The sequence below is a fragment of the Sciurus vulgaris genome (assembly GCF_902686455.1).
Source record: "Sciurus vulgaris genome assembly, chromosome: 1".
NCBI classification, from domain to species: Eukaryota; Metazoa; Chordata; class Mammalia; order Rodentia; family Sciuridae; genus Sciurus; species Sciurus vulgaris.
The window spans coordinates 113,390,377-113,534,555 of record NC_136461.1 but is presented as its reverse complement, the minus strand read 5'-3'; the positions used below and the strand labels follow the sequence as shown (position 1 = coordinate 113,534,555).

At 39.5% G+C, this 144,179-nt stretch overlaps 5 protein-coding genes, 1 long non-coding RNA gene and 2 pseudogenes across 8 annotated transcripts; 6 read left to right on the top strand and 2 right to left on the bottom strand.

Annotated features, from left to right (window-relative positions):
• Positions 1–4,685: 4,685 nt before the first annotated feature.
• On the top strand, positions 4,686–12,106 carry LOC306665025 (uncharacterized protein; the record flags this gene model as incomplete). Its single annotated transcript, XM_079146242.1, has 8 exons — positions 4,686–4,797; positions 5,655–5,817; positions 7,465–9,334; positions 9,824–10,555; positions 10,868–11,137; positions 11,177–11,204; positions 11,748–11,825; positions 11,920–12,106. The coding sequence occupies exons 2-8, from the start codon at positions 5,680–5,682 to the stop codon at positions 12,104–12,106; spliced, it is 3,303 nt and encodes a 1,100-aa protein (XP_079002368.1). The 5' UTR covers positions 4,686–4,797; positions 5,655–5,679.
• A 1,125-nt stretch (positions 12,107–13,231) lies between these two features.
• Positions 13,232–17,898, top strand: LOC306639723 (uncharacterized protein). The gene is made up of 2 exons (XM_079103491.1): positions 13,232–13,270; positions 13,310–17,898. The coding sequence occupies exon 2, from the start codon at positions 15,502–15,504 to the stop codon at positions 16,522–16,524; it is 1,023 nt and encodes a 340-aa protein (XP_078959617.1). The 5' UTR covers positions 13,232–13,270; positions 13,310–15,501; the 3' UTR covers positions 16,525–17,898.
• A 1,119-nt stretch (positions 17,899–19,017) lies between these two features.
• On the bottom strand, positions 19,018–37,694 carry LOC306671007. Its single transcript, XR_013766560.1, has 3 exons — positions 37,269–37,694; positions 20,978–21,103; positions 19,018–19,162 (listed from the first exon to the last, which is right to left on the bottom strand). It is a non-coding gene; the product is annotated as an uncharacterized lncRNA (long non-coding RNA).
• LOC306658254 (small ribosomal subunit protein uS13-like) lies at positions 21,235–21,705 on the top strand (annotated as a pseudogene). The gene has a single exon. The product of its transcript is annotated as a small ribosomal subunit protein uS13-like (transcript).
• Positions 37,695–69,088: 31,394 nt separating the features above from the next.
• RPTN (repetin) lies at positions 69,089–74,803 on the top strand. The gene is made up of 5 exons (XM_079114043.1): positions 69,089–69,125; positions 70,351–70,502; positions 71,269–72,460; positions 72,533–73,066; positions 73,247–74,803. The coding sequence occupies exons 2-5, from the start codon at positions 70,371–70,373 to the stop codon at positions 74,074–74,076; spliced, it is 2,688 nt and encodes an 895-aa protein (XP_078970169.1). The 5' UTR covers positions 69,089–69,125; positions 70,351–70,370; the 3' UTR covers positions 74,077–74,803.
• Positions 74,804–90,469: 15,666 nt separating this feature from the next.
• On the bottom strand, positions 90,470–92,495 carry LOC306653496 (origin recognition complex subunit 4-like; annotated as a pseudogene). The gene has a single exon. The product of its transcript is annotated as an origin recognition complex subunit 4-like (transcript).
• A 15,799-nt stretch (positions 92,496–108,294) lies between these two features.
• On the top strand, positions 108,295–115,008 carry TCHH (trichohyalin). The gene is made up of 3 exons (XM_079112286.1): positions 108,295–108,328; positions 109,732–109,897; positions 110,853–115,008. The coding sequence occupies exons 2-3, from the start codon at positions 109,760–109,762 to the stop codon at positions 114,870–114,872; spliced, it is 4,158 nt and encodes a 1,385-aa protein (XP_078968412.1). The 5' UTR covers positions 108,295–108,328; positions 109,732–109,759; the 3' UTR covers positions 114,873–115,008.
• A 21,768-nt stretch (positions 115,009–136,776) lies between these two features.
• On the top strand, positions 136,777–140,078 carry TCHHL1 (trichohyalin like 1). Its single transcript, XM_079156328.1, has 2 exons — positions 136,777–137,036; positions 137,635–140,078. Exons 1-2 carry the CDS (start codon positions 136,899–136,901, stop codon positions 139,261–139,263), a joined length of 1,767 nt encoding a protein of 588 aa, XP_079012454.1. The 5' UTR covers positions 136,777–136,898; the 3' UTR covers positions 139,264–140,078.
• The last annotated feature ends 4,101 nt before the right edge of the window (positions 140,079–144,179 follow it).

Sequence of the window (144,179 nt, the reverse complement as noted above, 5' to 3'; positions counted from 1 at the left end):
TCGGTGTAAGCAGAAAAGACATTCAGTTATAGTCAATACAGTGATGGTGAATGACAATCAGGAAGACTGACATAGACTGACAGCTTTCACCAATGATCATCTGAATGTTATCATAAGCAACTATGGTTCAGCACAGGAGGAAGACAGGATTATAGCCATGGAAAGTGAGAAGGCTTCTCTAGGCAGTCAGAATGTTAACATGGCCAGACAATAATCCATGGATACTATGGATCCACCCAAAGAGAATCTGGGTCCAATATAATATGTATCTTGTTATGAACAACCAGGAAATTGCCCTAGATATTCCAGATATTCTTGGAGACAATCTGCTTCTACAAGTTCTGGATCAAGTATATATACATTGAAGATCCAATTGTAGTAGTGATAGTGACCCAGGAAGTTTGTGTAGAAATTCATCATCAGTCCATGGACAGACTAAGCAAGAGTATAGAGAGCTGAGACACAGAGTCAGAAGATAGGTCTAGATACTCAGACTCTTATCAAGAACAGAAATATACTGGAAGGCAATCTGGACCTACCCACGGACAGTCAAAATTCAGCACCAAAAGCACACAATTTAGCCATGGGCAAACGAGAGAGTGAGGGATACTCAGAGTCTATTCACACACAGTCATTTATACAGAATGAGTCCATATAAGCAGATAAAGGAGATCTAGTAAGTCAGTTCAGACCTAGTGAAGAAAAATCAAAAGACAGAGAAATACTGTCTTTTTCTTCCCATGATAAGTCTGGGCATGGTGACAGGGAGTCTGGTCTAGTACAAAGAGAAAGAGATTACTTCAGCATGGGCAATCAGAAGATAGTCCAGGGTTCTATCAAGGGTGGGCATCCACTCATAGGCAATCTGGGTCTACTCATAGGGAATTTAGTCCCAATATAAGAGAAATATGTGAATCTATTTATGGATAATCTAAGTCATCTCATAAGCAATCACTTGTACATACTGAATTTATAACAAGAAAACATCAGGAACCCAGTATTAGTTAAGACGTGTTAGTGAAAGACAATGAGAAGATCAGAGTGACAGAACCAACATATGGATGGTATAAGTCCAGTTCAAGAAAACAATATGAATCTATTTAAGGCTAGTCAATAAGCAGGTTCAGACATTCAGAGTCTCATAAAGGACAGAGAACTACCAATCAACCATTTGAGTCTGCACTGTGATCCTCAGGACCCAATTCAGGAGAAAATCAAGGATCCTGCCATAAGAATCTCTGTCTCTAACTCCTCTATCTTCCATTTACTCTTTGAACATTTACAATATAATTTTGTACCCTTTCAGGCTTTTTTGAGGGCTCCTGTACTACAGCCTGCACTTACACATTTTGTTTTCCAAAGCTCCATCCTTAGTTCTCTGCCTGTTTGGATCATTTTCCAGTCTTACCATTCATAAAGTTGGGTAATTGATCAGAAAGAAAAGTAAAATGCATTTATAAAAATTTACAGATTTTTATTAGCAATCCTATGTCTGTCACAAGAGCCTTAGAAGTTGTCTATAACTAACTCTAATGTATTACAACTGGTTACAGTGATCTGATGATACTGTAAAACCTAATATATATCTATAACAGTCATGTGTAAGATAAAATTGAGCAGAAACTTCAAAACATGAAATTTCATACAGCTTAACACTGTAATTGATTCCCAAACAATACAAATTTTGATATAATATTATTAAAATTTAAACATATCACATGAGCATGCCAGGAAGACAAGTATACACTGTCTTTTAATCATGACCATCAATACTCTGTGTGTGTGTGTGTGTGTGTGTGTGTGTGTGTGTGTGTGTGAGAGTGTGTATTCATAGGGCTGAAGCTACAAAGAACTCTCTGAAGTAACATGGGAGAGGTGGGGGAAAAGGACAGAAAGAGCAAAGAGGAAACAAGTATCTGTATAATTTCCCTAAGACTCAGCAGATGGTGCTATAGGCACATCATTCTGTTATCCACACAATCAGGAAAGAGTGAGTTTTCAAGGATGGAATGAGAACCCAGATATTCCTAGAAAGAAGCAGGCAAATTTGAATCTTGTCTTCTCCACTTAAAAGCTATGTGACTTGAAACAAGTTACACATTTTCTCTGAGCCTCAGTTTTCTCACCTGCAAAACAGAGGTAGTAACATCTACAACATGGTGTTGCTATGAAGATTAATGAAATTATGTACATCAGCACACAGAGCACTGTGTTTGCAATAAAAGGGAGCATAAATTTCCTTCTTCTGCCAACTCATGGAAAGAGGCACTTGAAAATTTTGAGCATGAAACATACCAAACAAATATCTGCTCATAAAGTCTAATGTCTTGAGAGGGAAAAACCTCTAAACAAACTTATGATGGGGAAATCTTCATGCCAACCCTGCAACTGTGGAATACACACAGAGAAATCATGAACCTACTACCCCACACATGCTGATATTCACAAATATGTGTCCTTCTATATCTCAAAAAAATGAGTGGCTCTGATGTCCCACACTTTCCAGTCCTTCTCTTTTACCTGTGAGATTCTCAACTCCTGGAGAATCTTCCTGGAAAGCTAATAAAGGAGCAGGAGGTGGTAAGCTATCTCAAACTTATCAACAACTTTAGGCCATAAGCTAAGAATGTTCTCTACAACTACGAATGTTCTCTACATCTGTAGCTGATTAAAAAATGTATATGACATGTTAAATCATATAACATTCAAAGGTCAGTTTCCATAAATAAGTTTTATTGAAACACAATCATGCTCATATATGATCTATGGCTATTTCCATGCTGTAAGAGCAGAGTTGAGTAGATGCAATAAAAACCACCTGGCCCACAATTCCTACCAATATTTATAACCTAGCCTTTACAGAAAAAAGTTGTTGATCTCCTCATTTAGGAGAACACTGGCCTCGAGGGCATGTTCACCTGGAAGTCTTCACCTGTAACCCTTTCCTCTCTCTGAATTGTAGTTTGCTCCTCCAGGAAATTAGTCTTTGCTCAGCAAATTCCACTTCCCCTTCATTCCTAAAGTCTCAGTCACACCTTTAAAAAGGTCATTGCTCTGATGAAGCATGACAACCTGGCCCAAATCAGGCATCCAAAGGAAACAGGGCTACAGAATGAATATTGACTCTGCCTCCCTCTGGGTAGTTCTTAGAAGAAAACAGCCTAATGATGATAGAATTTGAAATCCTATAATTATCATTTGCCAATAGTTTCTACCGCTCCTTCTCAAACCCTGATGACCATATTGCACAAGTTTTAAGTCTATGTAACTTCACTCATCTTCAGTTAAAATTTTTGTCACATATTCACAATGGATAAAATGCAGAGCACAGCCTTCAGGGATAAGCTAAGAGCCATTCATTGATTATCAATGCTAAGATTCCAGTTATATTCAGGTGAAATCATGTCTTCAGAGGTAAATATGACAAGAGCAGGCACTCTAGTCCTATTGTGAAAAAGTAGAAATTGGTTAACATAGAGGACTACAGTCTTGACACTTGCTCCTCTTTCAGTTCCACTCAAACTGACATTTATTGGAGACCTTTATGTGCCAAGTAATATAGTGGGTCTCTAAGTAATATAAGGATAAATAATGCCCATTCCTTATTCTCAAGAAGCACATAGTCTGGAAGTTACATAAGCACATAAACAAATATATATGTGTATGTGTGAAATAATAATTAACCAAACAATTAACAGTGAGTCAAATAATTAATAGTAGCTATTTCTGGCTAGTACATTTACAGGTATTTCAATTTTCTTCACTTATCAAATTTTTTCTAATTTTTATAATATACATCAATTGCACAGTAAGATAATTTTAAAGACTACATTGTAGTGTAACTGATACAACTATAAAATTATGAACAAATTAATCATTTATACCTCTGTCTTAAGTAATTCAAGAAATATTTCCTACAGAGTAAGGGCTAAAGTAGATTTTAAAGAATTAATAGTTCACTAGGCAGATAATGAGGAAAGGTATTCTAAGAAAAAAACATCAAGTAACAGCATATTCAGGAAAATGGAAGTAGTTAATTAAAAGTGGAACATAAAGGAGAATCTGGAGAAAAGAAAATGGAGCTGGAGAGAAGTCACAGTCCAAATCATGAAGGATTTTAAACACTGTGCTGGAGAACATGCCATTCTTCCTAAGGTTATATGGCTGCTCAAATGAAAGCTACAATGATGAATGATCACTAACATCAGACAAACTGAGTTAGTAAACAGATGATGAGAGCCTCTACAGTCATTATCTATTCCAAGAGGTACTAATAAAATCATGGGAAACACTCTGACTAGAATCTCATATAAGAAAATGTAGCTTAGCATGGGAGCCTGACTAGATGATCTTTAAGTTTCCTTTTGGACATTTAATTCCATGATTCTTTGACATTTGAACTCTAATGTACCTGCACATACTCCATTCAACTTCCTTTAAATTCCACACAATTTTTTTGTTGTTGTCAATACACTGTGCGGCATAGTTGGATGAATACACAGAGGCCTTTCTGCAAAGTGTCCTGAGATTTTGGCAGGTGGGGCTGATACTAGCCCAGATTTGGGAACTGCTATTGCAATCTCAGGTGAACATGTAAGGAAGTGAGAAGGTAATCACCTGGGAGGTGGAGATGGAGAAGGAGCAGGACTTGTTTAGGAATGAATTAGGACATCTCAAAGAGAACAGCTCCTCCCTAAGATGGACCATTATTTTCACTATAAAAAGGTCTCTATCCCAAACTAGAAGCACCCTGCAAGCTGCTTCAGTCTCCATCCTATTGTTCCTCTGGTGAACTAGGTAAGTGAGCAGAGATTAAGTTCTACTAATGGGTACTTAGTTAGGACTATAAATTATAAAAGTCCAGGATATGCTCTAAGGCAAAGAAGCACTGGATACCAGTCTTCTTTTTAGAATACTTTTGGGAATTTTGGTATAAGTTTAACTGTATTGAGTAGAATAATGAAGCAACTACTGAACTATATATTGTCTCATTTCTTTAATATCTTTCATTAAGATGATGGGAATCTAGTTATCCATTAGATTGTTTGTCTCTTTTACACTGAGCTTTTTCTCTCTTTTGTACAACCAGTATGACCTAAAGGTCAGTGACTGCTTGAAGAATAAAAACAAAGCTAAATCTGATAGCAGCCACCTCCAGCTTCTTATCACCTAGGTCTGAGGTTGGTTTTGCCCACTATGTCTACTTTCCCTTGCCTAGATGTCTTGAGGGTCTAGTTCAGCTACTGGTGCTCCTTAGCTGTAATTAGGCATATCATAAAGATGATAGAACTGTCCCTTGGAGTATGATGACTGAGTCCTACAAAGAAACTAGTTAGTGGATGAACTGGCACACTCAGAATTTCTGTAGCTCCAGCACAAAGCTCATACCCCCATTAAAGAAAGAGTCCAAAACAGAAAGTCTTTGCTTCTACACTTACTCAGGGAGGGAAATAAGATCTATGGATTCTGTTCTTGATTTCATCACTCTCTTGCTACATGGCTTGAACAAGTTGCTCAATTCTGGATTAGTTCTTGATTACAACTAAATGAAATTAATCATAGCTGACAATTACTAAAATAATTGGACCTATGTATATGTTTAAGCAAGAAAGAATAATAATAAGAGGTTGTGATTCTATTTTTTCTCCCTTTAGGTAAACTTAAATTTGCAAAAAAAAGATGTCTAAACTCCTACAAGGCATTGTGACTGTCATTGATGTTTTCTACCAATATACCACCCCACATGGGGAATGTGACATGTTAAACAAGGCAGAGTTGAAAGAACTTTTGGAAAATGAGTTTCACCAAATTCTGAAGGTAAGAAGTCCATGCTAAGACTGAATTCTCTAGCAGTTCTCTTCTTCACTCCTTCCTGCCTTTCTGTCATATATGCCAAACATCCTAAAGAACTCACCCTACATGGTAATAAAGAACCAGGTTTGGTAGGATTGAGATACCATCAAAAGTTGAACCATATGCTTTCCATAACATGAGCAAGGTCAATAATCCTACCAAAGAATAGAAAACATATATAGATTTTTAAATGTCCTATCTATGGGTGTAATGTCCTATATTAAAATGTCCTGTCTATGGTTCTCAGAAAAACTGCAAAGTAGGTGAAATGTATCTCCTTCACTTTGTCTTTTCATTTTGAAATGTCCAGACCACTGCTCATCTCTAAGATTCTGGTACCATAAGGTCTCTAAATTCAGAAAACTGGCACCCCGAAATCACTAAAAGAATAAGCACCTCTTTAAAATTGTCAGCTTTAGAAATAAGTATTTGGGAATTTAAGTCTAGCTCTTGATTTTCAACTCCTTAAAACAACTGCCTACTTAATATTGTTATTTGGAATTCTTTAGATATTTTAAATTACATGTGTCAGATATGAATCTCATCATCTTCCCTTCTAAACTCATTCCTCCTCCTTTTTGCCCAACATAGGAACCTGGTGCCAGTCTTGATTTCCTCACCCCCAGAAGTCAGCACCACCTTCATTCCTCCATCTATTTCATCTACAGACTTTAAAACAGGCCATTTCTCTTCATCACTATTGTTAGTCGCCTGGTTCAGGTCAATCTCATATTTCCAATCTCAACATTTGGTACTCAGAATCCTTCAACAGCTCTCATCTGCTCATATCTAAAGTCCAAAACTTCTTAACATGACATAAAAGTTATAATTTAGACCTGATATCTCTCTAGTCACAGCTCTTGAGTTCTCAGATTCTAAACAGCAATCTTGATTTTCTTTCAGTCCTTTGAATGAACCATACCTTCTCTCACCTCTAGCCCTTTTTTCAAATCATTCCCTCTGCCTGGAAGAATCTTTTTTCCCCCTCTTCTTTCCTTTCAATCCCTTCATTTGGATTATTTTAGCCCTTCCTTCAAAGGGCAACACGTCTTCTCATTAACCTTTCTTGGATCCTGAGTGGTTATTTTCTGATGCCACTCATAGAAACCTTATCACAATAAATTATAATTTTAAGTTTATGTACCTGATCCATTTAACTTTAAATTTCATTTTGTCAGAACCAAATTTGTTCACCACTTTAGTTCCTCATATAACACAATGCTAGACAGATAGCAGGTATACAATAAATCTTTCTTGAATGACTGGATTAATTAGTTAACTACTAAATTTAACAAAGAAAAGTCACATGTAAGTAATGGAGAAATCCAAAATTTTTCTTTCTAATTTGTAAACTGTTCCTATTTGACTATTCTTCACCAAAAATAATTGTTCCCTTTCATCTTTCAGTTGTATCCCCTTCTAGCTATTTCTCACTGCAGAATTCATTGCATATTCCTTTCTCTTTTGGGGTAATCTAGCCCAGAGGACTATGTGGTTGAGTTCCATCTAAATATACCAAACATTCACATTTCTACAGTCTTCCTTCAATTGATTAACTAAGTGTGTAGTCCATACTGACAGAGATACCCTCTGTACCTTGCTCCTATACAGAATCCAGATGATCCAGACACTGTAGATATCATCATGCAAAGTCTGGATCAAGATCATAACAACAAAGTGGATTTTACTGAGTATCTTCTGATGATATTCAAGCTGGCTAAGGCTTGTAATAAAATCATTGGCAAAGATTACTGCCAAGCTTCAGGGTCAAAGCAGAGAGATCACAGTCACCAGCACCAAGAGGAACAGAGTGAAACAGAAGAAGAGGAAGACAAATGGCAAGAATCCTCTTCCAGTTATTCAAGTTCAAGTGCAGGAGAGAATGATTCCTATTCCAGGAGCTCCACAGGAAGCATTAAACACAGGCCTAGGTTCACATCCAGAAAATTGAGGCATCGAGGAATTTTGTCTAATTCTGAGCACTGGCAAAGTTCTGGGGAAAGGACAGAGTCAATTTCAGACCACTCTGAGCACAGTGAAAACAACAAGCATGGTGCTCATCAGGAAGACAGATCTAAACCAAATGAACTTTTAGGGAATAAGCAAAATAAGAAATCAGGCCTGTCCTCTGGTAGGAGGCATCACGGATTCAGCTCAGGAAGTTGTGAAGGACAAGACCAATGGTCAAACTCAAATGACCCTTCTGGTTCTGCTAATGAGTCTGGCTCAGGCCAGTCCTCTCAACAGAGATGGCATGAACCAAATGCAGGATTTCAATCAGGTACCTGTGATGAACAAGGATACCATTCCAATTCAAGTGAGTCTTCCAATTTTGGAAAACATAGGTCTAGCTCAGGTCATCCCCCTAGTAAAAGAAGACATGGATCCAGCTCAAGTGGTCAGTCAGGGAGCTGGGAAAAACAAAATCAGGGATCAAGCTCAAGCAAGTCTTCAACCTGTGAACAAGGTGGATCTGATTTAGAACAGTCATCACGGTATGAAAAACAGGGCTCCAGCTTTAGTCATTCTTCTAGTCAAAGGAAACCTAGATCAAGCTCAAGTGGTCAATCAGAATATAGCCAACAAAAATATGGTTCTGAATCAAGACAGTCCTCAAGCTATGAAGAATATGGGTCTGAATCAGACAAGTCCATCAGCGGTGACAAAAATCAATCAAGCTCTTACCAGTCCTCTGCTCAGAGAAAACACAGCAGCAGCTCTAGTCATCCGACAGAGAGCTACAGAAGACAAAAGCATGGCTCTGGCATAGGTCAGTCCTCTGCATATGGTCATGAGGGGTCTGGTTCAGGACAGTCTACTAGCCATAGTCACCTAGAGACTGGATATGGAGAGTCTTCTGGTTATGAACAATATGGTTCTGGATCCAGCATTTCTTCTAAACAAAAATATCATGAATCCAACTCAGGTCATCAGACAGGGAGTTGTAGAAGACAAAAGCATAGCTCTAGATCAAGCCAACCCTCTAATTATGAAAAATATGGATGTGGCTCAAGTCAATCTTCTAGTCAAAAATACCATGAGTCTACCTCAGGTCAATCCACTAGTTATGGTCAGCATGGGTCTGGGACAAGTCAGTCCTCTGGTTCTGCTCAACAAAAGTCTAGATCAGGAAAATCTTCTGGCTTTAGTCAGCATGGATCTGGCTTAGGTCAGTCTTCTAGTAGCACACAATATGGCTCATCATCAGGACAGTCATCAAGCTGTGGCCAACATGAATCCAGCTTAGGTCAGTCATCTAGCTATGGTCACCATGGATCTAGTTCACGTCAGTCTTCCATGCACAAGAGACATGAGTCTGGTTCAGGAGAGTCATCTGGTTTGGGTCAACGTGGGTCTGGCTCAAGAGAGACTTCTGGCTTTAGTCACCAGGGATCTGGGTTAGGCCAATCCTCTAGTAGTGGACAACAAGGCTCATCATCAGGACAGTCATCAAGCTGTGGCCAACGTGGGTCCAGCTCAGGTTCGACTACCAGCTATGGCCAGCATGGATCTGGATCAAGCCAATCTTCTAGCCATAGGCAACATGGTTCTGGTTCAGGAGGGCCTTCTACTATTGGACAAGGGTCTGGCTCAGGAGAGTCATCTGGCTTTCATCAGCAGGGATCTGGCTTAGGTCCATCCTCTAGTAGTGAACAACATGGCTCATCATCAGGACAGTCATCAAGCTGTGGCCAACATGGGTCCAGTTCAAGTCAGTATTCCAGCTATGGACAGCATGGATCTGGTTCAGGTCAGTCTTCTAGCCACAGACGACATAGGTCTGGTTCAAGAGAGTCATCTGGTTTGGGTCAACATGGGTCTGGGTCAAGAGAGTCTTCTAGCTTTGGTCAACATGGTTCTGGCTCAGGAGAGACTTCTGGCATTAGTCACCAGGGATCTGGCTTAGGCCAAACCTCTAGAGGTGGACAACATGGTTCATCAAGCTGTGGCCAACATGGGTCTAGATCAGGTCAGTCTTCCAGCTATCATCAGCACAGATCTGGATCAGGCCAATCTTCCAGCCATAGGCAACATGGTTCTGGTTCAGGAGGGTCTTCTACTTTTGGACAAGAGTCTGGCTCAGGAGAGTCATCTGGCTTTCATCAGCATGGATCTGGCTTAGGTCCGTCCTCTAGTAGTGGACAACATGGCTTATCATCAGGAATGTCATCAAGCTGTGGCCAACATGGGTCCAGTTCAAGTCAGTCTTCCAGCTATGGACAGCATGGGTCTGGTTCAGGTCAGTCTTCTAGTCACAGGCGACACAGGTCTAGTTCAAGAGAGTCATCTGGTTTGGGTCAACATGAGTCTGGGTCAAGGGAGTCTTCTAGCTTTGGTCAACATGGGTCTGGCTCAGGAGAGACTTCTGGCTTTAGTCACCAGGGATCTGGTTTAGGCCAGTCCTCTAGTAGTGGACAACATGGCTCATCATCAGGACAGTCATCAAGCTGTGGCCAACGTGGGTCCAGCTCAGGTTCGACTACCAGCTATGGCCAGCATGGATCTGGATCAAGCCAATCTTCTAGCCACAGGCAACATGGTTCTGGTTCAGGAGGGTCTTCTACTTTTGGACAAGGGTCTGGCTCAGGAGAGTCTGGCTTTTATCAGCATGGATCTGGCTTAGGTCCATCCTCTAGTAGTGGACAACATGGCTCATCATCAGGACAGTCATCAAGCTGTGGCCAACATGGGTCCAGTTCAAGTCAGTCTTCCAGCTATGGACAGCATGGGTCTGGTTCAGGTCAGTCTTCCAGCTATGGACAGCATGGGTCTGGTTCAGGTCAGTCTTCTAGTCACAGGCGACACAGGTCTAGTTCAAGAGAGTCATCAGGTTTGGGTCAACATGAGTCTGGGTCAAGGGAGTCTTCTAGCTTTGGTCAACATGGGTCTGGCTCAGGAGAGACTTCTGGCTTTAGTCACCAGGGATCTGGGTTAGGCCAATCCTCTAGTAGTGGACAACATGGCTCATCATCAGGAGAGTCATCAAGCTGTGGCCAACGTAGGTCCAGCTCAGGTTCGACTACAAACTATGGCCAGCATGGATCTGGATCAAGCCAATCTTCTAGCCATAGGCAACATGGTTCTGGTTCAGGAGGGTCTTCTACTTTTGGACAAGAGTCTGGCTCAGGAGAGTCATCTGGCTTTCATCAGCATGGATCTGGCTTAGGTCCATCCTCTAGTAGTGGACAACATGGCTCATCATCAGGACAGTCATCAAGCTGTGGCCAACATGGGTCCAGTTCAAGTCAGTCTTCCAGCTATGGACAGCATGGGTCTGGTTCAGGTCAGTCTTCCAGCTATGGACAGCATGGGTCTGGTTCAGGTCAGTCTTCTAGTCACAGGCGACACAGGTCTAGTTCAAGAGAGTCATCAGGTTTGGGTCAACATGAGTCTGGGTCAAGGGAGTCTTCTAGCTTTGGTCAACATGGGTCGGGCTCAGGAGAGACTTCTGGCTTTAGTCACCAGGGATCTGGGTTCGGCCAATCCTCTAGAGGTGGCCAACATGGGTCTAGCTCAGGTCAGTCTTCCAGCTATGGACAACATGGCTCATCATCAGGACAGTCATCAAGCTGTGGCCAACATGGGTCCGGCTCAGGTTCAATGTCCAGCTATGGCCAGCATAGATCTGGATCAAGCCAATCTTCTAGCCATAGGCAACATGGTTCTGGCTCAGGAGCATCTTCTACATTTGGACAAGGGTCTGGCTCAGGAGAGTCATCTGGTTTTCATCAGCATGGATCTGGCTTAGGTACATCCTCTAGTAGTGGACAACATGGCTCATCATCAGGACAGTCATCAAGCTGTGGCCAACATGGGTCCAGTTCAAGTCAGTCTTCCAGCTATGGACAGTATGGTTCTGGTTCAGGACAGACTTCTAGTCACAGGCAACCCAGGTCTAATTCAAGAAAGTCATCTGGTTTGGGTCAACATGGGTCTGGGTCAAGAGAGTCTTCTAGCTTTGGTCAACATGGGTCTGGCTCAGGAGAGACTTCTGGCTTTACTCACCAGGGATCTGGTTTAGGCCAATCCTCTAGTAGTGGACAACATGGCTCATCATCAGGACAGTCATCAAGCTGTGGCCAACGTGGGTCCAGCTCAGGTTCGACTACCAGCTATGGCCAGCATGGATCTGGATCAAGCCAATCTTCTAGCCAAAGGCAACATGGTTCTGGTTCAGGAGGGTCTTCTACTTTTGGACAAGGGTCTGGCTCAGGAGAGTCATCTGGCTTTCATCAGCATGGATCTGGCTTAGGTCCGTCCTCTAGTAGTGGACAACATGGCTCATCATCAGGACAGTCATCAAGCTGTGGCCAACATGGGTCCAGTTCAAGTCAGTCTTCCAGCTATGGACAGCATGGGTCTGGTTCAGTTCAGTCTTCTAGTTACAGGCGACACAGGTCTAGTTCAAGAGAGTCATCTGGTTTGGGTCAACGTGGGTCTGGGTCGAGAGAGTCTTCTAGCTTTGGTCAATATGGTTCTGGCTCAGGAGAGACTTCTGGCTTTAGTCACCAGGGATCTGGTTTTGGCCAATCCTCTAGTAGTGGACAACATGGCTCATCATCAGGACAGTCATCAAGCTGTGGCCAACATGGGTCCAGTTCAAGTCAGTCTTCCAGCTATGGACAGCATGGGTCTGGTTCAGTTCAGTCTTCTAGTTACAGGCGACACAGGTCTAGTTCAAGAGAGTCATCTGGTTTGGGTCAACGTGGGTCTGGGTCGAGAGAGTCTTCTAGCTTTGGTCAATATGGTTCTGGCTCAGGAGAGACTTCTGGCTTTAGTCACCAGGGATCTGGTTTTGGCCAATCCTCTAGTAGTGGACAACATGGCTCATCATCAGGACAGTCATCAAGCTGTGGCCAACGTGGGTCCAGCTCAGGTTCGACTACCAGCTATGGCCAGCATGGATCTGGATCAAGCCAATCTTCTAGCCACAGGCAACATGGTTCTGGTTCAGGAGGGTCTTCTACTTTTGGACAAGGGTCTGGCTCAGGAGAGTCTGGCTTTTATCAGCATGGATCTGGCTTAGGTCCATCCTCTAGTAGTGGACAACATGGCTCATCATCAGGACAGTCATCAAGCTGTGGCCAACATGGGTCCAGTTCAAGTCAGTCTTCCAGCTATGGACAGCATGGGTCTGGTTCAGGTCAGTCTTCTAGTCACAGGCGACACAGGTCTAGTTCAAGAGAGTCATCTGGTTTGGGTCAACATGAGTCTGGGTCAAGAGAGTCTTCTAGCTTTGGTCAACATGGGTCGGGCTCAGGAGAGACTTCTGGCTTTAGTCACCAGGGATCTGGGTTCGGCCAATCCTCTAGAGGTGGCCAACATGGGTCTAGCTCAGGTCAGTCTTCCAGCTATGGACAACATGGCTCATCATCAGGACAGTCATCAAGCTGTGGCCAACATGGGTCCAGCTCAGGTCTATCTTCCAGCTATGGCCAGCATGGGTCTGGTTCAGGTCAGTCTTCCAGCTATGGACAGCATGGGTCTGGTTCAGGTCAGTCTTCCAGTCACAGGCGACACAGGTCTAGTTCAAGAGAGTCATCTGGTTTGGGTCAACATGGGTCTGGGTCAAGAGAGTCTTCTAGCTTTGGTCAACATGGGTCTGGCTCAGGAGAGACTTCTGGCTTTAGTCACCAGGGATCTGGTTTAGGCCAATCCTCTAGTAGTGGACAACATGGCTCATCATCAGGACAGTCATCAAGCTGTGGCCAACGTGGGTCTAACTCAGGTCAGTCTTCCAACTCTGGCCAACTTGGGTCTGGTTCCAGTCAATCTAGCTATAACCAGCATAGATCTGGATCAAGTCAGTCTTATAGCCACAGGCAACATGGTTCTGGTTCAGGGCTGTCTTCAAGGTACAGACAACATAGATCTAGTTCTAGAGAATCTTCTAGTTTTGGACAAGGGTCTGGCTCAGGAGAGTCATCTAGCTTTCATCAGCATGGATCTGGCTTAGGTCCATCCTCTAGTAGTGGACAACATGGCTCATCGTCAGGACAGTCTTCAAGCTGTGGCCAACATGGGTCCAGTTCACATTGGTCTTCCAGCTATGGACAGCCTGTGTCTGGTTCACGTCAGTCTTCTAGCTGCAGGCAACACAGATCAGGTTCAAGAGAGTTTTCAGGTTTTGGTCAATATGGATCTGGTTCAGGAGAGTCTTCTAGCTTTGGTCAGCATGGGTCTGGCTCTAGAGAGTCTTCTAGCTTTAATGAGCATGGATCTGGCTTAGGTCATTCTAATAGCAGACAATATGGTTCATCATCAGGTCAGTCATCCAGCTCTGGCCAATATGGTTCTAGCACAAGTCAGTCTTCCAGCTATGGTCGACAGAATTCTGGATCAGGCCAATATTCTAGACACAGGCAACATGGGTCTGGTTCTGGTCAGTCATCTAGGTATGGCCAACCTGGCTCTAGTTCAGGAGAATCATCTAGTTTTGGTTCATATGGATCTGGCTCAGGAGAGACTTCTGGCTTAAGTCACCATGGATCTGGTTTAAATCAATCTGGTAGCGGGCAATATGGTTCATCATCATCAGGACAGTCATCCACTTGTGGTCAACAAGGGCCCAGCTCTGGTCAGTCTTCCACTTATGGTCAGTGTGAATCTGGTTCAGGTCAGTCTTCTAGTTGTGGTCAACACAGTTCTAGATCAGGCCAGTCTTCTAGCCGCAGGCAATATGGGTCTGGTTCAAGACATTCATCTGGTTTTGTTCATCATAGGTCTGGATCAAGAGAGTCTTCCAGCTCTAGTCAGCATGGATCAAGCTTAGGTCAGTCTCCTCGCTATGGTCCACATGAGTCTGGATCAGGTCAGTCTTCTACTTATGGTGGATATAGGTCTGGCTCAGGTCATTCTTATAGCCATAGTCAACATGGATCTGGATTCAGTCAGTCTTCTGCATCAGGAGAGTCTTCTGGCTTTAATCAGCATGGATCTGGCTTGGGTCAATCCTCAAGTAGTGGACAGTATGGTTCATCATTAGGACAGTCATCAAGCTGTGGCCAACATGGGTCCACTACAGGTCAGTCTTCCAGCTATGGTCAACATGGCTCTCATTCAGGTCAGTCTTCTAGCTACCACAGACAGAGGTCTGGATCTGGACAGTATTCTAACCACAGGCAACATGGTTCTGGTTCAAGAGAATCATCTGTTTGTGGTCAACATAGGTCTAGCTCAGAGGAATCTTCTGGCTTTAATCAGCATGGATCAAGCTTAGGTCAGTCTTCTAACTATGGTCAGCATGGGTCTGGCTCAGGTCAGTCTTCCAGCTGTAGCCAACATGGGTCTGGATTCAGTCAGTCTTCTGGCTTTGGTCAATATGGGTCTGAATCAGGAGAGACTTCTGGCTTTAGTCATCATGGATCTGGCTTAAGTCAATCCTCCAATTATGGACAACATGGTTCTTCATCAGGACAATCATCAAGCTGTGGCCCACATGAATCCAGCTCAGGTCAGTCTTCCTGGTATGATCAACACTGGTCTGGTTCAAATCAGCCTTCTAGGTATGGTGGCTCGAGGTCTGGTTCCAGTCAGTATTCTAGTCATAGTCAACATTGGTCTGGATCTGGCCAGTGTTCTAACCAACAGCAATATGGTTCTGGCTCCAGAGAGGTTTCTGGCTTCGGTCAACATGAATCTGGTTCCATGGGGTCACCTGGCTTTAGTCAGCATGGATCAGGCATAGGTCAATCCTCTGGCTACGGACAACATGGTTCAACATCAGGACAGTCCTCATGCTGTGGTCAGTATGGATCCAACTCAGGCCAGTCTTCCAGTTATGGTCAGCATGGATCTGGTTTAAGTCAGTCTCCTAGCTATGATCCTAGATCTGGATCAGGCCAGTCTTCTAGTCATAGGCAACATGGGTCTGGTTCAAGAGAGTCTTCTGGTTTTGGTCAACATAGGTCTGGCTCAGGTCAGTCTTATGGCTTTCAGCATGGGTCTGGATCAAGTCAGTCTTCCAATTTGGGGCAACAAGAATCTGGTTCAGGAGAATTTTCTGGCTTTGGTGAACATGAATCTTGTTCAGGATGGTCTTCTGGCTTTAGTCAGAATGGATCTGGCTTAGGTCAAACTTCTGGCTATGGACAGTCATCATGCCATGGCCAACCTTGGTCCAGCTCAAGTCAATCTTCCAGGTATGGTCAAAATGGGTGTGGTTCAAATCAGTCTTCTAACTATGGCCAACAGGGATCTGCCTCAAGTCATTATTCTAGCCACAGCCAATTTGGGTCTGGCTCAGGTCAGAGTTGCAGCTCTGAACAATATGGGTCTGGATCATGTCACACATCTAGGTCTGGATCATGTAGCTCTGGACCCAGTCAGTGTTCTAGTTATGAACAACATGAATCACAAGGGAGATGTGGAAACCAGTGTGAATCAAGCTGTAACCATTCAAATTATAATGAAGGACAATCAAGAAACAATTACAGACAAGCAGAAAGTTCCTCAGGTTGTACCTTTGGACAAGTTACACCCTGTTATGGACAGTCTAGATCCAATACTACCAATATACTGCCATTTTGCAATGAGGACAACAGACAAGGTAGTTACAACTATCAAAGAGGAAGAGGAGGTATCTATGGAGAGGGAAGTGTGGGTTCAAGTTCCAATAGTTTTAATAGTAGCACTCCACTCTATGAATATGTCCAAGAGCTGAAGTGCTAATTCTAGAAATGAATAGTAAAAATAAGTTAAATTAACTGAAATAGCAATTCAAGAAATGAAAAACTTGCAGATAAGTAATTCATCATGAAATTTCTTTCTCAAAGTAGATATATCTGTTCCTATTCTTTTCTCTTAAAGCTATAATGTACTCTCTTCCTTATTACTGGATTCCTTCCAAAGAATGTAGGGTATTTGGGGTACTCTGTTAGGAAATATTAAGTTGAATAAATTATTAATGTTGGGGGCTAAATTTAGAAGAATAAAGCAAAGTATTTAAAGAGTATGGGATTTAGTTAAGGTGTCTTTTTAAAGAGGTCATTATTTAATTAGAGGTGATTCCAAAACAAAGCTTGTAGATTTATAAAGTTATATATTACAAATGCATTACTAGTCCTGGAGCCAAAGCTTTCTCTTACAGCAACATGTACTCTAATTTTTGCTGTGACCTACATTGGATGGCAGCAGAAACACAAAAGACCTAAACCAAAGATGTAGCCTGAGTGGTTTCTTTGTTTCTCAAAAACCAACAAACCCCTATTTCTGGTAATACCTTTGATCAGCACTAACTAGTGGCATTAAAAAGTTGCTTCAAATTCTTCTCCCTAGCCAACAAGCAAGTATAATTTTGTTTAATGGTACTTGGGATTGAACACAGGGTCTCACACATGCTATGCAAGCTCTCTACCATTGAGCTACATCCCCAGATTCTCTCCCATCCCAACTTTTAAAAATTTTATTTTGAGACAGGATCTTGCTAAGCCAGCCTCAAACTTGTGATCCTCCTGCCTCAGCCTCCCCAGTAGAAGGAATTTCAGGCATGGGCCACTGTGCCCAGCAAGAGCATTATTTCTTAAAGAGTAGAGATGGTTCAGGTCAGAATCAAAAGATCCAAATGTAGGCTTTAAATGGTTTCAGCAAGAAAGATCTTGGCTCCTATTTCTGTGAAGTTGCTCTGAATTGGAAAACTTTAGAGGTTCTATAAGATGGAAATACAATTCCTCCTATAGTTTACTATCCTTTCCATGTAGGGAAATATCATCAATACCCAACTGGAAAGGAAGGCTGTCACTGTTATATATAGTTCCTTGGTTTGACTGTAATGTGTTTGTTTCAAGTCTTTAGATTCAAATGATTGCATTACATTAAAATTAACTTTACATAAATAGTGATCAAATACTGAGTTTTGTCTCATCGCTACTTCATTTCATTTCTCTCAAACAAGTGGTCAAATTAAAAACTAACAAGAATAACTATTTCCTGAGGTCCTATCATTCACAAACAACTCAGAATATATGAAGAGTTTTTAAATCTCAGTAAGACTGACAATTTAATTTGAAAATGGGCAAAAGGCCTTAGCATTATTTTGGGCAATGATTTTATGGATATGATATAGGCATCAGAACTAAAATAAATAGGTAAGATTACATCAAACTGAAAAGTTTCTTCACAGCAAAGGAAACAATAAGAAAAAAACCCCTACAGAATGGGAGAGCTATTTATAAAAACATATATACAATAAAGGGTAAATATTCAAAATATATAAGTAACAACCCAATAGAAAGGAAATAAACAAATAATTTTAAAATGCTATAAAACCTAAATAGATACTTTTCCAAAGCACAACAGAAAATAATCAACAGGTACATGAAAAGGTACTTGATATCAGTAATCACCAGAGAAATGAAAATCTAAACTACAATAATGTATCACCTCAAGCTGTTAGGATGGCTGATGTTAAAAAGTCAAAAGATAAAAATGCTGGTGAAGATGTGGGAAAAAGGGAAATTTAATGCACTGTTGTGGGAATTTACATCAGTACAGCCATTACAGAAAATAGTATGAAGGTTTCTCAAAAAATTAAGAATGGAATTATTACATATGTGATCCAGCAATCCCACTTCTGGGTATATATACAAAAGAAATAAAATCACTCCCTTGAAAACACATTTGCACTCCCAAGTTCACTGCAGCATTATTCGTAACAGCCACAATATGGAAAAAACCTAATTGATAACTGATGAATGAATGGATAAAGAAAATGAGGTACTTTATGGAATATTATTTAGTCTTTAAAAAGAAGGAACTCCTGCCATTTTGCAAATTGTTGAACCTGGAGAACATTATGCTGAGTGAAGTAAGATAGATACAGAAAGACAATTACTACATGATCTCACAATTCAAATCTTAAAAAGTCAAACTCACAGAAACAAAAAATAGAAGGGTGATTACCAGGAGTCAGGGGGCAGGAGAAATAGAATATACTGGTCAAAGACTATAAACTTTCAGTTATAAGATGAATAAGTTCTGGAGACCTAATATCCAATATCATGATTATATTGAATGGTAATATATTTTATCTTGAAATTTGCTAAGAGATCTTAAATGTTCTCATGTCAAAAAACAGTAATCAAATTAGCTTGATTGTGGTAATCACTTCAAAACATATACATTTATCAAAACATTATACCAGACAACACATAAAACTTTAATTTATCACTTTTATACCCCAATAAAGCTAGAAAAAATTACAATGGTCAGAAGAGCCAGGTGCAGTGGCACTCACCTGTAATTCTAGCAACTCAGAAGGCTGAGACAGGAGTATCACAAGTTTAGGCCACTCTCAGCACTTAGCAAGACCCTGTCTCAAAATAAAAAAAAATAAAAGGGTTGGAGAGGTAGCTCTGTGGTAAAGCCTTGGGTTTAAACCCTTGGGTTCAATCCCCAGCATCTCCCTCTAAAAGTGCAAAAAATTTGAAAAGACATCATTATGGTATAGATTTAAGGTATTCCCCAAAAGTTCATGTGTGATATAACACAAGAAGGTTTAGAGGTGAAGTGACTGGGTTATGAAAGCCTTAACCCAATAAGTGAATCAATCCCCTAATAGGGATTAACTGAGTGGTAACTGTAGGTTGGTAGGCTGTGGCTGGAGGAGGTGGGTCATTGAGGGCATGCCTTTGGGGTATATATTTGATGAGCTGAGCTTAAAATCCCTCTCTACTTCCTGATCATCATGTCCTGAGTCATGTCCTGTGCCTCCACCACACACTTCTGCCACGATGTTCAGCCTCATCTCAAGCCCTAAAGAATAGAGTCACCCATCTATGCACTGAGACCTCTGAAACCATAAGCCACAAAATAAACTTTCCTCCTCTAATTGTTCTTGTCAGGTCTTTGTCCCAGCGGCGAAAATACTCACTAAAACAGACAGAGTAGATGTACAAATGGCCAATAAGCACATGAAAAAAAATTACATGTCATCAGTTATCAGGGAAATGCAAAATTAAAACAAAGAGGTATTATTACACATCCATCAGAACTGTTAAAATTAAAAACATTGGCAATTTCAAATATTGGTACTGCTGGGGGAAGTAAAATGATATAGCTGCTTTGGAAAATAGCTTGGCAATTTCTTATAAAGTTAAATATACTTTCATGGAAGTTGTGAGAATCAAAATGGGGTCATTTGTGTTAACTCTGACAAAAAGTAAATTTAAAAAGCCAGGAAGTTGGACATTAGGGATGGCAGATTAGAGGAAGAGACTGCATTCCTAGTTGTTCTGTGGCATGATATTTAAGCAGGAGTACTGTTTCACTATGAGGTGGGATACAGAGGGATTTCACTAAAATTCAATATTAGACAGTCAGAGTGTCATAGAGACTCAGAAACTCAGGTGCATTAAACAAAGAAAGTATATCAGAACCAAGACAGTGGCAGCAGTAGCAGCAGTAGGGATCCTGGTTCACCACACAGGAGAGGGATAATGCAGAGAAACACAATGAACAGATTTGGTATGAAAAAAACTAGAGATCAGAAAAGCAGACTGAACTTAGCTATTCCAGAGGTTACAAACTGGTGTTTGAACAGTGCTCTGTATTTCTCAACTGGCAAGTGAAGAGCTAAGGTGGCAGTCGTCTCGAGGTAACCATACTACAGTTTGCTGCTGAGAAGCCTAGGAGATGAGAGAAAATACTGCCATACTGCTCAAGCAAGTGCCTACTGTGTAGTGTACCTAGCAGAACATAAGTGAAACAGGCACAAAGAAGACTGTACCTATAGATACTCAAGTCATAAAAAAGAAAGGGAGCCTAACTCAGCTTTTCCTTTAAGTCTGGTGTGACCATCTGATGAGGGTTAGGAATCTACAAAGGCAAGAGTAAATAGTCTCAGGAACTGAGCGTAGGAGGGCTGTGTTTGCAGGCAGCAGACTGTATGGAAGATTGGCTCTCCTGTCCCATGTATGAAAGTCCTGGGAGACTTCCAACAGAGATTGGCAAATTTTGAACCCTAAAGGTGTGCTGATCTAATCTCTCCAGAGCAGCTACTACCCAACAAAGACCCTAAGGCTAGAATTCCCCTCATCGAAGTCTGCAGCAGCCACACACTGGGAGTGTATTGACCTGGTCTGTGCAAACAAAACACCAACTGATAGTACTTCCCACTCCTTCCTACCTTATACTGGAGAGAAGGAAAGCTGAAAACTATTTCAACCAGCTGCAGTCTCAGGTCACTCCAACTGGCAGCTCAGTGACCAACACAAAAAGGGGTTAACAATTCTAGTCCTTGCTCATTCTCTCTCTAAGAAGAAAGAAAAAGAAGGACAGTTGTGCATAAGCAGTAAACAGCCATTACCATCAACTATCTTGACCACCTCAGTGGAGAAAATTCCTTCTCTTTTATTAAGAATATGTGCTCTTCCACAGGAGGCCTACACACTACCACTCAGCTGTCACCATGTCTCTAGTGATTCCTGAGAAGTTCCAGCACATTTTGCAAGTACTGAACACAAACATCAATGGGCAGCGGAAAATAACCTTTGCCATCACTGCCATTAAGGGTGTGGGGCAAAGATATGCTCATGTGGTGTTGAGGAAAGCAGACATTGACCTCACCAAAAGGGCAGAACTCACTGAGGTTGAGTGATCATAATGCAGATCCCAGACTGGTTCTTGAACAGGATGTAAAGGATGAAAAATACAGCCAGGTTCTGACCAATGGTCTAGACAATAAGCTCTGGGAGGACCTGGAGTGACTGAAGAAGATTAGGGCTCATAGCGGGCCACACTACTTCTAGGGCTTTCGCAACCGAGGCCAGCACATTAAGACCACTGGGCTCCACGGCCATACCGTGGGTGTGTCCAAGAAGAAATGAGTCGGTATGCCTTTTCTGTTAATAAATAGTTTATATGCCTAAAAAAAAAGAATACTTATTTTATTGGTGGGGGGAGCATTGTTTTTGTTTTGTGTGTGTTCTTGCTGTGCTGATTGGTTCATAGACATCATATGTACATACACATATTTGTTTACTTTTTTCTCATTTTTGGCATCTTTTGGATGTGTTTTTTCCTTTGTCTTTTGAAAGTTAGGGGCTTTAGTTTAATTTTTTTTTATTTTTTTATTTGTCCTAATCTTTTGTACATGACAATAGAATGCATTTATACATTTTGATAGATCACACATAAATGGAGTGTAATCTCTCATTTTTCTGATTATACACATTATATGATCACATCAGTCATGCATTCATATATGTACATGAGGTAATAATGATGTGTTTCATTGTACTATCATTCCTCCCCCCATAACCCTTCCTTCTCCCCTTCACACCCTTCTACCTAATATAAAGTAACTCTATTCTTCCCTATCCACCCCGCTTATTTTGAATTAGCATTGGCATATCAGAGAAAACATTCAGCCTTTGGTTTTGGGTGTTTGGCTTCTTTCACTTAGCATAGTATTCTCTAACTCCATCCATTTACCAGCAAATGCCAGAATTTAATTCTTCTTTTAAGTTGAGTAATTTGGTTAGGTTAGGTTTGGTTTGGTTTTCTTGTTTCTCTTTCTCTTCTTTCTTTCCCTTCTAACAGTGAAATACTCTTGTTCTTTCTCTCTCTCCCTTTACTTTGTTTTTCCTATTTTTTCTTCTCCTTCCTTAAAAACATCACCTGCTACATCTCTTCTGCATTCTCTCTACTTACTTTCTGAACATTGTAAATGCTCTCCTACCTTCCTATCACATTTTCATTTCTCTTAACTATACTTTTAACATCTTTTAGAACTAATTGGTTTCTATAACTCCATCCTCCACCATTCATGTTGTTTCATTTATTACTGCTCTGGATGATGTATTTGATACCTGTTATTTGCTTCAAAGGCAGATCGAGTTCATGATTATTTATAGTCCTTGTTGCTGACAATTGCTGACCCCACCATTCTTGTTTTCTGTGGTACTTAATGTTACAGATGTCATAGTAGGAACTGGATATTTATTTTAATATTGTATGTTGTTTGCATTTGTTCTTACTACTGATTGTTCCTCCCTATCCTGTGTGGTACTGGGAACCTGCAGGGACACTATAACTTCACAGGGTAAAGACTCTGCTACTGTACTAAACTCGGGCAAGAGATAGCAAATCTTGCTTTACACCCAAATTAATGAAATTTAAACTTCAGCTATACTTTAATATAAGAACAGAAGTGACAAATAGCCAATACAACACTGAGGTCACAAGTAGGAATGGCTAGTGTTCGGCCCACAGGTCCCACCCATGGATGTTCTCTACTATAGCAATAGGACAGAGAATTAACTTAAAGGCTGTGGATATCACACCTACAAGGGGTCTCAACCTAGATCACTTTAGGATACTTTGGCAAGAGAAGGTTGTTCCCTAAAAAAAGTCCAAACCTAAGAGGGGAAGAAAAATCCATCCCAGTAAATTCACAAAACTTACCAAAGGAATACAAGAAATATGAAAAACTAAGGTACCACAACACCTCCTAAAGTTCATAATTCACCAGCAACTGACCCCAAAGATATTTATGTGAACAAAAAAAGTCAAGAGAATGATTATAAAAATGATCAGTGAATTCCAAGAGAATACAAAAAAACCAACTGAATGAATTAAGGAAGTCAGTACAGGATATGAGTGGGAAATTTGATAAAGAAGATAGAGATATTGACAAAGAACCAAACAAAAATCTTGGAAATGAAAGACACAATAAATCAAATAAAACGTTTAGTTGAAAGTCTCTCTAATAAAGTAGACCATGATAAACACAGAGTGGAGGCCAAAGTGGCCAGCCTTAAACATTCAGATAGTATAAAAGAAAACAAAGGAAATAACCATGATCAGGAATATACAAGAACTCTAGGACATTAAGAGACCAAACTTAAGAATCAGTGAAATTGAGGAAGGTTGTGAGATGCAGGTTAATGGAATGAACAACCTTTTCAGGGAAATAGTAACAGAAAATTTTCCAAATCTTGAAAATGAGACAGAAATCCAGATTTGGGGTTCAGAGGATGCACTCAGAACCCCAAAGAGACAAGATTTAAAAAAAAAAAAAACAACTCTACAACATATTATAAATAAAATGCCTAACATACAGAACAAGAATAGAGTTTTAAAAGCCTCAAGAGAAAAACAAGAAGTCACATTTAGAGACAAGCCAATCAGAATTACTTCTTATCTCAGCACAACTCATAACATCCAGGAGGACTTGGAATGATGTGTATCAAGTTCTGAAGGAAAATTACTGTCAACCAAGTTTGCTCTAACCAGCAAAGCTACCCTTCAAAATCAATGAAAAAACAAAAACCTTCCAAGCTAAGTAGAAACTAAAAGAATTCATGAATACTAAGCTGGTATATAGAACTTAAAGAAATACTCCACACAGAAAAAATAAACCTCAGAGATCACAAATTAATAAAACTCACTTGAAGAGTAATTAAGCAAATGAGAAATAGGACCAAGTTAAAAATTAGAAATAAATCAAAATGGCAGGAATTATTAAATGTGTCCATAATAACACTGAATGTAAATGGTCTCAACTCTCCAATTAAAACACAGGCTGACAGGATGAATTTAAAAACTAGACCCAACTACATGGCATTTGTAAGAGATTCCCGTTACAGGCAAAGACAGACACAGGCTGAAAGTGAAAGCATGGAAACTAATATACATGAAAATGGAGCCCAAAAACAAGCAGGAGTAGTTACTCTCATATCTGACAAAGCAGACTTCAAATCAAAATTAATCAGAAGAGACATACTGGAAAAAGGAACAATCCAACAAGAATATATAATTATAATAATGATAATAAATATTTATACCCCAAATGTGGGTGCAACTAATTACTTAAAAGAGACACTCCCTGAATTAAAACCTCTAACAGATCCCAGTACAATAATACTAGGAGATTTCAACACACTACCCTCACCATTAGATAGCTCATCCAGATATAAACTCAGTAAAGACTCTTCAGATCCAAAAAATATTACAAATCAAATGTACTCAACAGATATCTATAGACTATTTCATCCAGCATCAGCTGAATACACTTTCTTCTCAGCAACTCCTGGTATATTCTCCAAAATAGGCCATATTTTAGGCCACAAGGCAACTCTTAAGAAATACAAAAAAAATTGATAAAATTCCTTGAATCTTTTCATATCAAAATGGAATGAAATGAGAAATCAACACCAAAAAAAAAGAAAAAACATGTAAACACATGGAGATTAAACAAGACTTTTGAATGATGAATGGGTGATAGAAAAAAAATCAAGACAGAAATTTAAAAATTCTTAGATTTAAATGAGAATAGTGATACAACATATCAGAATCTTTGGAACACTATGAATGTGGCTCTAAAAAAAGCTTATATTTAAGAGTGCCTACATAAAAAAAATCAGAAAGATCCCAAATAAACAACTTAAAGATGCATCTCAATGCCCTTTGAGAAAGAATAAACCAATTCTAAATAAAGTTAAAGGAAAGAAAGATAAGAACCACAGTGAAATTAAGATTTTAAAAAGTACAAAGGATCAAGGAAATGAAGAGTTGTTTCTTTGAAAAGATAAATTGATAAGCCCTTAGCCAAATTACCCAAAAGAAAAGACCCAAATTAATAAAATTAGAAATGGAAAAGAATAAATCCCCACAGGCATCACAGAAATCCAACAAATCATTAGGGATTATTTTAAAAATATAATACTCAAATTGGGAAACATAGAAGAAATGTATACATTTCTAGATACATACAACCTACCAAAATTGAATCTTGAGGACACAGAAAATCTAAGCAGACCAATAACTAGAAATGAGATAGAAACTATAATAATAAAAAAAAAAGCCTTCCAACAAAGAAAAGACGAAGACCAGATGGATTCTGAGTTCCACCAAATCTTTAAAAAAAAATGTCAATGCTCCTGAAATTATTCCATAAAACTGAAAGGGATGGAACACTTCCAGATATTGATTATACGAAGCCAGTATCACACTGATAACAAAACCAGGTAAGGACAAATCAAAGAAAGCAAGCTACATAGTAATATTCCTGATGAACATAGATGCAAAAATCCTTAATAAAATATTAGCAAACCCATTCAACTAGACAGTAGGAAGACTGTACATCATGACCAAGTTGGTTTTATCCAGAGATGCAAGGAAGGTTTAACATACAAAAATCAATAAATGTAATTCGGCCCATAAATAGAATTAAGGACAAAAATCACTAAATCATCATAGATGCAGAGAAAACCTTTGAAAAAAATCAGCACCCATTCATAAAATAAACACTGAAAAAAACTAGGGATAGAAGGAACCTACCTCAACATATGTCATAAAGTCTATACACACACACAAGAAAAAAACCAAAGTCAACCATACAGTAAGCGGGGAAAAACTGAAAGCATTATCTTTAAAATCTGGAACAAGACAAGGATGTCTAGTCTCACCACTCCTATTTAATACAGTGCTAGAAATTCTAGCCAGAACAATTAAGCAACAGAATTAAATAAAAGGGATAAAAATAGAATAGGAAGAAGTCAAATTAGCACTATTTGCAGATGGCACAATCCTATACTGAGATGATCCAAAAAACACTCCACCAAAAGACTGCTAGAGCTAATAAGCAAATTCAGAAAAGTAGCAGGTTACAAAATCAACATACAAACATCAATAGCTTTCCTATATACCAACAATTAATCTGCTGGGGAAGAATGCAGGAAACAATTCCATTTGTAATAGCTTTAAAAAAAATACCTAGGAATAAATCTAACAAGGAGGTAAAAGACCTCTAAAATAAAAACTGTAGAACAATTGAAGAAAGAAATTGAAGAAGACACAAGATGGAAAGACCTCCTATGCTCATGGAGAAGCAGAATTAATATTGTTAAATGGCACACTACCAAAGGTAATATACAGATTCAGTGCAATCCCTATCAAAGTATCAATGACATTCTTCACAAAACTAGAAAAAAGTCATAAAATTCACTTGGAAGAATAAAAGACCAGAATAGCCATAGCAATTCTAAGTCCAAAAAGCAATGCTGGAGGCCTCATAATACCTGACTTCAAATTATACAAAAAAGATACAGTAACCAAAACTGAATGGTACTAGCATAAAAATAGACACAGATTAATGATACAGAATAGAAGACAGAGACAAACCCACACATCTACAGTGATCTGACCCTTGATAAAGGTGCCAGAAACATTTATTGGAGAAAAGACAGCCTCTTTAACAGATGGTGCTGGAAAAACTGGTTATCTATATATGGAAGAATGAGACTAGACCCTTATCTCTTGCCCTGCACAAAAATCAACTCAAAATAGATCAAAGACCTAAAAATTAGGTCAGAAACCATGCAACTCTTGGAAGAAAATGTAGAGTCAATGCTTCAGCATATAGGCACAGGCAATGACCTTCTCAATAGGACCGATAGAGCTCAGGAAATAATACCAAGACTTAATAAATGGGGTGGCATCTAATTAAAAAGTTTCTGCAAAGTAAAGGAAACAAGAACGTAAAGAGAGAACCTACAGAACAGGACAAAATCTTTTCTAGCTACTCTTCTCACAGATTAATATCTATAATATATAAAGAACTCAAAAAGCTTAGAACCACAAAAAAATTAATAAATGGGTAAATTAATTAAACAGACACTTCTCAGAAGAAATACAACTAGCCAACAAATATATGAAGACAAATGGCCAACATTATTAGCAATTAGGGTAATGCAAATCAAAACTACACTGAGATTTCATCTCATACCAATCAGAATGGCAGTCATTAACAATACAAATAATAATAAATGCTGCAGAGGATGTGGAGAAAAAGGAACACTTTTACACTCTTGTTGGGACTGTAAGTTAATACAACCACTATGGAAATCAATATGCAGGTTCCTCAAAAGACTAGGCATGGGACCACTATGTGACCAGTTATACCATCCTTCAGTATTTATCCTAAAGAATTAAAGTCAGCATTCTATAACAATATAAGCATACCCATGTAGAGCAGCACAATTCACAATAGCCAAACTATGGAAATGGCCTAAGTGTCCATCAACAGATGAATCGATAAAGAAAATGGGATATACATACACAATGGAGGTTTATTCAATCATAAAGAAATATGAAATTAAATCATTTGCAGGAAAATGGAACTTGAGACCATTATGTTAAGTGAAATAAATCAAACTCAGAAGATCAAGGGTCATATGTTTTCTCTCAAATTCAAGAGGAAAAAAAGGAAAGAATGGTGGGAGATAATCACATGAAAAGCAAAGAGAGATCAACAGAATAGAGGAAGGGAACCAGTGACGTGGGAGAAGAGGACGGAGGGGGAAAGTACTGGGGAGGCACATTGGCCAAATCATATTGTTATATTGTGTGCATATACTAATATGTAATAACAAATCCCACCATTATGTACAACTATGATGCTCCAATCAAAAAATGTGAGAAAAAAATTTTTTGAAAAGCCAGGATATGAAGAAAGGGTTTTCACACACGTATGCCTAAGTGTAACTATCACAAAGACTCTACCAAGACCACAACCTTACACAAAAAAACACTTCTACATGGACATCTTCCCAGGAACTTTATGCTCAATCTTGTACTGGCATCACTCTTATTATTAATGCTGTGGCCAAACACCGTTGTTCCAAAATATCTTACATAATCCTCCTCATTTTTGCCTTTAAAATTTTCTCCTTGCCCTCAGCCTCCTTGAATACACTGATAGTTTACTACAGCATGTGCATTTCTATTGCAATGCTCTGCTATCCCCCAAATAAAAATTTTATCTCTTTTTTATTTCTTTCTTTTATTTAGAATTGACCTAGCAATTCTATTCCTAGGTAAAATGTCAACATATGTCCACATGAAGATTTTTACATGAATAGTAACAGCAACTTTAATAATAATAGCCCCAAAATGGTGCTGAAGAAACAGAAAATCCATATGTAGCAAAATGAAATTAAACCCCTACCTCTCACCCTGCACAAAACTCAACTCAAAGTCGATCGAAGACCTAGGCATTAGACCAGAGAGCCTGTGCCTAATAGAAGAAAATGTGGGCCTAACTCTCCATCATGTCGTCTTAGGAACTGACTTCCTCACCAAGATTCCTAAAGTGCAAGAAGTAAAATCAAGAATCAATAAATGGGATGGTAGCAAACTAAGAAGCTTCTTGACAGCAAAGGAAACAATGAAGAACATGAGGACAGAGGTTACAAAATGGGAGAAAATCTTTGCCACCTGTACCTCAGATACAGCATTAATCTCCAGGATACATAAAGAACTCAAAAAACTTAACAGCAAAAAAAAAAAAAAAAAAAAAAAAAAAAAAAAAACAAATAACCCAATCAATAAATGGGCAAAGGAACTAAACAGATACTTCACAGAAGAAAAATATGGTAAGTCCACAAATACATGAAAAAATGTTCAACATCTCTAGCAATTAGAGAAATGCAAATTAAAACTACACTGAGATTCCATCTCACTCCAGTCAGAATGGCAATTATCAAGAATACAAGTAACAATGTTGGTTAGAATGTAGGGAAAAAGGTAAACACACACGCTGCTGGTGGGACTATAAAGTGATGCTGCCACTCTGGAAAGCAGTATGGAGATTCCTCAGAAAACCTGGAATGGAACCACCATTTGACCCAATCATTCCACTCCTCAGTATATACCCAAAGGACATAAAATCAGCATACTCAGTGACACAGCCACATAAATGTTTACAGCAGCTCAATTCACAATTACCAAGCTATGGAACAAACCTTGATGCCCTTCAGCAAATGAATGGATGATGAAAATGTGGTATATATACACAATGGAATAATACTCAGTCATAAAGAAAAATGAAATTATGGCATTTGCCAGTAAATGGGTGGAACTTGAGACTATCATGCTAAGTGAAATCAGCCAATCCCCAAAAAACGAAGGCCAAATGTTCTTTTTGATAGGCGGATGCTAATACACAGTAAGGGTGGAAGAGAATAGAAGTTCACTGAATTAGAAAAAAAAGGGAATGAGGGAAGGGAGGGGGATTGGAATAGGAAAGACAGTAGAATGAATCAGACAGAACTTTCCTATGTTCATATATGAATACACCACCAGTGTAACTCCACATTGTATACAACCACAAGAATGGGAAGTTATATTCCATGTATGTATAATATGTCAAAATATACTCTATTGTCATATATATTTAAAAGAGCAAACAAAATATTTTAATTAAATAATTAAAAGTAAATGAAAAACTCATTCTCAATTAATTTCACTAGCTCACACTGGCTTCACCTATTCAGAAAACCTAGGCTACATAGAGAAAAGGAAAACAGCATCATCCAAGGAAAATCAGATTTCTGATAGAACAAGGGGCTGCAGAGAGTATGCTAAGAAAGAATTAGGGATATAGGAACATTTTTTTGAAACATAACTAAAAAGAATGAGATAAAGATAATGTGGTTGGAGGACAGCAAATAATAAGCAATAAATAGCTATAAATATTTTGTCTGCTGGTTAAAGGAATGTGTGCATGGGAATAGCACAGGTGAAGGGAAGAACTGGGTGAAGAAGGGATTGAAAAGAAGAAAATGAGATTAGCCCATTCGCCATCATTATCTGTGACACCTCCCAAAGAAGATGGAGTGGGAAGCAAAACACCTTACAAGCTGTGCCTAGATAAAGACAATCACTGTGCCTGGCAGGAATAAGCACTCTCATTGCATCCTTAATCCAATTTGTCTCTTCTGCCTGCCATGGGGAATGATTTAGATGACTGGGTTTGCTCTTCTTCTTTGACATGCTTACCCATTACTGACCCAACCATCACAAAGCACCATGACTGAGGTCCATAATATTAAAAATGTGCTAACAGAATCCTAAACAGATATGAAAGAAGTGAAGAGAGGGAGACTGACAGACTTAAAAATATGAGACAAAATAAAGAATAGGTTTGTTTTTAAAATGCATATGAGTTCTACTCCTAATCTCATATCTTAAAGGAATTTGTACTTTTATGATAATAGTAGTTATTTATAATACTTGCATTTATATAAAAGCTTACAGTGTGCCAAGCACTACTATATATAATCCTCTTGATTACAATGATAGCTGCTTCTAGGAAGGAGAAAAGGAGATTAGAACTTGGGAGTAAGAAAACAAAAGAGGTAAAAGTAACTATAATGTTTTATTCATTTTAATTGTTTTAATAAAACTGAAGCAAATATGACAAAATATTTAATACTATTAATTCTGGATGGAAGGCATGTAATTACTCAACATAAAAACAAAGCTTCTCTCTTAATAACAGATATAGTACGAACTAAAGAATAGAATATTAGAAGGCTATGTTATATGATCAATAAGTGGAAATTCAGGGTACACAGCTTCAGAGGTGGAGCAGTTATGCATGATGACAAGGTCCAGGGTGTGGCCATTTAATGGGTAGCTAAAATATAATGGAGGTTGAAATCAATTAAGTGTAAGAAATGAAGGATACATATATATCACCACATGGTTGTTCAGTTTTCCAGAATGATAACAATAGCCAGGGTGGAAAGGAAGAGACAGTTGCCAAAGTCATCACTGAATATAGTTATAAAGCAAAGAGATTAGCCAAGGCAGGGTAATGAGGATGGAAAGAAGGTGGAATGTATGTGCATTAATTGAGGAGTGGCCATTGAAAGAAGTCACAATGGTAAGCAAGAAAGCATGCTTGGCCCATTTCCATGCTACAACACAATGGAAGGAGAATAAGTACTCTGCCCTGAAAACTGCTGAAAAGGAATGTCACTCAGGGAAAATATGATTTCAGTTAAGGTGAGGAGGTAGATACATTAAAAATCTTATTTAAACTCTTTGTAATTCACTGACCTAAAACTACAGAAAAGAGAAAGAAGATTTAGCAACATACAAAAAAGAAGAGAAGCAAGAGGAGGAGGAGGAACAACAAGAACAAGAACAGCAACAACACCCAAGGCCATATTATACTGAAAATAAAACTGTCAACTGGACCAAAGAGAAGGGAATGCTGAAGGATACTGTCACAAAGCCAAGGTTCAGATGATCAGTAAAATATTCAATCTTGGGAAATCAAGTTGGCCCAGAGTGAATAACCTAAGGGAGCAAATAAAAGAAATTTCAGAATATTTTGAGTAAAGAGATGACTCTGTTTCAGGAAATGGTTTTGATTCTGGAAAACAGCTCTGCAGGGATCAATAGCGAGCCACCCACACAGGAAGATACTTGAGGTTTAGAATCTAAAATGCACCTATATAACAAGGAAAATGCAATATGCTGAGCCTTAACTCCTTTTAAAGATAGAATTAGAAAAAAAAATCAAGATAGGATTAGAAAAGTGATTAGATCAGAATGTGAAGAAGGAAACACACAAGAATCTAAGATGGAAACAATAATAGTTGGTACTTTCAGATATCCTCTTAAACTACTTCAAGGTTGAGAGAAACTCAGATCCTTTGAATTTCTCTAACACTCAAGCCAAGACCACATTTTCTACTCCATACCACTAAAGGTCCTCTCTGCAAAGCTTGCAGTCATCTTGGTGATACTAGGAAAAAGAGGCACATGTTCTCTCAGCTCTGAGATCTCCATACTTATAGAAAGGTTTGTCATGTACCCTTCACCACTCTTCAACTTAGTCTGGGGCAAGGGAAGAGCATAGAACCAGCCACACTCTATATACTACTCCACTTTTTCTCTAAACCCACCTCCACTCTTGTTTAAGTGGTCTTTTTCCTATACTGGATAGAGGTGGAATCGGAAAAAAAAAAAAAAAAAAAATGTTCTGCCCAATAGCATCTTCTTCCAAATTTTAATGTCTCACACCTATACCTTGCTTTTTGAATTTAAAAAGAAGAATGCTGACATCTTTGTTCATGGGTCACCCACTTTGGACTGAGACCCTCAGAGTATACCCATGTAAAGCCCAGATGGAGGTTGGGAAGGACTTCATTCATAATAGGACTTTTTTCATAGTACACATACCTGGCCACAGTTGTTTTTGTAGCTCTAAAATATTTCACTTCCAAGTATCTCAATATTCAGCAAAATAAAATTATTCTAAAGTATAAAATAACTGCCATTAAATTCATCTTTTCTCTGTTGGAAGGACAGAGATATCAAGAAATCAAACTGACCAAAATGGCAGAGGGACACGGGATAGAAAGTAACTTTGTATGGTTAACCAGTTTGATAAAAATCACCAAACATTCCTGCTCTACCTCAACAACACACCACTTTTAGAATGAAAAGTCCCACTGTGTTCAGAGAGAGAGATAACAGTAAGGAGAGGATGGAAAAGAAGAGGAGGGCTTTGTTAAGGCACTAACAACATTCATAATTTTGCCAGGCTTCGGATTTGGTTGCCTTCTCCTACAAAAGGGTAGGAGCAGAGTTCTTTTAGATTTCTGTGTAGGCCTGCAAATAGTAACACTTCTTAATGTATTAGGGAATTTGTGTGTATAGTCTACCAAAAATAATCCCATCTGCACCTGGTACCTCCCTCTGTAGCAACTGCCATCTCCTGCAGGAAATCAGTCATCACTCAACAAATTTCAACTTCCCTTCAAACCACCCTCAGTCACACTTTGCAAAGGTCATTTCCTAATGAAGTGTAGCTGCCTATCTGATTAGTAGCCTAAAATGGCAACAGAACAGATTAATATTTAATGGTCCATTAATATTTAATGGTCCATTAAATATTAATAGTTAAAAATATTTATTAAGCATATACTATGTGTTAGCATTGCTCTAAGGACTTCCTTTGTATTAATCCCCACACATCTCTATGAAGTACTATTCTTACCCATTCATTACAGATGAAAAAACTGAAAAACAGAGAAGTTAGCAGCTTTCCCAAAGATACATAGCTAGTAAGTTACAGAGCAGGATTTGAACCCTAAGAGTCTAACTCTAGGGCCTATCCTCTTAACCATTAGGTGATTCTCCCCCTTAGAAAGTCACCTAATATGATGGTTTTGTTTAGAAACATATAATTTACAACTTCCCTACAGCCTTGCCTCCCAATGACTTCCTACTCCCTAAACCTCACTGTTTATATTTCATGTTTTTCAGTCTTTACATCTAAACTGCAACAGGGTACATTGTGTTCTCTTTACATAATGGAGTACAAAACAAGCCTTCAGTGGGAATATAATCTTCATGTAAAAGTCAGAAACAAGCAGGTTCTATGCTCACACCTTCATCAAGGTTTACTTCTGAGTTTCCAGAGGCATTAGCACTAACAGAATTCAAGCACTCAGAAGATAGAATAAAGCAGGTTTGGAAAAATAAACTTAGTTTAGAGCATTCATTCATTCTAAAACACTTTTAGAGCATTAGATATATCCAATACTGTGCTGGATTCTGGGTATTCAATAGGGAATCAGACTAAGTTGTTGCCCTCTATGAATATTCATGCTAGAGAAGACTGAGAATAAACGAATCATCAATAAGTAAGAAAGAGGATGCTGTGACAAAATTATCAAGGGAACCTCTTTTGTGGGGATATTTTAGGACATAATAAATTTGAGATGTTCCAAGATATGCAGGTGGATATACAGGTCCTGACATGCTGTCATTATGCCTTCGTGTCAGATTCCCAGGAACATCCAGTTAAGAATATTTCATGATGCTGCAATGCAAACTTCTCAACCTGATACTCCAGGCCCTGTTCCAGTCCAGCCCTGCCTCTCTATCATCTTACCATCAACACTCCCAAACACACCCTCTCCATTCCTTTTAGGCTACTTTTCTCATTGGCCCATATCAAGTTTACTCCCACCTGTTCTATCCCCTACACCTATATTTCTTTCTACTTATCCTTCCAGACCAAGTAGCCCCACCTTCCTCATTCTCATCTACTGAGGATTACCAAGCTCTCCTCTCCTCTAAACTACTAGTTCACAGATAATTAATTACCTAAAAATACACTGTTCTGTCCTTTGCAGCCATTTTACATGTGCAATAACCCAGGACTTTAACACATGGCACCATAATCTCCTCATAGCACCTGTGGGCAAGAAGGGAAAGGAATCTGGCACAATCCCAGAGTCCTCAAAGCCAAAGGTGGAGAGAAATGACACAGGCTCAGAGGGGCAGCTTGAAGGTAACAAGACAAGGTATCTGAGAGACAATTTCCAAGTGGAGGAGCAGAGTCTCTAATCAAGTAAAAAAAAAAAAAAAAAAACCAACAATGGAGAATACAGGTGACTATACAGCTCTAGAAGGGAATTAAGAATCCAGGTGAGATATCTAATTGAGGAATAGAGAGAAAAGCATAAGGCCAGTCTCATAGACTGGTCCAAGACAGGGTAGAGGTAACAGACTTGTGACTTGGGGATAACTATTGGGTCCAGATATTGACTGGAGGCAAAAGGAACCTGGGGAAAAAATTCAGGAACTTAGGAACCAAAACTGGATGACCAAGTTTAAGAATGTGACTTAATCCTAAACTAATTTGTGGGCTTATTTTGAGGAAAATGAAGAGAAGAGATGAAGGTCAAAAATGTTTATGTATAGATCATTAGACCTTTAAGGGAATGGGCCATGTCTTATGCCTCACTTCTACCCTCCACAGCACTTAGCAAAATAAATATTATTCCTTACATTAAAAAGAAAGAAAGATCATAGACAGTTTGTGTACTACCCAATGGGGGGAAGTATGCCAAGATAACATGAGTCATCACTTGGCAAGTTGTGCATTGTGCAGGTTTGCAAGAAAGTTCTATCACTTTGGCAATCAGAGTGGTAGTATAATCTGGTAAATGAAGACATAAAACTAGACCAGCTTTATTAACAACCTCTTAAAAGACCTTAAGCAAGTCATTTCACTTCCCTGAGCCTCAATTACTTCATCTATAAAGAGGTAAATGTAACTGCTCCTCCAATTTTTTTCCAAGTATTTGGAACACTTTTCCTCTTGATTTCTGCTTGACCAACTTGATTTCTTTTTTGAATCTTTGTTTAAATCTTGCCTTCCTAATGGGGCCTATCCTAACTACCCTATCTAAAAATGTAACCTGCCCATCTCAACATCCCCAACCCCATACATTCTGATCTTTATTTTTTCTTTTTGTAATACTTATGACATACTATGTAATTTGTTATCTTTATTGCTGCCTACTAGAATGTAAGCTCCATGAAGGCAAAGATCTCTGTCCTATTTGCTGATGTACTTCAAACCTCTGAACAATGTTTCAAACAGAATAAATGACCAGTAAATATTTGTTGAATATACAATGAATCCAGTAAAAGGTAAAATATTGTGAAAGACTAGAATAATAAACCACTTAAATTTTCCTTGAGGCCAGAGTTTCCTGCCCACACCATCAAGTATTCAAATATCCTCTGGAACCCTGCTCCACAATGTGGGATAGGTGTTCAATACGCCCTTACAAAACGAATTAGGGAACCCAAAGGGCAAACACAATCACAGTGCTCTGGGGCCACCTGCTGGCAACTCTTAGTCCCTACCCAAGTAATTAAACTGACAGGACTTTCCAATGGTGAACTGGGTTATGAGGACTATCTACCTTCACCCCCTGAGGACAATCAGGCTAAAAATTTTGTTTTTTTAAAGGAAGGAAGCTTCTGGAAATTTCTAAAGTTTCCTGGAAGAGAGAGCTAAAACCTCTAACCTCTTCTGAAGGACCATACATTCAGTGTTTCCTAGAACGCACTGTCCCATTTATCGTGATAACAATTAAGTACTATATACTTCATGAATTCTTATCACTGTCAGATACAATTTTGGGGGGTGTTGGGGGGTAACCGGGGATTGAACTCAGGGGCACTCAACCACTGAGCCACATCACCAGGTCTTTTTTGTATTTTGTTTAGAGACAGGGTCCCATTGAGTTGCTTAGCGCCTCTCCATTGCTGAGGTTGGCTTTGAACTCACAATCCTGCCTCAGCCTCCCGCCGCTGGGATTACAGGCGTGCACCATCGTGCGGAACATCAGATAGTATTCTAAGCAATTTCATGGTGGGTGTTTTTGTTTTGCGGTACTCAGGATTGAACCCAGGGGTGTTTTACCACTGAGCTATATCTCCCGTCCTTATTTTTTATTTTGAGCCACTGTCTCGCTACATTGTTCGAGCTGGCTTTGAACTTGGGATCTTCCTGCCTCAGCCTCGTGGGTGGCTGGGATTACAGATGTGTGTCCCCACACCCGCCTACACGTATTATTTCATTTAATTCTCACATCCAATCCATTGATATAAAAAGTATCATACCACCCTTTTATATATGAACTCTTCTTTTTGAAATAACTTCTTTAAATAAAACAGTGAAGCAATTTTAACCAAAATATTCATAAGAATAACCAAGGCACGATGGGTACATGCTGTTTGGGGGGTACTAGGGCACTTGAGCTGACCGGCCACCGTGACCCCAACACAAGAGGACCAACCGTGTTTCAAACTACTGACCTACCCTCAAGCCAAGTACAACCTTGGTCCTCGGCCTTTGGGTCCCAAAGTCCACTCCGTTTCATTTGGATCACTTCGTAAAAAGGAGGATGCAGCCTGTTCCCACAGAGACCCACTAGAGTGTTCGGTGGGAAGCGACGCGGTCAAGGCCGCTGCAGCCGGAGCCAGACAGCCCAGAGCCCGAGTCCCGGAAGCGCAGCCCCTCTGCCCGGAAGTAGTTTTCTCCACTTCCCCCAGCGCGACGCGAGGTTGCCTTCTTCAGCCTGCCCCAGAGCAGGATACCTAAGAACGTCCTACTTGCGTTTTCCGAACGCACTGCCTCGATTGGCCCCAAGAGGTACGAAAAAGCCTGGCAGGCGGATCTTCCGCCCCACCGCTGCACGGCTTCCACCACCTCCACGAGGGAAGCCTGTGCTCTGCCAAGCTGTGGTGCTGGAGGAAGAGGTTCGCGCGCTCCCTGCCCCGACTGGGCCGGGCAGCCTAATGCTACTAACAGAGAGTGCGACCTTGGCGCCGCGTGGAACCCTCTTGGTGGGATAACGCCCTGGGGTCCCTTCTCCGACCTTTGCCGGCGTTAGGCATAGAAAAAACTTCCCTCAGTCTTCATACATGTTCCATAAATTCTCTCCAGGTAACGGGCAACTGCGCCCCCTGGTGACCAGGTGGAGCCTCAGGCCCCTTGGTGCTCTCCACAACCTTGATTAATGGAGGCCCAAAATGGTTTTAGGTGCTGGATGCGCTTTGTAAAAATGGTTAAGAATTACTTAATTTTTATTTATTTTTCTTTCCCTCCTCGCCCCTCCCCGTGTGTTCGTGTTCTCACATATTCTCATTCTCTCTCTCTCTCTCTCTCTCTCTCTCTCTCTCTCTCTCTCTCTCTCTCTCTCTCTCTCTCTCTCTCTCTCTGTTTCTCCCTCCCTCCCTCTCCCTCTTTCCCACCCTCTCCCTCTCTCTTCCTCTCCCCCCCCCTCCCTTTTCTTTCCTTCTTTCCCGGAAACCCAGGGCACTTAACCACTGAAACACATCCCCAGCCCTTTTTTATATTTTATTTAAAGACAGGGTCTTGCTGAGTTCCCTAGGGCCTTGCTAAATTGCTGAGGCTGGCTTTGAACTCGCAATCCTCCTGTCTCAGCCTCCCAAGCAGCTGGGTCACGTGTGTACCACCACGCCTGGCTAAAAATGATATATTATGTCTGTTTCTTAAAATATTACAGCCAACACAACAAACCCATAATCTCAAATATTAATTGAGTACAAGGCTGTTTTTGAGTAGTTGTCATAGATTTAAAGAAAATTTTAACTTCAGAATACACAGATTCTGCAAAATGTGTGTAGGTGGTACTGAAAGGACTAATGAAAAACAAAACTGGCAGTCTCACAAGGCCAATAAAGAAGGAATGGGGGACATGATGGTTAATATTGGGAAATTTTTTGAATGAGGTTAATATTTAAATCTGTGAAATAGGTTAAAGCACATTGCCTTCAGTGTGGATGGGCCTCCCAAGGCCTGAATAGAACAAAAAGACTAGCCTCCCTGAGCAATAAGAGAATTTCCAACACACTCCCTTCAGATTTCATCTGCACCATTGTTTCTCCTAGTTCTCTAACCTGCTGGTTTCCATTGCAGATTTTGGACATGCCAGTTTCCATAATCACATGAGCCAGTTCCTTGTAATAAATCTCTTTAACATAACATCCTAGTGATTCTGTTTCTCTGGAAATCCTGACCTATACAGAGGGTAATTTCAAAGAGTCATCTGTTTGACATTGAGTGGGCTTAAGAGAAGGACAGCAGGAGAGAGAAGACTTGACTAAAATCTGAAGCTCTGAAATGATGAAGGTGTTACCCCATCACTTATCCACTGGGCAAACTCACTTTAGCTTCAGTCTTGTCTCTTCCTTCCCCTTCCCATCAGGCCCCTTGAATACCAGGTCCTAAAGTACTACAGCTGCTCACTTCCTGGAAGAGAATAGTGTAATGTAATATAGATAGAGCTCTGGACCTAAATCAGGATATCTAGTGTCTACTCACAGTTTGCAACATTAGTTTATCAAGGTTCCTTCCCCTCTCTCAGATTTTATTGCATCTATATGATGAAAGGGTTCAAATAAGTGACATCTAAAATCTTTGTTGGAGGTGAGCATGTTTTCCTCATTCCTGGCCTCTTTCTGCCCCTTCTTCATTTTGCCCCTGAAATGGTAGGAGGACTTAACTGATTGGTAAATTTTGTAAGAATAATTGGGTAGGCCCTGTCCTGTTTCTACATGGGAACTGCAGAGATAACCCATGCCATGATAGGGGCCTATCCCTATTCCCTGAACCTTGCCCAGGGAAGCATGCCTCAGCCCAGACCTACCATTATTGGGTGAGTAAGTCCCCATGATTCTAGGGGCTAAAATGAGCAAGCCCTAGCTAACAGGCTCAGATTCAATGCCTGTTATTTAACCACTATTGTAAAAGATGACGTTTTGGTTACCATATTTTTCAACCTTTTTCAGAACAAAAGCAAGAAAATAAAACAACTCCTTTGCAGAAGTCATTTTTCTAACACCTTTTAATGCTTACATTAAATGAGACAATGAAAACATATAATGAATAAGTGCATACTAATGGGCAAATTTAACTTTTCATAGGATATGTACACCTTAGAAACACTGTAAGGCTGGGGATGTGGCTTAGTTGTAGAGTGGTTCCCTAGTATGTGCAAGGTACTGGGTTTGTTCCCCAGAACTGAAAGTGAAAAATATTATCTGCCCTGACTCTCTGTTCCCCCTATAAACTTCTGATACATGGTGTGGGCATGATAGTGATCATTTACACCATGACAGGCATGTCCCAGTGTCCTGGCCTGATGATGAGGCCTATAGTCTATTATAAATGAATATTACTGTCTGGATTACCAGTCAGGGAATATTAAATGTGGTTAGTGTGAATCAGCTTCCTGGAGCCTCAAGACCCCTGGGTGAACCCATGAACTGACTTCTTAGCAATCATCCTTCCAGTGAAAGTTCATAAATATACATAAAAATGCTAAATTTCAGGGCAACTCCATAAACTAGTACCAATGATTAATGTATAGAAATGAGTAATCCACCTGGGCTCCCAATATTCTGCCAAGACCATGCTTGAAACACTATAACTGCTCTGAGAAAATGAAAAATGGCAATGTTTTATGGTAAACATCATACAACTAAACTCCCCAATGGAAAGTATACTTTGAAGACCTTTTTGAAGATCTCTCAAGTAACACACATGTCTGTCAATCAGTAAACTGTTGCTTAAAAAGTTAAAAGCATAGATTAAGAAGTTGAAATGTCTGGATTCAAATCCTGTGTGTGTCCCTTACTAGCTGTGTGACCTAATTTAGTTTTTCCATCTGCAAGATAAGGATAACATGAAGAACTTGAAAAACTTCGGTAAGAACCATAAAAACTTTTGTTACATGTCAGGTGCTGTGTTAATCATAGATCCCAAAAAATTTTACCTCTAGATTAAAAATCTATGAAACCAAGAAAGAAAATTGGTTGCAGAGGTTGTGTGTAATAGTAAAAGTAAATCAAATGTGATTTACTTTTTTGGGCCAGTAACAAGGATAAATTTCTGGACAAATCTGACCTAGAAAACAGGATCAAGACCATCTTCCCAGGATGAACCTTAAGACTGGTATCAGTTTGACTAACAACTTCCAAACCCAGGAAACTTTTTGGACACATAAGATACAGGTGAACAATGTACACAGGGCTTTGCTTCTGATAACACTGAATGTAATTCCTCCAAAGTGCCACCAAGTGTCTACAAACACTCATACTTCCCTTCTAACTCTTAACAAATATGGAAGCTGGAACAAAAAAGGAACTGGCCACAGAACACAGTTTGTTAGCAATGGACTCTGCACTAAAACCCAGGTTCAGGTGGCTGGTTAGGACCCAGCCTTAGCTCCAAAGTTCTCTAGGTCTAGGAGAAGAAACAGATGTCAAACAAGTTTAGCACCAGGAGGAGTCTAAGACTTCCATTGTATCACTCATCCTCATACCTCCTCAAAGAACAACACTTGGGCCATTCCAACTAAAGAAGAATCTTCTGGTCCACCAGCAAAGGGATTTAAATTCCCCCTCGTTCTCCTTGATCCTCCTCACCAAGGTCTGACACTTTTCATTGCTGAAAAGTTATGTGTGACTCTGTCTTCAGATGTCAGTGCTGAAATTCTCAGCTTCTGTTAGCAAACCCAGATACATTTCTTCCTTGGGCCTTTAATGTCCCTCTCCCTGTGAATGCAGAAGCACCTTACCACTCAGTGCAGAGCAGAGGTCCCAACTGCAAGATTTACCACTTTACTCCCTTCTTAGTTCTAACTGTTGACAAACTATAGGTAACTATATGCATCTTTTTTCTCCATAAACACAATGTACTTGTATCTCCGGCTCCACCACTAGCTACCAAACATGCTTTGGTTTGCCCTACCACTGTTCAAGTATTTGTCTTGCTTATATAAATGCATTCCACCACCATTACTAGAGAGTAAGTTCCTTGAGAGTAGGGACTCTGGCTTTCTATTCTTCCTGGCACTACACATGGCAGCTCACACAATGAATGCTTGTTGGATTGACCCCACTGGTGACAAACATAAGAAACTTGTGTACATTCTGTATGTGGGATTTTTATGTCCATGTTGCCTCTCTACCCTACAAACTGCTCTCTGGAAAATGGCATGTCTCTCTAGAGGCAACACTGACTCTGGTAGTAGGCACACATCAGCAGTATGATGCATGGCACAGAACCCTAGATATTGGGTCAATATCTGGCTGAACAAATCTGAGAAAATGGAGGTAGATACAGGCACAGAAACTTCTATAACTTGAACCTCCCAAGTCTCTACAGCTATCCAAGAATGTCAAAAGCTGCCCTTCTCATTTTTTTCTCTTCCCCTTTTTCCCACTCTTCCATCTAATTCTCCTCACTTTACTGTTCTTCCCTTCTTCATCCCTTTTACTCTCTTCTCTGATTTCACCTTTCCATCTCCTCTTCACCCTCCCCTGTCCCATGTTTCCTCCTCTTTTTTCATATCTCAGCACTGAATGAACAAAAATAGAGTTCCATTCCGAAGACTCAGGACCTTGATTAACATTGTTCCAGAGATTTTCTCAAAGACAATGGCATCTGGGGTCATCTGTGCCAAAGAATTTTGCACCAGTGGGGATTCCTATAGAAGACCCTTTATTTCTTGTACCTCTGTCTGATCTTATTGGCATACGTTGTTCAATCAGTCACATGTGGCCTAGATTCTGGTTTCCATTGTCCTTTGCACCACGTCTCCCAAAATAAGGCCAATCCCATCTTGTTCCTTGGGAGCCCATCTTGCCATTTGCAGGCCAGTCCAGCCAAAACATTGAAGCCCCCACTTTTGTGGAGGGCAGTCAGTATAGTGTCAGGACTCAGGCCCACATTAGAAGCTGTTAAGTGCCTGTTCCATACGTGTTCTTTGTGTTCTGTGGCTGTATAGTAGCTTCTTCTGCAGTCAGAAAGAAAGAAACATCCATATTTGAAGTAAACTCATGCCCAGGGAGCACACAATCTTACCAATTCTGCTACCTCTGGTCCCAATTCAATACATCTTCACTAAGCATCTGCTATGAGCAAGGTGCTGAGCTGCATTCTATGCTGGGTCAGAATTGAAAAGTAACTGAACACAGATCTTATTCAGTCTGGAGTTCAATTAATCTGGTAATAGTTGTGCACACTGCTGCCTGCCTTTCTGCTAACTTAGGGACTTTGCCCACTCCTTTCATAGCTCAGATCATGATATAAGGAATAAAAGTTTCACACACCCCTGAAAAGGGGTCTTTTTAGGACCTAGTAAGTAACTAAGTTTTCATTTACACTCTTGATCATACTGGCAGAAAAGGAAGACCAGAACAATATACATAAAATTGCCAAATTTCAGGGCAACTCCATAAGCTGGTACCAATGATTAATGTATAGAAATGGGTAATCACCCTGGGCTCCCAATATTCTGCCAAGACCATGCTTGAAATACCTTAGGCCGAGGTGATAGCTTTGGATGGGACAAACACCCTCTTGTCTCCTTCCCACTTTCAGCCATTTTGCACATAAGAAAACTAAGAGGCATAGAGAGAAAGCCATCTTCCTAACCTCACATGGCTGATCAATGAAAGAACTAGGATGTGAGCCCAGTTTTTCAGACTCTGATTTCAAGGCACTTGTTGCAAGTATCCAATGGCTCCTAGTGTCTTAGAGAGGTTCCAAGGCCAAATGAACTTGTGAGTTTTCAACTGGGGTTGCTTCAGCCAGAAAGCTGCAAAAGTAGCGTACAAAGTGGCATCTACCACTGGGAAATAATCTGAATGAGAAATTACACTGGAAGGATGATTGCTAAGAAGTCAGTTCATGGGTTCACCCAGGGGTCTTGAGGCTCCAGGAAGCTGATTCACACTAACCACATTCAATATTCCCTGACTGATAATCCAGACAGTAATATTCATTTATAATAGACTATAGGCCTCATCATCAGGCCAGGACACTGGGACGTGCCTGTCATGGTGTAAATGATCACTATCATGCCCACACCATGTATCAGAAGTTTATAGGGGGAACAGAGAGTCAGGGCAGATAATATTTTTCATTCATTTGTGAGATATTTTAAAATAGAGAATTAGAATGTCCTTTCCCTCAGTATCACCAAAGGACATTTTTAAATTCAAACTTCTGTTACTCTTTTTTTTTCCCCCTCCCCTGTGGTACTGGGGATTGAACCCAGGGACACTCTACCACTGAGTTACATTCCCAGCCCTTTTTTTTACCTTTTTTTTTTTTTTTTTTTTTTTTTTTGTAGCTTTCATACTACAATTTCCAAGCCTACAGATTGGTCTACATTGATTTCAGATCAGGATGGTTGTTTCTAGGTGTTTCCTTACAAAGGCACAATAAACTCACCCACAATCCCCAAAGCATAGCTCAACAAATTACTTCTGAGAAGGTTCTCCATAAATCAAGCAGCCAACTCCCTCCAAAATATGAGACTTTTCATTAACCTTAAAGAGGACTCATGTGGGTCTTGTGTTCTCTTTCATACTTTTCCTCTATATTTTTAACTTAGATCTTGAGCTTTTTGACCCAGTTCTTTAGTGCCTAGAGAAGGACTGAACATTGGGGTGCCCCCTTGCTCCCCGACCTACTACCAAGGTTAGGATTAAACTCTGTTCAACTCCCTTCCTGAAGCCATTCAGCCTTCTCATCCCAATGTGTCTCATACACTGAAAGGTCATAGTTTTGTCACTGGCTCCAGCTCTGTCACCTAAGAGAGGCCTTACTCTTCAGAACCCTTTAGCAATACCCTCTGGCTATTTTTGACCTAGGGTAAGCTATCAGGCCAGATAAAATCTTTAGATTTTACAGTGACCAGAATAATCAGTGCACAGTAACAACAGTAATGATAATGTAAGCAACAAGATTAGCAATAAGAGTAGCTACTGGATGGTCTCTTGTTATTTATGAGCCAAGGGGAGGAGGTGAGGCTGGGTCTTGTTTCACTACCATGTGTGCCATGCTGTCTGTGCCTAAGGCTTTTGCTTCACCAAGGGTAGGAGGAAGAGCCATAGTGACCTCTGCTACTCATATACCTAGAGTGGACATCTAGAGCTCTGAGGCACAGCCAGCGGGCCAGCCCAGTACAGCTGAGCCAGACTTGGCCCAAACTGTCATTCCAGGGCCAGGAAAGACATTAGAATGAATTGTAACCTATGCTGAGGGGTGGCCCTTGAAATCTATTAAAAAAAAAAAAAAAAAAAAAAAAAAAAAACAAAGGCTGTCCCAGATATAATGTTCCCCAGAACTGACTGAGCCTGGGGAGCTGTGTCTCAAAACTCCAGAACCCTTCCCAGGGCTCTTTTTTGTACAATTTTGGCCCATCTCTACCTGTGTCTTCTCCAAAAGAGAAGAAAATGGAATGAGACAGAGAGACAAGAGATGAAATAATGTATCTGAGTACAGTCCACCAGATCAGAAGGTAATTGAAACACCTCACTCTTTGGAAGAAAGTAGTCAAAAAATTTTGCTTAAATCCCTCTTGGAAGCCCAGGATTTGCCACCCCAAATCTCCCAAAAGGGCTTGCGAGGTTCTGGGTCTGTCTCCATAAGCCAAAGCTAATAACAAGCAGCTAATGTGTTTGTTATTACAATGTGCCACACTTCTTCGCATCGTTTATTACAGTTTGTGGTTATTGTGTGTGTGATGATTTGATTATTAAATTAATCAAACAACATGAAGTCAGAACTGAACCTGATCATGTATCCTCCAGGTATATGCCTAGATTTGGCATAGAGTAAGTTTACACAAATATTTATTGCATAAACAAAAATATGAATGACTGAGTACCAGTTTTGAGTGCTGTGTTTTAGGAGAGAAGCCAACAAACAGAGCATATCCAGAGGTGGCTGTCAGGATTGGGAATGTCCAGGAGATCGTGTTCTATGAAAAAAAGTTGATAGAACTGAAGTCACAGAGACAGAGATTAGCAGATATAAGGGAGAGCCTGGCCAATTGTTTTCTTATGCCACATGGATGAAGGATTTATGAACCTTGATTCACATTGTTCCAGAAGGCAGAAAGGACATCAAGGAGCAGAGATCCTAGGCAGATTGTAGCTCCAAGCAGATGAATATTACCCATATCCCAAACTACCCAGGGATGGGATAGGCTGCCTCTTCAGGAGGGCCTTTTCCATCAGAGAAAGTGTCCAGGCAGAGGCAGGATGCCACCCTCCGTGTGTGGGGTGCACAGGGAGGGGCCTCTTTCTTACAAGAGATTCAGCCAGCAGACTAACCACTGAGATTACCTGAAATCATTCCAAGTTTATTTTTCAGTGCCCAAGAGAACAAAAGAACAAATTTTCTGTGATAAGAGTCCTGTGAGACCCCAAGCAAAACTATGAGAAAGGGAAAATCTTAGTCATAATACTTTTCATTAATGAAATCTGTAAGAAAAGAGAGAGGGAAAATCTAACTTTAGCCCCCCTCAGTTATCTTTTCAGAAACCTTATCCCCTTGTCTTGTAAGATTCCTAATACTAATTCTTGTCTTTAATACAAGCAAACTAAGAAAAGAACTCACTCAAGGGTGTTAATGCCTTCCCATGTCAATCCATATTTTGAAAAAGAGTACATCAAGAAAGTCATAGGCAAGTCTAGTGGTGGAGCTTGCAACACAGAGGCTTTTGAATGGGAAAATCTTCTTAGTCATCCTACAAGGGCTCAAAACTTACCCTGTGTTCAGCATAGTGTTAGGCAGAGGGAATGGGCACTGGATTCAGAGATAGAAATCCTGGGTTCAAGTCCTAACTCTAACTTATACTATGTGATCCTGATTAGTTACTTAGCTTATCTGAACCCCATTTTCTTCCTTTGTAAGATAGAGTTACTCAATATATATCTCACAGTGTCAAATGAGACACTAAACAGGGAAGTGCTTTACAAAATGCAAAGTTCTATATACTTAGCATTATTGTAATGATTATTATTTGACATAAGTGGAATACAAAGCAGCATAAACTAACATTTCTGTCTTCAGATAGCTCATCACATAGCAGTCCTCAACTGAGCTACTCTTATTCCTTCCTCCCCTTTTTGGAAACTACCATGCAAAAAGAACACAGAAGGGGGCTGGAGAGATAGCTCAGTCAGTAGAGTGCTTCCCCTGCAAGCATGAAGCCCTGGGTTTGATCCCCAGTACCACAAAAAAAAAAAAAAAAAAAAAAAAGAACATAGAAGGGGCAGGGGTGGGACACAGAGAAGAAGACACAAGCAGCTCTGGCTCAGAGACAAGAACCTGCCAAGTCTGGTCATGCCTGATCCCTGCCCAGAGCTCCATCTTCCCTCTGGGCACTGGATGGCTATTAGTCCCATGACCCCATCACTCCAAACAACCCATATCTTTTGAACTCACTACTCTGCATAACCACTTCAGGAAAAGTGCTTATCCTTTGCTTCTTCCCTTTCCATCCCTGCTTCAGAGAGAGACAGCTCCCAGGAAAAATAACAACTTGACCAATTCAGGCAGCTAACTTCCTACATTTCTTTATTACAAATAAAGTGTTTCATAATTATATTGCATAAAACTGACTCAGAGCAATTTAAAACTGATTTCCACAATGACCTGGTGACCTCACTCTTCCCTAGTGACGTGGCAATTCAAAAGGAAATCAGCTAAACTGCAGGACTTTGGATTTCTTTGAGACTCAAAAACATATTTCCTGATAAGAAATGAAATATTAAAAAGTAGGATCCCATGTTATAAGTCTGTCTACTTATTTGTTTGTTGTTCTGGTATAGATTAAATCAGGCAAACTTCTTGTAAAGAGGCAGCTAATGAATATCTTAGGTATTTGTGAATCAAGGATATCACATAGGCACTTATATATAATAAGAAATTATATATTTGACAAAAATCCAAAATATACTGATAATAATAATCAAATAAGATTTTTTTAATTCAGATCTACCAATAAGAAAAATATAATTCTTTTTAAGAGGAGGGTGACATTTCAACTAATTGGAGTTCAATGTTATTCTCTATCATAAAAAGCTATTACAAATGTTCATCCACTAATGCTGATGTGTAAGGAGATTTTGAGTTCCTTTTCTTAAATGCCTTTTCACACAGATACTGCTGAATACTGATATCCAAGACACGATTTTAATTTAACATGTTCATCACTTGGAAGATACCTAGTAAAATTCTACTAAATTCTACATCTCTTTATGTTTGCCTTATAACATACCATTACATTAAAAACTAATCACTTCCAGTGGAAGGTTAGGGGGAAACTCTTTAATTCCATGGTTAAATAGATTTGCACTGATATCCAAATAATGCTGTTGGAACTGTAGTCTAAGTTCAGAAAATACTTGAACTACAGGTATGTGTGGGAATAAAAATCATACTTCCTACTTAACTTTTGACAGCACAGAAGCTTAATAAAACAGTTTGCATTGCTTGTGATTCAAACAATATTGTCTTTGAAACAACTTTGCCATAACGTAAGCTTCACTTTTAGGCACTGTTATATCTTATAATTTTAGATCGAATTCATTAAGAAACACTATCAAATCTGCCACAAAAACTAACTTCCAAAACTATTCATTGTTTAAACATAGTCAATGGGAGTGATTCATCTTATTCAAAAAAATTTCAATCTCAATCATGAGCTTAAAAAATAACAATAAAACTTTACCACTGGTAAGCCATTAAGCCATGGGTGTGGTAGGGCAAGTGAAGATATATAACTTCCAGTTCTGATTGGACAAAAAAAGTCATAAAACTGACAATCATTAAGTCACAAGAATCAAAGAAGTTCACCATTACCATCACCGGTACAATGACAGATGAAAGATCTAATTGTTCTCTCCAAAGTACTATCTTGTTTTGGCTAAGAGCAGTGATTCTTCATTTAGGCTTGCAGATGCTCTATGGGTAACTGAAAACAGGATAAAGCTTGGCTTATCTGCCTTTTCTTTGTATCTGTCCCCGCTATGACCTTAAACTCTGCAACCTGCTAGCTAAACATGTACATTAATCATTTAAGAAGTGTTCATCTAAAAACAGATGGTACAAGGTTTGTTAGCCCTGAATTTACTTAACCTATCTCATCCCTCTTCAAGACTGAGGCAAAATTTACAGCATCCTGTTTCAGACCCCCTTAGAATGATACCTAGAAGTCTTTGGCTGTTGTCCTACACCTCTCAGGAATAGTGAGAGGCAGATACATCATCCTACTAAGGTACTGCCCCTAAGAAGGAATAACCATCTCATGGAAACCTAATTGCCTGCTTCCAGGATTACAGTTCTAATAGATAAACATCCAACATTAAAAGTATGGGCAGTGGGGTAATATAATAGTTGTCCACTTTATGCTTTCAATATAGCCCTTGCTTCTTGGTCAAAAAACAAAAAAAGTGTTTGGAAATTGCCCCCTCCAGTGATCTGGCCTTCTCCAAAGAAGTCACAGAATGAGAATTTAGAAAATGATTATCCCAGATCACAATTTAACCTTGACTTCTTAATTATGCATACCTCCATCCCTCTCCCCCAATTTTCTTCTGTTTAAACCTAAAGTTCATGTGAGAACCCCCAAAACAGGGCTGAGATTCTGGATCTCACTTTTTCTTCCCAACATGGCCATATTGATTAAAGGCTCTTTTTCTGTTTTGCACCATTACCTCTTCTGTTTGGTTTTTGAGGCAAGTGGCCAGACCTAGTTTTTCGGGACTCCCAGAGTTTACATTGTTCTAATAGATCTTAGCAGATTTTCAGAAAAGTAGCATTTTCTCTACTTTGAAAATATTTTTGCATGTAGTTGTTCCACACAGACTATCCATAGAAGCTGTTTCTTTAGTCACTTCAAATTCAGCATTAACTACCTGAAAAAACAACTGAGTAGTATCAGAAACATCTGTAAACCTGCCAAAAAAATAAAAATAAAATCACTGGAAACTATTTGCCTTATTAATCAATTGACTTTTGATGGTGCTCCCAATGTCCTTTCTTTCTCTTTGCTAAAAGATTAGTGGTCAGAAACAAGTTATTTTCTGTGAACCCACTTCTTCAGCAGCTGCAACAGAATATGATTTAATTAATTCACCATTGGCAAACAGCTTTCCTTGCCTGACTAACAAATGAACCAACCAGAAACTTATTTTGCTTGATTACAGTCTTGTTTTTACTTTTTTGTAAAGACATTCTGCTGTGATTCCATTGTAAATTTCCTAATTTTTCTGATCATTGCTTCCTGTGAATTGGGAACTTGTAACAAGGGCTTACACTTATCTGGTAATGTCAGCATATTATATTATAGTATACATTCTCTTAGCACAGCTTTAGTGTCATTGCATAATAAACATAATGCTTTTACAGCTAATATGTAACAACAGCAGAAGTACTTTGCTGTGTCTTATAACACACTTTCTTTTTTGTTTTGACATGATGGGCTGCACTGGTAATTTTTTAAAAATAGCAGGGCACAGCAATAAATGTGACACTCTCAACAGTGCTAAGCTATAACTGCAGCACTGCAGTTATGCTTCTCACAGCAATGCAAAGCAATTGTTGCATGGGAGCTGCCATTTGCTTTATGGTACATAATGAATAAGCATGACTATGTCCCAATAAAACTTTTTTAATGGACACCAAAATTTGAATTTCATATGATTTTATGAGTCACAGAATAATGTTCTTCTTTTGATTTTTCTGACAAACAGTAAGAAATGTGAAAACATTCTTAGCTAGTAGACTGTACCAAACAGTCAGCAAAAATGTGGGGAAAATATTTAAAATTTTTTAAAAATAAAAACTGAGGTTAAAAAAAATTTTTAAAGTAGTCAATAGGCTTGATAAGGTCCATAGGCCATAGTTTCCCAAACTCTGAATTAAATGGTTGTATTTCCTTAAATGTTTTAGTTATTGTTGAGGCTTGGAATCAGGGAAATGGACCAAAGACTAACTAACTAATCTAACTTCCCTACTAATCAGAGAATCTGTTGCACATATCACAGACTGTGAGCACTTTATTGCAATCAAGATCATTAGCTGGGTGAGCATTTGTATCCAGCATGCTGGGGCAGTGCAGGAGGCCAGGAGGGCCGAAAACAGAAAGGAAACAAAGGATCTGCTCTCCAGGAGCTTGCAGTCAACTTGGGAAGATTAGACTTCCACGTAGTGACACTAATAGGCAGTTTTAAAACGCACCTTTAACACTGTTTAATGTCTATTGAATATAGTTGAAAACACATAAATAATTGATGAAGGAAACAGCAAGTAAATGATAAAAAAATTTGCTCTCTCTAAACCTAATAAAGCTCAGTATGGTAGCAACCATTAAGCCCATATTTTCTGGGATCTGATTGACTCAAATCTTACTACTTTTATTTATTGCCTTTATGACAAATTATTTTATAACTTTTAGTCTTCGTTTTCTCATCTACAAATTATTAGTGAATGATACTTATCTCATAAGCAATTTATAGGCATCAGATGAGATAATACAAGTAAAGCAATAAGCAAAGAGACTAAAAAGCTCCATAAATATTAACTGAAAGCATTGTTATTAGAGAAAGGTAGATCAGTGGAAGCCTGAGGAATTAGGGAAGGTTTCATGGAGGAAGTAGATCTTAAAAAAACATGTACAGGGAAGAACAGAGGAGAGTGCAGGCAGGGTACCAGACACAAACATGGAAGCTTTGTTTGCAAGGGGGTATTAGGTTTCCTGGTGAATCAGCTTCAAGACACAATATTGGAGAGAATACGGAGTAAGGGCAGGGTTGTTTAGTAACAACCTTTGAGGGAACCAAAATCACTGTTTGGGGCTCAGTCAGGACCACTCTGAAGTGCCTTGCACAAATTGATGGCCCAACTACTACCATGGGCATGTCTGTGGAGGGACACAGAACCAAGGAAACACCCTGGAGTCCTCTCAGGGGGCTTGCTAGATGTGCATGTCATCCTTATGTCATCCTTATCATTGCCATCAGTGGCAATAGCCAATGTTTATTGAGCATTGTGTGCCATAATTTACTTTAGATAGTAAATTACGCAACATATACTACTCCACTCATGCTTTCTGTTAATAGGAAGCATAGGTCTCAGGCAACTGCGATTTTGATCTCAACACTGCCTAGCCACGTATCATGTACACTGTGGGCCTCTATTTCCATATTATGAACTAATCAAATTTGATACTGTTGTTTTCAAGCTGTTTAACTGCAGAAATCTTTCCTCAAAACCAAGCTTAATGTTTTACAGATAAAAGAAAATTAGTTGAATGGGTATAAGCAGCAGAGTTCTACCACCAGTTCCCTTCCCTCAGTCCCTGACAGTTGCCAAGGAACATAGTTTGAAAACCACTAGGTTAGAAATCAGCAGTACTGGGACAGACCAGTATATCTATTGTCTATAGAGGTAAGATATTTCTGTGAACCAAAGAAGCCTGCAAAAGATAGGAAGTGTCCCTGTAGGGGAGATTGAAATCACCTCTACTTTAGTTCTTATGTTGGCTCTTCAACTGGATCTAGGGATCAAATTAAAGTAAGAGCTGATTAACAAGAGAAAAACATAAAAGTGGTATTAATTTTACGTGTGCATGGTATCTTTATAATGTGAAAGAGATGTTCAAAAGTACGGTGATTTTATACTTTTTACATTAAAAAAAATAATACTTTTAGCCTAGCACGGTGGCACATTCCTGTAATCCCAGTGACTTAGGAGACTGAGGCAGGCGGATCACAAGTTCAAGGGCTTCAGCAACTTAGTGAGGCCCTAGGCAACTTATTGAGACCTGTCTCAAAATAAAAAATAAAAAGAGCTGGGGATGTGGTGTCAGTGGTTAAGTGCTCCCAGCCTTCAGTACCAAACAGTAAGAAACAATGCTTTTTGAAGGAATGACAGTACAAATAGATTTTTGGACTAGGGTAGTAAATTGTAGGGATATTACTAAGAGAAGGGGAATGGGGTAGAAACTAGTGGAAAATAAAAGTTATTTCAAAGAGTTTACTAACTCAGATTTGTTGCAGTCGTAATCACCAGTTTCTGGTGATCAAGCTATTTTGGGGACTTGGTATAGAAAGAACACTCCTTCCCAAAGAATCTTTATGGTTTGCTACTTGTAGGGAAAAACAGGTCAAATGAAACTCCTCAAGTGATTAAAATAACCAATACATCAACACATAAATTGGTGATGTTTCATATTATGGGATGGAACATCTTTAACTCTACCTCCAAGTTCAGTCCTGGGAGAACCAAAGAATAAACTCCAGGCATGTGGTTGTTGTAGACATTGAAGAGTAGGTAGATTTTAAGAAACTGAGAGGAGAATGAAACATTTCAGAGAGGACTTCCACCTGAGTAAAGGTGTGGAAATGGTCCCAGGGCTCAGCAAAGAGGCCATTTTAACTAGAGCTGGGAGTTTTGGAGGGAAGATGGAATTAGATGATGAAGACCCAGACAGGCCCAGGCCCCCAGTGCCCACCAAGATCGGTGAGGTCTGTGACAGTGAACAAGAGGGATCTTGAAGAGTCTTTTGTGGCTGTGGATGGTCATCAGCAAACTTTCCTAACACCTGTCATACTCCTTATAAGCTCATCAGGTGCCACATGCCTGAGCTCTATTGTCAGGAGGCCCCACCAGGAAGAGAGGTGGGGTCCAAGAGACAGGGACTTAACACCCCAAAAAATTGTTTGCAGGCCCAAGGAGAAACAGAGCTATTGCCATAGGGAAATCTGAGGCTTAGCAATGCATCGTCAGGTAATTTAGGAGGAGCTAAAAGCCTTTAAACTCCCATCATATACTTCATTCTAAAATGTCACTAATCCTCTGTAACACTCCAGCATTCTTGTGAATATGTGGGTGGCAACAGCTATTATCCTCATTATACTGGGTAGTAAAGGCCAAGGAGGACTCAGTCATGATGCCTAACACAACAAGAAATGTGAGATGAGGAAGGACTTGAAATTTGGGTGGACATTCAACAAAGAAAGGAATGGATAGGAACCAAATAGCAAAGAACTTAAAATGAAGACAAGACAACCACAAACTCAGGCTTCCTTCTCAGCCAGGAAGTCTCCCCTGAACCCCTCTAGGTAGTATGGCACTGTTGTGGGGTCCGGTTATTGATGCATAGTGAGACCACCAGAGACTAAAGTAGGAAGAAAGTTTATTTTGGGGAAAGAGAAAAAGAAAACAGACTGATATGTCAGGACCACTACTTTAAGTAAGGGGATCAGTAGTGGGGAGTGACTTCAGCAAAATGGTTTTTAAAGTGAAAACCATAAAAAAAAATCCTGACAGGCTTACAATAGGGGACTTTTTCCTTTTTTTCCAAGGAGTGCAAGCAGCCAGTTCCAGCTCATCTATTTCAGGCTGCAGTTGGTGGCTAGCAGGGCGAGCTAGGCAGGGGGGAACCAGACTACCCATGTCTGAAATCGGCAGCTTCTGGGGCCTCTGAAGGGATGGGTTGCTTCACAGAAATGGTCACAATGTCCTTAACTCATGGCCACATTATTTTATCTTGGGTACTGTCCTTGTATTTACCACAGTCAACACAACTCATTGATTTTATTCACACCCATTTAGGTTTGGTCAATCTTAACTAGATATTTTTTTTTTTTTTATCAGAGGGTCTCTACCTTTTTCTTTTTATAAGGGGGTCTCTACTCTTTCACAGGCACCCGGCTCTGAACTGCCACAGCACCTGAACACATCCCAGCACAGCATCCTACATACTGTTGGGTTTCCACTTACATATTTCCTTTTTCACCTTGAAAGTTTCACAAAGGTGTGGGTCCTTGTCTGTCTTGTTCATAATGTGTCCCCAGTGCTTCATGTTTACTGAATAAAGTAAATGAAAGAGGATGGGACTGGGAAGAAAATGAGGCCAGAAAGTACACTGCTAAATGTAAATACCAGGTTACTAAAAACCCACAAGGCAGAAAACTTAACTCCTTCAGGCCATTATCAAATATCACCTTCCCTGGCCACATAATTATAAATCACAATCTGTCCCTGCCCCCCAATTCTACCATCCCAGCTCTTCTCATCTCCTACCTTCTTTATTTCTCTCCAAAGCACATGGCACTGACATATTATATACATAACTTGCATGTCTCCCTACCCTAGAATATGAAAGCTGAATGAGGGCAGGATTTCACTACTGTAACGTCCATTTCAAAGCACTATCTGATGCACACTAGTTATTCGTAAACATTTATTGACTGAAGGAACCGTGAAATAAATGAGACTCCCCAACTCAAGGTCTGTGATAATTCCCCAAACTTTTCAAATGTAAATACTCCCTCCTGAGTTTCTTCCCTGGGTCTCCCACTCCTGAACACCCAAGTGAAATGTATACCTCTTGTTCCCTTTCTCTTCCCACACTCCGTCCCTCTTGTTTGCTCTGAACAACCCTTACTCTTTGTCTTCTTCCTTCTTTCTCTCATTACACTGGTACATAGAAACATCTGGAACAGCCAATTGAAAACCAGCCCTTTGTGTATTCATTCAAGAATCCACCTGTAACAAAGGCCAGGGACACCATGGAGGACAGCCAGATCACAAGGGAAGGCACCCAGTCTATCAATAGATTCTCTTTTTAAAAAGCATATACAAATAGATATTTTATTATTCTACATATTATTTTTACATATACACATTTTATTTTTATTGTGTATATTTCTGGGGTTAAGTGTGGCATTTCAATACACATATCCAGTAATGTAATGGTCAAATCAGGGTGACTGGCAAGCCCTTCACCTCAAATGCTGATCATTTTTTGTGTTGGGAATGGATTCTTACTATTCAGCTGGTCCCACATCTTGGAGAAAGGAGTTGCCTGAAATTATGGCCCGTTGTATAAAATGAAACTTGATTTTCTTTGTGTTAAACTTACCTTTCTCACCTTAAGGGATAGGGACTTTCTCATTCTAGTATTTTAGGTATTTGTGAACATAGCTACAGGCATATCACGAGTCTTTCCTGATCTCATAGTCTTCCTCTTTACCTCTTCCCTGGTGTCATCCTCTCTGAATGAAGAAATAATTTTGCCACCCAGTCCATTCAACAAGCTCATACCCACCCTGTCAGGTCCTATTCTAGGCACTGAGGCTGCAAGGTCTTACTTTCCAATAGGTAAGAGGGAATAATAAATGAGCAATATGAACTCAGCTAGGTCATGGTGAAAAGTGCTAAGAAGAAAACCAAAGCAGAGGAAGGGTCTTCCTCTGTGTTAGAAAGTGATGACTGGTGGGAGAGCTTTGGTACTTTCTACTGAGTGTCCAAGAAAGCCTTTTCTGATGACATTTAGTCGAGAGATGAATGAAATGAGGAATTGAACTATGTGACTCTGAGGTGACAGCTCTCCAGGCAGTGGGAACTGCAAGTACCAAGACCTTGAGGAAGGAGATCCCTTATTACTCCCTACTACTTGCCTTTATCTGAAATGTTCTGATCATGTTTTACTTAAGGATGTGGAGATGAAGCACTTAGGAAACCCACACTCTGGTTAGGATTGTCAAGTAGAAGACAGAGAGAAGCCCAGAAAAAGTGATGCAAGGAAAGTTGCAACACAGTGTAAGCAAACACAGCCAGGAGGCGTGCAGACATATGCATGCACAAAGCCACATCCTTAAGAGGCACTGCAGATTCCTGGGGTCCCTTTCGAGGGTTATGGAGCATAGCTCAGAGACTGCCATTCCATATGGATAATTTGAACTGGTTTTAGTAATTATAATAACTATAATAGGCACTATGCATTAAGCAACCACGTGTCAAGAGGCATGCAAAGACCTGGTATACAGAAATAAGACAAAAAGCACCCAATATGCTTGAGTGCCTACTATGTGGCACTTTGTTGTCATGACAACTTCATGCTGCAAAAAGGATAAGAGACTCTGCAAAGGCCATCATCTTGTATGTTCACAATCTAAAGGTAGTGTCTGCTGAGTGGTATGAAGAGAAAGATAGATCTGGGTCTGTTGAGATAAGCCTAAAACAAACAGACTGACCTGCCATTGTGGACTGCATTCCTTCGTGCATTCTGAAAAGACTAAGGCAGAGGAACACTGGCATGAGAGCAAGATCCTAACAAAATCAAGCTAAAGCTAGCTTTTCAAAGGAAGGTCACCACCGGAACCTGAAGCTGCCGATCTGGTATCTGGGACTAAGCCACCCGTGCAGGAAGGCACTGCCTGGAGACAGGTGAAAATGTGAGCATGTAACAACTGAATGACTGAGTTATAGCTGAATCAGCAAATGCAGACTGCAGTATCAGCACACCACATCTGCAGAACTTCCCTCAGTCCTCCTTTTCATCTCAGAATGAGTCTTTCAAGTTTAATGAGAGTTCACAGAGCCAGGAACAGAAATCAGTTCCTCAGACTCCAGGTCTCACTTTTCTCCCCTACAGTGCAGTTCATGTGTTCCATACAATAAATATTTCTCACTAAATGTGTTATTTTACATTTGGCCACAATTGAAATTTAGGTCATTTTCCTGCCAACTTTCTGGACCAAAGAGATGGTGGTCCCAAACCATAATTACCACAGAACAAATGATGGGAACAATCTGAATTTCTTCCCTCTGTCTTCCCCTCACCCTACTAGTGGTCCTTCCTTTGTGAGCATTGGCCCCTCTCTTCTGTAAGATGCACTCCTCTCTGACGAGCATTTGATGAGAGCCTTACCTGGGATGCTAGGTGGCTATGGGAACGGATTATGAAGGACCAGGTTATAACAAAAGTGAGAGAGCAACTTTAAACAAATTCTATATAAAATGGTCCACTCTCAAATTAATGGCTCAGATCTTATTAGCATCTCAAATTCCTCTATAGCTTCTCAGATGGGGTAGTGCAGGGCAGCCTCTTGCCACTGTGGGTGGTTAATGTATTAAATAATAATAGTAATCTCTGCTCATAAAGTACTTGAATTCCTAACACCCTCTATAAATGGAAGCCTAATAAATGCAGGTGTGCTTTGATGCCCAGAGAGTATCCAGGAAGGTAACATTGACCAGGCCACCTCAGGAGGGAAGAAGAGTGTTCTGTGACCGCACGATCTCCTAGGCCAAACACTAGGGCAAACCATCCCATATGTGAACTTGAATCTTTTGAATCTCTACAATGATCCTGGGCACCTGGGAGCTCCACACAAATCTGTCTGACCCTTGAACCCTTGTATTCTCTCTGCCTTGTGTTGGACTAGTAAATGTAACTGAAAAAAAAAAAAAAAAAAAAAGCAGAACATAAACTCTCAGGACAAGAAAGATTCCACAACATGTTCTTGTGTTAGAAAATCTGGATTCTAACTACAGGTTTATGGTTGACCTCTTGGATGATCCTGTATCCCCTTGTAAAAATCCCATCTTCTCTCCTGAGATTGAATGTTTCCCTTTTCAAAGGCAAGAAAACTGGGGGTACTTGAAAATGTTGTGGGAAAGGTTTATGGTACAGACTCTCTGGTCTTTCAAGATCACAAGGCACCTCCTTGCATTCACCTTCCACACCTACAGTTCCATGGTATCGAGTTGGACTCCAAAAGACCTACTAAGATGTGCCTCTCCCCTTGCACACCAGAAGATAGGTGCTCAGATAGGTAGACAGTCTCCGGCTGAGTTTGACCAGCCTTGTAACAGAACCCTACCTGGGTGTCCCCTCTGCTGCCACTTTTCTTTCCTTATCCTTTATGAAACTCATAACTATGACCATTCTCCCCTCTGCTCCTGAAACAGGAATGTGCTGCTGTTTCTGCAGCAAGAAACATGATTTCTTTCCTGCAGGGTAACTGGGGTCATATGGAGCATTTGTGACCACAATAAAGAGGTTGGAGATTAAAGGAGAATGCGTAGGCAGGACCCCCGAGGCAAAGTGGAACAGTAATTAAGCCAAGTCACGACTGAGGCACCCAGAAGGGTGTGAGGTTGCTGGGGCATAGGCACTGGGGGAAGGAACGGTGGAGAGAAACTGCATGTCTGGGCTAGTCCCACTGTGGCTGAAGAATCGATGGTGATGAAATTTTGCTTTTACCCCAAGCCTGCTGCTGCTGGGCACAGTGGTACATGCCTGTAATCCTAGCAACTCGGGAGACTGAAACAGGAGGATCACAAATACAAAGCCAGCCTCAGCAATGGTGAGGCACCAAACAACTCAGCGAGACCCTGTCTCTAAACAAAATAGAAAATAAGACCAGGGTTGTGGTTCAGTGGTTGAGTGCCACTGAGTTCAATCTCCAGTACCCACCCCCTAAAAAAATCCTTTGCTAATAGGTCTGTCTTCCTCACTACACATTTGTTAAGAAGATAAATGAATAGATGAAGGAATGAACCAGACAACCAATGAAGAAAACTTTTGCCTGTCCTCCAATTCTTCATTCCTTTCTTCTTATTTCTCACCATGGCCAAGAGTTTGTTAGGAGGGCATAACAAGTTAGGTATATTATTCAGGCACTAACTGCCCTCACTTATGGGACCAAGCAACAAATCAGAGAGAACTGGGGACAGCATCGCTCCCCAATTCCAGATAATCTCCACCAAAGCCCCTAGGCCATCCCTGGTAGCCTTTAACACTCTGGCTGTCTTGCTGGCAAAGACTTTAGAAGGATTAATACCCTTACTCAGCAATGGAAGTTTTGGCAACAGCTCCCTCACTTATCTGCTCTTCTCTCCCTACTCTCTCAGGATCCTGAATCAAGCATCCTTCTGTGCCTGTATGAGACAAAGGGAATGAGGCACAGGCATTAGCTTCTCAGGGACAGTGGACTTCTGTCTCTCTGGGGAGTCATAGAATTGACAGTTGTCAAGAATGGTCTTGGCATTAACCTGCCTGGGTGAGAAGAAGGGCAAGATGACCTCTGGAGGCCCTGATGAGTCTGATTCTCATCCAGCACTTCATTCAGCTTGTCCACTCCAAAATCTGCCTGTACACAGACTAGCCAGCACCACAGATCATTCATGGTCCTACTAATGACAGCTGTGGCTCCTGGGCTGTGCTTCAGATCCCACCTCCAAGTTGGGCCTGGAAACTTTAGCATCTTGCTATTTCTGGAAAGACTAAATTCTTCCTGTGTACAAACCCTTTAACAGTCATTCCCTAGACCTCTTAAAATTATGATAGCCCAGCACTGGTCCAACTTTCAACCCCATCTTTCTGCCCCATGCTACAAAAGAACCTTCAATATTCGCACATTATTCTATTTATTCCCAAGAATCAACAAATTGCAAACAAGTTATAAATCCCAAATAAAAACTCCTCAGGGAGGACAGACTCTCAGAGGCAGAAAGTCAATTCTGTTCACCCACTACCAACAGGGTTCATGAGAGAATCCAAAGAAGGGGAAATTGAGATTTCTGCCCTCAGAAAATTCATCCTGTTATTCAGAGGTAAGAATTACATATAGGAAACAACAAAGTGCTAAAGACACATGAAATAAGACTCTACTAGAGTCACAGGAGCTGGAGAAAGTCAGCTGATCTCACATTTAAATTACCGTGGATGATGAAGAGAGAATATAGGAGATAGAAATACTAAGAGAAATCTCTTCCTTCATAGAGCTCAAAGTCTAGTGAAATAGGCAGACATGGAAAGACACCTATAGAATAGTAAAAAGAACATTATCAACAGGGTGAGAGAACCACAGAGTACAGGTGAGGACAGAGAATAAAGAGATGAGTTCCAACCAAGATATGGAAATGTGTGTATAGAAAAGTTAAGTATCTAAATGTGTTTCAAATGAGTCGAATTTTGATAGATTGAGATCAGGAGGATAGGGTCCAGAAGGAAAAAGCAGTATATAAAAAAAAGGAAAGGAACTGGGAGTAATGTGCACACCTGTAATTCTAGTTACTTGGGAGACTAAGGCAGGAGGATCACATGTTCGAGACCCACCTTCACAACTTAGAGAGACCCTGTCTCAAAATAAAAAATAAAAAGAATTGAAATGTGGCTCAGTAGTACAGCCTCCCTGGGTTCAATCCCCAGTACAGCAAAAAAAAAAAAGGGAAAAAAAATAGGAAGGGGAAGTGCAGGGTTTAGTTAGAGAACATAAAAAGTCCCATGTGTTGGGAAGAAGTAAGATATAATAGATCTGCTTTCCATGAAAGGCCTTGAATGGTATGTCAAGAATTTTGTACTTCTGGAAAACAATAACCCTTTATTCTTATTAAAAAGGGTAGCACTTCTTTAGAAGAGAGAATTGTTCTGCTAGTATAAAAAAATAGAAAGGAAGATTGCAGACAGAAAGATCTCTTGATAGTTACACAATAGTCCTAGCAAACAGGAATGAGGACCTCTTCTGAGCAGTAGCAGAAACAGAAAGAAGACTGAGACAAGAAACAAGTTTGTACAGAATCTCGGCATGCAGAGGGACATATGGAGCAGAATTGCAGCGGTGGAAATCATCCAGTTCATCCAGTTATCACTTCAAACTACTCCCTCATTTTATAGATAAGGAAGGAAATCAAGTCACAAAGCTGAAATCTCTTTCCCAAGTTCACAGTAAATGTGAAGGTAGGGCTTTGATGAGAAACCAAGGTTTCCAGTTCTCAATCCAAGAACTCTCTGGTGCAACAGGGTGGTGGTCAGGAAAGGTAACAGGAAAAGCAAGACACCTGACCATTCTCAAAGGGGAGCAGGCAAATATCTGAACATGAGCTTCCACATAGTAGGTTTTCCAAATTCACCTGTTCTCATCCTGATGGAGTTGACCCAGTGGGTGGCAGGTGGGTGTAGGACAACTGAAATTTTTGGTCAAATGAATCAGTTTATGATACCTAAAATATAATAAAAACTTCACTGATTACAAAGCATATTTATCTGTCTTCACCACCCCATTTCCTCCACTCCCACTTTCCCTCAGGACATATTCATCTTTAATCAACAAATCTTTATCAGTTGCCTACTACTACAAGTGCTTTGGTAGCTTCTGGGTTATAAGGTTGTGCAAGACCCCTGGTAGATTTCAGAACAACAACTCTAACTCCATATCTCTTACCTCTGTCTAGCTTCATCTCAGTCAAGCAGGCTTAGCCTGTTGGCATTCTCAAGTCAATGCCTTTAAATCACTGTTCCTCTCCACCTTAACTCAAAACAATTTGGCAGTTCTTTAAAAAGTTCGTTACCACGTGACCCAACAATTTCTTTACTAAGTGAAGAGAACTGAAAACATATAACCACACAAAAACTTATACACGAATGTTCATAGCTTCATTATTCATAATAGTCAAAAGGTGGAGCCCAGCACCCCTGTAATCTCAGTGATTTGGGAGGCTGAGGAAGGAGGATCACAAGTTCAATGTCAGCCTTGTCAACCTAGCAAGGCCCTCAACAATTTAGCAAGACCCTGTCTCAAAATACGTAATTAAATAAAAAGGGCTAGAGATGTATCTCAGTGGTTAGGTGCTTCTGGGTTCAATTCCCAGTACAAAAAAAAAAAAGGAGGAACATCACAAATGCCCATGAATGGATGAATGGATGAACAAAATGTGGTATATTCATATAATAAAACACTATTTAGACATAAAAAGGAATGAAGTGCAATACATGCTACAACATAGATAAACCCCAGAAACATTATGCTAAGTAAAAGAAGTCAATCAAAACCACCACAAATTGTATGACTCCATTTCTATGAAATGACCAGAATAGGTGAATCCATAGAGACAGACAATAGACTAGTGTTTGACAGGGACTAAAGGACAGCAGAGTGGGGGATTACTGCTAGTGGGCACAGGATTCCTTGCAGAGGGACAAAAATGTTCTAAAATAAGTTTTGATGATGGTTACTCAATGCTAAAAATATTGAATCTTACATTTTATATGGGTGAATTGTGTGGTATATGAATCATCTCAATAAAGTCCTTTAGCAAAAAGGAAATGAAAAAACTCAAAACCTTATCTGATGATTCAAATCTGCCACTTTCTTTCTTTCTTTATTTATGTATTGGTGCTAGGGATTGAACCCAGGGCCTGGTGCATGCTAGGTAAGTGCTCCACCACTGAGCCACATACCAACCCTCATTCATTTTAAAGACACCTTTTATTTATCTGTAGTACTATTAACCAAGCTTTAGGAATCTTACCTGAAATCCCATCAGCAATGACTTCTGATACTTTTTAGCTCCTTTCACTTGGGAGAAAGATATAGTCTGAGGCATTGGCAAGGGAGGGATAATGAACTCTTGTATCCAAAAACAGAATCCTGTAGTAGAAGAGACTTGGCCATATATTGAACTTGAGGACCACATACCCATACTGTAACCTATTCACTAGATCCTCCCAAAACCCAAGGCCTTCTTCGTTTGACTCAGAACACTTTTTCTGACAAGGCTAAAATATCGCTGAGGCCAGTGTTACCTTCAAAAACCACTGACGCCTACAGATGTCATTAATAGAGAAATGGCCTGTAATTAAGAGGGGGAAATTTACCTGCAAGGAAAGATTTTAAAATGAGAACTTATTTGTGCAGATGATAATAAATGACCTTTCAAAATCGAGAAATCTGAAGTAGTTTTATGTCTATTAATTAGTTCCACTCCTCTCCAGGGGAAGGTGTTGTTCATTTGCCTGATCTGCAATTTATCCCCTGCTGAATTCCTAAAGGCTAGCAGAAATGAAGTAACTGCCCCAGTACTGCACAGGGAACCCTCCCTCAGAGCACAAACAGCCATCTGCTGGATCCTATGAGTTTCTTTGCACTGAAGAGGCACCAAACACCCCAATAGAAGGAAAAAGGAAGTCTGAGAGTTCCATGATAATTATTCATAATGATTTGACCAAAATACAACAAGGAAACACTCTGCAACCTCTATAAGCTCAAAATTATACTTGTCACATCCATCATCCACCTCTTCATCCCAAGGTAAATGAACAGCAAAGGCTTGCAATGGAGAGAAGAACCATATGGACTAAGCTGGTGGATCTTCAGTCTCATTTCAAACCCATCTCCAGAGCCATATATTATAAAAACAGAGGGGTACACTTTCTATTTAGTTTTCATTTTTTATAAATATAACCATCTGTCTTGTCTCCCCAACTAGATTCCAAGCTTTGTCAGTATTGGGACCATTGAGGTATGGAGAAGCATAGGAAAATAATAAATACTTGACTAACTGTCAGGAAATTCTCATTTCCAGGATGAATTCCTTCATAGCATGTTGTTAGGAAATCACTTTGTTCTGATTCACTTCAGTCTATGTGGAAAGCTATTTCTCTCATTGAGGAATAGGCAATTACCAGTTCTATTCCAATAGAGGCAGTGTAACAAAGGGGCTGTGAATAAGGGCTTTGGAATGGGGAAAAGATGGGTTCAAACCTCACTCAGGCAGTCACAAGCTGTGACCTTGAATAAATTATTTTTCTGACCCTCAGTTTCCTAGTTTGGAAAATGAAGTTACTACTTCCTTCTTCATGGGTTGTTCTGCAAATTAAACAAGATAACATATATAAAATTCTTGACATATAAAATTTGGAGATTAGCACAGAAGGCCTAAATAAAATGTAGCTTAGATACCACTTGCCTTTGAGACCAAAAGACCACACTTCAACATGATTGTATTCAAAGTATCAAAACACACTGAAAAACAATGAAGAAAAAGAATACATGCCCTCATACCATTTACAGATGCTGATGAAGTAGCAGAGCAGCCATAATTGCTTTCTCCATTTCCCACAGAGAAAGATTGAGAAGAACAAAGTCCTGAGGCCTTCATCAAATTTGTGAGTAGAGCAAAATTAAAATATTACATCTAAAACCCCTATTAACCTTGATTGGAATCACAGAATCTTACAATGTATTGACAAAAGAAAACTCCAACCCTCTTCTTTTACACATGAAGAAACTCAAGGCCAGGAGTTAAGTGATTTACCCCAAATCATCCAACTCATTCCCTGATTCTTTCAATACAATACATGTAAGAAAAATGCATGTTATTTTTAGCCACTGCAGCTTCCCCTTCTTCCTTGTAATCAATGTCCCCCTACCCTTAACAATGACAATCGGATTTGCAAAGCAATTTGAACCTCAGAGAATGATCTTGTGTGTATTCTACCTCCTAGTGAGATAGAAAACTCTTTAAGAACCAAGTTTGTCTCTTATCTCAGTGCCTACAAAAGGGCCTCTCATATGCTCACAAATATCCATTTATTAACTGATTGGCTGATCAACACCTTTCTCTGCCCATCCTTAAGAACTTATTAAGTGTTAAATGTCTCTCTCTCTCTCTCTCTCTCTCTCTCTCTCTCTCTTTCTCTCTCTCTTTCTGTCTCCACTGCAGCATCAGGCAAAGAGAGCTGCCCATCTAACCAAAGAAATAGTTCCTAGGAAGTCCTGGAACATGCCAACATAAAGGGACCACAGCATTGCTGCTCTCTATCACAATGTTCAACTTTAAGACTGCGTATACCCCAAACCAATTCCAAAGAAAGAAATTGGAGAACTCAATGGAGAGGTTTTAGACATTTTATTACTTACTCTTTGGTGGCTGCAGGCTGAGATGCAATAGAGCATTGCCCCACACATCCAAGCAGGGGGATAGTATAGGGTAGACCGCATGCCCACTAAATCTATGCAGGTGGATTTCTTTAGACGCTTTATGAATACATCCCTTTACCTTACAATCAGGGTCACTCTGTTTAGATCCTCTCCTAAAGTCTGGAGATAAGGGAAGCTACCCCTGTCCATTTTCTTCATTATTACATCTATAGAGACCTTGTTATATCATTGAAAGTTTTGTTAGGCACTGATTATGGTTTAACACAACATATGACAGCTGTTGTCTTTAGCCCTTACCTGCCCCACCTGAACCATCCCCCACCTTATTTGCCTCTAGGATTAATCAAATCTTTGCTTTTGTGAAGACACAAATGGAGAACACTAAGTAGAGATACAAAAGCCTAAAGAGAATCTTAATATGACCTAGTTCTCAAGATTTATAAATAGATTTAAGCAAGTCCTGACCCAGTACTGGGAGACTTCATAAAACAGAGGATGTAGGCTTCTAGAAGGAGATTCCGAAAAGCAGAAATCCTATAGAATGTCAGTCAGCAGGGGCACTGAGACTTAGGTGCTATCAGGTGCCAGGTAGAAATTACATTTCTTCAGTATACCACAGTTCTTCCAGTGATCAAAACTTGAAGACTTTGAACATCCTCACTTTCTCACCCCTTATCTGATCTACCTCCAAAACATCTTTTCTTTCCTCCTATCATCTATCCATCTTCCTATAGTTTTGACCTACTGAATCTAATCCAAAGCCCTCATTTCTTTTCTCACCCACATAATACAATAGACTTCTAACTGGTATCCCTGTTCTAATATTCCTCTTTCCAATTTGATCTGCGCATCACAGTCTAAGGTGACAAACTCATCCCAGGCTTCCCAGAACTCTCCTAGTTTGTCTGAGACAAACTGAGACAACTGGCTACCTACTTCAGTCAGATTAAAATCTTCTCCCAACAATGCTGGATCATGTCACTTTTCTGACCAACATGATCCCTGAATCTTAGGGGAGTTTTGATTTGCATTTCTCTTATTACTAGAGATGTTGAACATTTTTTCATATATCTGTTGATTGCTTGTAGATCTTCTTCTGTGAAGCATCTGTTCATTTCCTTAGCTCATCTGTTGATTGGGTTATTTGTATTCTTGGTGTAAAGTTTTTTGAGTTCTTTATATATTCTGAAAATTAGTGCTCTATCTGAAGTATGAGTGGTTCTCTCTTCACATTGCTGATAGTTTCCTTCACTGAGAGAAAGCTTTTTAGTTTGAATCTATACCAGTTATTGATTCTTGCTTTTATTTCTTTGTGCTATGGGAGTCGTGTTAAGGAAGTCTGATCCTAAGCCAACATGTTGAAGATTTGGACCTACTTTTTCTTCTATAAGATGCAGGGTCTCTTGTGTGATTCCAAGGTCCTTGATCCATTTTGAGTTGAGTTTTGTGCAGGGTGAGAGATAGGGATTTAGTTTCATTCATCCCAATTTGAATGGCGATTATCAAGAATACAAGCACAATAGGTGTTGGTGAGGATGTGGGGGAAAAAGTACACTCATACATTGCTGGTGGGGTTGCAAATTAGTGCAGCCACTCTGGAAAGCAGGGTGGAGATTCCTTAGAAAACTTGGAATGGAACCAACATTTGACCCAGCTATTCCACTCCTAGGCCTATACCCAAAGGACTTAAAATCAGCATACTACAGTGATGTAGCCACAACAGTGTTCATAGCTGCTCAATTCACAATAGCCAGATTGTGGAACCAACCTAGATGCCCTTCTATTGATGAGTAGATAAATAAATTGTGAGATATATATATATATATATATATATATATATATATATATATGAATATTACTCAGCCATAAAGAATAATAAAATTATGGCATTTGCAGGCAAATGGATGAAATTGGAGAATATCATGCTAAATGAGAAAAGCCATTCTCAAAAAAACCAAAGGGCAAATGATCTCGCTGATAAGCAGATGATGATACATAATGGGGGGTGGGAGGGGGGCAAGAATGGAGGAAAGAGGAACTGTATAGAGGAAAAGAGGGGTGGGAGGGGTGGGGGGTAGGAAAAAATAACAGAATAAATCAAACAGCATTGCTCTATGTAAATGAATGATTACGCAAATGGTACACCTCTTCTTCATGTACAACCAGAGAAACAAGTTGTACCCCCATGTTTACAATAATTAAAAAAATCTCAAAAAAGAAAAAAAAACATGATCCATGATTCACATTTCTCATTAAAGTAAACCCTAAAATAGGTCCCAGGTCTGTACCAGAGAATGAATAAGAAAGCATATTGGGCTGGGATAAGAAAATAAGTGTGCTAGGCCTAGTTTCTGTCATACTCCTGTGGGGCCCTTGGACCATCACTCAGTCCAACTGGAACTCAGTTTCCTGATCTGTAAAATTGAGAGTCTAGGACTATATTTCCTTTTTAGCTCCAAAATTCTCTAACTCTACTTTTCTATGTACCCTCTCTTTGACCAGACTTACCAGTTCATCCTAATTCAAACACAATATATGAATTCTCACCTTTACATTTTAGTCTTTCCCGTCTCCCTACCCAGAATTTCTTTGCTTTCTTTTCTCCTTACCTGAATACTCTGAGAAACAATCCAAATTTCACCTCCCTAGAGAAGCCCAGGCACAGCCCATGAGAATTCCACATGCACCTAGGTTTTTTAATACTCAGCACTTAGCATGTCCTACCCCTGTTGTTCATTTTTTTTTTTCAATGTGAAGCTTCTTTATTCCAAGTGGACTAAAATCTTCCTGTACATCTATGATTCCTTTGCATAATTCTGAATACATCATAAATAATAGCAAGCATCTTCTACTAATGACTGATTGGTTGGTAGATATGTGGAAAAGGTATAACCAGAGACCTAGATGTGAGACAAAACAGAAATACAGATAAGTCTAGAATTCTTTGTACCTTACACAAAACTCTGCAATGCAATAATTAATTTACCCCAAGAACATTACTAAGAATCTTTGCTCAAGATACTCTGCTGGCAAGATGTAGAGCTGGGGAATAATTGGAAGCCTAAGTCTTTGACAGTGTCTACCTCACAAATACTGCAAGCTTCCAAGAAGTCCCTCAACTCTAACATTTTAGTAAGACTTAAAAGTCTCAAGTGGTGGCAGTTTTGCCATCATAACCCCCGACAGTGTGTCCCCCAAATTGATCATGTATCTTCTTCTCCCACTTGCTTAACAGTTAGGTTGTTAAATGAAAAAGAAATAATAGCAATTCAAAAGAGATCAATATAGTAATAAACAAACATCTAATTATTTGAAATAGAATAGTCTAAGATAAATATCTTCCAAGAACTATATCCTGGCTGAACACATAAATTCCCTTGCTTTAACAGGTTTTCATAATGTAACCACATAGATACACTTCTCGGGTATACTTTGACTGTTGCCTCCTATTAGTCTTGACAACTGACATTTATTAAGGATGAACTCAGTATGTACCTATCTTTTGGGACCCCACAGCATATATGTGTACACACTCCCCTAATTAAGTGGGGCTGAGACCTGAACAGTGTCATCTACTCCAATGACAAACAGGTTCATGAGCAAGTGGGGGAAGTAAATAAATCAAACAGTTTACAGAGAGAGGTTAAGCTGGGCTGAGCTGGGTTGGACCCAGAGTGATTCAGGCTTTACCACAGATGGGTGTCTCCTATGATGACCTAGTATGACAATTAGAACCCCTTATAAATAAGATGAGTTTGTGGGTCTCCATTGTCCTTCCTGACTTCTGAATCTTCTGTTCACTCCTCCTCAAGAAGGTAAGACATTCACTGGGGAAGCAATGGCAATGTTCTTGCTGTAATGCGTTATTCTCGGGACGCCTGAGACTACTCCCTGTGGGTGATAATCAGGGGTACCTTCATTTTCTGGACTCTAAGAATATGATAATAGCTGGGGTGGCCTATATCTGAGCTTGTAAAATACATGGGCCATTACCTCAATATGTCCTAGACATCCCAGATCTAAGGGTTAGGACTATTTATGGATATCTGAGTCTCCCATAGTAGAGCATTTATCTGTTGTGCCTGTTAGGCAAGACCCAAGAAGAGTTCAGGGGTCATGAAGGTCAAGACCCGGGACCATAGAGCCTTAGCAATACTCAAGTTCATTGCAACAAATCTCTATAAAGGATTCAGATTCATTATTTACTACTTATCCTTATAGGCTTCATTGTCTGCTATTGGAAGTACAATGTGTTCTGCAGTTAGGGTTTCAGTTTGGAAGCTTACTGGGTTTACAGTAACTGGAATTTTTATACCACAAGAGGAAATATCATTGATATGCAAATCTCAAAAGATCAAGTGTCCCAGCATAGCCAATAGGGATTTAACTGACTATATATACTTCCTGTCATCTGTGCAGTTAATTCGGATATGTACCCACTTGCTATTTTTATCTGTAACAGATTTATGTTTACTGATTCCATTTTATACACAGGTCCCAAAATGACTATCCAGGCCAGAAGCACTTGCTGAAATTTAGCCTTCTAGTGAGCTTACTTAGATCATTGGGAGAGACTTGTATCCTTTTCCCTTGCTTAAGGAAAGCTCATTAGAAAACTGAGTCCAGTTCAATCAGATCTAGTTAGTGTCCCCTCCAGTATGATATTGGTAGAAAATTATATCCTACTATGCTGACTCTGGCCTTGCCTCTGTGGGCCTTGCCCTTCCTTTTTGTTCTGATATGAGAGTTTAATCATGCAAGCCCTACCCAAGATAGATCATGTCAAATACATACCATACATTTTTTGTTTTTTAGTAAGTTATCTCTTTTTTCTAGCAGAAAAACTACAGTTTATACCCACTTTTACTTTAGCACATGATATTTGGAGCTTGACTGTGAGTCGAGGTGAGGGTATGTCTACGAAGGGGCTCCATTATGTCTTAAACTTCCTTTCCCAACCAGAAGAGATTACCTTCTCTTTAGAAATGATATCCCCTGGTCTTCATCTCAAACACAGACAAAACCTTGTTTTTCTTTTAGGTTAACGTGCATTTTCCAAAATGGCTCAACTCCTGAACAGCATACTCAATGTGATCAAAGTATTCCAGATATATGCCAAAGAGAACTGTGCTTCACTATCCAAGAATGAATTGAAGCAGCTGCTCTTAACTGAATTTGGAGACATTCTCCGGGTAAAATATATAGACACTTGGTCCCAGAGTCAAGTGTGAATGATTCTGACATTGGCATCCAGTTTGATGTTTTATTTTATTTGGTCATGCTCTACCCTGTAACAAAAAGAATTTCAGGCAGCTTCTTAGTAGTTTTCTCCCAGCAAACACCACACACACACACACACACACACACACACACACACACACACCTCCCTTCTTGTGTCTGAGCTTGAGCTTGAAGGAAAGACAGAACAACTTCAAAGTAATAAGCAATAACTATTCAGAAGAAAATCTGAGATTCATATTTTGACTTCTATATTTAGTGCTGTCCATGCATGTTCTCAAATATTCTTTCAGTCATTCGTTCAGTAAAATTATTGCACACCTATTCTATGCCAGCACAAACCTAGTCACTAGGAATATGAACATGGATAAAACCAGCTTCTCCTCCTTGCAGGATCTTACAGTGTGGTAAGAAAGAAGTTGGTGAACAAACATTTAGAATATGGCATGTGAAGGGATGGAATAACTTCCTCAAATGACTCGAATTAATTATTAATAGAACTGATTTTAATAAGTCTTTCTACTCCCTATAGTCATGTTCCTGCTAGTCCAGCAAGGGATGAGGTTCTGAGAACCAACTGATCAAAGACTAGAGCAAAGTCCTAGTCAGTAAACAAAACCCCAAGCATAACTGAATGGATTTGGACGTGAACATTGATATACATCTCAATATCCATAAGACAATGTCAGATTTTTCTCTTTGTTTTTTATCTTCTTTCAGAGACCAAATGACCCAAAGACTGTGGAAACCATTATGAACCTCTTAGACCAAGACTTAAATGGACAGGTGGATTTTCAAGAATACCTCTTGTTGGTGTTCCAGTTGGTCCAAGCCTGCCATCGAAAACTAGGTAATAAATCATGTGGACATGAAACCTCCCAGCAAGAAGAGGGCCAGGAAGTAACACATGACACAGGCAGACAACACAGGCAGAAGCGTGAGGGAGAAAAGCAGAACTCCTACCACAGAAAAAGTCAGGATGCCCAACACAATCAATCTGAGAGAAAAGATAGGAATTCCCACTGTGGGCAAACTGAGAGACAGGGCCAGGATTTTAGCTATGATCAATCAGAGAAACAAGATAGGGATTCCCACCATGGTCAGTCAGAGAGACAAGATAGGGATTCCCACCACGGTCAGTCAGGGAGACAAGATAGGGATTCCCACCATGGTCAGTCAGAGAGACAAGATAGGGATTCCCACCACGGTCAGTCAGGGAGACAAGATAGGGAGTCCCACTATGGTCAATCAGGCAGACAAGATAGGGAGTCCCACCATGGTCAGTCAGGGAGACAAGATAGGGATTCCCACCACGATCAGTCAGGGAGACAAGATAGGGATTCCCACCACAGTCAGTCAGAGAGACAAGATAGGGATTCCCACCATGCTCAGTCAGATCAATATGAAAGACAAAGTCAGGATTCTAACTCTGGTCAAACACTGAGTCATAAATATAGCATGGGCCTGCCAAAACAGCAAGGATATATTTTTGCCTTAAATCAGTCTGAGAAACCAGTTCAGTATTCTCACTATGGTCAGTCTGAAAGACATGAACAACAATCAAGCTATGGCCAGTCTGGAAGACTCAGACAAGACTCTCACTCTAGCCAGACCCACCAAAAGGAATTAGTTTCTCATAATGGACAATCTGGGAAGCTGGCTGAGGAATCAAGCTGTGGTCAGACAGATAGACAAAGCCAGGATTCCCACCCTGGTCAGACGAACAGACAAGGCCAGGGTTCTCATTATAGTCAGAAAGACAGACAAGGTCAGAGTTCCCACTCTGGTCAGACAGACAGACAAGGCCAGGATTCTCACTATGGCCAGACAGACAGACAAGGTCAGAGTTCCCACTCTGGTCAGACAGACAGACAAAGTCAGGGTTCCCACTCTGGTCAGACAGACAGACAAGGTCAGAGTTCTCATTATGGTCAGAATGATAGACAAGGTCAGAGTTCTCATTATGGTCAGACTGATAGACAAGGCCAGAGTTCTCATTATGGCCAGACAGACAGACAAGGTCAGAGTTCTCACTCCGGTCAGACAGACAGACAGAGTCAGAGTTCTCACTATAGTCAGAGAGACAGCCAAGGCCAGGGTTCTCACTATGGTCAGACAGACAGCCAAGGCCAGGGTTCTCATTATGGCCAGACAGACAGACAGAATCAGAGTTCTCACTATAGTCAGAGACAAGGTCAGAGTTCTCACTATGGTCAGACAGACAGACAAGGCCAGGGTTCTCACTACAGTCAGACAAACAGACAAGGTCAGAGTTCCCACTCTGGTCAGACAGACAGACAAAGTCAGGGTTCTCACTCTGATCAGACAGACAGACAAAGTCAGGGTTCTCACTATAGGCAGACAGACAGACAAGGTCAGAGTTCCCATTATGGTCAGACTGATAGACAAGGCCAGAGTTCTCATTATGGCCAGACAAACAGACAAAGTCAGGGTTCCCACTCTGGTCAGACAGACAGACAGAGTCAGAGTTCTCACTATGGCCGGACAGACAGACAAGGTCAGGGTTCTAACTATGGCCAGACAGACATACAAGGACAGGGTTCTCACTCTGGTCAGACAGACAGACAAAGTCAGAATTCCCACAATGGTCAGACAAAAAGACAAGGCCAGAGTTTTCACTATAACCAGGCAGACAGACAAGATCAGAGTTCTCACTCTGATCAGACAGACAGACAAGGCCAGAGTTCCCACTATGGGCAGTCACAGACTAGGGAAACTGAAATACAAGGACAAAATAGATATTGCCAAGGGACTCAAGGAACAGGAAGAGACTCAGATGTTGAGCAATCAGGAAAGTTAGGGAGGCATAGTCAACAGACTCCAGGACAGGAAATGAATCAAAACCAGAGACAGGAATTCCAGTCCAGGGAGGAGCAAAAGAATAGCTACCAGCCATGGAAGCCTGAGGCAGATAACCAACCTCACCAACACAAACTCTTAGTACAAATCCAACAAGAAAGGGCATTCTCTCATGCAGGGCACTCAGGCAATAGTGAGCAGAGCCACAGACAGGTCCAGACCAGGCAAAGCCAGGATGAGGAGCAGAGTCACAAAGCAGAGGAAAAACATCATCAAAGCTGGGATAGACACAGCCACGAGGATCAGGAAGGTCCATGTGAGGCACGGGACAGAAGAAGCCATGAACAGGAAAAACATCATCGAACAAGGGACAGACAAACCTCTGAAGATGAACAGAACAGTCAGAGACAAAACAGACAAACTCAAAAAGAGGATCAACACCATCAACAGCAACAGGATAAACAAAACCATGAGAAGAAAGACAGATATCAGGGGTTCCAGGATCAACAATCCCAAGGATCCCAGCAAGGTTATACTAACAGAGAAAAATTCCACACGAATGACGATAATCACAGCCAAAGCTCCCAAGGAAGACAATTCCATTCAACCCACAGCAGTGGGAAACCCCAAAGAAGAGAACAGGTTCACCCTACCAAGACAGCTGATGCTCTCAACCCCTTCTATGCCTATGTACAAGAGCTGAAATGACATCAATACTAGGCTATGTGACCAACCAAGATAAAGCAACATGAAGCCAAAGAAGGCACCTATGCATGAAATTCATCTTTATTCTGTTTAGAAATTGAAAAAGTTTATCTTCCCTCTATCCTCTGTCTGCCTTCAGGGATGCTTTGGAGAACTAGTATTCACTTTAAGGCATTTCAGGTTTTCAAGCAACAATTCTAGGATTTTCTGGGGGTGAAATCTAAGTAGTAAATTGGGTGAAAGAATCAAACTTAATTTTGATCAATTTAGGGATTTAAATCATTTCTTGGTTTACCCTCTGTACAAGTGAGACTTGGTTGGATCACTGAAAGATAGAACACTTCTCCCCAAAGTTCAGAAACAGGAACTATGCCAAAGATTTACATCACAACTAAGGAGAAGAATCCTGAGCTTGGGTGAGCTTTGGTTCCTGCACATAAAATGTCAGGAATTGCAAGTATCACAGAATGAAACACAGTGAGAGGCTGCTAGGAGACCACAGTGGGCATCAGTGATAAGGACATTTCTCATGCCCAGGCTCCTACCTCTCACCAGAGAAACTATCCACTGAGTGTCTATCACAAGAATTGCCTGACCCCATTCCAACTCAATGCCTTTCTAGTTTCCAGTCACATAAAAATACAAACACTATGTCATCTGTTTGCAGATCCCCAAGGGTCAAAACAATTAATCCATAGCTTCCAAGTCCTGAAAGCCCTTCACAACAAAATCTATGTGCAGATCATAGACTCACATTAAAATACCCAATAAATGATTGGTGAGCAATGACTTTGATGGCTGTTTTTCTTCTTCTCTGTGGGACCATGTTATCCTTAGTCGTGGGTCATTTCCCAAGAATAAGACCTCATTTCCTGACTTTTGAGTTTCTGGGCTCTGCCAAAAATAAGGATCAACATGAAACAAATAAAAAAATGAGTCAAAATGAAACTTATCTAAACATAATTTTTGGCTCCCTCCTCCACCAAGGAGTTACATTTGATTCTTACCCTCATTCAGTGCCACATTCAAATGGCCATTAATTCTTGCCAATTCTGCATCCTCCATAACATCTGAATATCTTCTTACATCTCCATCTCCTCTTGCCTCAATTTTCTTTCTTCACAGAAACTTCCCAGTAACTTTAGTTCCCACTTATTAGCATGGCATATGGGCCTTTTACTCTCTGACCCAGATGACCCTACCCAGCCCAATCTTGTGAGAGGCCATTCCCAAGAGTATCCAATGCTCCAGCCATGCCAAGGACTTGATCTTTTCTTAGTTCACCATGGTCTTTCATGAATCCATATCTTTAAACACACATCCCATCATCCTGGAAAATGCCTCCTTGTTTTCTGCCTGGTCAAAACCCAGGCATCCCTTGGGTCCTAGTTAAGACATCACTTCTTTTGAGCAGCCTTCCTTGACACTCCAAGCAGTGCTTTCTCCTAGTTCCTACTCACTTCTGTTATATCATTTGGCCTGCACACTCTTCTGTAAATTATCTCCCCTGCCAAACTGGGAATAAGATCATATCTTACTCAACTTGGTACTTCTCAGCACTTAGTGCAGCCACTGATGTTCAGTGGCACTTAATAATTGTTTAGAGATAGAGAAAATGATTCTGGGCTCAGAATAAATTCAACTGGACATTTATTGGGCATCTTCTGTAACCAAAACACAGAATCAGACAAAAGAGACTAAATGAACCTGTTATAAAATTAGAACTCAATAAATAAAACAGAAACCTTAATTTGAACAAAAAGAGATACTATGCCTAGAATAAGGGCTGAATTATTAGAAATTAGCAAGAAACTCCTGGGGGACTATTGAGTTTAATATATCACCCAAGCTATTATTAAGGATTCAGAAACCTAGGATCCAGAAGCTGCTGGCATTCCTGCCAAAATTGCCTACCAACACCCACAACTCTATAAACTTGCCTTCCAAAATAAACATTCAAAATTATAGAATGATGACCTCTTACTCTCTCTTAACTTTCAAATCTCATGCAAGCACATCTAATTGGAAAAAAATATTAATTTTCATCCACAACTCTAGTTGTAAAGGAGCCTAGGAAATGATAGAAGGAGAAAGGAATAGATGCGAGAGCCATTGGATCATATTCTGCAGATAAAGAATATAATAACTCATCACAACAGTCCCTTCCCTCCAGGAAATTGAAATATAGTAAGACACATATGCATAGAAAACAACATTTGCACAAGGCACAATGTCCTAAGTACAGGAAAATCACAGTTGTGACACCAAGAAAAAAGTAAGCAGCTATACCTGGAAGGATTGAGAAAGCCTTTCACAGGGGGGAGGACCAGGCTCCTGAGGGAGAAGGTTTGTCCTGGACCTCAAGATCAATGAGAATTCCTGTGTTGACTGATATTTAAAGGGTTCATTTGTTAAGGAGTAAGATGAGTCTTCCTCTAGAATGTTCTCTATAACTTAAACCCTCCCTAGCAAGCTAAATCAAAGGCTAGAAAATACAGTGAAAGGCCTCAAAATCTGACAGCTGCTCAGGATTCAGGAAAGTACTTGGTGGGTTACCACACTGCTCAAGCCAAACACCTAGGAGCATCCTTTCCTATAACCATTCCCTGCCCCCAAATCAAACTCATTAGCAAGTTCTTTTTTTTTTTTTTTTTTTTTTTTCTTCTGTACCAAGGATTGAACTCAGGGGCACTTAACCACTAACTAAGACCTGTTTCAAAATTTAAAAATTAAAAGGGCTAGGATGTGGCTAAGTGATTAAGTGCCCCTGAATTCAATTCCATGTACCTAAAAAAAAAAGATTAAGAGTGGAACCGTAGTCCACTAGCTATGACCCAGTTATTTCACTCATTGGCATTTACTCAAAAGAACTAAAATCAGTGTACTATGATGATGTATTTATACCGAAGTAGTGCAATTCACAATAGCCATGTTATGGAACGATCACTCTAGGTGTCTGTTAACAAATAGCTAAAGAAAATGTGATATATACATACAATGGAGTTTTACTCAGTCATAAAGAAGAATAAAATTTTGTCATTTGCTGCTAAATGGATAGAACTGTAGAACATCATGCTAAGTGAAATAAGGCAGACTCAGAAAGTCAAGGGTTGAGGCTGGGGAGATAGCTCAGTTGGTAGTTGCCTTGCAAGCAAAATGCCCTGGGTTCAATCCCCAGCACTGAAAAAAAAAAAAATCAATGGTTGAATGTTTCATCTCCTATGTGAGATCTAGAGAGGAAATAATATATAAAAATGGATCTCATGACCCCATAGGATCCAATAGAGTAAGGGAGACCAACAGAGTAAAGGAAGAGGGAAGGCCAAGGGAAGGTCCTGAAAAATAAAACCAACCAAATTGTGCTTTGTCCATATATGACTATACCACCATGAATCCTATTTTTATATATAATAATAATGCACTATTTTGAAAAATAATAGAAGGGAAACCAGCAGAATAAAGAAAGAGGATGGGGGTGGGAGGAGAAGGAAAGGGAAAATACTGCGGAACTAGACTGATTAAATTATGGTTAGTACTTGTGTAAATCTCTCAGAATGAATCCCACTGTGGTGTATAATTATAATGCACCAATAAAAAACATTAAAAAATAAAAATGTAAACCATATCACATGACTTCCTGCTAAAAATTTTTAGTAGTTTTCCTCTATACTGAGAATAAAATCCAGTATCTTTCCAGGGTCTTCCTACAGAATGGGGCCCTGCCAGACCTCATCTTTCACCACTCTCTTCTACAGTTACTCTGGTCTTCTACATTTACACTCTGGTCTTCTTTCCATGATTCTATCAAGACATGCTAGTTCTCACTTAGGAACCTTTGAACCAGCTATCTCTTTGTTTAGAATAGTGTTCTCCATGACATTTGTGTGTCTGTCTCCTTATTTTATTAAGATCTTAACTAAAAAGTTGCCTCATCAGAAGAACGTTTTTGATACTTAATCTGAAAGAGCATTCCCCCAGTCTATTTCATCATCCTCTTTCCTGATGTTTTTGTCCTTAACATTTTTAATAGCTTATGTCTTGTTTTTATGTTACTCATCTGTTGTTTTCCCCCATCTGGAATACAAAGTCCATAAGCATAAGGATTTTGTCTTATTTACTACTGTACTCTTGCGTCTATGACAGTAGCTTACCATGATGCATATCCAGTGAATCAATGTTGCTGGAATGCTCACAGAAGCCCTCCATGTTCTGACTTTAGTGTACTCTTCCAACTCAGTTTCCCACAATGTCTGTGGAATCCAACTTAATCGGACAACTTCCCAACTTGCATACCTTTGCTTGTACCATTTCCTCCACTTAAATGGTCTCCTGATCTTCTAAATCCTGCCCTGCTAAAATCCTACCCATTCCACGGACTACCACACCTTCTAGTGTGCTAGTATAGAGTTAATCACCAATATAGAGCTTATCGCATTGCTCCAAAGTCAAGTTTAAACCCACCTGTTTCTGACCAAACTGTGAGATCCTAGAAAATAGAAATTGCATCTTATTCACAACTATCTTTGGTACCAAGGACAGTGACTGGCCAATAATGTGGGAAGGGACAGTGACTTAAAATAAAAAGATCTGTATATATTTAATACCTTGCTCTATCACTTACCAATGTTATGTTCTTAGAAAAATTTACCTCAACATATATATTGAGATGATATATACAAAAATGATTTATAATCTGATATCTTTTGCCCATTTATCTGGTACAAATAATTTGTCCACTCTTTACATAATAATACATAATAAGGAAGATCTTCAAGGAATCAAAGTCAGGTGAATGGGCCAGGCTATTCTGTAATCCCAGCCACTCAGGAAGTTAAGGCGGTAGGATAGCAAATGTGAGGCCAGCCTTAGCAACTTAGCAAAACACTGTCTCCAAATAAAAAATAAAAAGGTTCTTTGTATTTTGGGTGTAAAGGTTTTTAAGTTCTTTTTAAACTTTGGAGATGAGTGCTCTGTCTGACAAGTGTGTGGAAAAGATTTTCTCCCACTCTGTAGGCTCTCTTTTCACATGATTGTTTCCTGTGCTGAGAAAAAAACTTTTTAGTTTGAATCTATCCCTTTTATTGATTCTTGCTTTTATTTCTTGTGCTATGGGGGTCTCATTAAGGAAGTCTGGTCCTAAGCCAACGTGATGGAGATTCAGGCCTACTTTTTCTTCTATTTGGTGAAGGGTCTCAGGTCTAATTCCTAGATCCTTGATCCATTTTGAGTTGAATTTTGTACAGAATAAGCGATGTGTTTAATTTCATTTTACTGCATATGGATTTCCAGTTTTGCCAGCACCATTTGTTAAAGAGGCTATCTTTTCTCCATTGTAAGTTTTTGGCACTTTTGTCTAGTATGATACAACTGTACTTATGTGGGTATGTCTCTGTGTCATCTATCCTGTACCATTGGTCTACCTGTCTATTTCGGTGCCAATACCAGGCCATTTTTGTTACTATTGCTCTATAGTAGAGTTTAAGATCTGATACTGTGATACCTCCTGCATCACTTTTCCTGCCCAGGATTGCTTTGGCTATTCTAGGTCTTTTGTTCTTCCAGATGAATTTTATGATTGCTTTTTCTGTTTCTATAAGAAATGTCATAGGGATTTTAATTGGAATTGCGTTAAATCTGTGTAGCGCCTTTGAAAGTATGGCCATTTTGATAATATTAATTCTGCCTATCTAAGAATATGGGAGATCTTTCCATCTTCTAAGTTCTTCTTCAATTTCTTTCTTTAATGTTACCAATCAAAAAATGGGCTAAGGAAATGGGCAGACACTTCACAGAAGAAGATACACAGGTGATCAACAAATATATGAAAAAGTGCTCATCATCCCTAGTAATTAGAGAAATGCAAATTAAAACCACACTAAGATTTCATCTAACTCCAATTAGAATGGCCATTATCAAGAACACAAGCAATAATAAGTGTTGTCAAAGATGTGGGGAAAAAGGCACACTCATATATTGCTGGTGGAGTTGCAAATTGGTGCAGCCACTCTGGAAAGCAGTATGGGGATTCCTCAGAAAACTTGGAATGGACCCACCATTTGACCCAGCTATCCCACTCCTCAGTTTATACCCAAAGTACTTAAAAATAGCATACTACGGTTATGCAGTCACATCAATGTTCATAGCAGCTCAATTCACAACAGCTAGATTGTGGAACCAACCTAAATGCCCTTCAATTGATGAATGGATAAAGAAACTATGGTATATATACACAATGGAATATTACTCAGACATAAAAAGAATAAAATTATGGCATTTACTAGTAAATGGATGAAGTTGGAAAATATCATGCTAAGTGAAATAGGCCAAGCCCAAAAAGCCATGCACTCTGATAAGTGCATGACAATATATAACAAGGCGGGATGGTGATGGGAAGAGAAGAATGAAGGAACTTTGGATGGTGTGGAGGAAAATGGGGTGGAAGGGGGTGGAGGGCAGAAAGATAGTAGAGTGAAACAGACAGTATTACCTTATGTATATGTATGATTACACGAGTGGTGTGAATCTACATTGTGTACAACCATAGAAATGAAAAGTTGTACCCCATTTGAGTACAATGAATCAAAATGCAGTCTGTAAAAATAAAAAAGATTTTAATACAAAAATAAATTTAAGAAAATTGCATCTATAAAAAAATAAAAAGAACTGGGGAATAGTCAAAGCAATCTTTTTTTTTAATTATTTTTTTAATTTTTTTACAGACTGCATTTTGATTCACTGTACATAAATGGGGTACATCATTTGGTTTCTATGGTTGTACATGATGTAGATTCATACCAAAGCAATCTTGAGCAAGAAAAGTAATGCTAGAGACATTGCAATAAAAAAAAAGCACAGCATCAAAATAGATGTGAAGACCAATAGTAGAGAATAGAAGGTACAGAGACAAACCCACAGAATTACATTCATCTGATGTGACAAAAGTGCCAAAAACACACATTGGAGAAAAGACAGCTTTTAAACCACTAGTGCTGGGGAAACTGGATATCCATATATAGAAGAATGAAACTAAACCCCTATCTCTTGCCCTGCACCAAAACCAAATTAAAATGGATCAAAGATTTAGGAATTAGACTGGAAACATCACAACTGCTAGTAGAAAACATAGTGTCAACACTCCAACATATTGACTCAGGCATCTACTTCCTTCACAAGTTTTCAAAAGCTCAAGAAATAAAACCAAGAATCAATAGGAATCTGATTAAAAAGCTTCTACACAGCAAAGGAAACAGTAAAGATTATGAAGAGAGAGTCCACAGAATGGGATAAAATCTTTGCCAACTATTCCTCTTACAGGGATTAATATCCAAAATATATAAAGAGCTCAAAAAGCTGAACACCAAAAAACCAAATATCTGATCAATAAATGGGCAAAAGAACTAAACAGAAACTTCTAAACTTCTCAAAAGAAGAAACACAAATGGCCAACAAATACATGAAAAAATGTTCAACATCTTTAGCAATCAGGGAAATGCAAATCAAAACTACGCTATTTCATCTCACTCCAGTCAGAATGGCAATGAACAAGAATATACATAATAAAATGCTGCCAAGGATGAGGGAGAAAAGGTACATTCATACACTGCTGGTGGGACTGCAAATTAGTCCAACCACTGTAGAAACAAGTATGGAGATTCATCAAAAAACTAGGAAGGAAACTGTTAAGGTTTAGATGTGAGGGGTCACCCAAAAGCTTGTATGTGAGACAATGAAGAATTTTTAAAAGTGAAATTATTGGGTTATGGGATCCTTAACCTAATTAGTGAATTAATCCCCTAATGGGATTAATTGGATGGTAGCTATAGACAGGTAGAGTGTGGTTGGAGGAGGTGGATCTCTGGGGACATGCTTTGGAGGTATATCATTTTGTCTGTACTGAGGGGAGTTTCTCTCTTTCGCAAAGTGAATTTGTACCATGGGTGCCATGTTCCGAGTTGCTTTCCTCCACCACACTCTTCTGCTATGATGTTCTGGCTCACCTCAATCCCTGAGAGTTGGCCATCTCTGGACTGAGACCCCTGAAACTGTGAGCCCATAAATAAACTTTTCCTCTTCTAAAATTGTTCTCATCAGGTCTTTCGGTCATAGCTGTAAAATATCTGACTAAAACATGAACCATTATATGACCCAGCTATCCCACTCCTTGGTATTTATCCAGAAGAAATAAAACCAGCATACAATATTGATACAGGCACATCAATGTTTATAGTAACACAACTCAAAATAGTCAAGATATGGAACCTGGCCAGGTGCCCATCAACAGATGAATGGATTAACAAAATGTGGTGTGTGTGTGTGTGTGTGTGTGTGTGTGTGTGTGTGTATGTGTGTGTATACACAATGGAGTTTTTTATTCAGTCATAAGAATGCAATTATGCATTTGCCAGTAAGCAGATGAAACAAGAGAATATTGTGCTAAGTGAAATAAGGCAAACTCAGAAAGTCGAGGATTAAATGTTTTCTTTCATATGTGGAAGTTAAGCCAAGTAAGAGGAAAAAAGAGGGGGCGGTCAGATATTATGAAGAGAGGAAGTTCAGTGGAGTAGAAGAAGGATATTGAGGGGCAAGAAAGAGGGACAGGAAAGGGGAGGAAATGCAGAATGAATTTGCAAAATTACTCTATGAGCATGTATAAATATATCACAGTGAATGCCAGCTTTATGGATATCTATAAAGCACCAATTAAAAATAATAAATAAATAAATAAATGAGTAGAAGGAACACAAGTAAAGGAAGGGGAATGGGAGGAGGGAGAAGGGGAAGGAAAGGGCTTGGACACTGGGAAATGAAATGGAGTAAATTAAATTCCATGCATGTATGATTATGTCAAAATGAATAGTATTTTGACTATATTATGTATGACTATAATGCACTAATAAAAACAAAAAATAAAAATAAGAATGTCTGGGACATTAGGCACACTGGCTCACACCTGTAATGCCAAAGACTCCTGAGGCGGAGGCAGGAAGATTGCAAGTTCAAGGCCAATCTCAGCAACTTAGCAAGACCCTAAGCAACTTAGTGAGACCCTGTCTCAAAATAAAAAGAACTCGGGATGTAGCTCAGTGGTATGGTGCCCCTGGATTCAATTCCCGGTATCAAAAAAAAAAAAAAAAAAAAATGAGGAAGAAGAGTAGTTCCAATTTGCATTGAATGTTCCCATCCCATCCAACTTCAAATCACCACCAAAAAATATTTCAATGGAACAGACTCTCAATCACACCACCACTGTTACCACTCTTTTCCTCCATCCTGGCACCAACATTCAATACCTATTGTCTTTTTCTACTCTTGACTTTGCTTTCATCCACCCCACATTCTTCTGCCTCCCTCTCTCAGATTTCCTGTGCTCCACTGAAACAGAGCTGAACTTCCTCACTCTGAGAATAAAGCACTTCTTCATGCCCAGGACAGATGCCAAGGAAATTGACAACATGTTCTTTGGCTAACTAAATCTGCATATGCATATTTCCTGCCTTATGTCCCACTTTGTCTCCTCTTTTCTTATCATTTTGAGTTAATTTTTGTGAATGGAGCATGATGATATCTGTATAGTTGTTCTTAGTGCTGTTTCCTCTTAAGAAGGTAAGTTGCTTTTTAAGAGGTTGTGTTTTGACCATGGGTACTCAATAAATATGAAATTCAAATTGGGCTCCGAGTGCCTTGGTAAGTCTTTTAATAAGTTAACCAATAACAATGGTGCAAATTCACTTTGTACTAGGTTCTCAAAGGAACAGGAGGCACATCAGCTTCTGAAAAACCTTACGGTTTTGTGGAAAGGACGAAATACATAATGGAGTCAACAGAAGAACCCTTGCTCTTACTGATATCAGGAAAAGGCACACAGGGCAAAAGTGTGTAGATGAAAATCAACAGTGCAAAGAAGGGTTTGTTACTGAGTGAGTATTAGAGGAGGTAAGTTTTGAATTGGATTTTCAAGGAGTTAAGGGTTAGTATATTGTTGGTTTGGGACTCCAAGGGAGAAGGAGGGAAGTATCTAAAGACCAAGAAAATAGAATGCTTCACAATCTGGGATCGATCCTGCAAGTCAAGGAGGTTTTGTGATGCTGAAGAGAACTTACCACTTCTCAGGAGTCCTATTTAAATGGGTTTTATTAAATACGAGCCTTGAAAAACCAAAGGAGAATTTTCTGTTTCGAATCAAAGCCTTAATAAGAAAAGAAGAGGCAAAGTGGGACATAAGACAGGAAATATACATATGCAGATTTAGTTAGCCGAAGAACGAGTGTTGGGGAATACGTAGAAAAAGAAGAACCCTTGTACACTGTTGGTGGAAATGTAAATTGGTCCAACCATTTTGAAAAACAGTGAGAATTTTCCAAAAATTAAAAATAGAAGTACCATATGATCCAGCAAATCCATTTCTGATTATATATCTAAAGAAAACAAAATCAATATTATGAAGACATACCTGCACTCTCATATCCATCACAGCATTTTTACCAATAGCCAAGATATGGAACCCCAAGTGATCATCAGTGGATGAATGAATAAAGAAAGGGTGATTTGTGTGTGTGGGTTTGTGCATATGTAATGGAATATTATTCAGACATGAAGAAAAAATAATCCTGGAACTCACGATGACATGGATGGAACTTGAGGGTATGATGTTAAGTGAAAGAAACCAGACAGAGGTAGACTGTATGAACTCACTTCTAAAAAGCTGGACTCACGGAAGCAGGGAATAGAATTGTGGCTGCCTGAGACTGGGGGCTTAGGGAAAGAGGAGATGTGGATCAAAGGGTAAAAACTTTCAGTAATACAATGAATAAGCTGTGGAGGATTAATGTACAGTACAGTTATAATAGATCATGATACTGAATTGTATACTTGAAATTTGCTAATGGTATAGATCTTAAATGTCTTCATCACAAAAAAAATGGTAAGGTGATAAATGTGCTAAACAACTTCATAGTGGTAGTCATTTTAAAATACACCTATATATTAAGTCATCACACAGCACATCTTAAATTTTTATGATTTTATTTGTCAATATACTTTAATAAGGCTGGAAATTTTATTAAAATACAATAAAAAAAAAAACAGCAGCAGTCAGAGAGACAAAGAAAGAGAGAGAGCACTCAAGCTCTAGACTAGTCAGAAAATTTGAGGTTCATTCCTGATGCTGTTATTAATACCACATCTGCCCTTGGGTCATTAGTGTCCCCAGACTATGATCCAGTTTTCTCAACTTAAAATGAGGAGTTGGCACAATATAATTTATAATGTCTGGAACAGTAAATATTCTGGAGGTTGAAAAACACCTTGAATACAACCTGGAGGAAATTACTCCATGGGGTTCTAGTGCCACCTACTGGTCACCAGAGTCCCAACATCATTACAAGAGATCTAGTCAAAATGACAAGCACATTGGAAGGGGAACTGGTCACAGTATGGCGCTCTCTACCCAGTGACCAAGTAAGATTTCTATCCTATGGCCTGTCGCCAGTTTCTGTTGAAACCACTACTGATGTGATAAGGGACACAGGCGGTGTTCCTGCCTGATTGGCTATCCCTAGTGACTGCTTTTGTATGTGTTTTTTGCTTGATTTTGGGAGCTTTTGTTTTGTGTTTTTGGTTTTGTTCTATATCACTGTCCCCAAACCAATACTGCCAGGCCTTGCTCGAGCCTTGATTGTCCCTGAATGAGACATTTATGTTTCAAGTTTATTCAGTAAATTTAGTCAATTTAATAGTTGTTAGGCATTACACTCCATTCCCCGTGTAGTATGTTGTGGAGTTAAGAGCAGCAGTTTGGAGTCCAAAAGAAATGAGTTCCAATCTTTGCCCAAACACCTAATTTCCTGCATGACTTGATCCTTGATTTCCTCATTTTAAAATTCAGATAATATGTAATATCTTCTTCCCCAGGTGTCTGTATGGATCTATGAAATGCCTGGCATGATGTCTGGCACATTCTGTGTCCTACAGAACTGCAAAGACACAGCTCATGCCCTAGAAGAGCTTGTCATGGGCAGAGGCAGGGACTAAGCTGTGCCTATAATGATGATTCGATATAAAAATATTTGTTGACCACCTCATGAATGCCAACAGCTATAACAGAAGAAGGTATTAAGGCCCAAAGAAGAAAGTATATGGAGGTTCAAAGGAAGGGTGGACCATATTGTGTGGGGCAAAATAAGTCTTCAGAGTAAAGGAGGCAACTGTCCTAGACATTACTGAATGATAAGGATTTAAATGACAGAAGAGTTTCTTCTATCATATTGTATTCATCCTAAATCTGATTATGAATTTTATCTCCACAAAGCCATCCCCCACTCCTGCCTTAGTCATTTATTTTTCCACTCCACCTCTCTGCTTCTACTCTCCTCAATTCTTTATTGGGGCATTCTAATTCATTCTGCTTATTTTAAAATTCATAATTTGAAAGTGTGTCTTTCATACTAGTCCACAGACACTCTAAAGCCAAGGAGATCATTGATCTTATTCATTTTTTAAAGTTCAACAGTGCAATGCCTACCAATAGCAGCAGCATCTCACATATGTATAACATTAAGTTTGTAGTTAAAAAAGTATCAGATTCATTCATTCAACAAACACTGATGATAATTTTCTGGATACTTTACTGGTCACTGGCATTACAGAGGCAGGTGTCTGCCATCCGAGACTCACAATCCTTGAGGCATAAAAACAATCACAATCCCATATGAGCTGTCTAAAAGAAGAAAACAATTGTTTGCATATAGGAGTAAAAAATAACCAATACTGGGCTGGGGTTGTGGCTCAGTGGTAGAGCACTTACCTAGCATGTGTGAGGCACTGGGTTTGATTCTCAGCACCAAGTATAAATAAAATAAAGGTCTATCAACATCTAAAAATATTTTTTAAAATACCAATACTAACTTCCCCTAAGTACTGCATATTAGCCAAGTACAGTATTAAACAGTCACATGATTCTGCCTTATTCCATGTGAACTTCATGAATCCTAATAAGTTATGGTGGTTTTTTAAAATCATCTCCCATTCTTCAGATGAGAAAATGGGGGCACAGAGAGATCAAATAACTTACCTAAAGTTTTATGTCTTGTAAGGAGCAAAAAAGAATCAAATCTGCATCTGACTTCAGGAGTTCATGTTTTCAAATCATTATACTGCCTCCCAGTGAGACCAGACTACCTAATGGGCATTGTAATCCATAGACCCAATGTATGAATCAAGCCACATCTTTGCTAGAACAGCTACACGTGACACGACACACAAACATGAAGCAAACCATCCTTGCTGTCACAGAGCTCACAGCCTATTGAGAGAGGTGGCACACATAAATCAACCTATTTAATACTGTACTAGGTCTATAATCAAACACAAGATCCAAGGGAAGAAAAAGTTACATCTAGAATACTATTAAGATTCCTGCTGAAAGAAGCATTCAGCCTGGGCCTTTAAGGATGAGTCATCTTTAGAAAGGCATGAGAAGGTAGAAAAAATGGTCACCAGGTTCAACCCGCAGTAGGTCTGAGAGATCCATCTAAGGTTTTTCATTGATTCTAATTATAATAGGGTAGCAGCATACTGACTGATTGAAGAAGAAATAAAGTAGGCTAAAAATATTAGGTTAAATTAACACAAGCAGTGTCCAGATAGGAAGGAAATAGAACTCTGCTCTGCCACTGCTTGATCCAGACATTATGAGGGACATTGCAGCCTAAAGTTCTTCCAGAAGAGTGTGATAAAGACTCCTCTCCTAGAGAAGACTTATAGGGTGTTAGAGGTGTTGGCAAGTATTATGAAGACTTCCACATAGAATAAAGAGCCATTCTAAATTGCTCCAGAGAATAGGACTACAGCCAGGGAGTCCAAATTAAAAGAAGGTTTTCCCAACTTTAGGAGAAATATCTTTATATTTGTAACAGCCCCAAAACAAAGTCCACTGTTTCAGGAGGTAGAGATTTTCTCATTGTTAACCCTGCTTCAGAAGAGGCTACAAGACCACCCGTCAGGGTTATCCCAGAGGGACTTTGCAATGGATGGAATTTGAGTTAAATGATTTCTAAATTGACTAGGTGACCAACCTCCATCATTCTATTTCCCCAGGGGGGTCATCCAGTGCAATCGCCCACAGAACCCAGAAATCTCTACCTGGGTATCTTTCCCAAATGACCAGACTCCCAGCCTCTGCCAGAATCTGGTTTTAAAACAATAAAACTCTGGTTTATGTGCACTCATGTGCCTTCCCCCCACCTTTGGTGTAGCTAGGTGAGAAATTAAAGAGGAAGTCACACTTCATATTCACTCCCTCGCTAAGTCTAAGCAGAGCACCGAGGAGCTTGTGAATCACAACACAGTTGCTCTCCAGGCAGGACCAGTGGTCTATGCAGCCACTGCTCCTATGCTCACTCTGAAAAAAAGCAGAGGGAGAGAAGATTTTCCACACACATTCAAGTGCCCCTGCACAAGCAACTAATTGTAGGTCTAGATTTTGTGAGTTCAGTCAAGCTTTTCATGAAATATCCAAACTTACGTTATCAGCCTCTTCAGAAAGTTTTTACCACAAATTTACAAACCAATATAACCTAATTCTTCTCTCCATTTGTCTTAAAGGTCAAAGGAAGGGCCTTTATTTTTAGAAAATGTCCTCCCAAGCAAAGTAGGTATTTCCAGAAGATGAGGAGCCACATTCTGAAGATACAAGAGAAAAGAGCCTGAAATAAGACTTTATAAACTACCAAGGACCCTTCATCTTTAGGTTTTATTCCCTGTGAAAGAAAAACAAGTCAGAAAGCTAAAGAGTTATCTATTCTTGGGAATGAATAAACATTTTCACTAATTCAACTAAATAAACTCTTATCAGAAAACTAGAGTAAGGAAAAGAATTAGATTTCTTGGCCTACTGGGTTTCTACTGGCTCCAAATATTGTGGTCCTTAATGAGTAAAGTTTATTCATCATATATTTACTCATATATTCACTCAACAAATATTGTGTGCCTTCTATGTTACAAAAACCATCAAGACACCAGGGATAGAGCAATTTTTTAAATAGACCAAAAAATATGTACATATATGGTTCTCCTGGAGTCAACACCCTAATTACAAAATAGTAGGGCCAGGCATGGTGGCACACACCTGTAATCTCAGCAGCTTAGGAGGTTGAGGCAATAGAATTTCAAGTTCAAATCCAGCCTCAGCAATTTAATGAGATCCTGAACAAACTGGCAAGACCCTATTTCAAAACAAAATATAAAAAGGGGCTGGGGATGTGGCTCAGTAGTTAAGCATCCCTGGGTTCAATCCCCAGTACCAAAAATAAAAAATAGGAAATAAATAAGTAAAAAACATATTATACGAGATAGCATCAAGGGCTACGGAGCAAAGCAATAATACAATGAAAGAAAATAAGGAATGTTGGGTGGGATCACAGTTTTAGATGAGGTGGTAAGGGCCAGTCTTCTGAGACAGTAACATTAGAGCAAAGACTTGAAGAATTCTGGTAAGAAAAAGAACCAACTAAATATATGAGAGAAGCATTCCAAGCAGAAAGGACAGCAGCTACAAAGGTCCTAAAGCCAGGTGTATTCAAGGAAGAGTTACAGAGGCAGTGGATACAAAGTGAACAAGGGTAGAAGTCATAGGAGCCAAAGTTAATGAAGTAACTCTCCAGACCCACTAATCATGCAGGGCCTAGTAGGCTTAAGATTTTCCTCAGAGCAATGAGGAGCTCTCTTGAGATGGTTTGGTTTCAAACCTTTCCATTTTCTGCACACATCTAAAATTTTCTTATACGTGTTCAGAGCCTCCAGTTCTGGACTAGGTGATACTGTCTCAAGTAACATCCCATGATCTACAGGTTGTCATCTGATTCTTAGTCCTGCTTGAAGGTCCAGAAGTCCTGTCACCTGAGACCAACATTGTCAGGGATGCTATACTCAGCCTAAGATTCACAAAATCCCACAAAGCTAAATGGGATCAGAAGAGAAACTCAGTATAGTTTTTGTCTTCATAAAGCTCATAATCCAGTTAGAAGACTGAACATACACACACTATGCAATGACTGGCAAGCAACCCACTACAAGTATGAAATTTAGTAATATTACTCTACTACACCTAGGTATAGCTTTTTTTCTCCTTTATTGAGGTATCATGGACAAGTAAAAATTGTATTATTCAAGATGTACAATATGATTTTTTGATATATGTATACATTGTTAAATACTACCATCAAGCTAATTAATGTATCCATCACCTCACAATTACTTTTTTGTAGTAAGAACATTTAAGACCTACTCTTTTAGTAAATTTCATAATACAATACAGTATTATTAACTGTATGTACATTAGATTCCAAGAATTGATTCATTCTGAATAACTAAAACTTTGGACTCTTTTTTTTCCCTGATCCTTATAGTAGTCACATTTTATTCTTTTGTACTGCTTATAGGACAATCAATCTAAATTGACTGCTTGAATTATAAATCACAAAAATATTCATGATTCAAAGGCAGGACACAGCCAAGACATGACACATTCAACAGTTGTCCATAAATACAAAAATGTTTATGAATATAAAGGAACATAATAATATTTCTTGTTAAAAGGACAACAGTTTTCAGTTCTTTGGAGAAGTATGCCTGAAATGCTGAAACTAATTGCTGGCCATGTTCATAAATAGCTTAGTGAGGATGTTGCCCACTGCATAACATCTGTAGGACAGTTGGGGTATTTCTGCAGAGCATTCATAATTTGAGTATTATCCAAAAGCAATTTCATCATCTGGAATTCTCTCTGTGAATTTGCCGAAGTTCTTTCCAAAGGCTTTATTAATTCTAATTGTTGTAAGTGTTGAAATGCCTTCATGACAACAGGTTTCTCAAAATTATAAACAGAATGGGCCTTTCTTTGAACAAACTTCTGAAATTCATTATAGACCATTTGAAAATTAAAGGGCTCCTCTTCATAGATGTCATTTAAATGTTTCATTGCTATTATAAGACAGATTTCCAAGACTGATAGACCATGTACAATATTTGCTTTAGAATCCATGCTACAAAGCTCGTTTGTCTCCATTAAATCTGCTGCAGTCAAAAATGGATGTGATACTGTTACTCAAGTTAAAGCCAGCATGAATAGAGTATGTAAGGACCGCAAGTTTTTGCTGATATTGAAATGTCTTTGTAGAACTTCTCTCACCCTTCTATCTTCTGAGAGACACAGAACATTCTCATTCCACTTCTCAGCTAAATGCTTATCTGAAAATTCTACAGGTAGTAATAACTGTTCTTTAAATATTTTTACATACTGTGGAAAACCAAATGAATTAAGTGTATCTGCCCGTAAGAAAATTGTGACTTCACTCTTTTTTCTAAGACTTCCAAAATGTCCAATCTACATGTAAGGCCAATAACTGCAACTGGAGTCTGTGCAGACTGAGAAATGTCAAAAAGATTATAGAGGACTGTTTGGTTTTTATGATGAGCGAAAAGATCAAATTCATCTAATATGAAGATCACTGGGCAACTGCTAGTACAATCACCGTTTTTTAAAGCTTCCAGAAGAAATGAAAGGTTTTCAGCAAAACTTCCAAAAATTTTATCTCCAACTACATTTTCCAGACTTAACAGGCTTTTGATTTCCTTCAGAGCAATTTTATCATTGATCTGCAGCAGTCCATTTAGGTGAACTTGTAATACATTTTCACTCACTTCTATATCCATGAGTTCTTTCAAAGCATGATTTATTAACATGGTCTTTCCTGATCCTCGGGGTCCAATAATGAGTACAGAGTTACTTTCTCCAAGGATAGTAGTTATTTTTAGCAGCTCAATTAAATGTCTGTACTGTACTTGCACTCCAAATAGGTTAGTATGTGGAGTCTGATGACAAAATCTTTCACATAATTTTTTTTGTACCTGAGAAAGGCACTCTGCATGTATTATGTTGTTACTCTTTGATTTACGACTGCTCATTTCAACAAAATGCAATCCAACAGGAATTCTGGCTTCAATCTCCCAAACTCACCTACAATCCCCTGCAGAGGTAGTCTCCTCAGCACTCCCTACATTAGTCAGGCCGTGTCGACACGTGTTGGGAGGCCAGGAGATAGAAGGATCCCGCTTCGTTCTGGCCTGTCCCGCCTAGAAAAGCCTGCCCCTTCCCAACATTCGCCTCAGCGCTCCACCCTACCACTTTCGATTCGACTTTGGTCGCTGTCGTACTTGACCTTCATTGTGAGGCCAGCCCGATCCACATTACCTCTCGAGGAAAAGCTTGCCTTTACCAGCGCAATGCCGGAATCCCGCGACTACTGAAGTCGTGTCACAGGCTCGCCCCGCGGCCGCCTGGCCTTGGCTTCACCTGCTGCTGTCAACGGAACACAACCAAACCCTCCCAGCATACCAAGCGCACGCATCGCCGCTCCCTCCACGACCCCCTCCCGCTCAAACACGTGACCTCCTTTCGCCTCGGTCCACGCCTACTAAACTTTGGACCCGTTGACCAATGCCTCCCCATTCTCATAGTTCCTGTTGGTATATAGAAATGCACCTGATTTTTGTATGTTGATTCTTTACCCTGCAATTTTAACAATTTCACTTATATTTGTTCAGTTTTTTGATGGAGTCTTTAGGGTTTTCTATACATAAGATCATATCATCTGTAAAGATGATATTACTTCTTCCTTTACCCTTTGGATGCCTTTTAATGGACTGTTGAATTTGATTTGCTAGTATTTTGTTGAGAATTTTTACATCTCTATTCATCAGGGTTATCAACCTGTAATTTTCTTATTTTACAGTGCCTTTGTCTATTGATAGAAAACTTAAGCCATTTACACTTAGAGTGATTATTAATAGATGAGGATTTACTCTTGTCACTTGTTCATTCTTTTCTTTGCTAGTTCTCTTATTTCTCTCTTCTAGTTATCTTTGTGGTTTTATGTTTGTTTATTTGTTTTGTTATAGTGAGATACTTTGATTCTTTTCTCTTTGTTTTTTGTTATCTACTACAGGTCTTTTTCTTTGTGATTACCATGAGGCTCACTTGAAACATCTTCTAGTTGTTATATCCACTTATTACAACTCAATTTAACTGCATACAAAAACTTTTTGTCCTCCCTCAACATTTAATGTTACTGGTGTCACCATTTACATCTCTTTTCTTTGAAATTTAAAGAAAATGTTTATTGAAGATCTGAAAAACAATTCCTAAAAGATTGACTTGTCCGGAAAACTAAGTTATGCAGTGCATTGTGTCTATTATATTAAAACATGCACTAGACACAAATACAAAAACCATGAAACAAGTTGCCATCATTTTTCATCAATTTGAGCACAGAACTACATGGATGACTTTAAAAGGACAGAATTTTTACCACAAGCACCATTTTTTAAAAGGAGCACAAATGGATGAATATGTTCAATTAACCAAAATAAACAGAACTTTGGCACTAGATATCAGAGCATTTTGTCATATAGTACTAATATATATTATTAAAGTATAGTGTAGCCAAAGAATAGAACCACCAGCATGCAAAAGCAGCTTTGTCAACTAGGCAATGAAATGGCAGACAGCATGCCTGTCTGTGGTCTGCCACTGAATACACTGGTAGCAACTTTGAAACGAAAAAAAAAAAGTGAGAAAGGAAAAAGGGGCCATAGTTTCTCTGTTTAAAAGAAAAGGGGACTTTTAGTTTCTCTGCTTAAAATCAAACACAAAACAAACATCAATTCTGTCATATACTGACATCTTCAAAGTACAAGAAAAGGACCAAGGATGAAAATTGTTTACAGAGATTCAAACATAAGTGCCTGAGAGTACCTCACACAGCTTTCTGATGAAACACTTCATAATCACTGGAACTAAGCAAAATTGTAGGCAAAGTTATAGGATTCTTTGTCTGGTACTTTAGGAAATCATAAAGATAATTCAATAATAAAGCAAGCTCCTTCTCATCCAGAAGTATATTAGGCCTACATCAATTTAATTTGTTCAAATAATCTCAGTAAATCAGATGCTCCATGTACCTGGAACATGGGTACATTGGGGTGATCTGCAAGAATATCTGCGTACAGTAGTCTCTCAAGTTTGTAAAGCAGTTGATTGCTCATCATTACATTGGCGTGTTCTTTGATCCCTGCCCCTACTCCATTAACAGCATACTCCTAGTATTTCCTAGAGATTTCCTGTACTTGGCATAATCTTACAGAATGAAATCCACATTCTTCTTGGCAAGAAGATAAAAAGAGTTGGTTTTGCCTTGTAATTAAATCTGAGTCAACAACAAGCCATGGTTTAAGCTATTCAGGAATCTTTACTTTAACTTCGTTCATAAATGTTTCCTCATTTTCAACGAAAGGATTTGCCCAAGTCTTTTCTTCTGAGACTGAGGTGTCTCACTGATGGTGGTACCACCATCATCTCCCGTCCTAGGTGTTTGTTCATTTTCATTTTTACTTCAACATTTTTCTGTTACAGACCAAATAACTTCTTTCCTGGGGCAGTACCTCTCATCTTCTCTCTGAATTTTGTTCCTGGTTGGCTTTTTGAAGTTCTTACTGTTTTTGCAGATTGGTGTTCACATACTTGAGTACTCTGCTTTCTAGAAACCATTCATCCCAATTTTATTCAAACCACTGTAATATATAAAGCATTTCACTTGCTTGTCATTTATGGCAACCATTACATACTTTGCTTCATAAAGAGGTCCATGAAAATACAGCATTCACTCACCCTGATGGAATTTAGGATTTGGGCCCTACTTTGGCACCATTACATGTGATTCAACACCTCATCCATCTCTCACCATCCCCAACTACTGTGCCCTACTCTCTTTTCCACCCAATTCCATGTCAGATACACTGTCAAGCATCACCCTCTCTATATCCTAGGCCCCACAATTTACAACTTTCTATATTACATATTCATTAACAAATTATTATAGCTATAGCTATTTTTAATACTTTGTCTTTTAACTTTTATAGTTAATTTTAAAGTTATTTATGCACCATCAGAGAAATGTTATTTATGCAATCAGAGAAATTGATAGCATGAGTCAGTCCAGATACATCCAGAAGTAATGATTTATCAAATTTCTAGGTATCTTTCATTCCAGTTAAACTGACACCCAAAATTAACCATCACAGAGACTAGTGCTAGAAACTACTATTCTGACATTTCATTGATATCACCCTCCCATATATATATAGATTTTCACATTCTTACATGTAAATCTCATATCAACCCTTCAAAATCACTATTATTATGAATACCTTACAGGTAAACCAATGAACTTAGGTGACTTTCCCAAGACAGTCAAGCTAGTTAACATGCAGCAGAGCTTGAACTTGAACCCAGAACTTGAGAGTCAAAACCCAGGACTCTTGCCAGTGTCTCACAACTAGACCATCTTTGGCATAGAAATAAATGCACTGGAGCACCAAAAAAGAAATAATCAGAATCAGATAAAATCAATCAAACATTCCTTGGAGGAGCAACTTTGAACTAAATCTTTAATTGAATGAACACAGACTGGCATCCTGGAGAAGGACTCTAATCCTGAGCATCAGGATGAGTTTCAGCCAAGACACAGAGGAGCATCTACCAGATAAAATGCAGGGAAGAGTAAATGGATTAGGTCCCTATAAGAGAAGCTGTGTTAGGGAGTAACTGAATATTATGTAGGAAAGTGAATTCAACCTTATACATTCTTAGTGTCCATAACACCCCTTCCCTGATTCTCCCACTCTTTTGGAAACTTCTTTGGCTTCTCTCTTATTTTATCACCTTTAATGAGGCCCTTACAGTTTCTCTCAAACAGATTCTTCTCAACATTGGCTTCCATTTTGTCATCCAGAGAATTCTAAAACACTGGTGCTGAGGTCCCATTTCTAGGATTTCTAATGTTATAGGTCTGAAGTGTGGCTCTGGCAATCTGCATTCTTAGAAGTTCCCCCAAGTGGTTTTAATGCACAACCCCTGCATTACCCCTTTCCCCCTGGTCAATCTTACCTTTGCTTGTGATTTCAACCATCAAATTCTTCCAGATGGCTTCTAAACTTATACCATTATCCAAGATTTCTCTTCTGAGTTCCAGACCTATGTGTCCTACTACCCTCCTGGACCATTTTACCTAAATGTCTCACAGGCATCTCAAACTCAGCATGTTCAAAATGGATATCCTCTTTCCATGTCCTTTTCCCTGTGCTGTGGTTTGGAATGTGTTTGTCTCCACCATAACTCACACTGGAATTTAATTACCAATTTAATGGTATTGAGAGGTGCTGGGGCCTTTAAATGGTACGTGGGTCATGGGGAGGGTACATTCATGAAAGGATTAGTCTAGTTTCCAGAAGACTTGATTAGTTATTGTGAGGGTAGGTTGGTATAAAGAATCTGGTCCTCTTTTTCTTCTGCTCTCTTTTGCACGTGCCCCCCTGCCTTTCCATCTTCTGACTTGAGTTGAAGAAGCCTGAGGCCTTCACAAGATGCAGTCACCTACTCTGGAACTTTTTATCCTTCAGAACCATAAGGCAAAATAAACCTCCCTTCCCTATGTTACCCAATCTCAGGTATACTATTTTAGCAACAGAAAATGTGCTAAGATGCCATGTAAACAACCCTACCATCTTCTGTGCTACTCAAGCCAAAAGCCAAATCTGCCAGATGCCTTCCTCTTCCTCACCTTCTACATTCAATATTTCGCCTAGCCCTATGTGTTTCTACTTCTCTAATTTAAAATACTCTACTTCTTTACAATTTAAAATATTTTCTCCAGCCCAACTACAAATACATTATTTCAGACTCTCAATTTTCATCTATTTTACTAAATCATCACTGTTTCCTATCTTGCCCTCCTCCAATCCATTCTCAATGCTACTGCCACAGTGACCTTTCTAAAATACAAACTTGATTATGTCATCTCCTGCCTAAAATTCTATTTTAGCTGTCTATCATCTGTAGGATAAAATCTATACTCCTTACTTTTGCCCACAAAATCTTTCATGATCTCCCCTGCTTAGCTCTCCTAACTTAACCTCTCATCACTCCCTACCCCACACCCTACACTCAACTTGTCCCACAGGATTTGGCAGACCTCTAAGCTATCCTCCTTGAGCCCACTTTATAGATGAAGTGCCCCTTCAATGTGTTCCCTTAATACCCTTTGTCATAGCCTTTCTTATCCCGGATTAAAATAATGGGTTGATCTGGATGACTCCCTGACCACACAGTAATCTCCTAAAAGGCTAGGACCATGTATTATTTCTCTTTATATCCATGGTTCTTTGTACATCACAAGTGTTTAATTAAGGTTTGTTGAACAAATTAACAAATGAATGAATGGTCGCTGGGGAGGGCCAGCTGTCAAAAAAGGTTGAACAACTGGCTAACAATTATATATTTATTAATAGGTGGTCACTGCAAGCTTCTTAATCAGAAGAGTAACATAAATAAAAATAGTATTTGAGGAAGAATAATTTGATAATAGATTATATGATGTAGACTGGTCACCAGATGAGGAACACTAGGCAAAATACCCTCATTATCATCAGTTTCTTCATCTAAAATAAGAGGGGGGCGGATGTGGTTATATGCAGTGCCTATTTCATGTTCGTTGCAAGCATAAAATAAAAGTTTTGAAATCTTTCTGAAGCCATAAATCATTGCATTAACATAATAAATTATAATTATGCAAATAATGAGAGGTGTGACTACCAAAAGAGTAGTTAGCAAAACCCAAGGCAGCAGGACCTCGTGGAAAAGACCATAGACCAAATGTCAGCTCCCAGACTTTGCTGTCACATGACCTTCAGCAGATCACTTGGCCTTTCTATGCCTCAACTTCCTCATCAGCAAAATATGAACACCACACTCATAGGTTTATTATGTTGTTTTTGTATCCCATACAGAGCATGACAAATGGAATGCATTTAACAAATTATAGTTTCCCATCCCTCCTGAGCAACCACTCTACATTTATCCTGTAAAATAATTATTCCAACCCTCTGACACAGGAACCAGAACCCAGAGAATTTGAAATAAGTGGAGTAAATGACGGATGACACTTACTGCAGCTCGTACTAAATCTTAAGTAGAAAGAGAGGTGAGAAACTCTCGGCAATGATCTGAGAACCACAGGGAGATAATGTGCTAAATGACACATTAGATAAATGAATTACATCAAAGATTAACAATGAATGGGAAAAGGTAACACAAAAGATCTGGAACCCAACTTCCAAGCAGGCAGGTCCATGAGAGGAAAGGGACTGTATGGTACAGGATCTGGGAGTGAAGTCAGGGGGTAAGAATCTCTCACTCATATCTCTCCACCCTTGCGTTCATGAGTCATCCTAAAGCCTCAGGCAAGTCCTTCCAACCTCTGCCTCCATCTCATCCTCTGAAAATGGGCATCATGATAATATAAGCACAGCAAAAAACTGGAATGGTTTGGGCTCCTGACAGCACAAAACTGCCGAGATGTCAGATCCTGATGATCTGATATAAAGAACAGTCTGAGACACCAGTCCTGGATTTCCCGGGCAGATGATAAGAAAAGGTCAGAGGAGAACAAATATTCAGAAAATGTGCCTGAATTCCAGCAAATGAGTATTTCATAAGAATTAATGAAGATTTTGTTCTGAATCCTGACACATAGTAGAAAAAAGATTTAATGCAGAAATATAATCAGACTGCACACCCCACAATAATAGAAACTATCACTTGATAAAGAAAAAAGAACAAAATTCAGCATTCAAGTGGTTTTAAACCTAAAGGAGGGCAGTGTTCCATATAAAGTTTTGTGAATGTAGGGGTCTTGCAAAGGCACTAGGCCAGTCCCATTCATAGAAATCTCTTCCCGTCTCTTCATGGATATATTCCAAGGGTTTCATATTTAGATGCTATGGGAAGAAAAGAACATAAAGAAACTTAAAATTCTCTTCTTGCTCTTTTTCCCCTATAAGCTAAAAGTACTTCACAATTTATGATCTAACTTATTCTAGTACACCCCCTCACTCCCAACCCAGAGAGGAAGCAGGCGTCATTATAATTTTATAGGTAGACATGTCGGGCTCAGAGAGTTTAAGTGACTCACCTAAGGTCACAGAGAATACCAATTGAGTTTGTCCCATAACACAGACCCCCAGGCTCCTAATTTACCACATGGCCAGCCAGAATCTCTTAAAAAATTAATAATTCTTAAAGATACATTCTTGCACCCTGACACTACCTTGTTCCAAAAAAAATCCCTATAGTAACTTATGTATAACTTATGGTAACACATACTCTATAATCAAACTCACTTATTACATTACAGTTGGTGTAATAAGCCAAGACTAAAAATAGAAATTCAGTTCAAAGGATGCCTGGTTCATTTTCTGGCTTTTGTTATAGGCTCATGCTTAAATGGTTTATGCAGTAGATAAGATATTTTGCCTATGCTTCCTATAAGAGCAAAATGAAGCCCAGTGAGGAGCCACAGAAAGAAGAAAGGGGACTGTGTGCTGCCTTGGGATATGCTTGGTCACACTTTCTCGGGGGTATTCCATAAACCTTTACCACCAGAAGACAGATCAAGGGGAAAGCGGAGTTGGCAGCTCATGCATTTCAGCAATGCTGTATACTAGAGTCCCCCTTTGGAAACTCACAATGCATATTAGAGGTCTTGAAAAGTCCTGTGCCACAAGAATAAAAAAACAAATAACCTATTTCAATTTGCTTAATCCCTAATTCCTAAATTTAGGTAACATTAGATTCTGAAGTACATCAATACCTAAGAAGATTTCATGACCAGCACATTGACTAGAAACCCTATATAGAGAATAAGAGGATATCATAATGCCATCTCCAAGTAAAAGAGAATTACCTTGAACTACTCATTGAACCTCTATTCAGCATGATCAGAACTACCCATCTGTGCCTTCCCTAAATGCTTGGAACTTGGAATCACTTGTCCAGGACTAACTTCTTCCTTTAGAGAACAGGGGGAATAAATGGTACAGGAGAAAGGGAGAATCAGATGAAGGTGAGTAATGACTGGTCTCTTTGACTTTTTTTTTTTTTTTTTAAACTGGAAAAAATGCATTTATTTGTATGTGGTTTTGAAATGTAGTAAGGCTTTTTTTTATTGTAAACAAATGGGATACATGTTGTTTCTCTGTTTGTACATGGCGTAAAGGCATACCATTTGTGTAATCATAAATTTACATAGAGTAATGTTGTTTGATTCATTCTGTTATTTTTTCCCTTCCTCTCTTTGACTTTTATTCATCAAATTCTTGACACCAAAAACAAAATTCACATTGGAAAGTAAGATACAAAGTTCAAAATATCCTGGTACCATCCATATTCTCAAGATATTACTTCATTACTCTAAATCTTCATGATCCTTATATCAACAGATTGGCCCAAAGGAACCAACTCTATCTGGGCAATCCAACAAGTTGGAACCCCAACTCAGCCGCTGGATGACCTCTGGCAGGCAACTTAACCCCACAGTGTCCCTGTTTCCACACCTAGAGAGCGGAGGTGGCAGTCCTTCTTTCAGGCTAGGCAGGATGGGGAACAACTAATAAAAAGATTGTAAAAACCCTTTGCAATACATTCAGTGTCCTGTAAAAGCTTAATGATTATAATCAAGCTGCAGCTAGAAGTCTTCAAAGTCCACACATGACACTCAGCAGTCACTGCCCTGGTAACTGATAACAGGACATGGTATCTGCCCATGCCTTCATCAGCCGCACAAACTGGTCTTGACCAAGTCTGGTTTCTGCACATCAAGTTGTCAAGTTGACAACAACGACGATGATCACAACAAAAAATAGACTCCCACCATTATGTTTTATAGGTCCAAACTTCCCCCACTAGTCTGAAGGTGCAGGACAGAGATATGTCTGGTCCATATTTGAGTTCTCAGTACATGGGTCAGTACTTTCTAAATTTGATTAGAATGAATTGATCAAATTTTGCTGAATGAAGAGGATCAGGATGAATATAGCAGATGCTTGAATTAGGCAGAGAAGGCCTTCTCCATGAACCATTGTCTAATATGGGCCGAACCTATCTACCTTAACCTCACCTCGGCTGGTGCCCCTGGCAGTTTTCCTGAGACAAATTCTGCTTATTCAAAGTCCTCATTTGAATAATAATAGCAGAGGAAGCCTAGACTGGCTCAGGTGATACTCATGGAATTGCTTTTAAGATATAGATATGAAACCAGCCCTGTGGCAAAAATAATTTCTTTTCCCCAACCTTTGCTTTTTAATCTCCAAAATAAGGCACTGACCAGGCCAGTGTAGCAAGAACTAGAATATTAATGTTAATGTCACCAGTCTTGCCCTCCCATCTGCTGGGCTCTGACAATCTGGTCACCCTTTCAATACTCCCAGTAGGATTTAGAAAGGATAACCTGTGACCTCTCACCTTCTTATGGTTCCTTGTGACTTCAATGTTTCTTTTCTACTTTTCTTCTTCCTAAACTCCCCATCAAAAAAAGTTACTTCTGAACTCTTATAGGGTGACTTTCTGTTCATGGCATTTGTATATGATTTTGTATATGACACATAAATGCAATTCATTCCCTCTTTCAATCAGTATTTCCGGAGTATCTGCCTAATGGCAAGCACTGGGAATAAATCCACAAACAGAACCTGCTTTCATGGAAGCTGATTCTTTCTGGACTCAATTTCTTCCTAAGTGAATGGATAAGTGGTTGAAATGAGCATTCTCTTTTGTAAGGTTAACCTTTGAAAGGACCAAGGAAATGCAGTCCTTTGTCAACAAGACTACTCCTCTGTAGTCTGACTAGTCAGCTATCTTTTTTACAAAATATACCTTGCCTATTCCTTCACCTCATCTTTCTTCATACTCCCTGGAGTGCCTCCATTCCCCTTGGCCTGTCAGCTCATTCTATCTAGAACAAGCCCCATCTCCTCACTGAAGCCTTCCCAAACCACTTCACCTAGCAGTGCCCATTTCCTCCTTTAACTTATAGATTACTCAGCACTTCACCTCTATCCTCATTTGAAAGCTTAGGATGTGTCTTTCAGTGTTTACTCCCCTTTGCCAAGTGTAGTTCCTAATTTGGTTTTGATTAGCTGGGTAGCAAGGTACTGTGGACATCCATGGATCATATGAGGGTATTTAAATTAATATTCTAGGGGCTGTATTCAGAGACTTTCAAAGAGTTTTTCACCTTTAAAAGCCTAACAAAAGTAACTCTGAACACTGATTTTGAAATAGGATGGCCCTGAGAGAAATGTTTACATTTATAGCAGAAAAACTGATTTTTTTTCCGTATGAGAAGTTGTAATTATTCCCCATTTGTAACATGTAGATTATAATTCACTTTAAAGATCCAATTTATGTTATTGAAAGCACTTTTTTTTTTTTTTTTTTTTTTGCAATTTGGGAAATACTTTCAAAAGATGTAGTTATAGATGAACTTTTAATGATTCACCCTCTGCCCAGGACTTACAGTAAGCCAGCAAAGAGCCCAGAGCTGGGATGGGCTTGGTGATACCTTTTGGGTCCATAAAGCATTTATTAAACTCTATTCTACTCCAAACATGGTACAAGGCACTCTACTATATTATACATAAACAATACAGAATACCAATTATTTGCATAACATTTGCATGTTGCATAACCTTTTTATTATATTTTAAGTAATCTAGAAATAAAGCATGTGGGAAGATCTGCATGATTGTATGCAAAGACTATACAACTTAACACAAAGGACTGGAGCATCCTTGGACTTTGTTATTCACAGGGATCTTGGAACCAACCTCCTCCCTTGAATATCAAGGGACTACTACACAAATTAGTTACTAATATATAGTCTTCTTTCCAGAATTCAACTTTTCTTATTGCAACATATCCCACTCCAAACCATTAAGAGGTAGATGGAGTGCTTTGTAGTAAGAGCTCCAATACCATGCCTGGTGTAGAATAGAGGACTCAATAAATGCTTATGGATAACAACAACAATGAAGACTTACTGTGAGAAGAACCAATAAACACCCGTTGCCTGTCTTCCCCTTCTTCACTAATGCTAATGAATTCAATCAGATCTTCACTTGAGGCAAAGGGAGAAGGACCTTGATTGGTCCTCCCAAAGTTCCTTCATTCCTATCCTATTTCTCTACCTGAGTTTAGAATGGTTTTGAAGGTGGCAAGTGGGGAGGGAAATTTAAAAGGAGAGGAAAAGAGCACAGGAAAGAAACTAAAAGAAGGATGCTGCTGTCATGTATAACTAAAAATAACAAATAAAAAAGGAAGAAGGATGCTGGGGATAGAGGGAAAGCAGAGCTCCAAAGAAGCACCGCACCCTTCTGAAGAGGAAGGGTCAGATGAATGCCATGAAATACTCTGAGCATTGATTGCCACACAGCCAACTGCCTTGTTCTTCCTCCATCCTTACTTTAGGCACAGGATGATGGTATTAAAGTGCTGCAACACCCAAGATTAGAACTCAGTAACTATATCATGCCATGAAGTAGCAACTGAATATCTGGGCTTGGAGACAGCATTCTAAACTAGACTAGCACATGCCCCTCTGTGCTCTTTTCCATATTGGGGAGGCCATGACCTTCACTCCAACAACTCAAAATGTGATTATGTTTTGCTTTAGCTTCAACTCAATTATGATGTGCCCTTTTGTTGGAAGCAAAACCTCTCTCAAAATTTTTTTTTAATTCTTTAGGTACACATTCTCTCTTCTCATTTCAAAGAATGGCTTATCATTCTACTAGAAGCAGAGCTAAGTCCAAGAAGAATATAGAATGTTATAGAGCACATCTACCCTTGAGGAACTCTGATCCTTCTTTCATATGGCAGCAGAGACCTTTTTATAATAAATTCCATAAAGTCTTGCTGGCTTAATCAAAGATTCCTGCTTCCATCATTCATAGTATTCATTAAATTATAAAAAAAAATTAAATTTATCTGTCCCATTCTGGGTGTCTTTTGACAAATTCCAAAGTTCTGTGAGATTGAGGAGCCACTGGTTAGGATACAGATACAATTATAGGACAAAGAAAACAAATAACCTGAAATGTATGACCAGTCTAATGACAGAAAGTCAGGAGTCCTCTGCTACCCTAGGCGACAGTGGGAATGGATGGAAGGTGGAAGTGCTCTCCCTAGGTGCAGGTGCCAGTCACCTTGCATGGCATGACGTAAGATGAAAGCATCTGCTGACTCTTAGAGGTATAATTACTAGCAGGGTGGGGGTGTAATTAAAGTAAGGATAATTTACCTTAAAGAAGATAAAAATTAAGAATTATTAATGATCATAATAATTAGCCCTTTATATCTAAGAATCACATAATGCTTTACAAGCTGTAATTATCACAGCTCCCCAATGAGGAAGGGATTCATATCTTACAGCTCCTCATTTAACAGAGGGGTGAAGTGATGGACATAGGAGAAGGCAGAGAGGGGTGGAGTACTGCCTCCTCTGTCATCTGCCCTGTACGTGGCAAAATTAGAAAGAGGCCCCAGAAGGGCTGACTCCCATTATGGTGAGTACCCTCATCCTCAAACCATCACCGAAACGGATGATCTATTCCAGAGTAAGCAACTCATCTCATTCTGACCAGTTGGCCACTTAAACTGCCACAATGCAATAAAATTATAACATATCAGCAAGGATTTTATTAAACACCTAGAAGAAAGAAAAGGTAGGGCACCACTTTCAAGGAACATAAAACCTAATTGAGAAGACAAAATAAGCATCCATTAAATTAGAGAAGAACTCAAAATTACACATCAACTGACATTAACTAGCACTAGGGTATGTGACACTGATGGTGCATGCTGTGGGGGAAAATTTAAGTGGAAGATCATGGCAGGTAAAAGTCCAGAAAGGTTTGGGGGAGGAGATGGAATTTATGTGACTTCAACTAAACCGTGTTAGGTTTTGGTTGGGCAGAGATGAGAACCCAGGAGGCAGGTCAATGACTAAGTGAAAACAATAGGAAGACTTGAAAGATATAATACATCAAGTCAAAGAAAAAGTCACTCCATAGAGGTGTTTAAAGAACTTATAAAAGGATGTTATTTCTTTCAAAGTCATCTAAAATCATTCTACTTTGGACATTTTCCTGGAACATGGATAGCATGGTTCATATTTGATCCTCAGAATTCCGTGAGGCTGAATATGACCCTAGAATCTTCTTCGCTTTATCTAAATTTTCACTTTGGAATCTATCCATCTAATCACAGACAGAACCTGGGCCTAAAAAATGCCACAGAACACCAAATCTATTATCTACCTTTTCTGGGTTCTAACAGGAGGAAATGGGAAAAGATTCCTTGAATGAAATAAAAATCAGGAAGAACTAATGCTTCCTTAATTCTTTGTTTCTTAATCCATCAGACCCTCACATCTGAAGATTTTGGCACTGAGAGGGCCATGATTATTGTGATAGTAAAGCATTTGAGTGACATAAATATTTTTCTCTTTTCAATTCTTCTATAATAAAGAACCCAAGTCTCAAAGCCAGTTACTAGAATAATACTGTAGATGTGTTCTGGACCAAATGAAAAGAAGGGCATTTGCAGAATATCCATTTCTGGGTCAGTTAATAATATTCTTTGACTTCAATACCAAGAGTTAGAAAGGAAAATCTTTTTGTCTATAAAAATATAGAGTGGGCTGGGAGTGTAGCTCAGAAGTAGCGCACTTGCCTAACAGTGTGAGGCACTGGGTTCAATTCTCAGCACCACATATAAATAAATAAAATAAAGGTCCATTAACAACTAAAAAAATAAAAAATAAAAATATAGAGATCTTCATATTATAAAAACACCTTTTTTTGGGTGGGGGGAATGGTACCGGGGGTTGAACTCAGGGGCACTCAACCACTGAGCCACATCCCCAGCCTTATTTTGTATTTTATTCAGAGACAGGATCTCACTGAGTTGCTTAGCACCTCATTTTTGCTGAGACTGTCTTCAAACTTGAGATCCTCCTGCCTCAGCCTCTGAGTTGCTGGGATTACAGATGTGCTCCACCATGCCCAGCTTAAAACACAATTATTTTTTGATGACTCACAATGGCTGGACACAACCACATTTCAAGAATTTCCAGATGATTGTAAAAAAAATTAGACCAAAACAATTTGTGAGGACTTGAAATTTCTCTACAATCTTTTAAGAAACTAAAAATTTGATATTTTAAGAAACTAGAAATTTGATATATTACCATCTTTTAAGAAAATAGAAAACAATTGATTTTTCCCCTGTCCAAACATTATGTCAAGAACTCCTAGTAAAATGATATTCTTAAATAATGACCCAGTTTAAAATAAAAGAGCATTATATATCAATAAGGGCCACTTTATCAGGAGGATATCACTACTGATTATAGAATTTATCATTTGAATCTACTTACTAATGCAGTAAGATGCAGAAAGGAAGAGAGGTAAATTTTCTGAATTTCTTGCAGGTTTTAAAATATTTTTCCTTATACTGTACTGACTTTAAACAAGAGTCTCTAAGAAAGCCATTGTTAGATTTAAGTAAGATCTAGCTTCATTCAGAGTGGGAACCTAGGCTGAAGTTCCCTCAAAGGTCACACATAAGCAGATAAAAATAGAAGCAGACTTAAAGCAAGCCTTCTGCAGCTAATCTCCTGAAGGGCTACAGCCCTCTATAAGATCTCTGCAGTGTCTTGGTTGCAGTGTTCATTATGGACCTAAAATCCAAAGATTAAGGGAACTGTATAAAACCCTAAATAGAAGAACAAAAGAAGTCTTCAAGCCTCACTACGAACTGTCACATCAAATTGACTCACTAAGCCTATGAAATAGTGACAGTTCTGACAGTTCAATGAAAACTTCTAAATCACAGACTTCAGTAATGAAGCCCTTAAGGAGGCAGAAGGCAGCCAGGTTTACAATTATTTTTCCTATCTCCTATCACTTCCACCTTCCTCTTAACCCCACATCTGGGATAGCAGCAACTAAGGAAGCAAATAAAATTCAACTCTGCTATCATTTGGACCAGTCTTCACATTAAAAAAATAGCCATCTAGGTTTAGGTTCTGTATTTTTATGTGCCACTGAAGGGCCCTAAAGTCTCTTCAAAATTCAGAAAACCAATACTTGCTTCTGTTGAACGAAGGATGAGACAGAAATGCAGAGAAGCGACTGAATCATTTAATAGTCTCCATAAACCTATTATGAACCAAAGTCTCAAGTAGTCTGAAATGTAAGGGTGGGAGTCGCTGACAACCAGGAATAAAACCTAGTTCCTTACAATGAAACAGCACAGAGATTCACAAATGATCGCCAAGGTTGAGAAAGCCCTGATAGCTATAATGGGCTAGAATGACCGATTACCTTAATGTGCTTCCAGGAGAAGCAAACTCAAGTGTTTAGATGTTATAATCATTAGTAACTTAGGCTGAGAAGGATGATTATATCTACAATAATGCATTACATTAGCTCTTTTTCTCCAGGGACATCAATATGCTAATGAGAATAGAAATGAACAAACTTCACTTAGACCTAATATCTCTAAGAATGAAATTTCACACTTTCATGTTTTCTTATAACAGTTTAATAAAAACCGATTTTAAGGTACACACCAAAATTGTCTACTGCAGAGGCAATCCCCAATCTGTAGGGAAACCATTATCATAAAACCTAAGAAGACAAATGTAAAATGTTTTGCCATGTTCATGTTTTAGAGAAACGTTTAACAATTCCTTATCTCTTTCTCACTGTCCTAGAATTTTTTCAGGCAAGGCTTATGAGCATGCCATGGAGAAATTAATTGGTTCTCATCAGTTTATTTCAAAGATTGTTTAATTCTAACCTAGAACTTACATCTTTTATAAAGTAAATGGCTCAGAGTTTGCTCCTTTGTAATGAAGTCATAATCAATTAAAGCTTGGAACATTTAATACCTTTGTTTTATTGTTTAATTTAGTTTTAACAATTTGAGAAAATTAGAAATTCAGCCAAATATTCTACCCTTTTATGTTAGGTGAGGCCAGTACCCTAGCTGTCAGGAGGCAAGGTCTATGAACCTCGTGCCAAATAGCTACGTGAGCAAATAGTGAGATAAACAAGCCATTCGTGGAGACAAAGGTGGAGCTAGGCTTGGAATGAATCAGGCCATCCCACAGAGTGGGTGTCTCCTTCCCAAGTTGCTCTCCAGGGCACAATTAAAACCCCTATAAAAGGCCCAGCTCCCAGTTACCCAGTACACTTGCCAGCAGTGTCAGCGAGCACTCAACGTCCTCCTCTGGTAAAGTGGGTAAGTCCCATTCTATGGGATCACATTCTGTGAGATTCTTCTTCTGTCTAGCCATTGTAGATGTTGGGGGAATGAGGGCAAGTTCTATGTGCTGGGCAGGTTCTCTGTGCCAGAAGGGATCTTACAGTGGTGGCTAGTTCTCATTTACTCCATCCCATCTTCTTATAGTTGGACCCATAACTTGGAGTCAGGGCCCTTCTCTCAAGGCTCTGAACCCAATACTTTTGCACATCAAGGAATGATTACATGTGGCTCTGATGGAGCTTATTTTCCTAAATATTGCCATCTCAAAAGTTTGCCAAACCTCTAGTCTCTTTTCATATCTGTTTTACCTCATATAGGCCATCTTCATATAATTATGGCATCTAAGGTACTAGAATTGAAATGTAGATAAAGAAGTCACCTGGATGAACCACTGTGTACATGCAGTCAACAAAGACATCCATGTGTTCTTTCAACATTGTTCTGATGCTGGCTAATTTCTTGTTTTGGTTTGGGTATTTTTTTATATTTTGCAGAGTTGGGAATCAAACCCTGGGTCTTGTGCATGCTAGGCAAGCCCACTGAGCTCTTATACATACCCCAGCCTCTAATGCCAAGATTTGAATGGTTTATTGGGGTTTAACAAGGGTTTACCATAAGACCATTATCATCTGGTTTTCCCGGCTCAGTTTGGCCCATTGACTCTGCCAATCAGGAAGGACCTCTTAAAATCTTTCAATAAGTGCATATGTGAAATACCCTTAATATATCTAACTTAAGGCAGGTAACATGCACCCTATGTCTTCTGCATTAGTGTATCTGAATGTTACAATGTCATCTTTTGACCAGAATGAAGCAGGGTTTAATCTTAGAACTGGTGACTTATAAATTATACTTCTTGATGTCTTATGGACTTTAATGAATAATTCCTATTCCCTTTTCATGGTTTTATTTGCTACCAAATGTTTGCTGACACAATGAACTGTGTGGGCTAGCCACTTTAAGATGTACTCAAGTCTTCCTTCATCTTTTAGATTTCACCTATCCTCTGTCCAACTTTAGAAGAAGTTCCTTATAAGTAGCAATATATCAAATTTAAATTCCGGTACTCTTCACTATCTACTCTGAAATATGCTGGAGAGCTGAAAGAGAGAGAGAGAAAGGATATAGTTAGTCCATAATGAATAGACAGTGAGTAGGTGGTCATAAGATTATCTGGAGATTATTTTCTGGCTTGGAATTTCTCACTCAGTATCTCTTCATCCTTTTGAATCAATATTCAAGGATAAAATGCTCTGAAAGTCAAAGGTGAAAATAACTACTGCTGAAAATTATTTAGAGATCTGCCTCAAACAGTGAGAATGAAACTTCCCAAAAGCAGAAATAAAATTTTGATTCAAGATTCTACTTTATTATTCTAGGTTTACTGAACTTGAAGGAAGGAAAAAAATGTCTCCACTTCTGAAAAGCGTCTTCGATATCACTGAAATTTTCAATCAGTATGCCTCACATGGTTGTGATGGGGCAGCTCTAAGCAAGAAAGACCTAAAGAACCTCCTTGAAAGAGAATTTGGAGATGTCCTTCGGGTAAGAACTAACAAGAAAAGGAAATCTCTTCATTATTTTAGGACTATGAATTTTCTTCAGGAGAGAACACAGCAAGGAATGATGGCTTATATTCATTTTATACCATGCCAAGTCTACACTATACCCCTCATTCCTTTCGAAGTCTGAAGGTACTTAGTTAATATTGTAGCATGAGTATTAAAGAAGCTGGTAACAAATAGTTCATGTACTTGATGGCACTGTCAATAAGAATGAGCTGTTCAAGGGACATTGCCACCAAAGAGGACAAATCAAACTAGATTTGGAAGGCTTTAAATGTACCTCCAAGCTTCAAGATCTGAAATTAGCCTGTTCTCTACTAAAATGGTTTTGCCATAAATATTTTAAGTTTTTTGTTTGTTTGTTTGTTTGTCACGATACTGGGGATTGAGCCCAGGGTCCTGTACAAGCTAGGCAAATGCTTCACAACTGGGCTATGTCCCCAGCTCTTTTACAGCTTTGAGACAGGCTCTTGCTAAGTTGCCCAGGTTGGCCCTGAACTTGTGATCCTTCTGCCTCAGCCTACCAAGTACTTGGGATTACAGGCCTGTGGGATTACACACTAGGCTTGTTTTCAAACATGGACTAGAAATCAGATCAGAAGTACTGGCTGTTTCAAACAGAAATGGTTGCTGGAAAGCTTCATAAATTTCCATGTTATCTCTCTCTTGAGGATGAGTACATTCTTGTTGACCCAGCCAAAGAGCACTTGTGTTATTTCGATCAGCAATAAATTATAAGATACAAAAATTGCCAACAAATGTATGCTTTGAAATGAGGTGTTCACATTTTACATGAGGAATTATGACTTGACACACACTGGGCTTTATTTCTAATTGCTCTGAATATCTCCAGAGTTAGCATAAAATAAATGTTAATAAAATTTTACTGCCTGTAAACAGTACATGGTAAATTTTTGTTTTCATCTTTTTCGTAGAGACCACATGACCCTGAGACAGTAGATCTGATCCTGGAACTTCTGGATCGCGACTGTAACGGACATGTCGATTTCAATGAATTCCTCCTGCTGGTTTTCAAGGTGGCTCATGCTTGCTATTATGCTCTTGGCCAGGCCGCGGGGCTAGAGGAGGAGGAGAGAAGAGTCCAGGATGAAGGGAAGGGAAACCTGTTACAAGATCGCAGACAAGAAGACCAAAGGAGATTCGAGTCCCGGGACAGACGATTGGATGAAGAACCTGGTCACCGACGCTGGCAAAAGAGGCAGGTACAGGAGATGGAGCGCGCTGAGGAAGAGGAGCAAAGGAAGACGCAAAAGAGACAAGAGCAGCGCGAAAGGCAGCGCCGAGACCAAGAGCAGCGGCTGCAAAGGCAAGAACAGGAAGAGCACCGAGCAGAGGAAGAGCAGCTGCGGAGACGCAAGAATCGAGATGCTGAGGAGTATCTTGAAGAAGAACAGCAAAGGCGAGAGAGGCGGGAGCAGCGGGAGCGCCAGGAAGAGCAACTGCAAAGGCGAGAGCGAGAAGAGCAGCGCGAGAGGGCGCTCCAGGAGGAAGATGAAAGGCTGCAAAGGCAAGAGCTGCAAGAGCTGAAGAGGGAGCGCCAAGAGGAAGAGAGACAGCTGCAGAGGCGTGAGCAGCAACTGAGGCGCGAGCAGGTGGAGGAGAGGCGCGAGCAGGAGTTGTCTGAAGAGGAGGAGCAGGCACAGGCCCGGGAGAGGGATGAAAGCCTCACCCAAAGGTGGCAATGGCAGCTAGACAGCGAGGCTGAAGCACGCCAGAGCAAAGTCTACTCCAGGCCTCGCAGGCAGGAGGAGCAGAAACGCCGCAGAGAGCAGGAGGAAGAGAGGCGTCGCCAGGAGCAGGAAGAGGAGAGGCGGCTCCGGGAGCGTGAGCTGCAACTGAGGGAGCAGGAGGAGGAGGAACAACGTCGCGACTTCAACCCGCGGTGGCAGACGGAGGAAGAGAGCGCAAAGCGCCGCCAGAGGCTATGGGCCAGACCCCAGTTGCGCGAGCAGCGGGAGAGGCAGTTGAGAGCAGAGGAGCGCCAGGAGCGGGAACAACGATTCAGCCAAGAGGAAGAGCAGCGCCTCCAGCGGCGAGAGAGAGAGCAGGAACTGCGCTTCGATGAAGAGGAACAGCTCCAGCGACCTGAGCGTGCCAGACAGCTCCAAGACAGCCTCTCCGAGGAGCAGGAGAGGAGGCGACGTCAGGAGGAGCAGCGCCGCGACCAGAACTTGAGGTGGCAACTAGAGGAAGAAAGTCAAAGACGCCACCACACGCTGTACGCCAAACCCGGCAAGCGCGAGCAGCTCAGGAAGGAGGAGCAGCGGCAGCGGGAGGAAGAGCTACTGCTGAGGGAAAGGAGGCGCCAGGAGCAGGAAAGGCAATATCGGGAAGAGCAGCTGCAGCAGGAGGAGGAGCAGCTGCGGAGGGAAAGCAGGCGCCAGCAGCGGGACAGGCAATATCGGGAGGAAGAGCTGTATCTCGAGGACGAGCAGCAGCGGGAAAGGAAGCAGCGGTTCCAGGATGAGGATCAGCGCGGTGATCTGAAATGGCAATGGCAACCAGAAAGAGAAAAGGAAGTTCGTAATAACAGGGTTTTCTCCAAACGCAGAGAGAATGAAGAAAAGATCCGGCAGCTGGATGATTCTCAGGCGTTGGACAGACCTTTCCGACAGGATCGGCGGCCCCTGCAAGATGAAGAGGAAGAGAAGAGAGAGCTAGAGCAAGAAAGGAGGCGCCAACAGCAGCGCGACCGGGAATTCCCTGCGGAAGAACAGCTGGAGCGAGAGGAGCAAAGAGAAGCGAAAAGGCAAGATGCGAAGTTCCAAGAGGAAGAGGAGCTACTGAGGGAAGAAAGAGAAGAGAAAAGACGCAGTCAGGAGAGAAACCGAAAGTTCCGTGAGGAGGAAGAGCAGCTGAGACGCCAAGAGCGCGACAGAAGATTCCGCGGGGAGCCCGAGCTCCGCCAGGAAGGGGAGGAAGAGCAGCTGCTCCGCCAGGAACGCGAGGAACAGCTTCGCCGGGAGCGCGACAGAAAGCTCCGTGAGGAAGAGCTCCGCCAGGAAAGGGAGGAGGAGCAGCTGCGCCGCCAGGAGCGCGACCGAAGATTCCGTCAGGAAGAAGAGCTCCGCCAGGAAAGGGAGGAGGAGGAGCTGCGCCGCCAGGAGCGCGACCGAAGATTCCGCAGAGAACAAAAGCTCCGCCAGGAAAGGGAGGAGGAGCAGCTGCGCCGCCGGGAACGCGAGGAACAGCTTCGCCGGGAGCGCGACAGAAAACTCAATGAGGAAGAAGAGCTCCGCCAGGAAAGAGAGGAAGAGCAGCTGCGCCGCCAGGAGCGCGACCGAAGAGTCCGCGGAGAACAAGAGCTCCGCCAGGAAAGGGAGGAAGAGCGACTGCGACGTGAGGAACAGCAGCTGCGCCGCCAGGAACGCGAGCAGCAGCTCCGCCGCGACCGCGATAGAAAATTCCGTCAGGAAGAAGAGCTCCGCCAGGAAAGAGAGCAGCAATTGCGCCGCCAGGAGCGCGACAGACGATTCCGCCAGGAAGAAGAGCTCCGCCAGGAAAGGGAGGAGGAGCAGCTGCGCCGTGAGGAACAGCCGATTCGCCGGGATCGCGACAGAAAATTCCACGAGGAAGAACTCCGCCAGGAAAGAGAGGAGGAGCAGCTGCGTCGCCAGGAGCGGGATAGAAGATTCCGCCAGGAAGAAGAGCTCCGCCAGGAAAGGGAGGAGGAGCAGCTACGCCGCCAGGAGCGCGATAGAAGATTCCGCCAGGAAGGAGAAGAGGAGCAGCTGCGTCGCCAGGAGCGCGACAGACGATTCCGCCAGGAAGAAGAGCTCCGCCAGGAAAGGGAGGAGGAGCAGCTACGCCGCCAGGAGCGCGATAGAAGATTCCGCCAGGAAGGAGCAGAGGAGCAGCTGCGTCGCCAGGAGCGCGACAGACGATTCCGCCAGGAAGAAGAGCTCCGCCAGGAAAGGGAGGAGGAGCAGCTGCGTCGCCAGGAGCGCGATAGAAGATTCCGCCAGGAAGGAGCAGAGGAGCAGCTGCGTCGCCAGGAGCGCGACAGACGTTTCCGCCAGGAAGAAGAGCTCCGCCAGGAAAGGGAGGAGGAGCAGCTGCGTCGCCAGGAGCGCGACAGACGATTCCGCCAGGAAGAAGAGCTCCGCCAGGAAAGGGAGGAGGAGCAGCTGCGTCGCCAGGAGCGCGATAGAAGATTCCGCCAGGAAGGAGAAGAGGAGCAGCTGCGTCGCCAGGAGCGCGACAGACGATTCCGCCAGGAAGAAGAGCTCCGCCAGGAAAGGGAGGAGGAGCAGCTGCGTCGCCAGGAGCGCGACAGACGATTCCGCCAGGAAGAAGAGCTCCGCCAGGAAAGGGAGGAAGAGCAGCTGCGTCGCCAGGAGCGCGATAGAAGATTCCGCCAGGAAGGAGAAGAGGAGCAGCTGCGTCGCCAGGAGCGCGACAGACGATTCCGCCAGGAAAGAGAGGAGGAGCAGCTGCGCCGCCAGGAGCGCGACAGACGATTCCGCCAGGAAAGAGAGGAGGAGCAGCTGCGCCGCCAGGAGCGCGATAGAAGATTCCGCCAGGAAGGAGAAGAGGAGCAGATGCGTCGCCAGGAGCGCGACAGAAAATTCCGTCAGGAAGAAGAGCTCCGCCAGGAAAGGGAGGAGGAGCAGCTGCGCCGCCAGGAACAGGACCGTCAGTATCGGGCGGAGGAACAGTTTGCCAGGGAGGAGAAGCGTCGCCAGGAACAAGAATTGCGGCAAGAAGAGCAGAGACGTCGCCAGGAGCGGGAGAGGAAATTCCAAGAAGAGCAACTCCGCCGCCAGCAGGAGGAGGAGCAAAGGCGCCGCCGAGTCCGGGATAGACAATCCGGAGAAGACAAGGGTCATAAGCAGGTCCTGGAGCCTGGCACGCGTCAGTTCGTCAATGTTCCAGTGCGCTCCAGCCCTCTCTATGAGTACATCCAAGAGCAGAGATCTCAGTACCGCCCTTAAGAGATGCCTCCGATATCCCGATACCTGCCAAAGCTTCCAGCAAAAGAAAATGAGAAACACTGGGCACCACGTGTTTCTGGTTGTGGGAAAACTCTCTGATGTTAGAATGTGTCTTTTCTTCCAAAATCTTAAACTATCTTCATTTCCTTACTTTGTACTCCTGCTTTTAATTTTTTCTCAGGTAGTGCTTTACTGCAAGATGTCTTTGCTCTTTGATGCAGATATGGTGTGCAGCTTTTAAAAGATGTCATTTAACTTGTTTACAGAGTTTTGTTTGAGGAACACATTGATTTATTGCCTTGTCAGGTAACAAGTTGAGAGTCAAAAGAATTGAGTATATTTTTAATGACTGCTCATCTCTGGGGAGGTTCACATGTTTTTAACATTGATATTTTTGTGCCTAAATTTCATTAATCTACTGCCAAATAGCTTCTCGGGTTTTTATTTTTGTGGCATAATTAACATACTCCACTAGGTGACTGAATTTTTGCAACCCTCAAATAATGCAGGGAGAGGAACTTCTGGCAGAATAACTTCCTGTGAAATCAGCACCTACAACTAAAAGAAATATCTATTGTTTAGTTTGCAGATTTAGAATTCGGATTTAATTTTTTTTAAATATACTTAACTCCACTTAAAACACTTAAGACCTCATGAAGCAAAAGTTGTGTTTCTCAAACAACTTCATAGCACAAATTTTAAAACTGTATCTGCTGTAGTTTGTAGTGCTCAGTTCTATTCCCCCAATGATGAATTTGAGATTATTGCTACTTTTGTTAATGTTAGCTTAGAGGAAACCTCAGGATCCTGTAAAAGTTTGTCTTGCTCTAGTGCCAATAGATGACAGAGAGTGTGTTGGGAAAGGAAAGAGGGAAGTGTGTGAACAGAGAGGCAAATTTCTAGAGGTTCTTTGAGAAGACTTATCAGTCCACAATCCTTTGAGTTCTGATACTACCTTGGAGACATTCTTGTTGAAATAATTGGACTGTATAAAAATTTAATAAATGTTTGGCAAATATTTATTTTTGTCTGTTTTAACTCTGTCATACCTCACCTTCCAATAACCTGGAAACACATAAGTTCCCAATCACAACCATGTTACTATCATTTATGTATAAACATGAAAGGGGGAGAAGAAAACCTTTTCTCCATCCATTTTTCCCAGTTAGAGTGAACCCTATATTTTTGCTAACGCCACTGGGGTTCTCTTTGCAAGTGTATGTGGGTTTTTTTTGTGTTGCTTTGTTTTTGTTTTTCTTGCCTATACAGCTTTCTGTGCCTTTTATTGTAGTAATCCATTCACTGGTCATGGAAAACACCGGTCCCCGCAATGTTTGTCAGTATTTCCTTCTGAGAATGCAGCAGGTTCTTGGTCTCTGAGGTCTGATGAGCCAATAGTAAAACATGGCCTGAAACTTAACATCAGCACTCTAGATCAAAGATTACCTTTTGATTTTAAGTAATGTAATACATGAGGCAACTTAGCCAGAAGATGCTAAATAGTAATCAGGCCAAAGTATTAAGTTATCATTTCATGTTCAAACACCCCTTTGTCAACCACCTGGAGTCTCTATTTAGTATTCATCACTTGGTAACAAGGAATAAGTCCAAGAAGGCCCTGCTCAGGATATCATCATTTGTAATTATAAGAGTCATGAATAAGAAGATGCCCTAAAGTTATAGTCCATCAACAGTTTGGTCAATGGTATAGACAAGGAATCCAAGTATATAACTCCTAAGTATCATTCTGATGGAGTGGGGCAAGGGCACTTTCTGCAAGAATCACAGCCTGTCTCTCCTACTTTAATACAAATGTAAGATACCCATCAAAGACAAAACCAAGGAATCCCCTGAGACTGTCTTAGAATTTTGAGTCTTCCAGTGTGCAAAGTGATTTTTCTTCTAAATTAAATGTATACTTTCTCTTACCTAAAGGTCTTCACAGAAACCATGTAAGAGCTTCACTAGCTTTCCCAGTATCCTCTCAAGAAGCACTAATTCAAGAGCCTCCTTATAAATGCCCAGCCCAGGATAATACTGAAATGTACATTATCAGTAAGTTGCAGTTCAACAATAATTCTATTAAAAACAAAGCCCTTCCGACTTCTTATAGCACTTTACAAGATGAGGAAAACATCAATTGCCAAGGAAGAAAATTTTATTACAGTTTTAATAACCACTTTTTAAAAACTGTATCATCCAACCCATGCCCTCCAGCTGCTCTTTTAGCACATTGACAGGAAAACTTGGAGGACAACCTTTCTACTCCACCTGAATAATATACATGTGTGGGCAGGACCTTAGGGCTGTTGGGCAATTGCCTGCTTCATTATAAACTGAGAGCTCTATTAACATCATGTTGACTACTGCTAGGAAGTAGTGTGCAGGGTTTACTATGCTGTGATGACAAAGTAATCTCCTTGTGTGGTGAACTGAATTGTGCCCCTAAAACCCCACCCCCGGTTTATATGTGAAAGTCCTAACCCTCAGTAACTCAGAATGTACCCAAATTTGGAGATACAGCATATAAAAGAGGTAATTAAATTAAACGAGGTTGTTAGGTTGGATCCTAATCCAATACAACTGCTACCCTTACACTAAGAGGAAATTTGAATATAGACAAAGGGATGATGAAGTGAAGACGAGGGAAGATGGCAACCTAAAAACCAACAATATAGGCCAAGAACAGATCCCTTCTTTATGGTCCTCAGGAGAAACCAACATTCTGACTCCTTGAGCTTGAACTTCAAGTTTCCAAAACTGTGAGAAAACAAATTCCTTTTGTTAAAGGCACTTAGTCTGTGGTACTTTGTTATGACAGACTTGGCAAACTAATACATCATGTAAGGTGATGTTGTGTTGCTAGACAAGCCTATCTGTATAGGGATGATATTTATCCTTTGAAATTCATTGTATAAGCAGGCCCTGGTTGCTTAAAGACACTCTTTTATTTAATCTGCCATAATTTCTATGGTTCAATGGAAAGAATGCTAAAAGAAAAGTTTAAAACCTGGGGTTTAGTCATTCATTTATTCAGTCAACAAATATTTCCTGAGCTCCTGCTATGTGTCAGACATTGCTCCAAGCAATACACATATAGTGGTGAAAGTAGAATGCTGGCCTTTTTCCTTCACTATCTATGTAGCCTTCTCTGAGGCCCTTAGGTTTTCTGGGTCTCCATTGTTTTTTCATCTATCAAGCTAAAATAGTTATCACCAAGGTTATTCCCAGAACTGAAAAAAATCAATTCTAACATTCAGCTTATAAAATAGTTATCACCAAGGTTATTCCAAGAACTGAAAAAACTCAATTCTAACATTCAGCTCATTCAACTGAAACTCTCAAAACAACTCAAATAATTCTCATGCCAACTTCTAGCTTTAACTAACAGAAAACAAGAAAAAAAATTAACTGACAAAAGTGATCATCAGAGCCAAATTCAGCTTCAAAGATCTTTCCTTTCTAACCAATCATGTGTCTCCCAAAATCTTTCCCAGAGCTCTTTTTAGTGTCATAGGTCCATTCACTGAGGGAGAAGACCCTAAACCTACACCACTTTCTTTGACCCCAATAGTATCAAATACCATTGCCCTTCTGATTTATGAGCTTCACATATGCATTTGATTCTTCTCATTCTTTTCTAAGGAGAAAAATATGACCTAGAATGTAATCCCACTCAAACTAAAATTCAGTGATCATTAGTGTTAAGTATGATTCTTTCTGTGCTCCATCTTCTATACTAATTACATATTGCTAATATTTGCATTCAGTCATGATAATTATGAGTTTTTTCAGCAAGTGTACTGGGGCTGTAATCTGAAGATTATAATCTGTGTAAAATATAATAAGCATATTTCCCTTGTTAAAAGCTGACAGAGTCACATGCTATAATCTGAAACTAATTCAAAAGATAGATTTCTGAACAAGCTGTCATTTTCTGAACCCTCAGAACATCTATGGCAAGCTCTCAACAAAAACTTCTAGAAATTGATTTGTTGCTTCTCCCCTTTCAAAAAAAGCATGTGGCATTTTCTGCAATATGAAGTTCAACATCTTCAGTTTGGAATTTAAGACCCTCTACAATCTAGTGTCAATCTACCTTCTAAATGTTGGATCCCAGATACCTCTGGAGCCAACCATGTGCTCAAAGCAGACTGGCTGATTTATTGTCATGAGGACATCTTGTGATTGTCCTAATTCAAAGATATATTGGTACGATTTTATCTATTTAGAATGCCTCTCTCTTTCCTGTCAACTGTCAGTTTATAAGACCCAGGTTAAATACCCATTCCCCCTAAAATGTTTCCTAATCACCCTGATACACAATTATAACTCTCATTGAGATCCTAAGACATCTATTACCTTTACCAATCATTAATTGATTACAATTATCTGCCTTAGTTCACTCTCTACTTGCTTCATTTTTGCAATTACACTATTAACTCTTTGAAAACAGAAACTACAACTTGAACATTTTTTTATTTTCTTTCCACAATTAACAGTAAGAAACATAGCTCTATGAACTTCTGAGGAAAGATGTGGACTCTCTCTTTAGAAAAAAATATTTTAAAAATTTGCCTAGGACTTCAAAAGTTCTTAGTTACAATGAACTTTAATTTAACCTCCTAACTTTATGCCACTTGCTCAAGGAGTTGTGCAAATCACATGCATAATGTAAATATTCAATAGATGTGTGTGAATTAATTAATGTAGGGCTTTAAGTTTGTTTTCTGTTCAGTGTCTCTACTGCCAATCTATGAAACATGGCATCCCACTCTTCTGAATGTTGAAACCCTAGGTCCTTTCCTATAGTTCAGCCTCAGGCATTACAGAATATTCTTGATTTCTTCTGCTTCCGTCTATTCAGGTTCTTCCTGGATATTGGAGTGAGTTCTGGTCTTAGCATCTGTCAGTACCCCTTGGTGGGATAAGAATGCAGGAGTAGGAGCTGGGCGTGTTTGAGTGTGGGAAGTCATTCTTCTTTAGCAGAATCAGACTAAGTTGAGCCACGGGCAGAGGCCTCGCTTCTAGGAACTGCTGGGAAATATGTGGCGCTATGTGGGAGTGGTTCCCTGTTTCCTTCTAGAATATTCCCCCTAAGAGAATGACTCCCCTAAATCCACCCTATTCTGTCCATCGCAGAAGAAGCTCCTCCCAGTCCTAGCCCCCTTTACCTGTGTATTATAAAAAAAAAAGAGTTGGGCAAGTTGTTGTTGTAAGAGGCCAGAGCTGGTATGGCCAGACCTGTCATGCCCCTCTCATTTAAAGAGTATTGGTTCTTGTGTGTTTATTGAGTAGATAAGATTTTGGGTAATTGAGTGATATACAGTCAACATCCTCCTCCGTCAGTTGACCCTTTTCTCAACCTCAGCAACTTAGCAAGACCCTGTCTCAAATTTTAAAAGGGGGATGGGGAATTGGGGTTGTAGCTCAGTGGTAAAACACCCCCGGTTCAACCCCTAGTGCCAAAAAAAAAAAAAAAAAATCCAAGGGTAGGTCAAGAGAAAGGTGAATTCTGGTCCCATATATTATTGTGAGGGGGTAAATGCAGTGAGAAGCAGAAGTGAGATTTCCAAACTGGGGCTGGTTTTCTCATATGCATTTGAATTTAGATATAACACACCTATTAAAGGTCTACCTTATACATCTAATTCTCACAACTCCTTAAGCCAGGTTTCTTAGCGTGAAGTTAAGGAGGCTACATTGTAACCTTGAGGAGTATTTTCCTTCCTGTCTGGTATATATGAGTCAATTTTATTCCTCCCTTAGCATTATTTTGACCCTATTTCTTATGAAGTAATGACCCTGCTTTTATGCTAAGAGTTCCTCTGCCTCCCTTTTTTGGAATTCTAGGAAATAAATGGCAAGGGATGAGAACAGAGGGGAGAGTCTTGCATGCTCTATTAAGCTTATCTTGAGGGCAATAAAGAATCATTGTCATTTAAAGCAGGGAAATGATTAGGCTGGCTGTCTATGAAGATCACTGGCTGCAATGTGGAGAACTGGTTGGAGAGGGTCAATATGGAAGCAAGAATATTAGGAGGATATTACAGTAGTCTCTCTGAGAGACAATGATGGTCCAGCTAGGATAACAGGAGTGGAGGAAAAAAAAAGGTTATATTTGAGAGGTGTTTGAGAATTAAAATCAACAGAAGTTATATACTGAAGGAATGATGAAGAGGAGGAGGTTTATAGTTGAGGAAACTTTGTGGGTAGTGGTTCCATTATTGAGATGAAAGCATAAAGGAGTGTCAGTTTGATAGTGAGAGGAGATAACAAATTCAGTTTTGCTTACTTTGAATTGTAAGTATCTTTGAGGCTTCCAGGAAGTGGTATCCTATTGGCACCAGGCTCTGTGTTTGAAGCTGAGGTGAGACATTTGGATTTCATATATAAATGGGAAATACCAACCTATTAGTAGTAACAGAAACCATAAGAGTAGATGAGTTTATTCAGGACATGGAGGGAAGAGGAGATGGAGAACTAGGCTAGGAGGAAACCCTGAGGATCTGCCACATTTTAGGGAAAGTCAGTGGGGAAAAAAAATCAACAGGAAAATTCAAGGTAGAGGGGTAGGAGGTAAAAAAGGTGTAACAGGAGTCATAAAAGCTAGAAAATAACATGCTACAAGAAAGAGGAGGTAGTTATCATCAAATGTTTTTGAGAACCTAAGACAAGTGCTGCAAATTTCCTGATGATTAGTAATGTGATCAGTGAGAAGCAATGGGATGGGCTGAGGAATGCAAGGCAAATAAGCATTCCTGCAAATCTCACAAGAATGCTATGAAGAGGAGGAGAAAGGATAGGTGAAGTTGTGGGTACAAGGTAGGACTTAGTAAAATGGGAGAGACTTGAGTATACATAAACACTAATGAGAAGGGTCCTGGAGGAGGTAGCTCAGTGGTAGAGGTTCTGGATTCAAAAAAATACTGATGAGAAGGAACTAAAAAGAAGAAGCTAAAGTATAGAAAAGGGAAGGAATGACTAACAGCAAGTTTCTTGAGAAGGCATAAGATATCCAGAGAAGACAGCTATAGAATATACTATGTGCATTTATAATAGCTATTTTATGTATTGTAGAGTCAACATTTTTAAATTAAATGTTTTGCATTCACAAGTGGTGGGGAGTCTTGTCATTAAGTTGTGCATAGAGTCCATCTAGTTTTTACCTAACTAGAGACTACACTTGTTATCATAGTAGTAAAATGCTATATGTAATATACTTTGCATAAATCCTCATTCTACCACATGTTAACTAACCCTCTAGCTGATAATGCAAACACTAATTGGGGGATTTTATTTATAAGGGCTCTAGAATAAAATAACAAGTTATTTACACCAGCATCATCTGTTAACTAATATTCTATCTAGTTTAGCTTTTCATGGTGGTGTGGTTGGTCTCAAATCTAGGTTTTCTTCTAAGAGGAAACAATATCAAGGGTTGGTTCTTTTCCTTGTGGAGTTTAGTGTAAACTTGCTATGGGGGAGGAGCAGGCAGCTCCAGGATAATTGAACCTTTGCAAATTAAGATGGTGTTAGGATAGATTACATCTGGTTATTTACCATCCTGGGAAAATCCATTTTGTAGAGATGGCCTTCTAAGTGATTTTTAAATTTATCCTTTATTGAGATTTTTAGGTAAATTATGTATGTTGACTAAATTTACAAATACACTTGTTTATCAAAAAAAAAGATATCCAGAAAATACCTTTTCTGATGGAATAGAAAGAAAATACAAATGTAAATGGATGCCTGCAGGTTTAAAGTTTGGTAGAAGAACATTTAGCAATTCAGGTTTGATAATTTTAATTTCTTTGTGAAGCAAGGGGTGAGATCATCTTTTTGCAAATGAGAGGAGGGGAGGTGTCTAATAGTTAAAGAGAACAGAGATGGTTTAAAGCATAATAACTGTTGTAGGACACAGAAAATAACACCAGCCGCCACAGAAGTTGTATGATCACACAAAAAGTGCTACGCTTCCAAAGTTAGAGATCATGAATAATATATCAGGACAGCAATGTTCTTAGCTATGAGAGTTTCTCCAGCTATGCTCTGAAGAAAAATGCAGAAGACAAAGTTAGACCCAGGGCTAAAAGATAAACAGGGAAATGGAACTGAGGATACCAGCAAGAAACAGTGTGGTTAAAATAATGTACCCTGAAATCGGCATTACTCAGTTTTCTCCAGAGCAATTGAACCCATTTTATTTAGAGATTGTATATAGAGAGTTTATTTTAAGGAATTGATTCATCCAATAATCCAAAATCTTCAGGGTGAGCTGTCAAGCTGGAGACCCAGGGAAGAACCAATGGTGTAGTTCAAATCTGAGTGTCATTTGCTAGCAGAACTTCCTCTTGTTCAAAGGAGGTCAGTCTATTTTTTTTTTTTTTCCAATTCAGGCCTTCAACTGCCTGGATCAGGCTCCATTTAAATACTAATCTCATCAATAAACATCCTCACATCCAGAATAATATTAGACCATATAACTGGGCACCATGACCAGCAAAGGTAGCATACAAAGTTAACCATCACAGAATCTAAGCAGAAAAGTGATAGAAATCTAATATCTTGGGAGTCAGTGAATGGGAGAGTTTTAAGGAGAAAAGGCTACGGACAGGAACATGTAAAAACTGAATTTATTATTTCACCAGAAGTTCTGCCCAGAATCTCTGGATGGACTGGCTGACTGTTGAAGTTCTCTCCCAGACAAAGCCAGTCTATAAAAACTAGATTAAGTACCTACTACTTCAAATGTGCAGATACCAAAACATGGCCACAATGTCAAACAGGGAAACATGACATCACAAATGGAAGAAAATAAAGTGCCAGTGACCAACCCTGAAGCAAAGCAAATGTATGAATTGACAGAGTTCAAAATAACTATTATAAGGAGACTAAGTGAACCACAAGGAAATAGAGAAACAATTAAATGAAACAAGGAAAGTAACAAATGACAAATACAAGAACTATAATAGAGAAGTTGAAATCATGAATTTAATAGTCCAGAGGTGGGAGTAGTTCTACTAGTAATAAGTTCCAAGGCACTATGCAATAAAATAATCCTCTTCTATAAAATTAGTAGACCAATATTTATCACCACTATTCCTAGAAGTTTAAAATATATTATAAGGTCACCGCTCTTACTTTTCCCAACATGGCGCTGGTCAGCCTTCTTTTCCAGATTCTACCTCCCATCACTGTTCCCGCAGGGGCCACGCCACACCCAATCAGTATTCAACACCTCCACCTGAAACCAGCGGGAGCAGGACTCGTCCTATCAACTCTCACCTGGTTTCATGCCCCAACCAATCAGCCCACAGCCGGCTCTATATAAACACACTCCTTTCTGAATAAAGCGGAACTACTCCGGCGCTTAGCTTTGACCCTGTCTCCGTGTGAAATTCTTTCATATATTTGTGACAAATGTAGCGTAGAATAGACTGGTGAGCTCTTAGAGCTTGGGGGAAACTTGTCATAGATTGAATGTTTGGGAATCTCTTAAAATTTTATCCATACTATGGAATGCACAAGAATTACAAACTACCACGCATATTGAGACAAAATGAAAGGGGAAAAAGGGTTCTTTAATGAGCATGCCAGGCACGTAGTGACTGGGAGCCAGCTAACTCCTCAAAGAACTCCTAGTACCTGAATTTTGGAAGTACAGAGTTTATAAAGGCAAAAACCACAAAAAAACCCCAAGAACAACTGAGGCACATGTAGGTCAGAAAGACCCTGTGGAGATAGCTGTTTTGATTACATGAGATAATTGTTTTGATTATATATTTCAGAGTCATTTTGTTATACATCAGGGCCCCAATCAGGGAGAAGAGAAGGTCTTACTGTACTGTCCACATAGATACAGCTTCAGGAGACTGAAAGGAAAACATTAGGAGCAAGCATACAATGGAGTCAGGTCAGAACAAAATGGCGTTACTTTTTTTTTTTTTTTTTTTTTTCATTTCATTACCCCATTTCTTTTTAGGGACCTTCAAATCCTTGATTTTGGCTTAGGGGCAGATACTGGGTCCTGAGGATCATTATTATTAATCACTTTTACACAAGAACACTTTTTTATAGCTTCTAACTTTACTTACTTTTGGTAAGGCTGACATAAGTGTACATCTTCAGTTTTAGTTAAAAAAAAAAAAAAAAAAGTTTTTCTTTTTAAATGTCCATGTAGGACTATGCTCAGGCTATACTCTCCTGCCAGGTGTTTCAGACCAAGTTGGTCAAAACTGACCTTGTTTTTATCTATTTTTAAGAGTCAGCTGAGATTGTCTCCCTGATCAGGGTGACTTACCAAAGTTGCAGGGTCCCAAAGAGTCTTGTTATTATTCCCTGAGTTTCAACTGACCTTAGAGGGCAATGGCCAAAATATTGGTTGAGTTTTCCTCAGTTCTTTAATTTCCTTGACTGTGGTCTCCAAGTTTTTGGTTTTAAACATCCAGCAAGCCAGTTTCACCCGTCTTAGAGAGGGAGTAACAGGTTATAACTTTAACATCTATAATTTTACAGTTATCCCTTTAATTTAATTGGGATCAGTATTAATACTAGAAGTCAGCACTATATACTATCTGTTCTGTAGGTGATGACTTATTATCTCGAATTAACCCAGGTTGTTTTTTTCAAAGCAGCACCTCTGCAAAACACTAATAGGCAACAGTTATAAAGTTTATAAGGAAAATATAAAATGAAATTGACAGAGCAAAAACATTTAGTTTGTGTACTAGCTATGAACCAAGACAAATGACTTTCATGATCTTGAAGCTTTACTTAGTTATACATTATATCTCTTGTTTGATATCACAGTAATCTTTATAACAAAAATCAAGCTTTTGAACACAACTTTAAATCAGTTGAAGTCTAGCTAATTTGGAGCCATTTTAACATGGATGAGGGGTGATGGCAAAGCCTTATCTCAGGTAAGGCTGGGCTCTTTACAAATAACACAATACAACTTTACATCTAAAACATGAAAGAGAGCTTTTATCTTTTTTGTGTGTGGAAAAAGTGGCAGAAATCTTCCATGTTTTACAATGTCACCTTTAAACAGATCAGGTTCTCCTTAATATCTTTTAAAAATGTATTTAAATTCCAATTTTAGTGCGAAGAATAACACAAAATTGTATACATAACTTGCTGTATACATAAAGTAAGAGGTTACTTTATCCAACTATAAGACACCAAATGGCATAAATAAATGCCAACCAAATTTGCTATTTCTGTACAAATCTGAAACTTTTGCTACACATAATTTTAGTTTGGAGAAACACCAACTTGGCAAAGTATTTTCCCAAGCTTTACATTTAACCAAGTTTAACTTTTTAAAGTACAATTTAGAATCCAAAGTGTATGGTAACAATAATCATAAGTCTGTATGGATTAACAGAAATCAAAGGAGAGCCTTAAATCTCTTGTACATTTAGGAAAAAGTGTTAATGATCAGAAATTGACTTAGTCAAAGCAAACAGATATAAGACAGGTCTTTAAACTTTTACATAACACTTAGACAAGGCTTAGGTATAGTTCATACAGTACATATAGTGCATACATATACCTAGTCTCACATATTTTGGGTGTTAACAATATTGTTATAACCTAAATAACAGTTGTTTGTTTAACCAGTTACAAAGTAATTATTTAAGACTTTAAAACAGGAACACAGCTTAATTTCTTTAAAACTCAGTTTCCCCAAGTAATAAAACCTGACAAATACAAGACATTATCTTGATAGGGGCATATCAATATTTTAGATTTTGGTTCATATCAGTACATTGAAGCTTAAATAAATTTAATTGACTGTGTTAATTATAGCCAATTTAATCACAAACACAAACTTTTTGAAATTTACCCTTTGATTACTCAGACCCTCTCGTTATTTACTTAGACCTTTCTTATCACTTACTCAGACCCACTTATCACTTAACTCAGATCCTCTTGTCACTTAGAATTTTTTTCTTCCTAACACAAGCCTTATATATAATTTCCATCAGAAGCCTTATATCTAATTCCCATCACAAACTTTAGATCTAATTTCCCATCACAAACCTTCTTAAAACTCTCTCCCTTTATAAACATTCTTATATCTTTTTTTCCTTTAAACTTTACAATTTGAAAACAATCTTTATAAAATTATAAATTTAGACAAATTACTCCATTTTAATAAGATGAAATACTTTATGTAACTGACAGTATTCTAATTGAAATGCAGTTGAAACTTTTGGACCCTTTCTTAAATTTATATTCTGAAACAGACCTTATGAATGTTATTTGTGTATTTAATTTACACAACAAATTTTATTTCAGGAGAGTGTTGGAAAGTGAATGGATACTATTTTAGCAAGAACTGTTTTTGCTCCAGTGATAACCATTCTCTAGCTAAATGTGGTGTCCTGTCAGAGCTTAAAAGGAGAAATTATTCTTGTCCCCCAAGTAATAAACTAACGGTCTGGAACCTATTGCCACATCCTTTGTGGCTAGCAGACTCCACCCTCCAGGGGCAAAAGACAGGGAAAGGCAGGGGAGAGGCCAGGTTCTCTTTGGCCATTTTTTGCATCCCAGGCAGCTTTTGACTGGCTCACCGAAAAGTCAGGCGCCCATACAGGCTGCTGCTGCGGGCTCGTGTTGAGCATTTGTCCCCAACAACTTCTCCGGGCTGGCTCCCAAGCCGAGACTTTCGCCCCTCAGCAGCAAGCTGCTGCCAGACTGGGTGCATTCTGCACAGGAGCAGCCACTGCGACCCTGCCCACCCCAGCAGTTGGCCTTTGGTAGTCAACGGTGGCTCCGCACCTCCTCAACTGGCCAGCAGGAGGCCGCAAGGGAACCCCGCCCCCCCGCACCCCGACCCGGGGTGTGTGCCTTGTGCCTGGGCCCCCAGCACAAGGCAATGGGCAGTGCTCCCAGCCAGAGGGGGCGGATCCAGGAGCAGGCTGGGGTGGTTGGAAACTTCCCATCTTAACGCGGGAGTGCCTCCACTGCACCTGGGGTCAGGCACTGGGTGGAGGGAAAGAGAGACAATTGAGAAGTCTGCAGACAAGTGACAGGACAAAAAAAAAAAACTCAGAGCACAGAATTTACAGGACAAAACTAACAAAAGACTTAGAGGAAGAGTGTAGTGGAACTGTCAAGATAAACCCAGAAAGGGGTCAGCACCGCTGATGTAGTAGTATACGAGGGCAAAGGAGTTCTTCCCGCAGGGAGAGGCGAGTACCCGAGTCCGTTTCCGATGGCTACTAAACCAAAGTGAGCTCAGAGGACGGTCCAGCTCCTTTCCTCAGAACAAAATAACAGAGACTAGACAGGACAAAGACATTGAGGAGGACATATATTTAAGGAAAGTATCTACCCAGAACATATTCAGTCATTCGTGCAACAATACAGCGAATCAAGCAGTCAGACAAATCCAAAAGCAAGCAGCCAGACAAAACACAACCAAAACCAAATTTTTCAAGGGAAAGAGTCAGAAAATCAAAATTCTCCGCTATTGGCATCCCAATATAATGTGAGAGGACTGGGGAAGGTTCCTGTCAGGCGCTCTCTTCCCAACCCAAAACCAGAGCTGATGTCGGTGACATCCTGGAAGGGTTAGAAGAACCAGATCCTTTTGGTGTCCCGGAGTACAGCAGTCATTCCAGACCTCCCCAGACTCAGTAGGAGGTATGGGGCCCTGGGATTTCATCAGGGGACGCTTCCCTTGCATCTTCCTCACTGATAGGGAAGGTCCCAAGCCAGGCTGAGTCCCAGGTTGTGGGGTGACCTGGCAACTTTCCCCCATCTCACTGCAGGCTCCAAATGTTACCAAATGAGCGAGAATTACAAACCACCACGCATATGGAGACAAATTGAAAGGGAAAAAGAATGTTTTAATGAGCATGCCAGGCAAGAGGTGGCTGGGAGCAGGTAAGGCCTCAAAGAACTCCCAGGACCTGAATTTTGGAAGTACAGAGTTTATAAAGGCAAAACCCACAAAAACCACAAGAACAATTAAGGCACATGCAGGTCAGAAAGACCCTCTCATGTATTTTGATTACATGAGAGAATTATTTTCATTATACATTTCAGAGTCATTGTGTTATACATCAGGGCCACAGGGAAGTGGGAAGGTCCTACTGTACAGTCAACATAGATACAGCTTCAGGAGGCTGAAAGGAAAACATTACAAGCAAGCATACAATGGAGTCAGGTCAGAAAGAAATGGTGTTATTCCATTTCACTAACTCCCAATGTGATATTAGAAGATGAAACCTTTGGAAGGTGATTAAATCATAAGAGTGGAGCACCCATAAATAGGATCAGTGCCATTATAATAGAGACCCAGAGTGGTCTCACCACCATTCCACCGAGGGAAGATAGAGAGAAAAGATGGCCATCTGTGAACCAAGAAGCAAGCCCTCATCAGACCTGACCAGTTGACTTCCAGCTTCCCAAACTATGAGAAATAAATTTGTTTATAAACCTCCAATCTATGACACTTTGTTATAACAGCATTATCTGACTAAACTAACCATTAGCAAGGAAGCAACATAGTGTAGCAGAAAGAACTCAGATTTTTGGAGTAATGAAGACCCAGGTTTGGAAGTCCAATGTGAGGCAATTTACATAATCTCTTTAAGCTTCGATTTCTTTGTAATTCTCCCTACCCTTCAGGATTATGAAGAAGAGAAATAATGTTTGCAAAGTATAAGGTTGACAGTCAATAAATAAGAGAGATCACTATTGTCTAGTTCATATACTTTAATTTTCACGAAGATACTAAATCTATAGAAATAAAAGACCCAAAGTCATATAACTAGAGATAAGAATAAGCCCAGTTCTTTTAATTCTGGCATCTCATTTTAGTTTGCTTCTCTCAATCTTTTTTTACTTAACAAATATTTATTGAGCACCTGCTATGTTCCAGGTTCTGTGATGGCCTGGTGATATAACAGTGATCAAGGCAGACTTCTCAGACTTGTTAGTTCAGCAGAAAGTACTATGAACCAAATGTTTTTACTACATGTTTTTACATGTAACTTCATTTATTCAACACTAGAGTTCTGAAATTCTGGATGATATTATCCTACCTTCTCCATTCCTAGATAAGGAAATTAACTCAGAACACCTTAGAAATTTGTCTAAGGTCAGATAATTACCAGAGTTAAATGCTAGAATTCTGACTTTATTTCAGAGTTCTCACCACCATTTGTTCTTCATTTGTTTTCTCAACAGTTATTTCTTGGTCACCTAATAGTCATTGAAAGAAACTCCTGTAATGTGAACATAAACACACTGCACACACTGATTATTCAAGGACCTCAATGCACTATTAAGTGCTTGCATAACCCATGAAAACATTTTTCTATTTAAATACAAAATGATATGTTAGCTATAACAAACATCAACTATTTCATTTATGAAATTGTGCTTGATAAGAATGACTTGTTAAGAAGGGATGACTTGGAGGAGTCTATGACTCTAACAGTTTGAGCATGATGTGCACAAATATTTAGCTACAAGATGTCCATCACATTGTAGCTCATAATAATGAAAAACTGAAAACAATTAAGATATCCCAAAACAGATGATTATGTGTACTATAGTACATTCATGTGATCAAAGGCTGTGAACATATCAAAACAAGTAGAAAAATGTTGAATGAACTGGAAAGCTGTCATCATATAAAATAATGCAAAGAAGAAATGAGAGACATATATAGAATAAAATGTACACAGTGGCAGTATATGAATTATAAGTGATAGAAGTGGGTTTTCAACCAGATTGTCTAATTCTAACTCAAGTGGATTTTTTCCACTTAATTTCTAATCATAAAGAATCTATAATTCAGTCTCTCCCATCAGGTAATTAAAATGTTCTTGGGAAGGTAGAGTTTATACACATAAAAATGCTTACTGAGTAAGAACAGTTGATAAGTGTTCATTTCTCCTCTGTATATTCTACAATTAATGTTCATAATATTGAAAATTATTTTATTAAAGTAATTCAGAATATAAATGATAGTGTATCAAGCAGTATAGAAAAGCTTATTATAAAATGAATCAATAAATAAATGTCTTGCTCCACATCTTTTCAATTCCCATTCCTTATTCTAATTATTTTGTTTTTATTTTTCAGGTAATAACCTCAGGTAGTAAAATTTATCAAATTTTAAATTATATCTCCACCATGACAAGTGACTATTTAAATCACACTACCTCTCTTCTCTCCCTTTTTCAATGTTTACTGTCATTGTTGTTTTAACTTTAATGCTTTTAGACTTTTGATAGTATTGCTCAACTTAGTCATCTCCAACTAAACCAAATATGCCCTGCTTTTACACTGGAGAGACTCTAACATTTTGAGACTTAAAAAAATAAATGTCTATTTTGCTGTATCAAACACAGAGGCAAGAAAATAAGATTTCCTGAGGCCAAAACCAGTTTCACCATTTATTCAATTTGTAGTTTCAAACAAGATATTTGACCCGTCTTCTCCTTACCTTTAATGTTCTAAGATTTCCAAGGACATATCTAAGTGAACCTTTTGTGGGCTTTTAAGCATCAGAAGTCTCTAGGAAATCTTCATTAATTTTTTGATAGAACTATCTTTCATTTTTTTCTTATTTTATCCTGAAGTCCTCGTTAATTAAAAGTAGGACCTCCTAAGTTGATCATATATGTTTCTCATCCTTCTTCCCACCTCTTGCATTTCTTTCTCTTTTTTTTTCTATTCTAATATCGTATTGCCCAATAAAGTAATCACTAGCTACATGTGGCTATTTAAACTTAAATTAATATATACTAAGTAAAATTTAAAATTTAGTTCCTCAGTCACTTTAGTCACATTTCAAGTGCTTAATAGATACATATAGCTCTATTGGTTAATACTACTCTAGGAGATTTTGTCAACATTAGGGGGCTTAATTACTAATTTTTTTATTTCTTAATCTACTTTTAATCTAGAAATACATTTTAGTTCTCTAACTGTCCCTTTTTAGAGCATTCTGGTCTTGTCTCATTTAATTTATTTGAGTATATTAATTAGAGTTACTTTTTAATTGACACATATGAGTTGTTTATATTTATGGCATATGATGTGATGCTTTGATCTGCATAAACTGTGGAAGAATTAAATCAAGCTAGTTAACACATTGATTTTTTTGTGTTAATATTTGAAATCTCCTCTCTTAGCAATGTTCAAGTATATAATATATCATTATTAACTGTAGTCACCGATGGTATATAATGGATCTCCAGAAATATTCCTCTCATCTAAATGAAACTGTGTACCCTTTGACATCTCCCCATTCTCTGCCCATTCAGCCTCTGGTAACCACCCATCCTTCCCTCTGTTTCTATGATGCTGACTCTTTTTCAAGTATAAGTGAGCTCATTCAGTATTTGTGTTTCTGTGTCTAGCTATTTCACTTAACATAATGTCCTCTGGGTTCATCCATGTTGTCCAAATGACAGGATTTATTTCCTTCTTACGGTCAAATAGTATTCCATTGTGTATATATGCCACACTTTCTTTATTCATTCTCTGAACACCTATATTAATTCTATATGTTGGCTCTTGAGAATAATGCTGCAATGGACACGGGAACCAGGTACCTCTTTAACACAGAAATTATATCTCCTTAGAATATATACCATGAAGTAGAAGGTAAGAGTTAATATTCAAAATACATAAGGAACTCAAACAACTAAATAGCAAAAAAAAAAAAAAAATTTACAAAGGAAGTAGAGGTCTAGCCCAGGGGTAGAGCACATACTTAGCATATGTGAGGTCCTACATTCTACCTCCAGAATCACAAAAATAAATAAATAAATAAAAATGGACAAAGGACCTGAATACACATTTCTCAAAAGAAGACATACGAAAGATCAACAGGTATGTTCAACATCACTAATCACCAGGAAAACAAACTAAAACCACAATTATCACTTCATATCTGTTAGAAAATCTATTATCAAAAAGATAAAAGTGCATGTGCTGGTCAGGTTCTGAAATAAAGGGAAACTTTGAACACTGTTGGTGGAAATGTAAATTAGTATGGTCACATGGAAAACAGTATGAAGTTTCCTCAAACAATTAAAAATATAGATGCCTTTAACTTCTATTTTCTGAATTATATCTATTTTCTCTGTGACCAGTTTTTCCATAATCTTTAATGCTACTGACATTATATGTACAAATATTCTTAGTGGCCCATTTATATCAATGAAAAGATATGAGTTTCTCTTGATTTGCATAAATAGGTTTGTTTTCACACTAAGTAGGAAAATTGTGGAAGAATTGAGAAGTCTGTGTATCTGTGAGTAAATGGCTAGATGGCTGCAAACCCCCACGCCCCAGAATGCCATAATGGAGTCGTTTTCCTGGAGAACCAATGTCTGTATTAGAGGCCTTAGCTCTCAATCTATTGTTCAACAAATATTAATAGAGCTCCTACTATAATCCAGACTCTCTCCTAACTAGACAGAGTCCTGCCCTCAAGAAGCTTACATTTAGCGTTCCTAGAGAGGTTGCTAAATTTCTTTCGGGAAGAAATTTGGAGATTTTGTTAGGAAGGTTAGGCAGTAAATGTCCACATGTCTATGCTCTGTGCTCTAAAGTGGAAGAAGAAGGGAATAACCATGGAGACAAACTTCAGTCTCTGTTCCTGTTGACAGTTCTCTTTCACCTCTGTCATACCTGCTAATTCTGTGTCCAGCACATTTCCAGGTTTTGATGGTCAGATCTGACATTCAAGACTTTGGTTGTGGGGACTAGGTTGTGGCTCACTGGTAGAGTGCTCACCTAGCATGTGTGAGGCACTGGGTTCAATTTTCAACACCACATGAAAAAATAAATATAATAAAGATATCATGTCCAAAAAAAATGACTTTAGTTATAACCTTTAAAGATAGTTCTATATTAATCAAATTTTTTCATTACACATCCCCCCCCTCCTTTTTGTAGAATTGAGCAATTGGGGTCTTTGGTAATGATAGAATTGTTTGAGGTTTATTGTACTGCGGTCTACTTTTCTTAAGTACCAGACAGAGAGCAAGCCTCCTCCTTCTGTCATTCCCTCTGAGTCACTACCCACCCAGAGCATGAGTATTAATTAAATGGTCTTGAGTAAGCACTGAAAAAAAGAAACACTTGTGAAAGGACTTGGGAGTCCTTAGAGACAAGGCAAGATCCAACTTTGACTTTCTAAATAGGAACTATAACATAAAACCACAGACATTTAAAGATGGAAGAGTTCTGTGCTCCTCACTATGAACCTCTCTTGCCTCCCCTCTTCCCCGTGGTAAGATTCATTCTATAATTAGCCAACGGGTAATGATTCAGCCTCTACAGGAACAGTACTAGTGGCAGAGATTTCATTGTTTTATGAGCAGCACATGTCATTGTCAGACCACTCTACTTATTACAAGTTCTAAGTAAGAACTAGAGTCTACTTTCTAGAAAGTTTCAACCTTTGATTACAGCTATATTCTCTGGCATTGCACAGAATAAAGAACTCAAGTTCACAGAAAAGACTTGTGGGCTCAGAAACATATGCTTAGACATTTCAGTTCTGGCTCTGCCATTTGTCCATAGACAAGTTGCTCAATATCTAAGAGTCTTAACTTCCCTATCTGTTAAAAGAGGATAATAACTACCTATACAGTCTGTGAGGGTTAAGACAGCCCATCTAAAGTGCCTGACATGTCATGAGTATTCAAGGAACATTAATTCCTTTCTCTCCCACACCCTTGAAAGCCCTTCAGATATTTGAAGACAGTTATTTATATCTTCCTTAAGTATGTCTTTCCAATTCAGCCTGAACATACCAGTTTCCTTCAACCACTTGTCATGATACTGACCAGTGAGCTCCAGGGCAGGGAAACACGTTTATTCAACTCTAAACACCCCAATGCCTGGCATAGTGTTTGAGAAATAGTTGGTACTCAGGAAATATTAATTAGTCAGAATTAGGGTGACATTCCTGGGCCAATCCTAATTCTCAGAAGTCACCTCTTTTGGGGGTGATGCTGAGAAATTGTTCTTAGATGTAACCTCTCAGAATGGATTTCTCCCCAATGTTCAATTACCCTCTACTTGTGTTCATTTCAGGAAACTAAGAACAAAGTTTTTGTTCAATAGCAATGCAGCTTAGTTTCTCACTTAATTACCCCCATCTCTTTGTTAACTTGGTCTTTGTCTTTTACGCTTGTTTCCATGACTCTGTTGTCTACTTACATCCATTGAAAAAGAAATGAGGATATAAAACATACTCTAGTCTCATTTTAAACATCTAAGAAAACAACTAGATATAAATCTTCTGTTAATTAAATACTCTTTACTAAGAGAGACCAGTTCTGAGGTAATAAAAGCATTTTCCCATTCAGCATCTCAGACTCATTTCTGTCCTTACTTCAGCCTCCTGGCTCCTTTTTTGTTGTTGTTGTTACAAAGAGAACACAGTGATGTGTATGCTAATTTCTAAGTTCCTTGAATTACAAAAATGCCTTTTAAAAGTAGTTGTCAATTATATTCTTAAATAGCATATCTTAGGTAAGCAAGGTCCAGCACCCAACAAGAGATTTTTTTCCTCCTAACTCTGCCTCTGGGGCAAGAAAAGCAAAGCATTAAAACAGCTGAATCAACTGGTATCTCCACTTTTGTCATATGACTAAATGGAGCCTTTATTTTTAAACACATGATCGACATTAATCTCTCAGGGTTAGGTCAAATACAGGCCATTCGGCATTCAGAGAGAGGAATCAGATGACTTCTGAGCCCTGTGACTTGTCGAACAGAAACGTAATTGTGTCCTCAGGTTAAAAAAAAAGAAAGAAAGAAAGAAAGAAAGAAACACTATCCTGAAGCCCTGAAGATCCCGCAAAATTCTAATCTGCAAAAGTCCATAAATATAAAAGAAACCCCTTACCTGTTGCTTTGCATGAATCTGAAACTAAGACTTAACTGAAGCTACCTAAAGAAGGAAATAAAAATAAGACAAGCAGAGAAGGAAGGGAGACTGGGCTTGGTGGTGATGAATCAGGTCATTAGACCCAGAGGGTGTCTCCCTCCTAAATATGCAATTAGAGACTCAATAAAAGGTCCCGGCGCCTACTGCCGGCTCAGAGCCCGCTGTCCCACATTCCGCTTGCTCTCACTTGAGAACAAGGTAAGTCTCAGACTATCTGCTAGAACATATTAGGGATCTCAGGGGCTGCTTCGCTTATTCGTAAAGTTGTGTTAGTAGTTCAGAGGAAACACTCTGAGCTAAACTCTACTGATAATATTAAACGGGGAATCCAGCTATCTAAAATGCATTCTTTGCTTATGGAAACTCTTTAATCATTTTCTTTTTTACAAAATATTAACTGGGTAAAATAGGTATGGATGTTATTTAATAAGACTCAGGACTCAGATCTATATTAAAATGAAAATGTAGACTCATTTTAATTATGGACCATATCTGAAGGGTTAAAACTGTTTAACCAGTAAGTTCACATGGAACTGTGACTTCCTGTTTAAAAACACGTTGCTTCCAACTGCAAATGCAGTGGTTGACTTCTTTGGCATTACTTCTTTTTCCTCTAGAAGTTTTACTCATTAAAAGTTATAAGGTCTTTCCTAAGCAGAAGAGGCTGGGCAGATCCAAGGTTGGAAGAAAGCAAGTGGGTATTCTCAGATGAGGCTCAAAGGCTGATTTCCTCTGTTGGCTTTATTTGTGCATCTCAATACTTATGTTTGAGTTCTTTTTTCACCCTCTTCTTACAATGAAACATTCTCTGAACACATGAGTACTGTTGCTTACTGAAGGGTAGGATACAGTGTGTCTTCTAATAACCTGTGCTAAATCTGATCTCATCATAATAACCAAGGCAAAACTAAATCGTTCCTAGAATGATATCATATTTCAAGATAAGAATAGAGCAGGTGATGTAATTAGAGTTGGAGAAGGAGTAGAAAGGATGATCTTAGTATCTCCTTCCTGGAGGAACTATCCTGGGAAATGGGTTTTGTTTGTTCTTTCTTGCAGTCTCTCCTGAGTTTGTAAAGATGCCTCGGCTCCTGAGAAATGTCCTCTGTGTAATTGAGACATTCCACAAATATGCCAGTGAGGATGGTGACAAGGCAAGGCTGACCTGCAGAGAGTTGAAACGGCTCCTTCAGGGCGAGTTTGGGGACTTTCTTCAGGTGAGGTGCTCCCAGAGCTGGGAAATTTTTATCCACTTTCCAGGTCTCCCTAATCCAGGCAAGGTCAGTTTAGGTCATCTCTGCACGTTTTACATCTGGCCATCAGTTCTCAGCACTCGCTGATTTTTGAACAATTGCTTGTGGTCTCAGTTGCCTATCATGTGTAATTGATTAGTCAGTCCTACAGAGAAAATGAAGCTTTCATTACTGGGACTATCGCTTCAGAAAAGTAGACTTATGAGTGGAGTCACAAACCGTGATGCATCTAACTAAAACTCACAAGGGATGTAAATGCTCCTTTGTTCTAACTCTTTGGTGAAAGGTGACAACCACAGCCAATGAATTCTCACTGTTTGGGAGCGTTTTGCTCACTCTTGAGGAATAGGGTAAATAAACAAATAAATAACTAAGAGGGGTTTTTGTTTGTTTGTTTTTGTTTTGTGGTGCTGGGGATTGAACCCAGGGCTTTGTGCATGTGAGGCAAGCACTCTACCAACTGAGCTATATCCCTAGCCCAAAAAAGTGTTCTTAAGATATAGATACTCTGGACACTTAACCAGATATGAATAAGCTGGTTTCTCATTGTGTTTTCATGCAGCCCCATGTTATGCATGCTGTGGAGAGAAACTTGAATCTTCTGGATATTGATAAAGACAGAACCATCAGTTTTGATGAATTTGTTCTTGCGATCTTCAGTTTATTGAACCTCTGTTATCTTGACATACAATCATTACTAAATTCAGAACCAAGACAGGTGTCTAAATCAGAGAAGAAGCCAGATGAAGAGCATGCTGACCTGCCAGAACAAGCTGCTGCCAGGAACCTACCTGCAACACAGAAATCAACTGATCCTGAGGATGACAGTGGAATATCTGAGATCCAAGAACCAGAAAAGGATGCTGATGGAACACTACCTGAGACAAGTAATTCAGAAGAACCTGAGGCCTATGGTAGAACATCTGAGACCCAAGAATCATCTGCACAAGGAAGAGAACATGAAACAAAGGACCTACCAGTCCAAGGTAGCAGCAAAAATGTTTCAGAAATACCCGATGTTAGAGCTAAAAGAGAAGAAGGACACCGAACAGCAGGGCAGAAAGATCGTGAGAGAATAGCTGAGGCACCAGTCCTGGAAATCCAAACACAGGATGGGAAGTATCAGGAACTCCAAGAATCATCAAAAGAGAAAGATGCTGAAAAATGGTCTGAAACACAATATCTAAGATCAGAAGAAAGGAATCAGAATCATCCTGAAATTGAAGAAGCATCAATCCCAGGAGAAGAGGCAAAATATGCTGAAGAAGGCACAGCAGAAGCATTTGTGAACAGAAAAAGCAGTCCTACAGCTAAAGGGACACCAGAAGCAAGAGATAGAACACAAGAGTCAGCACCACTGGAGAATCAGTCTGAAGGAGAAAATGGCAGAACCACTGAGATTTATGACAAGCCAATCATGGAGGAAGGTTACCAGAAGGAGGATCCTAAGTCACCAGTTACACAGAATGAGTCTTGTGAAACTCCCAACAGCCTAACTCTAGAGGAAGGGAACCTCAGCTCAGAGACAGGAGAGCTGCATGTGCGAAGGGATTCCCAGGGGCACAGAGACCCACATAGAGGGTCTATGCAAGGAGGTCACAATAACAATCCAGATCCCCAGGAACAGGGACCATCAGGTGAAAACAGAGTGCAGGAGGCAGTTGGGCCGTCAGTCAGAGGAACCGATGTTCAGTTCCCAGAAGAACAGGAACAGCCTGCCAAAGGGGAACACAAGAATCAAGGCTCAGGGAGAAAAGACCCAGGTGCAACTGTGGAACACAATGGACATGCAGAGGCGCAGGAGACCACAGCAGGAGGTAAAGACAGAAAGTTCCTGGAGGCAGTGATCCCAAGCGGCCTGGATTCAGATTTCACCAACCATAGTTCTGTAATGCAGCTCCCTAAAAAGGAAAACAGCAGAAAAGAGGTAAAGATCCAGGGCCCAGAGACCAAAGAAGAGAAAGGTGAAGCACCAGAGACCCAGGAGACTCTATTAAAAAGTCAGGATGAGGACCATTCGGCCTCCCCTGAAACACATGCAACATTGGAGGAAGAGCATGGAAGTCCTCAAAAGCAAGCAGGAGAAGTAGATGACCAACAAAACCCAGCCAAGACTGAATACAGTTCTTCAGTCACCCGGTTAGGCTGTGAAGAAGGGATGCAGAGAGACCAGGACCCCAGTTCTGTGTAGAGAGGTGCCATCCAATCCAGTGCACTATACCACTACCTGCAAGAGAAGATATGGAAGCAAACAAACACAAATCAAGAGGAGAATCAAAATCAAATCAACTCAGGCAGGCAGAGCATCAGGCCCAGAGCTTCTTAATTTTCTACAAGAGCAAATTACCAAGTAAATAGCCATGGGAATCACCACCAAAGAAACACCTGACCAAACAAATAAAATCTGTAAAAATTTTACCATACCTTGGTACTCCCAAGTGTCAAAATGAACTTTCTCATCACAAAATTTATCATCATTTATCTGTCACTAAAAATAAAAAAATTCCTTCCACATCTTTAGTAGGTGCCAATACTTCAACTGATTCATTGGTTTTTAAAAATACAGCATTAGAAAGTTATGAAACTTTGTAATATTATCTTACCTTAAAATATTAATTCATAGGTTATTCTGCTTTATGACATTTCCTAGAGGAATTTCAAGTTTATCCTAAAATTTTGTCCCTCAAAATAGCTTTGGATATGACCACAACTTAAAGTAATTGTGATTTTATAGTACCTGATTAAAGTAAATTTATTTATTTATTTGATTCAGGTACAACTAAATATGCCTTGTATTTATTCATTCCCTTATTCAATAAATGCTACTCCTTATATAACCCTTTTATAGCTTCTGCTTCAAATATGCAAGCTGAATAATTATGAGAGAAAAAGAGAGAGCATACAGATTGAAAACACACTTGATTCCATAAGAAGCTCTTAGAACCAATCATCCAGCGAGTCTATTAATCTTTTACCCATATCATTTACTGGGTCTTTTGAATTAAAATTGACAATTAAATAACCTGATGATCAATTTCTTTTGTTGGTTCACTTTTTTCTTCATTTTCCTTCTTACCTTGGAGACAATGATCAGAAACAGCAACAAAACACACACACAATCTTAGCCATTTGTGTTTTTTCAAGACTGTAATTAAAAGATAATGCTCCAAGCTTAGTAATGACCCATAGATAGTTATCATGCAATGGTTCTTGAGGCCAAAAAGCAGCCTAGACACCCTCCCTTTCCATTCTGTCCTTTATGCTCAATCTTGTACCACTTCAATGTACACCTCTTTCAAAACTTAAAATCCAAGTATATACCTCTTCCAGAAAAATTTTTAGCTCTTTTAATTCTACCTTGAAACATTAATGAATATCCCTATCTGACAAATATTATCTTAAATAATCAAAAGACAGGAGACAATTCACAAAAGAAAAACATACTACAACATAAACCAATCAGCCAAGCAACTTGGCAAGCAACTTGGCAATGTGTATCTGCATCCAAAAGATCACAAAGTTTATCAGTAATAAATTCACAATGGAAGTTATCCTGATGGCCAATAAACATATGGCTATAGTTTGGATCTGAAATGTTCCCCAGAGTTCCATGTGTTAAAGACTTGGTCCCCAGTCTGGTGCTATGGGGAGGTGGTAGAACTTTTAAAATACATGGCTTAGCAAAAGGTCTTAGGTCACTAGGGACATGTACTTAAAGGGGATTGTGAGATTCTGGTCTCTTCCTCTTCCTTTCTTTGTTTCCTGGATGCCATGAGGTGAGCGTGTTGTTCTGCCATGCATTCCCTGCCATGGTGTGCTGCCTCACCACAGGCCCAAAAGCAATGGTTCCAAGCAATCAGAGACTGAAACCTTCAAAACAGTGAGTCAAAATAAATCTTTCATTTCTATAAGTTAATTTGTCTCAGGTATTAGTTATAGTAACAGAAAGTTGGCTAACATACCTATGAAATCTTGGCCAGACTTCAAAGAAATGCAAATTACAAATACTTTTTTCACCTATCAAATTAGTAAAAATTTTGTGTTTGCTTTTTTCTTTTTGATAGCCATGCAGTGAAGTTGAGAGTGAAACATGAACTCTCAAATACAGTAGATAGGAATATAAATTAGTGCAATCTTCCAGTAAAGCAATTCAATATGCATCAAAAAATTGAAAATGTTCTTCAGATAGTTTTATAAGAAAATAATCAGGGTTCCTAGATATTGTAAAATGACAAAAACCACTAGAAATTTTGAGGTAAGATTTTTTTTTAGTTAAAAGAGGAAGGATTATATAGAATATATATATGGCTATATTACCAAATATGTAGTTTGACTGGGACCATGCCAAGGCATATTTATTACATCATATATACATAAAATATGTAATTTTTGCCACCATCTTATAAAAATACTTTTATTGAAGGTGACATTTCCCTCTATCAAGCCTAAATACCTCTAACTTCCATATTTTGGGACTGTTTTGTGATATCTGGCATTGACGATCAGCTCTCCAGAAATGCTCCTTTTGTCTTACCCCACCTCCCTGGCTAATCTGTCTCACCCAGTTCCCAAGACTGTGGCCTGTTCCCAAGGGTCTTTCTTTTTCTGGGCTTACTCCCTTTGATAACCCATCCTTGGTTCAAGTTATCAGTATCTCCTCCAAACTAGTGAGTCTCAATTCACCATATTCAGACCTGACTCTGAACTTCAATCTAGTCTCTACAAATGTTCACAGATGTCACCCTTGAGATTTTCAACCACTTCCTGATAAAATAGCCTATTCTCTCAATTTCCCTTCTGTCATTCATTCACTCAATCTCTGTTCTATCAGGTTTCAAAGACACAAACTTTGGAATTGTCATTTGCTTGCCTCTTTTGTCCTTCATATGTAATACACCATAGTATCTCAATAGTTTTCCTTAAATCCATTGTCCAGATGCATCTTTCATTCTCCACTCCTTATAGGACTTCATATACCCTCCACCTAAAATGTCTCTTCCTCCATTTTTAATGAATATCCAAATCCTGCCCACTCTATGGTATCAAACTCCAGTGACACTTTATTCATTCATTCATTTTTAAATGTTTATTGAAAAACCAGCAGTGAGAGATACTGTGTACAGTGTTAGCAATAAGACAGCAACCAGAACAAACAAGAATTATTTATCTTGAAGCCTATAATCTCAACAGGAAGAGATAAAGAACAAGAAATAGACAAGAGGATTTCAGATGAGAAAGTAAAGTAACATGATAGAGAGGAAGCGAGAAAATGGGGAGGTAGAGACAGGTAGAAGCACTGCTCTAGAATATTACAATAGCCCTTTCTGATGCCCCCAGCAGAACAAATTTTACCCTCCTGAAGTCTGGAGTCTTTACTTGTCACTTTTTTTTTTTTTTTTACTTTCTCTATTGAATTATAATTATTTGTGTGCTTTCCTTAGTTATCCTCTCACACTATAAACCCCTTTATGGCAAGGTTCACCACTTACGCATCTTGCTATCCTTCATTAGTATAAAGTCTAATTTTAGATGTGTACTATAATTTTAATACATGTTTATTGAATAAGCAAATCAATGCCTATATCACTGCAACATCCTCTTATCTGGTTCCCTTACTTCTCCATCCCTTTGCATTCAATCACACTTGAATTTGGAAAACAGTGTTTTGATCTCTTCACCTCCCTCTGTTCAAGACCTTCCAAGCAACACCTTATACTTTCCTATGTACCACTTCAAGCCTAAACTGATTGAACTCTCTATAATCTCTCTAATTGCAATTTATTATTTGTTTATATAGAGATCCTTCTGAGGGTATCAGGTTGATCATCTAATTGTCTTTAACCCTCACCTTGATCATTTAAATCTTATCCTACTAAGTTGACAGGGAGATTGTTGAGATTGAATTCATTCATTTATTTCAACACATTTATTACACACTAGCTACATTCCAGACACTATGGTGGACATTGGACATGCCCAAGAGAATGGAACAGTCACGGTTCCTCATGAAGTGCGTAAGACAACTGTAAAGTCCTGCAAAGGGCTATTCGGAAGTTAGTAGTATTAGTACTTCCATCTCCATGCCTCTGCTCTTGTGGCTCACACTCCCAAATGTTATTCCATGTCCTCTCTACTTCCTCAATTATACTTATCCTTGAGTTCTAGACTAAGTCCGAACTCCACTAGGAAACTTGCTCCAATCCTTTAACTATCATCCCATTCATAACCTATACCACCCAGATTAATGTTCACTGGCTAATATTACTTACCAATTGTTATCTGAATGTTATTTCCCTAACTAAATAGATCGTAAGCCACTGGGAGAAAGGAATAATTCGAATATCCCAATGTCCCTGAGCAAGTTATTTAACTTCTCTGAGCTCAGTATCTGCCTGTGGAAAGTATCATCTAACTCACAGGGCTATTGCAAATTTTTTTTTAATAAAGTTTAGTATTCAGAATTTTTTAGAATATTTTTTAATTCTTATAATTCAATGAATAAAATGTAACCTAATTTCTAAAAAAAAAATAAAAGATATAAAATAAAATATCAAAAAGCCAGCGAAAAGGTATTCAACCTCTTTAGACATCAAGCAAATGCAGATTAAACCACAATCAGAACCTCTCATATTTGCCAAGTATCTGAAATTAAAAAGTGATAAGATCAAGTGTATTCATTGATATAGAGCAACTACAGCTCTCATACTGGCAATAGGATCATAAATTAATATAATAATCACTTTGGAGAATCATAGGGCTACATCTACTACAATTGAACATATGCAACCCCTGTGACTAAGTAATCCTACCCCAAATATATAACCCAACAGGAATGTACCAAAAGACATGTTCACAAATACAGCAGCATGGTTTATAAGACCCCAAAAAAGAAGACAATCCAAAGATCCAGTAGCCAAAAATGGATGCTAAGTTGTGCTATATTCAAACAATGGACTATTGAACAGCAATGAAACTGAAAGAATTAAAGCCTGTGCCACACCATAGAAGAACTTCACAGACATGATGTTGAACACAATAAAGCCAGACACACAAATCTTCATACTGAATGACTACATTTACATAAAGTTCAAAAGGAGAAAACACTAA

What these genes read in the sequence shown, in the direction of transcription:
- LOC306639723 (XM_079103491.1), top strand. Translation starts at nt 15,502, where the DNA reads ATGGGGTCACCTGGCTTTAGTCAGCATGGATCAGGCATAGGTCAATCC.
- RPTN (XM_079114043.1), top strand. Translation starts at nt 70,371, where the DNA reads ATGGCTCAACTCCTGAACAGCATACTCAATGTGATCAAAGTATTCCAG. An exon ending in AATTTGGAGACATTCTCCGG is followed by an intron (nt 70,503 to 71,268) that starts GTAAAATATATA and finishes ATCTTCTTTCAG; the next exon opens with AGACCAAATGACCCAAAGAC. An exon ending in TGGTCAGACAGACAGACAAG is followed by an intron (nt 72,461 to 72,532) that starts GTCAGAGTTCTC and finishes CTGATAGACAAG; the next exon opens with GCCAGAGTTCTCATTATGGC.
- TCHH (XM_079112286.1), top strand. Translation starts at nt 109,760, where the DNA reads ATGTCTCCACTTCTGAAAAGCGTCTTCGATATCACTGAAATTTTCAAT. An exon ending in AATTTGGAGATGTCCTTCGG is followed by an intron (nt 109,898 to 110,852) that starts GTAAGAACTAAC and finishes TCTTTTTCGTAG; the next exon opens with AGACCACATGACCCTGAGAC.
- TCHHL1 (XM_079156328.1), top strand. Translation starts at nt 136,899, where the DNA reads ATGCCTCGGCTCCTGAGAAATGTCCTCTGTGTAATTGAGACATTCCAC. An exon ending in AGTTTGGGGACTTTCTTCAG is followed by an intron (nt 137,037 to 137,634) that starts GTGAGGTGCTCC and finishes GTTTTCATGCAG; the next exon opens with CCCCATGTTATGCATGCTGT.